This window comes from Pleurodeles waltl, chromosome 10, assembly GCF_031143425.1.
Source record: "Pleurodeles waltl isolate 20211129_DDA chromosome 10, aPleWal1.hap1.20221129, whole genome shotgun sequence".
Lineage (NCBI taxonomy): Eukaryota > Metazoa > Chordata > Amphibia > Caudata > Salamandridae > Pleurodeles > Pleurodeles waltl.
In genome coordinates, this window is record NC_090449.1 from 101766802 (window position 1) to 101910980 (window position 144179).

Here is a 144179-nt window from a genome sequence, read left to right on the forward strand (position 1 = left end):
ACTTTTATTATTTTCTCCCGTTACACACCCTAAATATCCTGACCTTTGCCTGACTCTACTGACTTCCTCTTGCACTTTGATTTGGCTTTGCCCTATTGCTGTGATTTTTCCCTGTTGCTTCCCATACAGTTTATCACTGGATTGGTCAGCTGGTGTCTTACTGTTTCCTTCAGTCTGGTGTAGGTACACCATGGCCTGCCATTGTGATGCCAATAAGTATGTTGTACACCATCATAGTGAGCTCCATACATTGATGATCATTCCTAAAGTATTGAACTCCCTTTGCCTGTGTATAGCTGCAATTCCTCACTGGAGAATATTTGTTAATAACCCTCCTTTACTACAAGCAGCATCGCCTGGCAGGAGAGCTTGTACCAGGACATGGACTTTGTGACACAAGTGATAATATGGAGCGTGTTAACATTGTTCAAGTGAAAGGATGATAATATGTCACAGGTCTTGGGGGGGCTTTCGTATTCTATTTAATTGAGTTCTTCTACAGTTTCTCACAGTTTTACATAGGGTGCACTAAGCCACATGCGTTGCAGAGCTTTACATGAGCACCCGGTTACATTACACAAGGTAGTTCATGTTTTTAGACACAGTGACATTAAGTGGTTTTGCCCAGAATCAAAGGATGCTCAGCAGACATCAGGAATTGAACCCGGTCCCTCACTTTCATAGTACTCTATTCTACTCATTGAACTTTTTGTGTACCAAGGCGCTATGGGTTATGATGATCACATCAGTGCTTTAATTGGTACTCTCTATTGGGAGTACCTATTTGCTCCTGAGAAGTGCTATCACTCTCCTGTTCAATGTTTTGTATCAGAGCTGAAAGGTGCAGAAACACTCACCTGAGAGTGCTGAAACAGTTAAGTGTGTGGCCTGTTAGGATCAGGGCGTTTAAGGAGAATGGAATGTGCTTTTATATAAAGGCTTCCCGGGTAAGGTTTCCACACTCCAGCAGATGGTCGAGTGCACAGTGGAGTCCTCTGGTTGCAGCCATGACTGTCCTAAGCTTTCTTCTACAAAGCATGAGCACCAGCTCTCTGCTGTGCTTGGTCACTTGTATAGTACTTTTATTTTATTTTTGGAATGACTCTAAAAAGTCAGTGCTCAAAATGCCCCCCGGACCAACCCCGCTGCCTTTCATTGGTAACCTCAACGTGGTGGACCTCAAAAACATGCACAAATCACTAATGCAGGTAAGAGTCACGTGACCGTGGGGGGAGGATCAGAGCACTAGGAAATTCATTATTTTTCCTCACCTGCACTAAATATCGAACACTAAAACTCGAACAGCAAAGTATAGTTTTTTCAGACTATCACAATAGAACTCTTTTTAACTTATTTTTTTCCCCACAAATCAGAATTGTGACAATTTCAGTGTCCTCTGCTTCTTTCTGACCATGCATGTGTAACCCTGGATAGTGTGTTAACCTCTTTCTTCCACTAGCGTAAACTTGTTGTCAAATTATTGAGAGACAGTGACAATAAATATAGGCACATAATGTATCTATCTGCTGTCTAAGCCACTCTTGAGTAAAATAAAAAAAGTATAATAAAAAAAAGCTTCACAGAGGAAATATTATTTTAAAGCCACAGTGTTATTTGATGTTAATTGCCTTTGACATGGTTAACAGAAACGCGTCCAAGTTGAAATGTGCTCAATCAACATATGTTAACATGGATGGTTCCAAAGGATGGCATATTCTTTGTGGAATGTAATAACAGCTAGTGCAATTTCCATAAGAAAAAAACTTTGCTAATCAGAGATCACTCATTTGTCTGAATTAATAAGGAATTAATTGATCTTTTAGCCCCTCGTTCCTAGACCGGGCGTGGAAAAACGGACCCCCATGGAATCTGGCGGGGACTAATTCCATGAAGTAATTTCCGTCTTGACTCCAGATTCCAATTTTTTTTGTTAATAATTACCATCAAATCAGACATTTAAAATAAGCAACAGAGTCTCTAAGTCACAACCAGTTCATAAAAGTGCATTTACTCAGAGTTTGAAAATCTGGGTTAAGAGTTTATACAGGTAGGTTTCTGCTGTTTGGTTACCAAGTACTTGTAAAGTACTTGTGTTGAGCTGCAGTATATGCGAAACATATTGAAGTGAGACTGAAAGTATTAACCTTACACAGTTTAAAAGAAAGACATTTTTAGCGCTTGTCATAGATTGAATTAATCCTGTCACAAGCTGAGGGTGGTACCCTTTCAAACGAAAGGTTATGGGTTGGTGACAAGTTCGAAATTGATGCTGATTTAAAAATCTGCATTTCCATCTTCTCAGCAAATGTGACCAAATCAAGGCCCATTAATTTCTCCCTATACAGGGAGTGCAGAATTATTAGGCAAATGAGTATTTTGACCACATCATCCTCTTTATGCATGTTGTCTTACTCCAAGCTGTATAGGCTCGAAAGCCTACTACCAATTAAGCATATTAGGTGATGTGCATCTCTGTAATGAGAAGGGGTGTGGTCTAATGACATCAACACCCTATATCAGGTGTGCATAATTATTAGGCAACTTCCTTTCCTTTGGCAAAATGGGTCAAAAGAAGGACTTGACAGGCTCAGAAAAGTCAAAAATAGTGAGATATCTTGCAGAGGGATGCAGCACTCTTAAAATTGCAAAGCTTCTGAAGCGTGATCATCGAACAATCAAGCGTTTCATTCAAAATAGTCAACAGGGTCGCAAGAAGCGTGTGGAAAAACCAAGGCGCAAAATAACTGCCCATGAACTGAGAAAAGTCAAGCGTGCAGCTGCCACGATGCCACTTGCCACCAGTTTGGCCATATTTCAGAGCTGCAACATCACTGGAGTGCCCAAAAGCACAAGGTGTGCAATACTCAGAGACATGGCCAAGGTAAGAAAGGCTGAAAGACGACCACCACTGAACAAGACACACAAGCTGAAACGTCAAGACTGGGCCAAGAAATATCTCAAGACTGATTTTTCTAAGGTTTTATGGACTGATGAAATGAGAGTGAGTCTTGATGGGCCAGATGGATGGGCCCGTGGCTGGATTGGTAAAGGGCAGAGAGCTCCAGTCCGACTCAGACGCCAGCAAGGTGGAGGTGGAGTACTGGTTTGGGCTGGTATCATCAAAGATGAGCTTGTGGGGCCTTTTCGGGTTGAGGATGGAGTCAAGCTCAACTCCCAGTCCTACTGCCAGTTCCTGGAAGACACCTTCTTCAAGCAGTGGTACAGGAAGAAGTCTGCATCCTTCAAGAAAAACATGATTTTCATGCAGGACAATGCTCCATCACACGCGTCCAAGTAATCCACAGCGTGGCTGGCAAGAAAGGGTATAAAAGAAGGAAATCTAATGACATGGCCTCCTTGTTCACCTGATCTGAACCCCATTGAGAACCTGTGGTCCATCATCAAATGTGAGATTTACAAGGAGGGAAAACAGTACACCTCTCTGAACAGTGTCTGGGAGGCTGTGGTTGCTGCTGCACGCAATGTTGATGGTGAACAGATCAAAACACTGACAGAATCCATGGATGGCAGGCTTTTGAGTGTCCTTGCAAAGAAAGGTGGCTATATTGGTCACTGATTTGTTTTTGTTTTGTTTTTGAATGTCAGAAATGTATATTTGTGAATGTTGAGATGTTATATTGGTTTCACTGGTAATAATAAATAATTGAAATGGGTATATATTTTTTTTTGTTAAGTTGCCTAATAATTATGCACAGTAATAGTCACCTGCACACACAGATATCCCCCTAACATAGCTAAAACTAAAAACAAACTAAAAACTACTTCCAAAAATATTCAGCTTTGATATTAATGAGTTTTTTGGGTTCATTGAGAACATGGTTGTTGTTCAATAATAAAATTAATCCTCAAAAATACAACTTGCCTAATAATTCTGCACTCCCTGTAGTATTCCCAATAACTGTTTTTAAGATGCATATTGATTATATCTATTTATGATCAACCAAGATGACTTCTCCTTTGGAATGCTTGTTTATCGTTTTGGATCAGTAACTTATTTACCTTTTTCAATTTTCACCCTTTTACGATGGATGGGTTTCCCATAGATCATGTAGCTTTGGGGCCTCTAGTGCAGATCAGTGTCATCTTAAGGACCAGGAAAAGAAATATTTTGGGTGCACCTGATTGCAACAAATATGAATGCTTTGCTAATTCAAGTCCAGTGATGCTGAACACTAATGTGTTTTACGTTAAGGGTCGAGGTGCAGAAATACATAAGTGAGCTGGAGTGAAATTTCACTCTCCTAGGTGTCCTTTAGGAGATGGGGGCCCTGGGCAGTTACGCACTTTGCCCATGCTTTAAAATATCTATGCAGGTGTCAAATAAAGTCGTCATAGGTTTTGGTGGGAGCCACCTTCTGAATTCATCTCTGCCAAATGTGTGCTTTTAAGGAAGATCCTTCGGCACTCTAGTTCGTAGCTGTATGCCGGAAGCTCACTTTTAGAGCTATTTGTTGGTATTTCAGACCAAATTCCATTCACATTTTGGCTTGAGAGGTGTGCTTAGAAAGTTTAAAACGATGTTGGTAGATGTTACAATGCCTTGTTTGACAGGCTTTGCCGAGATTTCCTGGAAAGATTTCAAAGCCGTCTATCATGATTGATGTTAGTTTGTCCTTTACAGCTGTTAGTACAGGTATCAGAAAGAGTTTTTTCTGATAGATCTAGTAAGGACAACATAAATGATTTGATTCCGCGGCCCCTGCATTTCAGTGGAATTATGGATTTGTCACATTTGTTATTTATCACTCATCTGATTCCCAACTTTCAAATTTCCAAAAAAGTAATTTCTTCTTTTGTTTCAGCTCTCCGAGAAACATGGCAACGTATTCACTGTACATTTTGGACCCAAGAAAATGGTGGTGCTGACTGGATACGAAACCATAAAGGATGCTCTAGTTAATCAGGCTGATGATTTTGGAGACAGAGCAGAAATACCAATATTTCAAAGAATAACTGGAGGGCATGGTAACTTAACAGCACTTTCTTACTTCACAGCAAACTCCCCTTGACTTGCATTTTATTTGATATTTCTTTCCTCTCACAAGATTTGACTGTTTCTTTGCCACATCTTGACCTGCTCCCCCATGGAATCTTGAGTATTCAGAGAAAGCCCATGGTTAAATGTCTGTAGATAGAATTTTTCAGAATGAATGTATTTGATTGAAACTGCACCCTTTACAGTACTGCTTCTGGACCACCCATGACTAATTTTCAGGATATTCACCTAAGATACATTTACAAACTTTACCTCTTAATGGAGCCGGCAGGTATCTTGAAAATCTGGCGTGGACCCAACCCCCTGGGATTTACAATAGACGCTCTGGTTTAAAGGGAATACATATGGGGACTTTGCTGCCGATTTAAAGAAGGGTTGGGGTGTTCCCCTACACATTTGTAGATGACACATTGTTTCATGCAGGATTTTGTGGAAAGCCAGTGCAGCCTTCCTTTAGGAGGTGACAATCCACATGGCCTCTTCTATTCCAGAGAACAGCCTTCCATAAGACTTTGTGTCCTACTCTGCCTTAGCTTGTATCTAAATGATTAGTAAAAGTATTTATATAGTGCTTACTACCTCTGATGAGGCGTCAAAGCTCTCCGGAACCCAAAAGGAAATATTGGTGGATTAGTATGGGGAAATATGAGTACAGTTTTAGTATTATTATGAGTTAATTTGAGCCGCGGATATGTGAGTTTGTTATTTGGAATGACTAGAGTAATGGAGGGGTAGAAGATGGAAGAATCCAGACGTGTTATTTGGGAGTTTATAGTAATAGGATGAGGCTTGGGATAAGTAAAGGGGGCTTGGAGGAGGGAAGAGTCTGTGGAAAGGGTTAGGGAGATCATAGTAACAGGAGGGGTTTTGGATGAATCAAAGGTGAGATAAATGAGGGAGAATTTAGCAGGGTTGTTTGAAAGATCATGGTAGTAAACTGAGGTTTGGGTGAGTTACATATGGAAGAGGAGGGAAGAGCTTAGGCAGGGTTATTTAGGAGATGAATGTAGTAGAATGGGTTTGGGATGAGTCAGAGTAAGTAAAGCTTACAAGAGAGTAAAAATATAATATTTTTCATTTATAATTTTATTTATATATATGTATACACATTTGTTATCATTATTTATATTTAATTTATTTATTTATTCATTATTATTATTAATATTATTTTTTATTTACTTATTCATAATTTGAATTTTATCTATAGATTTTATTTTATTTTTATTTTATTTTTCTCTAGTACAGTAGGACTAGAGTAATAAATACATAGAAATGTAAATACATAGTAAGGGAATATATGTTCAAGGAATATTATAATGGGTACAATATGAGAAGAAAAGTAGTATTGTATAAACACAGACTTTCAAGATTTGTAATATTTGAAGTTAATTAATAAGTGTACTTTTCTAACATTTATTTATCTTTACTCAATTTTTGGATAGCCAAATGCCTATGATAAAAAAAATGTGATCAGTATGATATAAAATGAGAGCAGTGATTCAAAAGTATCTATTATAACAACTTATCTAGGAGCTATGCAATGACCTATGAACATGTTAAGCGTAGAATAACATATATATATATATATATATATGTATATATATATATATGTATAAATATATATATATATACACACACACACACATACATACAACTATACATATCTAGAATATACACATAATCAGATTAAAAATATTTCTCAACACAGGCATATGAAGTCCATAGCTGTTTGAGTATGGTGGTTATGAAGGAAAGAGCTAACTCTTGAGTAGTCTTCTGAAGTCAAGATAGTCATCTGTGGATCTTTTATTTGGGGGTAATGAATTCCATAGTTTGGCTGCTTGAACGGAGAAGGATGTACCACCTATAGTCTTTTTCTTGTATGATGGTGTTCTAAGGCAGGGTGCCAATCTTGAGTGGAGGTTTCTTTGTTGAATGTATGTGGTTATTCTGTTTCTGATAAAGAACGGTCCTGTTCCATGTATAGCTTTGTGGGTGATACAGAGCAGCTTGAAGGCGCATCTTCTGGCAACGGGTAACCAGTGTAGTGCTCTCAAGGCAGGTGAGCTGTGGGCTTGTGGCTTTACATGTAATAGTAGTCTGGCAGCGGAGTTCTGAATACGTTGTAGTTTTTTCATATTAGATAGAGATGATCCATGGTAGAGGCTATTGGCATAATCCAGTTTGGTTAGTACAAGCGAGATAGTAGCCTGCACCTTTTTTTGAAATCCGAGGTGGGGGAATATGCGTTGTAGAGTCTTCACAGTGATGAAGCTTGTTCGCGCTAATTTGCCCACTTGGGCATTCATTGTTAACTTGAAGTCCATGGTAATTCCAGGGTTTTTAACTTCTTCGGATAATTGAGGAGGTGGTCAGAGATCGTCATGCCAGGCGCACAGAACATCATAATTTTTCCAGTCACCATGTATGAGTATTTCTGTTTTGGAGGCATTTAGTTTGAGATGGTTCCAAGTCATCCACTGATGAACAGCTCTGAGGCAACTGAAGATTTGTGAGTTTTCAAAGTTTTTGGGACATTCTAATTTAAGTAGTATTTGTGTGTCATCTGCATAGTTGTAGCATGTGAGTTGAAAATCATTGATCAGTTCTGGTAATGATATTGTGTAGATGTTGAAAAGCAAAGGTGAGATGATTGATCCTTGTAGGACCCCTGCTTTTGTGAGGTAGGGTTTGGAAGAGAAGGGGGGAGAATAGATGATTTTAGTTCTTTTTTGAAGGTAGGACGTAATCCAGTCGAGAGCAGTCCCATCTATGCCGGCTTCGTGGAGTATTTGAATTAGGGTGTCATGGTCAACTGTATCAAAGGCAGCTGAGAGGTCCAAAAGAAGTAGTGCAGCAACTCCATTGCGGTGGACTGTGTTTTTAAGATCAGCCCAGATTGCTGTGAGTGCTGATTGAATGCCTCTTCCTGGGCGGAATCCAGTTTGGTAGTCTGAAAGTATGGAATTGTCTTCAATGAATTGTGACATCTGAGCGAATACTGTTCTTTCTATCACTTTGCCAAGGAAAGGTCAATTTGTGATTGGTCTGTAGTTGTTGGGGTCCTGGGGCTCTAGGTCTGTTTTCTTTAATAACAGTCATATGTATGCTTTTTTCAGGTCTACAGGAAACGTTCCTTTAGTTAAAGAGTTGTTGATGATTCTTCTTACAGATGTGGCAGCAGAAGTGGATAAAAGAATGTTCTTGGAGATGTGTGGTGGGCAAGGGTCGGAAGGGCAACTGGAAGGTCAGCTTGCTTTGACCGAATCCAAAAAGTTACCTTGTGAAGTTTGTTTGAAGGACTGTAGGGGCTTGGTTGGTTTATTCTTAGAGGGTATTTTTAGGAAAGGGGTTGGTGCTAATGGTTTTCCTCTGTTTTAAATAGGAGTCCAATGTGTCTGCCTTGGTTTTGTAATGAGTTGACAGTTTGTTTGTAAAATCTTGAGTAGTGGGATGACTTCCTTCCATGCATTTAGGTTTTTGAAATTCATTGAGAATTTTATAAAATTCTTTGGTTGCAGATTTAGCATTTTGAATTCTGTCTGAGTAGTACCTTTTTTAAAGCTTTTTTGATTGATGATTTGTATATTCTGTTACATTTGTGTAACTGCAGTTTGTCTTGTCTGTTGTTTGTTTTGAGCCAGGTCTGCTGCAACTTTCTGATTTGTTGCTTTATCTTTTTAAGTTCTGTGTTTCTCCAAGATGTTGGTTTTCTTTTGCCCTGCTTAGTTTTTCTCAGTGGTATTAGGATATCAAAAGCTTCCTGTAGTCACTCAAAACGTTTTGGAACAGAATTAATTGTATCTAGATCTGTGTTGGCTGTTAGTTGTGTTTCTAAGTCGTCAAAAGTGAGTTTGCTCCAAGGTCGATAGGTGCATGTATGTAAGTAGTTGTGTGGTGTGTTGATTTGTGGTGTTTTATGTTGGAAAGTTATCAAATGGTGGTCTGACCATGTGATTAGCGTGATGTAATGAACGGTAACCAGTTCAGGCTTAGCAAAAATTACATCTAGGATGTGTCCAGCGAATGTCCAGCGATGTGTGTGGGATTGTGTACAATCTAATGTAGGTTCAATGCGACCAGGCCAGTGGTGATAGCTTTTGGATGGGACATATTGGGTTTGTCAAACCAAATGTTTAGGTCCCCAGGAATGCATAGGTTTGAGTATAATGTAATAAGGTTTGAGACTGTATCTAGAAAAGCGTCTGGGAATGTTGAGTTGTTAGGTTGAGGTCTGTAAAGGAGGAGAAAGTTACAGGAGGAAGTTGGAGTATGGTGGCATCTGGTTGAGGAGGGCTTCACAACCTTATATGGAAATGTTGTCTGTTTTACTGAGATTTATTGCTTGTTTGAATATAATAGCTAGTGCACCTCCTCTCTTGCCTATACATTTTGTGTGATGGTTTGATAGTCTGGAGTAAGGGCTTCATTCAACACTGGGGCCATGTGATCTCCCAACCATGACTTGTTTATGAATAGTAAGCCAGGTTGTGTGTCTGTGAACAGGTTGTAGATGTGATCCTTGTTTTTTTAGAGTGACCGAGCATTTATGAGCTGGCAATTTAGAAAAAGTGTGTTAGTGGCGGTGTTGTTTTATTTAGGAGAAGGGTGAGCAGTATATTTTGAGCTTAGCTTGCAGCAGGTTTGTTGTTAGTTTTGATAACTGTGTGAAGGTCACAATAGTCTTGTTTTCAATATAGTGTTCTTTTTCCAGCAGGCTTAGGAGGCATTTTGTTGGGTCTGTGTGTGAGGGTGGTGGACTTGGTGGCTGAGAGAGACATAAAGAATGCACTTTTTTTGGTAGGTTAGCCTTATTATGTAATAGACAAGGGGATGCAAAGTTGTTACGAGTGGCATGTTGTTTATTTTGTTTGTGTCTGTTCAGTGTCGAAGTAGTATGGGTTAGGGGTGGTGGAGGAGCATGTGGATCATTATGTAAGGCTCTAAATTGTGCAATGGATGAGGGGCGGGTGAATGAATGTTGCTGTGTTGGGGTGCTTGTGGTAGATGTTTGTGAAGAGTGAGAATGTAGGGGTAAAGATTGGTCAGGATTTGTATTTGTGTAGTCTTGAGAGTGGGTGTGACGATAAGTATAATGAAAGTTTGTGTTGATTTGATGCACTGATGTGTGTGGTCTGTATTGTTTTTGTGGAATACTGAGAGGGGATATTGATGTAGTGGTTTTCTGTGGCACAGTCAAATTCATCTTTCACCACTGTGCCAATTATTACAACTTGAATATCTTTGGAAGTATAGGGGAAGGTCATTCCTCATGATGTACATGTTGTATTTGTATGTGTAATTGTAAGGGGTTATACTGCATTCAAATTCCTACTGGCACCCTGGTGCTCAGAACTATCTGCAATACGAAATTGGAATCAATTAGCAAGATCTAACTAAGAAACAGGTTTTTAAAGCTTTACAAAATGATAACAGTTAGTTGAAGCCATGCAGAGAGTTGGTTAGTGATCTCCAGTATCTTGTGGCTGTCACCAAGAATGACTGGCATCCCACATGTACTTGCTTAAGTTTGGGAATCGCCTGGAGACATGCAGTGAAGGATCAAAGGGGCATATTTATACTCCGTTTGCGCCGGAATTGCGTCGTTTTTTTTGACGCAATTTCGACGCAAAACTAACTCCATATTTATACTTTGGCGTTAGACGCGTCTAGCGCCAAAGTCCATGGAGTTAGCGTCATTTTTTAGCGTGGACACCTACTTTGCGTTAATGAGATGCAAGGTAGGCGTTCACGTCTAAAAAATCGACTCCGAGGCATGTGCGTCGGATTTATACTCCCGGGCAAAAATCACGCCCGGGAGTGGGCGGGTCAAAAAAAAATGACGTACGGCCGCTTTTGCGCCGTTTTTTAGCGCCTGCAAAAGGCAGGCGTTAAGGGACCTGTGGGCTCTGAAGGATCCCAGAGGTGCCCTCCATGCCCCCAGGGACCCCCCCTGTCACCCTTGCCCACCCCAGAAGGACACCCAAGGCTGGAGGGACCCATCCCAGGGACAATGAGGTAAGTTCAGGTAAGTTTTTTTTTTTTGTGGCATAGGGGGGCCTGATTTGTGCCCCCCTACATGCCACTATGCCCAATGACCATGCCCAGGGGACAGAAGTCCCCTGGGCATGGCCATTGGGCAAGGGGGCATGACTCCTGTCTTTGCTAAGACAGGAGTCATTTCTATGGGGGTTGGGAGTGAAAAAAAAATGGCGCAAATCGGGTTGAGGCGCAAAAATTGCCTCAACCTGACTTGCCCCATTTCTTGACGCCCAAGCTCCATTTTCCCCTACGCCGGCGCTGCCTGGTGTACGTCGTTTTTTTTTACGCACACCAGACGGCGCCGGCGGCTAACGCCGGCTAACGTCATTCAATAAATACGGCGCCCGCATGGCGCTTCAGAATGGCGTTAGCCGGCGCTAATTTTTTTGACGCAAAACTGCGTTAGCGCAGTTTTGCGTCAAAAAGTATAAATATGGGCCAAAGTGTTCTGGATCATAGGTAGGGATGACACTTTTGTTGTGGGAGGACCTAAACAATGGTAACCTTGGAAGGGTATGCACATGGATTTGAAAATCTTCTTTTCGACAATTAGTAGCCAATGAAGAAAATTCAGTGCAAGGAAAGTTGCAGATGAAGCGGAAAATTGAGGGCAAGTCATGCAGTAGTGTTATGAATATACTGAAGGTGAGAGATGATAAAACTGGGAGTGTTGAGATTCAGGGAGCTAGAGTAAACCAAGTGGCTCAGAATTGTGCCCTGTACAGATGAGTGGTGTGAATTGCTTGGCAGGCAGGGAGGGATATGCTGCAAAGCCTTTAGCAGAAGAAAGAACGTGGAGGAGAGATTGTTGATATGAGTGGTGAGTGACAAGTCTTGACTTAAGAGAAGATATAGGTTACAGTTATGATCTAGAAGAGTTGGACCTGGACTGAACGGTGTGGGCAAGAGATGTGAAAGAGGAGCTCGGACAGAGCAATTTGCTAAAAATATAAGAATTTCAGGTCTTATAGATCACTGGGCACTAAATGCGTTTGGTCTAAACTCAATATGGATGCATTCGAACATGTCTTCACCAATACAAACTGCCCCCAGTTAAACTCTTCCATACACAAAGACATTCATGATTTTTCTTTGTGAACAGTTCAAGACCTACAAAGACCCTACCTGTTCCTTTTCTAACTCCCACCACCTCCTCTTATCTGCCTTTGGTACAACACTGCCCTATAAGATACCAAGAAAAGCTACAAAAAACTCTTAGACTCAAGGAGTTTAGACTATTCCACAGTCAAACTATTAGAAATGGGATCTCTGGTTGGGTGTCAGTTTACACTCTGTCCAAGTAGGTACCCTCACTCAAGTCAGGGCAATGGAGATATACACTTAGGATAAACACTGCTCACCCTTTTGGTAGCTTGGCACAAGCAGTCAGGCGTATCTCCAAGGCAATGTGTAAAGTATTTGTACCAACACACACAGTAATACACTGAAAACACTACAAAATGGACACCACACCAGTTTAGAAATATAGCCAATATTTATCTAAATCAAACAAGACCAAAATGACAAAAATCCAACATACACAAGTAAAATTATGAATTTTTTAAAATAAAGAGTCTTACTCCATAGAAAACAATGGAAGTGTGGTTGCTACACAAAGTACCTGGTTTGCGTCAACAATAAAGCCGCACGGGTGAGTGTGCGTCAGAAAATTCAGCGATGCGTTGGTTCTTTACTCGCAACTGAGGCCCTGCGTCATTTCTTCTCCAGTCAGGTATGTGATGCGTAGTTTTTCTCTCCCGCAAGAGAGCGATGTGTCGATTTCCGGACGAGCACTTGGGTCCAGGCAGGTTCACATCGATTTTGATTCAGAGCAATGATGTGTGCAAAATCCAGGCGCACGATGACGAGAATCCATGCTGCATGGCGTTTGTGTCGTTTTCATCAGCTGCAAGCGGGTGTTGCATCGCTTTTCCAGCTGCAAATCAGGTGATGCATTGATTTCCCAGCTGTGATGCAGGTGGTGCATCAATTTGCCTGCTGTGATAAACAGTAACATTAAAATTGCTACCCAGAGCGAGAATTCGAAAATGCCACTTGAGAGTGAAAGTGAGTGAGCCAGACACCTTGCTGAGGGCACTAGGATGGAGGGACATAAACAGAAAAGAGAGATGGGTGGAATGGATGTACAGACAGAGACAGACAGGCAGATGAACATAAAGCCTAAAATGTATATATATAAGGATAAGTCCATGAAGCCAGGTTTTGCTCTCCTGTTTGCAGTACAGATGGGTAGTGCTACTGTCGATGACAAGGGAGAGGCAGCTCTGATGTGTGTGGCAAGAGAGGGATGGTAATCAAAAGGAGAGGTAAAAGCAGGAGCTGCTTGTTGCAGCACTTTGAAGGGGCGGGACGGCGTTTGTGTGGGGGGATTAATTAAAGAAAAAAACACTTACCTTTCTCGTCGCCACCACCGCGCTGCTCCTCCGCTGCATCTAAAGGCACAGGCTCCCAGCCTGCCCTGCGGCCAATCCGAACGCTGCTATCATGTTGCTGGAAGCATGACAGCAGCTTACAGATTGGCTGCAGCACCCAACCAGTGCGCTCCGAGGCAGAGTGAAAGTCTCTACCTGCTCTCTCCAACCCGGCATTGTGAGAGCCCAGTGCGCATTTGTGTTTGGCCAGCCCGAGACAGGCGGCCAAACATACAGGCATACTAAGGGGGAGTGCTGTGCACTCCTGCTCCATCCCCGTCATAACCCATGGCCCTGCCCCTTTTACTATAAAACAATAATAAACATGATTTATTATTGTTTTATAGTAAAAGGTTTGCAGCTGCTGCTGCTGGCAGGGGGGCGAGGCTCCTCCGCCCTAGCACAGGAGCTAGGCCTGGGTAAAAGCGATCATGGGCCAACTCTGCTTCCAAAGTCGAGTGCCAGACATGAAGTCTGTCCTTGCCAACAGAATAGTCAGCTTAGGAAGTGTTTGCTCTGATGTCTGTCATCATTGAGGGATAACTCTACGTCTATGGTAATTAGGGCCATACGCACTCCTGAATACCTATAAGTATTTGCTTTCTGAGATACGAGGAGAGTGTTATGTTTTACTCGCTGCCCATCAATTTTAGATTGTGTTAGACTTGGCGTCCTTGGAGTGGTCTCCCCTAACTTTTTGCCTCTGTTTCCCAGGTTGTTGGTGTGCTGGGCTCTGTTTTTGCTGTTTTTGTTACTCTGGGCACTTTACCACTGCTATCCAGTGATAAAATGCAAGTGCTCCTATTTAAAATGTATGTGTAATTGGCTTACCATGATTGGCATATGTGAGTTACTAGTAAGTCCCTCGTAAAGTGCACTACAGGTGCCTAGGGCCTGTAAATCAAATGCTACTAGTGGGCCTGCAGCACTGATTGTGCCACCCACATTAGTAGCCCTGTAAGCATGGCTCAGACCTGCCACTGAAGTGTCTGTGAGTGCACATTTAACTGCGAACTCGACTTGGCAAGTGTACCCACTTGCCAAGCCTAAACCTTCCCTTTTTATACATATAAGGCACCCCTAAGATAGGCCCTAGGTAGCCCCACAGGCAGGGTGCCGTGTATGTTAAAGGTGGGACATGTACTTATGTGTTTTATATGTCCTGACAGTGAAATAACGCCAAATTTGTTTTTTAACTGTTGCAAGGCCTACCTCTCTCATAAGCTAACATGGGGGCTGCCTTTAAATATTATTAAAGCGCAGATTCCCTTTGGGAGCAGATAGACATGTGGGGTCTCTGAACTCACAATTTAAAAACACACCTTGTAGTAAAGTTGTTTTTTAGACTGTGTGTTTGAAAATGCCACTTTTAGAAAGTAGGCATTTTCTTGCTTAAAGCATTCTGTGATCCTGCCTGTTTGTGGATTCCCTGTTTGAGTAAGTTTGACAGTTGGGCTATTTGCACCTCTCTCTAGACAGTGACACAAAGGGAGCTGAGGTGTAGCCTGCATATCCTGATGAGCCATCTGTTCTAGGAGGGAGCGGAGGAGTGCTCACTTACACCTGAAAGGGCTTTGCCTGCCCTCACACAATGTAGTCTCCAGCCCCATGGTGTGAGTCTGGGCTTGGCCTTTGAAGTAGGCTTACTTCAAAGGCAGAAAGGGGTATAAGAAGGGCACCCAAACCCCTGAAAATTAGATCACTTCTGGAATTAAGAGGAACCTCTGCCAAGGAAAAGAGCTGAAGAGATGAGGAGAAGTGCTGCCCTGCCTGTGACCGTGCTTTATGGAGCTATCCTGCAGTTGCTGCTTCTGCTTGTGAAAGGGGACAAAGACTGGACGTTGTTGTGCATTCCTGCTTGTGAAGAATCTCCAAGGGCTTAAACTGAGCTTGCCTCTTGTTGAAGTGGCAGGGCCATCAAAGACTTCCCCTGCCAGCACCTGGACTCTCTGCTGAGACTCCTGCCCTGCCAAGTGGTGCCCTATACAGTTCCTGGGCCCTTGAAAGGTGAAGCTGGCCAACAGAGACCGAAAATCCACGCACAGACCGCTGTGCAGGGAAATTTTCGACGCACCTTCTGTGACATGGCTGATAAACGTTGCGCCGCCGGCTGTGCAGCTGAAATCAATGCTCCACCTGCATCACGGTTGGAAGATCGATGCAGCGCAGCTGGAGAAACGACGTGCAACACCTGCTAATGGAGGATGATAACGACGCAAACCCCATACAGCACGGTTTTGTGATACTGTACAACCAGGTTTTCAACACAACATCGCTGGGTGTGGAAAAACAACGCAAAGCCCGTCCAGACCTGAGGTGCCTGTCTGAATCAACGCATCGCTCTCTTGCGGGAGAGAAGAAACAACGCATGCGACCCAACCAGAACAGGAACAATGCACGGTCTCGCTTGGGAGTGAGAAATCGTTGCATCTCTGGCCTTTTTCGATGCACACTCACCCGTGCTGCTTTATTTTGAAGCTACCCAGGTACTTTTGTGAAATAACAGCATTCTCACTGTTTTCTAAGGATTAAGACTTTTATTCTTTGAAAATTCATAACTTGACTTGTGTATGTTGGATTTTTGTCGTTTTGTTTTTGTTTTGTTTAGATAAATATTACCTATTTTTCTAAACCTGTGCTGTGTAATTTTAGAGTGTTTTCATTGAATTATTGTGTGTGTTGGTACAAATACTTTACACATTGCTTCTAAAGTTAAGCCTGCCTGCTTGTGCCAAGCTACCAAGGAGGTGAGCGGGGGTTAACCAAGGGTGATTCTCCTTTACCCTGGTTAGAGTGAGGGTCCTTGCTTGGACAGGGTGTAACCTCACTGCCAACCAAAGACCCCATTTCTAACAGATCACAGGTCTGTTCCCTTTAAGTTTGACATTTTTCTTTCTAGATATTACGCATAATGATCTTTCCTTCTTCCACTCGAATGGGGCTAATTTAAGATACCAAATTGGTAAACTAACTCATTTTCTAAACACGGGCGCATGCTCTGCTTGAGCACTGCATGACCATTGATGTTGTTTTTATTTGTTATATGTTTGTCACCGTTTTGTCCATGTTTTTGAAAAAACAACCGTATGAACCCTCAGGTCCTTCTGCAGGGTCCCAAGCTTGGCTATATTAGCTTTATCACTTTTTGTATTTTTCTTCATTACAGGTCAGCTATTGAAATCCAAGTACAGCTCTAATTATTTCTTTACTATTGGATTAGGATGATGCACAGACTTTCAGAATAGGACACCCCTCTGGGATCAGATCAGGGACTTCGGGGGTCATTATGACTCAGTGGGGAAACCCGCCGAGTTTGGCGCTGGCAGTCAACAAAAGACTGCCAGCGTGCAGAAGACCCCGCCACGTAATGTACATTCAGCTGGGCTGAACAGTGTTTCTGCCAGCCGGCCCAGCTTAATGCAGAGCCTATGGAGCCGGCGGCAATGTAGCAGTGCAGCGGGTGCAGCAGCACCCATCGCGCATGACAGGGCTGTGCACAGGGGCCCATTCCGCCAGCTTTTCCCTGGTGGGGTAAACCGCCAAGGAAAGGCTGGTGGAACCAGGAACATTATCCAGCGGGCAGTGCTGCTTGCAGCGCTGCCCTGCCAGATATGTAACTCCTCCATCGACAGGCTGCCTGGCACCGGAAGCCTGGCGGTGGAGGAGTCACAATAGTGGCGGTTCTGCCACGTATATTATATGGCGGTCTGGGCCGGCATGCCGGTGGTGATAATTACCGCCACCGCCGGCATGGCGGCCCAGACCGCCATGTTCATAATGAGGACCTTAGTCCTGATGAATTGCCCTGATCCTTTTGGACCGTAACTAGACAAGAAACATGTTGACCTCCCTCTTGATTACACACTATTAGAGCCAGTAGGATCCCTGTACCCAAACCTCTCCAGTTCTTGTTTTTAACCATGACAAGGGTTTCTGGATATCAAATAAGTAGAGGGAGCACTTAGTTATTTTTAACTTCACTTGAACCAATCTACTTATCTTCCTTGATTCAACGACATCCCATGCACCTCACTCTTCACATCAGCAAATCAGTGACAAGATCTCTGGCAAAGAGCCCCCTAGTGGGGCCCTTTGGGCATTCCAGCCCTGGCCCAACGAGGAGCTGTCCAATGATGAAGCAAGAGGTGTGTGAGAGTTCTTGCTCTTGAATGGGCAGATCCATTAGGTTGCAAGCTTTAGGAATAGCCTGACCTGTTTGAGTTTCACACTCTTGATATCTCTAATAGGAACTGCATACTTACCTTTATATATAGTTTGTTAGGGACGTGTATGCAGGACCTTAATCTGACCTCAGTCCCTCTTTAGTAATATGATAATTAAATAGTAGCTTCATGTAATATGTGGAAAATAGCTTATTGTATTTACACAATTGTTCTCCATGTTTCCCCGGTCCTTTCTCCCTTTCATGTGTGTGCTTGCAGACGCCATACGTTCTTAGATTAGATAGTCGGGAAAGGACAGCAGGGGCCCCTCCGTTAGTGCAGAGGAACATCACCCCCCTGCTGCCAATGCTGCAAAAAAGATGAAAAATAAAATGGTAATAAAATACATTTATTACCATTTTATTTTTACCTTTCCCGGCCGAGCTGTGTGTTTGGGGGCAGGGCTACTGCTGCTGACTGGCAGCAGGGAGCGATGTGCACTTCACAGTTTACACTGAGCATGTCATTTTGGCTGGCCATCAGGCAGCCCGCTCCAGCCAATCCTGGTGCTGCTCTCATGCTGCAGCATTATCAGCAGCATGAGAGCAGCATCTAGATTGGTGTGGAGCATTCAGTTGCTGCAGTCAGAGCACCGAGGCACAAGGACAGGAGAAGGCAAACCAAGGGATGAGTAAATTTTTATTTTTTACTTTCCACATGTGGCTGGTACCCTAAATGTTTGGTTGGTTGCCCCACCAATTGCTTAGGGTACCAGCCACTACTGGGAAGATAGATAACGTTCCTGGGGGGTTTGTAACTGCTTTCCCTTGAGTCATAGGAGAATAAACATACTGAAACACTTCATGTTACCTCATTACTACACAAGAAAAATTGGCAAAGATTACAAGATCATAAATAAAGCACTGCTGCCCAGAGTGTATAATCACTATACAAAGAGAAGTAATTTCTTTAAAAAACATGGATGATCATCTGTACTTTATATTTCGTATTGACACTGTGCTTAGACTTTGACTGTTCTTCCCAAAGCTATTGTGTTTGAAGTGTAATTCTGCATGACTCATTTATTGAACTGGTGAAGTATACATTGAATCATGGCAGGAGTAATGAATGGGGTGTCTATGCCTTTTACCTTTTGAGAGTTCCCTGTCCCCCTGAGGAATGCTGGACCCAATGTATTAGATGTTTTGAAAAACATTGTGAGGCAGATAATGGAACTGATTATCCAGCCAGGGAAACAAGTTATGAAGTACAATTGTCTAAGGGTGGAAGTAGAAGGCTATTTGATCACATTGCATCAGTTATAAAGGAGGAAGCGGACCAATAATGGGACGCTTTTATAGAAGCTTAAATTAGAATGCAAAGTTACTCTGGTCTTACCCTGAGTGTAATAATGGAAAGATATAAATTCTGTTATCGTTACCAAGCATCTGTCGATTCACCTAAATTCTATGTTGCCACCTGTGAGAAGGTAGCCTCTTTCTAGCCTTGTTACCCCCACTTTTGGCCTGTTTGTGAGTGTATGTCAGGGTGTTTGTCACTGTTTTCACTGTCTCACTGGGATCCTGATAGCCAGGCCTCAGTGCTCATAGTGAAAACACTATGGTTTCAGTATGTTTGTTATGTGTCACTGGGATCCTGCTGGTCAGGACCCCAGTGCTCATAGGTTTGTGGCCTATATGTATGTGTCACTGGGACCCTGTCACACAGGGCCCCAGTGCTCATAGGTGTGCATGTATATGTTCCCTGTGTGGTGCCTAACTGTCTCACTGAGGCTCTGCTAACCAGAACCTCAGTGGTTATGCTCTCTCATTACTTTCAAATTGTCACTAACAGGCTAGTGACCATTTTTACCAATTTACATTGGCTTACTGGAACACCCTTATAATTCCCTAGTATATGGTACTGAGGTACCCAGGGTATTGGGGTTCCAGGAGATCCCTATGGGCTGCAGCATTTCTTTTGCCACCCATAGGGAGCTCTGACAATTCTTACACAGGCCTGCCACTGCAGCCTGAGTGAAATAACGTCCACGTTATTTCACAGCCATTTTACACTGCACTTAAGTAACTTATAAGTCACCTATATGTCTAACCTTTACCTGGTAAAGGTTAGGTGCAAAGTTACTTAGTGTGAGGGCACCCTGGCACTAGCCAAGGTGCCCCCACATTGTTCAGAGCCAATTCACTGAACTTTGTGAGTGCGGGGACACCATTACACGCGTGCACTACATATAGGTCACTACCTATATGTAGCTTCACCATGGTAACTCCGAATATGGCCATGTAACATGTCTATGATCATGGAATTGCCCCCTCTATGCCATCCTGGCATTGTTGGTACAATTCCATGATCCCAGTGGTCTGTAGCACAGACCCTGGTACTGCCAGACTGCCCTTCCTGGGGTTTCACTGCAGCTGCTGCTGCTGCCAACCCCTCAGACAGGCAGCTGCCCTCCTGGGGTCCAGCCAGGCCTGGCCCAGGATGGCAGAACAAAGAACTTCCTCTGAGAGAGGGTGTGACACCCTCTCCCTTTGGAAAATGGTGTGAAGGCAGGGGAGGAGTAGCCTCCCCCAGCCTCTGGAAATGCTTTGTTGGGCACAGATGTGCCCAATTCTGCATAAGCCAGTCTACACCGGTTCAGGGACCCCTTAGCCCCTGCTCTGGCGCGAAACTGGACAAAGGAAAGGGGAGTGACCACTCCCCTGACCTGCACCTCCCCTGGGAGGTGTCCAGAGCTCCTCCAGTGTGCTCCAGACCTCTGCCATCTTGGAAACAGAGGTGCTGCTGGCACACTGGACTGCTCTGAGTGGCCAGTGCCACCAGGTGACGTCAGAGACTCCTGCTGATAGGCTCCTTCAGGTGTTAGTAGCCTTTCCTCTCTCCTAGGTAGCCAAACCCTCTTTTCTGGCTATTTAGGGTCTCTGTCTCTGGGGAAACTTTAGATAACGAATGCATGAGCTCAGCCGAGTTCCTCTGCATCTCCCTCTTCACCTTCTGATAAGGAATCGACCGCTGACCGCGCTGGAAGCCTGCAAACCTGCAACATAGTAGCAAAGACGACTACTGCAACTCTGTAACGCTGATCCTGCCGCCTTCTCGACTGTTTTCCTGCTTGTGCATGCTGTGGGGGTAGTCTGCCTCCTCTCTGCACCAGAAGCTCCGAAGAAATCTCCTGTGGGTCGACGGAATCTTCCCCCTGCAACCGCAGGCACCAAAAAGCTGCATTACCGGTCCCTTGGGTCTCCTCTCAGCACGACGAGCGAGGTCCCTCGAATCCAGCGACACCGTCCAAGTGACCCCCACAGTCCAGTGACTCTTCAGCCCAAGTTTGGTGGAGGTAAGTCCTTGCCTCACCTCGCTGGGCTGCATTGCTGGGAACCGCGACTTTGCAAGCTACTCCGGCCCCTGTGCACTTCCGGCGGAAATCCTTCATGCACAGCCAAGCCTGGGTCCACGGCACTCTAACCTGCATTGCACGACTTTCTAAGTTGGTCTCCGGCGACGTGGGACTCCTTTGTGCAACTTCGGCGAGCACCATTTCACGCATCCTCGTAGTGCCTGTTTCTGGCACTTCTCCGGGTGCTACCTGCTTCAGTGAGGGCTCTTTGTCTTGCTCGACGTCCCCTCTCTCTGCAGGTCCAATTTGCGACCTCCTGGTCCCTCCTGGGCCCCAGCAGCGTCCAAAAACGCCAAACGCACGATTTGCGTCTAGCAAGGCTTGTTGGCGTCCATCCGGCGGGAAAACACTTTTACACGACTCTCCAAGGCGTGGGGGATCCATCCTCCAAAGGGGAAGTCTCTAGCCCTTGTCGTTCCTGCAGTATTCACAGTTCTTCAGCCTAGTAAGAGCTTCTTTGCACCAACCGCTGGCATTTCTTGGGCATCTGCCCATCTCCAAGTTGCTTGTGACTTTTGGACTTGGTCCCCTTGTTCCACAGGTACCCTCAGTCAGGAATCCATCGTTGTTGCATTGCTGATTTGTGTTTTCCTTGCATTTTCCCTCTAACACGACTATTTTGTCCTTAGGGGAACTTTAGTGCACTTTGCACTCACTTTTCAGGGTCTTGGGGAGGGTTATTTTTCTAACTCTCACTATTTTCTAATAGTCCCAGCGACCCTCTACAAGGTCACATAGGTTTGGGGTCCATTCGTGGTTCGCATTCCACTTCTGGAGTATATGGTTTGTGTTGCCCCTATCCCTATGTTTCCCCATTGCATCCTATTGTAACTATACATTGTTTGCACTGTTTTCTAAGACTATACTGCATATTTTTGCTATTGTGTATATATATCTTGTGTATATTTCCTATCCTCTCACTGAGGGTACACTCTAAGATACTTTGGCATATTGTCATAAAAATAAAGTACCTTTATTTTTAGTATAACTGTGTATTGTGTTTTCTTATGATATTGTGCATATGACACTAGGTGGTACTGTGGTAGCTTCACACGTCTCCTAGTTCAGCCTAAGCTGCTCTGCTAAGCTACCATTATCTATCAGCCTAAGCTGCTAGACACCCTATACACTAATAAGGGATAACTGGGCCTGGTGCAAGGTGCAAGTACCCCTTGGTACTCACTACAAGCCAGTCCAGCCTCCTACATTGGTTGTGCAGTGGTGGGATAAGTGCTTGAGACTACTTACCACTCTTGTCATCGTACTTTTCATAAGAGAAAAATATACAAAACAAGGTCAGTGTATATACACATAGCCAAAAAGTTTTGCATTTCCTCTTTTCACTCTTTTCTAAGTGCTGAAAAGTACTTCTAAACTTTCAAAAAGTTCTTAAAAGTTTAAAAAGTTTTTTCTGTCTTTCCAAAAAGTTCTGAAAACTTTTTTCTCTTTTCCTATCACTTTAACTCTCTCTAAAAATGTCTGGCACAGGCCAAAAAGTTGAACTGTCCAAACTTGCATATGATCACCTTAGCTGGAAAGGAGCAAGGAGTCTCTGCATAGAGAGAGGTTTGAGTGTAGGGAAGAATCCTTCCTTAGAACTGTTAATTAACATGCTTAGGGTACAGGATAAGGCCATAAGTGCCCAATCTGTAGAAAAAGTAGCTAATGGTTCTCAATCTGATCCAGGGACTCCCCCAGGAAAAGGTTCAGGAAAGAAACTTCTCAGCCTGCCCATTACTAGACAGTCTAGCATAGTTGGTACAGAGGTTGAATCACACCATACTAATGGTGTGCTCTCACATTATACTGGTAGCCAAGCTGTTAGGGTGCCCTCTGTAAGGGACAGGTCTCCATCTGTTCATTCCCATCATACCTCTGTATCTAGAAATGTCCCTCCCACCCACCCTGATGACAGATTGTTAGAAAGGGAGCTCAATAGATTGAGAGTGGAGCAAACCAGACTGAAGCTCAAGAAGCAACAGCTGGATTTGGATAGACAGTCTTTAGAAATAGAGAGGGAAAGACAGAAGATGGGTTTAGATACCCATGGTGGCAGCAGCAGTATTCCCCATAGTCATCCTGCAAAAGAGCATGATTCCAGGAATCTGCACAAGATAGTTCCCCCTTATAAGGAGGGGGATGACATTAACAAGTGGTTTGCTACACTTGAGAGGGCCTGTGCTGTACAGGATGTCCCTCAAAAGCAGTGGGCTGCTATCCTATGGCTATCATTTACTGGAAAAGGTAGGGATAGGCTCCTTACTGTAAAAGAAAATTATGCTAACAATTTCCAAGTTCTTAAGAATGCACTCCTGGATGGTTATGGCTTAACCACTGAACAGTACAGGATAAAGTTCAGAGAGACCAAAAAGGAGTCTTCACAAGACTGGGTTGATTTCATTGACCAGGCAGTGAAGGCCTTGGAGGGGTGGTTACATGGCAGTAAAGTTACTGATTATGAAAGCCTGTATAACACAATCCTGAGAGAGCATATACTTAATAATTGTGTGTCTGATTTGTTGCACCAGTACCTGGTAGACTCTGATCTGACCTCTCCCCAAGAATTGGGAAAGAAGGCAGACAAATGGGTCAGAACAAGGGTGAACAGAAAAGTTCATACAGGGGGTGACAAAGATGGCAATAAGAAGAAAGATGGTGAAAAATCTCAAGATAAGCATGGGGATAAGGGTAAAACCAAAGATCCCACTTCAAATCTTAAACACTCTTCAGAGGGTGGGGATAAAACAAATTCTTCCTCTTCTTCCCAACCTGCACACATTAAAAAGCCTTGGTGCTTTGTGTGTAAAAACAGAGGCCATAGGCCAGGGGATAAGTCCTGTCCAGGTAAACCCCCTGAGCCTACCACCACTAATACATCAAGCTCTAGTGCCCCTAGCAGTAGTGGTACTAGTGGTGGGACTGCTGGCAACAGTCAAGCAAAGGGTGTAGTTGGGTTCACTTATGGGTCCATAGTGAAAACTGATGTCATCAGTCCCAAGACAGTTTCTGTCACACCTAGTGGCATTGGCCTTGCCACACTGGCTGCTTGTCCCCTTACAATGGATAAGTACAGGCAGACAGTTTCAATAAATGGTGTTGAGGCCTTGGCCTACAGGGACACAGGTGCCAGTTTCACTTTGGTGACTGAAAACCTAGTGCCTCCTGAACAACACATCATTGGACAACAGTATAAGATTATTGATGTCCATAACTCCACTAAGTTTCTTCCCTTAGCTATAATTCAGTTTAGTTGGGGTGGAGTTACTGGTCCTAAGCAGGTGGTGGTATCACCTAGCTTACCTGTAGACTGTCTCTTAGGTAATGACCTAGAGGCCTCAGGTTTGGCTGATGTAGAGTTTTATGCCCATGCAGCCATGCTGGGCATCCCTGAGGAATTGTTCCCTCTCATTTCAAGTGAAATGAAAAAGCAAAGGAGAGAAGGCCTGAAAACTCAGGATCCCTCTCCATCAACAGGTAAAAAGGGTATCACAGTATCCCCTAACCACCCTACCATTCAGGATACTATTCCTGTGGTGGGAGAAACCTCTCCTGGGGTGGCACCTGTTCCAAGGGAATCATCAGCTGGCAAAGCTGGACTCCCTGAGGTGGAAGTACCTCTCTGTGGGATAACTAACATTGGTGAGAAAAAGAGCACCATTTTAGTTAACATGGAGCATCCCTCCAACCCTCCCAGAGAAACTTTAGTGCAGAAACTCTGCACTGCCTCACAACACTTAGGACAGCATCCCTGCCCTAGTGTGGAGCTGATAGGACAGCATCCCTGCCCTGCTCCAACCCAAGAGAAACAGCATCCCTGTTCTCTCTTCCAGCCATATGGACAAAGTTTTTGCCCAGCTATGGCTTTTCTGAGACAGCATCCCTGTCTGGCATTTCCATCACTACAAATAGGTTCAGTGGACAATTCCCACTGCTCTAAACTAAAACTTACTGATAGAAACTCTGAAAATACATCTTCACATTGTTGCTTAGCTAAAAAACTTCAAACAGGGTGGTTTACATCCCCACAGGGAAGTAACCATATAGTGGATGATAAAGGGAGTAACCAGTCTATTGCAGAGCTACTCTCTACTTATCACCACTTAGACAATAAAGTCTCAACTGGCCAAGGTTAGCCTTATTGTCCTTCGTTTGGGGGGGGGTTGTGTGAGAAGGTAGCCTCTTTCTAGCCTTGTTACCCCCACTTTTGGCCTGTTTGTGAGTGTATGTCAGGGTGTTTGTCACTGTTTTCACTGTCTCACTGGGATCCTGATAGCCAGGCCTCAGTGCTCATAGTGAAAACACTATGGTTTCAGTATGTTTGTTATGTGTCACTGGGATCCTGCTGGTCAGGACCCCAGTGCTCATAGGTTTGTGGCCTATATGTATGTGTCACTGGGACCCTGTCACACAGGGCCCCAGTGCTCATAGGTGTGCATGTATATGTTCCCTGTGTGGTGCCTAACTGTCTCACTGAGGCTCTGCTAACCAGAACCTCAGTGGTTATGCTCTCTCATTACTTTCAAATTGTCACTAACAGGCTAGTGACCATTTTTACCAATTTACATTGGCTTACTGGAACACCCTTATAATTCCCTAGTATATGGTACTGAGGTACCCAGGGTATTGGGGTTCCAGGAGATCCCTATGGGCTGCAGCATTTCTTTTGCCACCCATAGGGAGCTCTGACAATTCTTACACAGGCCTGCCACTGCAGCCTGAGTGAAATAACGTCCACGTTATTTCACAGCCATTTTACACTGCACTTAAGTAACTTATAAGTCACCTATATGTCTAACCTTTACCTGGTAAAGGTTAGGTGCAAAGTTACTTAGTGTGAGGGCACCCTGGCACTAGCCAAGGTGCCCCCACATTGTTCAGAGCCAATTCACTGAACTTTGTGAGTGCGGGGACACCATTACACGCGTGCACTACATATAGGTCACTACCTATATGTAGCTTCACCATGGTAACTCCGAATATGGCCATGTAACATGTCTATGATCATGGAATTGCCCCCTCTATGCCATCCTGGCATTGTTGGTACAATTCCATGATCCCAGTGGTCTGTAGCACAGACCCTGGTACTGCCAGACTGCCCTTCCTGGGGTTTCACTGCAGCTGCTGCTGCTGCCAACCCCTCAGACAGGCAGCTGCCCTCCTGGGGTCCAGCCAGGCCTGGCCCAGGATGGCAGAACAAAGAACTTCCTCTGAGAGAGGGTGTGACACCCTCTCCCTTTGGAAAATGGTGTGAAGGCAGGGGAGGAGTAGCCTCCCCCAGCCTCTGGAAATGCTTTGTTGGGCACAGATGTGCCCAATTCTGCATAAGCCAGTCTACACCGGTTCAGGGACCCCTTAGCCCCTGCTCTGGCGCGAAACTGGACAAAGGAAAGGGGAGTGACCACTCCCCTGACCTGCACCTCCCCTGGGAGGTGTCCAGAGCTCCTCCAGTGTGCTCCAGACCTCTGCCATCTTGGAAACAGAGGTGCTGCTGGCACACTGGACTGCTCTGAGTGGCCAGTGCCACCAGGTGACGTCAGAGACTCCTGCTGATAGGCTCCTTCAGGTGTTAGTAGCCTTTCCTCTCTCCTAGGTAGCCAAACCCTCTTTTCTGGCTATTTAGGGTCTCTGTCTCTGGGGAAACTTTAGATAACGAATGCATGAGCTCAGCCGAGTTCCTCTGCATCTCCCTCTTCACCTTCTGATAAGGAATCGACCGCTGACCGTGCTGGAAGCCTGCAAACCTGCAACATAGTAGCAAAGACGACTACTGCAACTCTGTAACGCTGATCCTGCCGCCTTCTCGACTGTTTTCCTGCTTGTGCATGCTGTGGGGGTAGTCTGCCTCCTCTCTGCACCAGAAGCTCCGAAGAAATCTACCGTGGGTCGACGGAATCTTCCCCCTGCAACCGCAGGCACCAAAAAGCTGCATTACCGGTCCCTTGGGTCTCCTCTCAGCACGACGAGCGAGGTCCCTCGAATCCAGCGACACTGTCCAAGTGACCCCCACAGTCCAGTGACTCTTCAGCCCAAGTTTGGTGGAGGTAAGTCCTTGCCTCACCTCGCTGGGCTGCATTGCTGGGAACCGCGACTTTGCAAGCTACTCCGGCCCCTGTGCACTTCCGGCGGAAATCCTTCGTGCACAGCCAAGCCTGGGTCCACGGCACTCTAACCTGCATTGCACGACTTTCTAAGTTGGTCTCCGGCGACGTGGGACTCCTTTGTGCAACTTCGGCGAGCACCGTTTCACGCATCCTCGTAGTGCCTGTTTCTGGCACTTCTCCGGGTGCTACCTGCTTCAGTGAGGGCTCTTTGTCTTGCTCGACGTCCCCTCTCTCTGCAGGTCCAATTTGCGACCTCCTGGTCCCTCCTGGGCCCCAGCAGCGTCCAAAAACGCCAAACGCACGATTTGCGTGTAGCAAGGCTTGTTGGCGTCCATCCGGCGGGAAAACACTTTTACACGACTCTCCAAGGCGTGGGGGATCCATCCTCCAAAGGGGAAGTCTCTAGCCCTTGTCGTTCCTGCAGTATTCACAGTTCTTCAGCCTAGTAAGAGCTTCTTTGCACCAACCGCTGGCATTTCTTGGGCATCTGCCCATCTCCGAGTTGCTTGTGACTTTTGGACTTGGTCCCCTTGTTCCACAGGTACCCTCAGTCAGGAATCCATCGTTGTTGCATTGCTGATTTGTGTTTTCCTTGCATTTTCCCTCTAACACGACTATTTTGTCCTTAGGGGAACTTTAGTGCACTTTGCACTCACTTTTCAGGGTCTTGGGGAGGGTTATTTTTCTAACTCTCACTATTTTCTAATAGTCCCAGCGACCCTCTACAAGGTCACATAGGTTTGGGGTCCATTCGTGGTTCGCATTCCACTTCTGGAGTATATGGTTTGTGTTGCCCCTATCCCTATGTTTCCCCATTGCATCCTATTGTAACTATACATTGTTTGCACTGTTTTCTAAGACTATACTGCATATTTTTGCTATTGTGTATATATATCTTGTGTATATTTCCTATCCTCTCACTGAGGGTACACTCTAAGATACTTTGGCATATTGTCATAAAAATAAAGTACCTTTATTTTTAGTATAACTGTGTATTGTGTTTTCTTATGATATTGTGCATATGACACTAGGTGGTACTGTGGTAGCTTCACACGTCTCCTAGTTCAGCCTAAGCTGCTCTGCTAAGCTACCATTATCTATCAGCCTAAGCTGCTAGACACCCTATACACTAATAAGGGATAACTGGGCCTGGTGCAAGGTGCAAGTACCCCTTGGTACTCACTACAAGCCAGTCCAGCCTCCTACACCACCTTAAGGATGTTAGCTACCATATGTTCTTTTAGAAATACGGAGGATATGATTCAGGACCAAGTGGTAATGTGCACCACATGTGTGAAGGTGCCAGCTTGGACATTTGATTGATGAAAATGGTATTCATTCAAAACCTACATTTGTCTTAGCAATTTCAAATGTGCCCACTCCATGTAGCAAAGATTATTTATTGTGTTTTTTGGGCATGTGTGAATTTCACTCAAAGTTCATACAAAATCACTAGGATGGGTGTGTAGTTTGTATGGAGTTGTGAATTTGATGTCAGCATGAAGGAGATCATAAAAGAATTGGAGCAAGCTCCCTCGCTGAAATTGTTTGATGAAAAGTTACAATGCATTGTAACAGCTGATGCTAGCTAGATAGAATTAGGAGCTATACTCCGTCAAAAGCCTACTAATGGTGAATACTATGCGTTTGAATCATGTTAATTGAGTGGACAGAAGGCAAGTTCTCGGTGATAGAACAGGAGTTCCTGCCTGTGTATGTGCAGTAAACACATTTAAAAGTTTCCTCTGGGGAAACAATTTTTTATCACAACTGACAATAAGCCTCTTGTTAGCATCTTAAAGGATGATGGGCAAGGTAAAGCTTCACCAAGAATCACCAAGATGATATGTAAGCTTCAGGAATACCAGTTCAGAATAAAACACATTACAGGGAGAATGAATGTTTCAAGAGATTAGCTGTTACAAGCTTCTTGTGATGAAGAACAAGGTAAGGATAAGGTCTGGTTGATTGTGGGGATTCAAACATTGCTATCAGAAAGAACGAATGGTTGACAGCTATTAATAATCACAACACATTAAGGTGAAATAGAATCTTAAAGAGGGTTGGCCTTGTGAAAGGGTTTTAGATGCGCTCTATAGGACTTTTTGGAAGATAAAAGATTATCTCACTGTAGAAGATGAGTTTGTGTAATGTGTTGAAACCCTAATTGCCCTGTCATCCTGATAACGTGTCCTTTTATGATAATTTATTATACCTCTGGACTCGTTTTAGGCCAATGAATCTTTTGACCCAGTTGAAAGACACCTTAGGACGAGATAGCTAATCAGTATATCAATCAATACATCAATAATGTCACCAATATTTATCATGACAATACATTTCAGTTTAGTCAAAGTCATTAATCAATTCAAGACTACCATGACATTGCAGCCATGAATAACCACACCAGTTTAGTAGAATTTTATGAATTTTATTCCCTATTAATTACAATCTAAAAGCAGGTGTGTTAATCTCAACATCAAGAAACATAATAGCATAGTCACAATATGGCAACTTTGGTAAGATTTCATTAAAGCAAGAATCACAAACATCAAAACTTAACACGGCGTGAACATAGATCAAATTCAACAGAGTGTCAATAATGCACCAGTTCAACAAAGCATAGTCTTGGTCGTTTGACTATTTGCGTCAGTTTTGGTGAACACCTGTCCTAACCACTGATTAGCATTCGCATGTTGGGCTTCATGCAAAACAATTTAGAACACCAATTTGGAAAACATCTAAATATGGTCGCTGCCAAAAGTAAGCAGTTGGTACCTAGAAAGGAAAAGCAAACAGACAAATCACAAATGCATTGTCATAATTACCCTCCAAAGTTTAGGTCAGCGCACAGGTTCAGTCTTCGTCTTCAGGACATCAGTCAATTCACCGTCAGTCAGAACTCAGCTCCAGGGCATAGGGCACTTCCCTCATAAGAAGGTAAAGTGTAAATGGACAAATCTAAGGGCGAGGATGGTTTTAAGTAAAGTAACAAGTCACCAAACAGAGTGACAGAGTTTCTGGATAAAATCAATAGCATTCCCTACCTAAATCTAAATGACTCCTTGTGACAAGGGTTTTTATCCCTTTTCCACGTACATTCCCCCAAAATTCTATTGGACATTTGTTATACCCCACTATCTTTAACCTATCAGAAAATACATTAGGTAACCTAACTCTTCACCCCATATTATTTTACAAGTCTTTGATTGTTCTTCATAACTGACGTCTTCTGAGGTGGCACGTCCGGTATGATTTTATCTTTCTGTAATTCTTTGTACATCTTTTGGTCAGCAGTTCCATTGTCTTCACCGGTTTGAATGACCTTGTACATTATAGTAATCTACACTGTTTCAATTTGTTTTTAACATTTATTTCACAAGCAGGAAAAATATGCATGAGAACGGATCTAACATGGTTACATTCGTCTTCTAATTTGAAGAAAAAGAACGTGCAGGGTCATGTCCTTTTATGAGTCAACACACTGAAAGATAAAAAAAATACATTTAATAAGAGAGCCAAGCAGCTAAGCTTCGGCTCATGCTAACTTAGGGCCTATGAAGATTTCAGCACAGATTCAATAACGCAGTAATTAATACAAACTTATTTAAACTTAATGTAAACATTTTGGTCATTATTATTAGTCTACGTATACATTGCCGGCCACTCCCTGTGGTCACATTTCAAGTGCACGGTTAAGCAAAATTACTATTACAGTTTCTATGCATCATTATCACACATTAATTCATAAACATTTCATGTTAATATAGATTATATAAGCTACGCTCTCTCAGTCCATCCTCTGATGACGTTCGTCATCACACAAACCTTTCCCTTTTGACCTTTCACTTTAATTTTTCACTTTACGCATAATGCGCATTTCAACATCTTGTCCCTTGTGTGAACTCTCCCAAATTTCATTAAACATTTTCCCCCTTTCATTTTCTTCATGTTTTTTACTCCTCTTTGTCCAATTTCTTTTAATTTTTTCATTAATTTTGCAAGCTCCCCATAATCCTAATAGACAGGCCAGAACAATTAATAGACCTCCTAAAATTTTTGCAAGTACCCCATTCCAAATGTTGCTAAACAAGATCCCTACTCTGGCAATTCCCTTCCCTAATTTCTCCCACACTCCAGGTTCCTTCAAATCCTTCAAATCTGTGCTATCTTTAGTTAGGTTAGTAAGCATTCTTCTTATCTTTTTACTATTGTCTGGTATATATGAGCAACAATGACGCTCGTTGAGCATCTTGCAGACTCCGCCGCTCTTTGCTAAAAGAATGTCTAAAGCAAGCCGATTTTGAAGAGTCATAGCTCTTTCTGCAGCAAGTTCAGTATCCATCAGGAGTATAGCCCTGTAAAATTTGTCAGCATGTTATCCACAATAGTAGATAACTTTCAAATCTTTATGGAGTTTAAAATAACCCCTACTGAAGGAATTATGGCTCCAAATATGTCACCAACGACAGCAGCCGCTGTCTCTCGTTTTTGTCAAGCATGTTGTAATTCAGACGTTTTAGGTATTTGCTTTAAGTCATCAATCTGGTAAATCTTTGGGAAAACTATTCCCACATAACATGTCCCATACCATCCCTTAGGAAGACGGTAATACGCATTAAGTCCACAGATATAATAGATCCCAGGGATCGTTGGGTCATGTCCATTTAACATGAATGTCCATTTACTCTGAAACAAAAACACATGCCTGCATTCACTCGTTCCCACAAATAAAGTGTCATGCTCAGATTTTGGCCTATATATACAAAGCCTTCCTACATGTAATGCATCTATAGCTAGTTTGCCTTGCGTCTTTATTGCAGTGTAAGCATAATCATTTGCACATGTGCATTTCTCTAACCCTTTCTCTAATCTTTCTTTTAATGCTTTGCGTCTATCATCAGTGTGATCTAAAAAGTTTTTCTCTACAGGTGGCAATAAGCAGGTCAGATTATTGCGGTGTGCATAAGCTGTCCCAAATGCAAGTGTTGGTTCAAAGAAACCTCTGACTAATTTTATACCATGCTCCTTAGCTAACTTGTTCAAAAACTCAATTACAGGCATAAAAGAAAAGACTACATCCAAATTTGAAAAAGAATATTGCACATGATCTTGATTATAGAATCTTGTTAATAGCAAGCTGCAACTTATCCCGTAAGTTAAAGGAAGACTATGATAGGTGACCCCTTCTTGTACTGATGAAGGAATCTTTGTACACACATAACAGTTTTTCGCATCCATGGTCTCAACATATTCATTCAGCAAGAGACAGAAGACAGTAGTGGAAAGTTCCCCCTTTGAGTCAGTTCCCTCATGCAAGTGTTTTGCATCCTGCTCAAACTTTTCCCACGGTGTTAATGTTGCAGTCTCAGGTTTTGAAGCATTGTTAGTCGCTCTCTTATCTAACCACGGCATTCCCACAATCACACCTACCATTATTATTGCACACACAATACCTAATATAAGACTCAACCAACCACACACTTTACCCTTTTTGTTACTACCTCTATTATAAGCCATGTCTGTAAAGAATCAGATAGTAGAACAATAATCAACTTGAGGATGATATAAAACTTTCTCCTTTTTTTTTTCTTGATGCAAAAGTCTCTTTCTCTCTGCGTGTATTTACAGCGTTTCACTCACTCCAGGACCTTTTTGGCAAGTCAGGTTAGCAGCTTGTCATAATCAGGTTTTCAAAGTCAATTCAGGTTATCAGTGTCACATCCGGTAATTTATAAGTCTCTTTCTTAGCTTCTCAGTTTTCAATTTCGAAATTTTGGTTTTAACAAAGTCTCTTTCTTTTAATTGATTTTCAGGTACCGTAGTATTGGCCTGGTACTTCTCGATCAAAACAGAACGCTAAGAATTCTTGTTGCCATTCAGATGTTGTTGCATACGCCCATTCAGGACCTGCATACCTTCTATTTGCGGTTCTTTTCCTTTTGAGTCTGCGTCCGCCTTGCAATTCTCCTTCACTCAGATCTTCTGTTCTTGTGGTGTCGGTTTCTTCTGTTATTGTTTCGCCTGGTATGACCTTTTCTTTTGCAGCCTGCTTCTCTGGCCAGTTTTCTCCCTTATGCGTCTTTTTCCTGCTTGTTCTTTCAGGACGCTGAACAGCACCCTCCTCTTGTGCTATGGTGTTTTCTCTTGATGGACCTGCAACTGGCACAGGGGATGTCGATGTACTTCGATCTCTTTCTACTATTTCCCCTTCTTCTTCTTCTGGATCTGTAACGGGCTCAAGCTCTAACCCGTATCCGTCTGATTCTGGGAGAACCTCTCCTTGATTTAGTTCTCCGGCTGCCTCTACTGAGATAGGCACATTGTCACCTCTCTCGAACTCGTTTACTGTTTGAGGGACTAGGCTGTTCTCAGTGGGCTCTCCTGGAGTCTCAGTTCCCTCTAGGCTATTTTCGGGCCCTGAGACTTCCCTCTCTGGAACTGTTGAGTCTGAAACTTCAAGTTCCTCATCAGTTGGACACGTTACCTTCTTTGTGTGACTGGCATGTATCCAGTTTGGAACGCCTGCACATTTCACAGCAGTGGTTGTTGTCAATATTACTTGATATGGCCCCTTCCAGCGCGGCTCCAAACATGACTTTCTCACGTGCTTCTTGACAACCACCCAGTCACCGACTTGCAGGGTGTGACCTGGATCACTGATCGGTGGCAATGTGTTAGCTTCCACCTGGTGAGAAAAAGAGTGAACCACATCAGCCAAACCTTTGCAGTAGTCCAACACCATATCATCCGTGATATTCACAAGAGCATTTGCAGGTACTGCAGGCAGCCTCATAGCTCTACCCATAAGGATCTCATGGGGTGATAATCCTGTCTTCTTATCAGGGGTGTTCCTCATCGACATCAGCACTAAGGGCATGCATCTGGCCATTTCATATTGGTAGCTGCACACATCTTCGCCATTCTCGATTTCAAGGTGCCATTCATTTGTTCTACTAGTCCTGATGCTTCAGGACAGTAGCTACAATGCAGCTTCTGTTCAATGTCTAATGCGGCACACATGAGCTTAATCGCCTCATTGTCAAAGGGTCCGCCCCTATCTGATTTTATAGAGACCGGAAACCCGAACCTGGGTATTAGTTTCCTAAGCAGCAGCTTTGCAACTGTGAGACTGTCGTTTCTACATGTGGGGTAGGCTTCAATCCAGTGGCTGAAAACACACACAACCACCAGCACGTACTTCAATCCTCCACAAACAGGCATCTCAATGAAATCCATTTGCATCTTGCTAAATGGACCACCAGCTCTCCCTATGTGGCTCAAAGTTAACACAGTCCCTTTTCCGGCATTCATCTGTTGACAGATGATGCACCTGTGACAAGTAACCTCTGCGACATGTCTGAATTTTGGGTTAAACCAGTCAATCTTGAAAGACCTGATCATTGCATCTCTCCCAAGATGTGCCTGTCCATGGTAAAGCCTCGCAAATTGTGACAGAAGACTGTTCGGCAAAACCAGTTTCCCTTCCTCTGAGACCCTCAAGTCATCAGCTCTTTGTACGCATTACATTCTCTGCCAGGAGCGTTTTTCTTTGCTAGCACGACCCTAGTAGTGTTTTTAGCTCATCTAGTGTATCGACCACCCTTAATGCAAGGTTCAAACAGGTGTCATTTTCAGTTTGCGGTAACAATTCCCACTGATCCTTGAACGATATACAGTTCAATGCACAAAATCTTGCGACTTGATCTGCATAGCTGTTTCCCATGGACACAAAGGGGGTCATTCCAACCCTGGCGTTCGGTGTTAAACCAGCGGCCAAACGCAAACAGGCTGGCGGGAAATAAAATGGAATTCCGACCCTGTCGGAAACCGCCAACAGAGACCGCCACATTACCACACCGCCCGCCACGGCGGCACAAACAAACAGCGCGGCGGTCACCGCCAACAGACAGGCGGGAGACAATGTACCGCCCACTGTATCACAACCTACCAATCCGCCACCTTTTCCGGGCCGGTAGCCCCGCCGATAAAAACACGGCGGAAACAGCCATTTCGAAGGGAAAACGCTCACCTCCATACAGCCCACGAGGAATAAGGACAGCATGGAACCCGAACTCCACATACTCCCAGCGATTGTGTACCTACTCCTCTACCAGGAGCACGAACGCCGGCGCAGAAGACAACGGTGAGTACTGCACCTACGACACAGGGGAGGGGGGTGGAGAAAATATTACGGGTACACACATACGTGAAACACACCCACCCTCACCCTCACCCACTACAACACACACATCAATGCATATCAACACATCAGAGTGACACCCCCCAAACCCCCCGGAAGAATGCAAACACAAAAGGAAATGATTCTAAACATAGGAATATATTGTATTACTGGCTTAAAAATATAATTCTACATCAAAAACTGTTATATACATAAATGTACAAGTCCGAGCATTGTAGCATGTATTGTCCGTGGACCACTGGGCCCAAATCACATGGGCAAAGCCCACACAAGATACCTGACTCCAATGGAGAGAACACTGCAGGGGCATCAGATAGGAAAACTACAGGCACCTCAGGGGGAAGGGAAGGGGGGGCACCTCAGCCAGATGAGTCCACGACGCCAGATCCACGAGGGGCCTCCATGCCCACTGTTCAATCCTGGGGAGTGCAAAGCCACAGTCTCTCAAGTCTGGACAGTGAGTGGGTTGCCCACTGTTCAATCCTGGGGAGTGCAAAGCCACAGTCTCTCAAGTCTCTACAGTGGGTGGCTTGCCCACTGTTACATTCTGGGGAGTGCAAAGCCACAGTCTCTCAAGTCTTACAAGTGGGTGGTTTGCCCACTGTACCATCCTGGGGAGTGCAAAGCCACAGTCTCACAAGTGGATAACAGTCTCCACTGGTTCTGGGTGGGGCCTGGTGCCCAGACTGCTTCGTGCAGCCCTGCCCGACTAAGATGCGGGCCAGCCCCTGGCGCTCATGGTTCAGCGGTGCTTGAGACGGCGGTGCCCAGTTCAGCGGTGCTTGAGATGAAGGGCCCAGTTCAGCGGTGCTTGAGATGAAGAGCCCAGTTCAGCGGTGCTTGAGATGAAGGTCCCAGTTCAGCGGTGCTTGAGACGGCGGTGCCCAGTTCAGCGGTGGTTGAGACGGCGGTGCCCAGTTCAGCGGTGCTTGAGACGGCGGTGCCCAGTTCAGCGGTGCTTGAGAAGAAGGGCCCAGTTCAGCGGTGCTTGAGATGAAGGGCCCAGTTCAGCGGTGCTTGAGATGAAGGGCCCAGTTCAGCGGTGCTTGAGACGGTGGTGCCCAGTTCAGCGGTGCTTGAGACGGCAGTGCCCAGTTCAGCGGTGCTTGAGATGAAGGGCCCAGTTCAGCGGTGCTTGAGATGAAGGGCCCAGTTCAGCGGTGCTTGAGATGAAGGGCCCAGTTCAGCGGTGCTTGAGACGGCGGTGCCCAGTTCAGCGGTGCTTGAGATGAAGGGCCCAGTTCAGCGGTGCTTGAGATGAAGGGCCCAGTTCAGCGGTGCTTGAGACGGCGGTGCCCAGTTCAGCGGTGCTTGAGACGGCGGTGCCCAGTTCAGAGGTGCTTGAGATGAAGGGCCCAGTTCAGCGGTGCTTGAGATGAAGGGCCCAGTTCAGCGGTGCTTGAGATGAAGGGCCCAGTTCAGCGGTGCTTGAGATGAAGGGCCCAGTTCAGCGGGGCTTGAGACGGCGTGCCCAGTTCAGCGGTGCTTGAGACGGCGGTGCCCAGTTTAGCGGTGCTTGAGATGAAGGGCCCAGTTCAGCGGTGCTTGAGATGAAGGGCCCAGTTCAGCGGTGCTTGAGATGAAGGGCCCCGTTCAGCGGTGCTTGAGATGAAGGGCCCAGTTCAGTGGTTCTTGAGACGGCGGTGCCCAGTTCAGCGGTGCTTGAGATGAAGGGCCCAGTTCAGCGGTGCTTGAGATGAAGGGCCCAGTTCAGCGGTGCTTGAGATGAAGGGCCCAGTTCAGCGGTGCTTGAGACGGCGGTGCCCAGTTCAGCGGTGCTTGAGACGGCGGTGCCCAGTTCAGCGGTGCTTGAGATGAAGGGCCCAGTTCAGCGGTGCTTGAGACGGCGGTGCCCAGTTCAGCGGTGCTTGAGACGGCGGTGCCCAGTTCAGCGGTGCTTGAGATGAAGGGCCCAGTTCAGCGGTGCTTGAGATGAAGGGCCCAGTTCAGCGGTGCTTGAGATGAAGGGCCCAGTTCAGCGGTGCTTGAGACGGCGGTGCCCAGTTCAGCGGTGCTTGAGACGACGGTGCCCAGTTCAGCGGTGCTTGAGATGAAGGGCCCAGTTCAGCGGTGCTTGAGATGAAGGGCCCAGTTCAGCGGTGCTTGAGACGGCGGTGCCCAGTTCAGTGGTGCTTGAGACGGCGGTGCCCAGTTCAGCGGTGCTTGAGATGAAGGGCCCAGTTCAGCGGTGCTTGAGATGAAGGGCCCAGTTCAGCGGTGCTTGAGACGGCGGTGCCCAGTTCAGCGGTGCTTGAGATGAAGGGCCCAGTTCAGCGGTGCTTGAGATGAAGAGCCCAGTTCAGCGGTGCTTGAGATGAAGGGCCCAGTTCAGCGGTGCTTGAGACGGCGGTGCCCAGTTCAGCGGTGCTTGAGACGGCGGTGCCCAGTTCAGCGGTGCTTGAGATGAAGGGCCCAGTTCAGCGGTGCTTGAGATGAAGGGCCCAGTTCAGCGGTGCTTGAGACAGCGTTGCCCAGTTCAGCGGTGCTTGAGATGAAGGGCCCAGTTCAGCGGTGCTCGAGACGGCGGTGCCCAGTTCAGCGGTGCTTGAGACGGCGGTGCCCAGTTCAGCGGTGCTTGAGATGAAGGGCCCAGTTCAGCGGTGCTTGAGATGAAGGGCCCAGTTCAGCGGTGCTTGAGACGGCGGTGCCCAGTTCAGCGGTGCTTGAGATGAAGGGCCCAGTTCAGCGGTGCTTGAGATGAAGGGCCCAGTTCAGCGGTGCTTGAGATGAAGGGCCCAGTTCAGCGGTGCTTGAGACGGCGGTGCCCAGTTCAGCGGTGCTTGAGATGAAGGGCCAAGTTCAGCGGTGCTTGAGATGAAGGGCCCAGTTCAGCGGTGCTTGAGATGAAGTGCCCAGTTCAGCGGGGCTTGAGACGGCGGTGCCCAGTTCAGCGGTGCTTGAGACGGCGGTGCCCAGATCAGCGGTGCTTGAGATGAAGGGCCCAGTTCAGCGGTGCTTGAGATGAAGGGCCCAGTTCAGCGGTGCTTGAGATGAAGGGCCCAGTTCAGCGGTGCTTGAGATGAAGGGCCCAGTTCAGCGGTGCTTGAGATGAAGGGCCCAGTTCAGCGGTGCTTGAGACGGCGGTGCCCAGTTCAGCGGTGCTTGAGATGAAGGGCCCAGTTCAGCGGTGCTTGAAATGAAGGGCCCAGTTCAGCGGTGCTTGAGACGGCGGTGCCCAGTTCAGCGGTGCTTGAGACGGCGGTGCCCAGTTCAGCGGTGCTTGAGATGAAGGGCCCAGTTCAGCGGATCTGGCCATGGTGTGGAGCTCATTTGCCACCTGTCCTGTGGCTGGCGGTGCCTTCCTGCCCATCTGTCCTGTGGCTGGCGGGGCCCTCCTGGGCTGCAGTGCCGGGCATGTTGGTGGCCTCCTGCCCACCTGGGATGGGGCTGGCGGGGCCCTCCTGGGCTGCAGTGCCGGGCATGTTGGTGGCCTCCTGCCCACCTGGGATGGGGCTGGCGGGGCCCTCCTGGCCAGCTGGGCTGATGGCGGTCTTGTCGGGCGTGCTGCCCTTTCCAGCCTTCCCTGATCGCCTGTGGCCCTTCCCCACCTTGGGCGGTGTGACAGCTGTCTCCACACCTCCTGCCTGAGCCATGGTAGGGGATTTTGTGCCTGGTGTCTTCCTCCTCTTGTGCCGGCCACTGCCTATCTTTGATTGTTTCTCCGGGGGGGGGGCTACCCGTGCCTTGGCTCCGTACTGAACTGGCTGCCCTGGAGGGTGGGGGACTCCATAGTCCATGGCAGACTGTCATGACAGGGCCCGGTTTTGTGGTGGCTGAGGTGCTGACTGGAGTCCTATGACATGGACGGGGTGGGGGAGTTGGTGGAAAGAGGTTAAGTTTGGACAGGAAAAGATTTTTAGGAGCAATGGGAGGGGTAGGTGTAGTGGGTATAGGAGTGGAGGAAGAGGATGTGGTTGTAGGAGTTAGAAGTCTGGTGTCTTTGGGTGGAGGTGCTTGGGCTGGAGGCTGTGGCGAGGTGGATGGCTGTTGGGTGGGTGGCTGCCTGCATTTGTGTATCTTGGAAGAGGGGGTCACAGACACACTGGGAGAGGACACAGGGGACGTGTAAATGGCAGTGGGGGTGGTGACTGCACGTGGGCAGGGTGTTCTTGTGTGTGTGCTGGTGATGGACGTAGTGGCTGAAGATGTAGTGCATGCAGGTGTGAGTGGAGACGTGACAGGGAGGGAGGAGGGAGACGAGGAGGAGGGGGACACAGTGGAGGCAGTGGGTGTTGGTATGTCTGTATGTGGATGTTGCTTGGGTGAATGCCTGTGTGATGTTGGGTGCTTATGTCTGCCTGAGCTTCCCTTGGGTGTTGAGGTGTGTGCAGGCTGGTCTGATGGTGTGTCTAGGATAGGCAGAGATACAGGTGATAGGGTCTGGGTGGAGGAAGTTGGAGGGGGGAGGCTAGAGACAGGGACAATGGCTGCCATCAGTGCTGAGGCCAGAGTGTTGAACGATCGCTGAAGGGCAGCCTGACCAGAATGAATGCCCTCCAGGTATGCATTACTCTGGCGCACCTCTCTTTCGACACCCTGGATGGCATTCAATATGGTAGACTGCCCAACAGTGAGCGTCCTCAGGAGGTCAATGATCTCCTCACTGAGGGCAGCAGGGGTGACTGGGGCAGGGCCTGAGGTGCCTGGGGCGAAGGAGATGCCCACCTTCCTGGGTGAGCAGGCACGGGGCAAACGCTGAGGGGCTGCTGGGAGGGCGGTGCTGGTGCGCTGGGTGGCGGCTGTACCTGTTGTTGCAGGGGGCACAGATGTTGCCGCCACCACAAGGGAGCTCCCTTCAGAGGACGAGTCCGTGTCACTTATGTCTGCCCGAGTCCCCGCTGTGGAGCTCCCCTCGCCCTCCGTCCCACTGGTGAAATTGGAATCCGTTGCATGGCCCTCCATGGCCATGTGGGATGCAGCTCCCTCGTGCTCCGATGCCACTTCTCCTCCGCCTGATGATGCTAATGCACACATGAACAGGAAAACCACGAAAAAGAGGGGGGGGAATAAAGACATGTTGAGTGCATGCATTGGCGACACCGTTGGCGGACGGGACAGACACAGAAGCCCCCTGCACTACGCCGCGCACTTGGGGTCCACTACTCAATCCGTGGGACATGGCCTACAAGCCTATGGATGACATCTGCACACATAGATGACACAGGGCCATGAATAGCTGTACTTGGCACCCTACAGAGGTGGGGTGCGGGGGCACAGGGCCATGCCTTACGGAGGGGCCTAGCCTACAGAAATCGCCCTGGCCTAGGGATACCCACAGCCCTCCTCCCCCACCCAGACACCTCCACTGCGCGCAAAGTCACCAGAATAAGAGTGTACTCACCCCCTTGTGTCTGCTGTGATGTCCTCACGCACCCATCCAAATCGGGGTAGGCCACCGCCAGGATCCGGAACATCAGGGGGGTCAAAGTCCGACTGGCACCCCTCCCACGTTGGGAGGCCATCCCCAGCTGAGCCTCCGCCGTCTTCCTGCTCCAGCGTCGGATGTCCTCCCATCTCTTCCGGCAGTGGGTGCCCCGTCTGTGGTGGACCCCCAGGGTCCGGACGTCCTTGGCGATGGCACGCCAAATATTAATCTTCTGGTGGGCGCTGACCTATGTGAAATGTACATGGGGAGAAAAAGAGTCATCACCTTCTGCACCCTCAATGTGAGTGGCCCCCCATCCCTACCCTTGCCATGTGGCACATGCTCTCATCTGTCGTTTGATGCATGCCTCAATAGCTCCCCTCCCCACCATCTTTCATCCACCCCACTCAACACAGGCATTGGCCACTAAACATGGCCCCAGTGTACTTACCTGTTGGTCTGGAGGAGCGTAGAGTAGCGCATACGGGGGGAGGACCCCATCCACGAGTTTCTCCAATTCCTGAGCAGTGAAGGCAGGGGCCCTTTCCCCAGTCGCATGAGCCATTGTCTCTTCCAGACCGAGGTCACAGCAGCACTTGCAGTGTAGGTCCTCTCCTGTCGAAGATCAGGTATCAAGTGATTTAGCCGATAGAAAATGGCGTTCACGCCTGCGGGGGTGCGTACCGCGGCGGTGCGTACCACGACCGCCGGCGCACATCGTCATTGGCTCCTGAGACCCATAGGGTTCAATGTTAACCAATGCTGCTTAGCGCCGCGGTCTTTGTCTTTGACCGCCTACCGCCACGGTGTGCCACGCCAGCGCATTTACCTCACATCCCATTGTCGCACTTCACAGGTCAGGCAGCCGCCATTTCAAGGGCCCACATGGCTTACTTTTTACTGCGTCACACATACCTAGGCCTTGCATCAACACTCATACAAGCCATTCAATGCATTGGGAATCATGTTTTGTGCAAGCTGTGGTTACGTACCTGTGGGTTGATTGACTCTGTGCACGCTGTTGTCCTTCATAGGCACCGTCCGCTGGGACATGCGAGGAGATGGAGGAATCTTCCCGTGTACAGACCGCTGGTAGACCTGTCGACAATGGAGGAAAGACATGTCATACTGACATACAGGCTTGGCCGAGCCACTATTCATGAACTGTGTGCCCAGCTGGAGCCAGACCTGATGTCACCAATCCGCCAACCCACTGGGATCCCCCCTCTAGTGCAGGTGCTGTCAGTACTCCATTTCTTTGCAAGTGGGTCATTTCAAACAACAGTGGCCATATCATCAGGGATGTCCCAGCCTATGTTTTGCAAGGTGTTGTCCAGAGTGTTGCCCTGCTGAAACACATGCGGAGCTACATCGTTTTCCCTGAGGTGGGGGATTTGCCTACAGTGAAGGGTGATTTCTATGCCCTTGGACATATCCCCAACATCATAGGTGCCATTGATGGGACCCATGTGGCTTTAGTACCCCCCAGCAGGAGTGAACAAGTGTACAGAAACAGGAAGAGTTATCATTCTATGAATGTACAGATGGTGGGTTTGGCAGACCAGTACATCTCCCATGTTAATGCTAAGTTCCCTGGCTCAGTGCATGACGTGTTCATCATGCGGAATAGCAGCATCCCTTACGTGATGGGTCAACTCCAGAGGCAACGTGTGTGGCTAATTGGTGACTCTGGTTACCCCAACCTGTCATGGCTACTGACCCCAGTGAGGAATCCCAGGACAAGGGCAGAGGAACGGTACAATGAGGCCCATGGGAGAACTAGGAGGGTGATCGAGCGGACCTTCGGCCTCCTGAAGGCCAGGTTCAGGTGCCTCCATATGACAGGTGGATCCCTATTGTACTCACCAAAGAAGGTGTGCCAGATCATCGTGGCCTGCTGTATGCTTCACAACCTGGCTTTGCGACGCCAGGTGCCTTTTCTGCAGGAGGATGGTCCAGATGGTGGTGTTGTAGCAGCTGTGGAGCCTGTGAAGAGTGAAGACGAGGAAGCTGAAGAGGACGACATAGACAACAGGAACGCAGTAATAAAGCAGTACTTTCAATGACACACAGGTAAGATTCCAACCCGGCATATTACATATACTTAACCCCTACTACCTCTCTACTGTCTGACCTTTTCCCCCAGTGTATGGTAACTGAGTTGTGACTTTCCCTTCCAATTTCAGAGATGTGGGCCCCACTGCGTGACATCTGCTTTGTTTCCCCATGGACTACAGCTGTGTGACAGTGGTATGTTGGCATCACAATGTAAATATGCATTTTTGGCACAGTAATGTCTAATACATTTGTACAAACTCACAGCCAGACTCCTGATTGTTTTGTGCAATAACTGTGTTTATTTTAGTGCTCTATATTGGTTGGTGATTGCAAATCGGTGAGGGGTGATGGTGGAGGATTGTCCATGGCAGAGTCCAGACTATTAGTATCACAGGTGCATTGTCCAAATACTTGTGGAAAGTGGGGCATGGGCAGTATAAGGATGGACAGGGTGTCAATGTGGGACAGTGGGATGACAATCAGGGAGGTATGCTTTCCTGGCGGGGGTCTTGGCATCTTACTCTATCTTCTTCCTGGATCTCAGGGCCCGCTTGCGGGGTGGTTCTCCTTCTGCAGGGGGTGGGGTGCTGGTGGCCTGTTGGTCCTGTGGCGGGGCCTCCTGTCCACTAGCGCCGGCAGAGGTGGTAGGCAGTTCTTGGTCCATGCTAGTGTCAGGGGCCCTTTATGGTGCCACAGTGTTCCGCAATGTGGTGACTACCTGATTCAGAGCCCCTACAATGGTGGCCAGGGCGGAACTGATGTTTCGTAGTTCCTCCCTGAAACCCAAATACTGGTCCTCCTGCAGAAGCTGGATCTCCTGAAACCCGGACAGGACCGTCGCCATTGTCTCCTGGGAGTGGTGGTAGGCTCCCATGATGGAGGAGAGGGCCTCGTGGAGAGTGGGTTCCCTGGGCCTGTCCCCCCCCTGTCGCACAGCAGCCCTCCCAGTTCCCCTGTTTCCCTGGGCCTCTGTCCCCTGGACCGTGTGCCCTCTACCACTGCCCCCAGGTCCCTGTTGTTGTTGGGGTGGTGGGTTAACCTGGGTGCCCTGTAGTGGTGGACACACCGCTGATTGACGTGTCCTGGGGAAAGAGGTATGGGCCCGCTGGGTGGGTGCTGTGCTGGTGTTCCCAGAGGGGGGAAGGTCTGCTATGGGCTGTGGCTGTCTGAGGGGAACCGACTGTCCAGAGGTCCCCGATGGGCCGGGCTGGTCATCTAGATCCAGGTCGACAGAGCTGCTGTCCTCACTGTGGGCCTCTTCTGGGGGTGGAGTGGACATTTGTGGACCCTCCTGCGCGGTGACGTGGCGTTCGGGTCCTGCAGGGGTATAAAAGTATGGTTTTAGCATTTGTGTGTGCCATAGCGTGTAATGGGTGGGTGCCCGTGAACCCCAGTGCTGGCATTCCCGTGTGGGGGCTTTTGTGACGGTGGTTTGGGGGGGATGGGTATGTGCAGTGGGCATGCTTTGTTGATGGGTGTCCATGCTTTGTGGTTGCATGCAGGGCTTGGGGTTGGGATGGGTGGGCTGTGATGGGGAGACATTTGCAAGGAGGAGGATGTGATGGGGGTGAGGGTGGGGGTATGAGTTGGCATGCTGGTGGGGTGGGGGGGATGAAGTAGTGAAGATGAGACTTACCAGAGTCCATTCCTCCTCCTACTCCTGCGAGGCCCTCAGGATGCAGGATCGCCAAGACGTTCTCCTCCCATGTTGTAAATTCTGGGGGAGGAGGTGGAGGTCCGCCGCCAGTCCGCTGCACCGCGATGTTGTGCCTGGATACCATTGAACACACCTTCCCCCGTAGGTCGTTCCACCCCTTCCTGATGTCGTCCCTATTTCTTGGGTGCTGTCCCACAGCGTTGACCCTATTGACTATTCTGCTCCATAGCTCCATCTTCCTGGCAATGGTGGTGTGCTGCAACTGTGTTCCGAAGAGCTGTGGCTCTACCCGTACAATTTCCTCCACCATGACCCTGAGTTCATCCTCCGAGAACCTGGGGTGTCTTTGTGGTGCCATGGGGTGGTGTGGGTGATGTGTGGGGTGGATTGTGTGGTGATGTGTATTGGTGTGTTGTGTGAAGTGCGTGGAAATATTGCTGGATGAAAGTAAAATGCGCGTCTGGGTGCTCAGTTCTCTTTTTCTCAGTGCGTGGTCCCGATTCTGTAGGAGTGGGGGTTTGAGGGTGATGTGGGTGTGTGTTTTATATTGTGTTGGGTGTGTGGGAGTGGTGTGTGTATGTGTATCAGGTGTGTGTATTTGTAATTGTCCAATGTAGCTGTGTTTTGTAAGTGTGTGTGTATTTTGAGCGCGGCGGTGTGTACCGCCAATGGTATACCGCGGTTGAAAGACCGCCGCGTGGATTCGTGTGTCGTGATAGTGTGGGCGTATTTCTGTTGGCGTGACGGTGGAGGTTTGATCATCGCCAGTTTCTTGCTGCCCTTTGGTGTTGCGGACTTTTGTGGATGTCTGTATTTTGGCGGTTTGCCTGTTGTGGGTCAGAATGACCGTGGCGGTTTACCGCGGCGGTATGTTGGCGGTCTTCTGACAGCGGTAAGCGGCTTTTACCGCCAGGGTTGGAATGACCCCCAAAGTCTTGCGACTTAACATGAGCATTGCATTTCACCACGTCAATTTCAAGAGGTAACTGAATCGCATGTAACAAATCCTTAATTTGTTCACTATTTTCACAGGAGAACCAGAAGAGGTCATGAAACCTCTCTGTGACCACAATTGGCCAAAATCATGTACAATTCCAAATCCATATCTGCTGTCAGTATAGATAGTGACTCTCAGATTTTCAGCTGCGTGGCATGCCTTAGTAAGGGCAATTAGCTCTGCCACTTGTGCGGAATGCACTCTCTCGAGCCAGGAAGTTTCGATGATACCAGCTATGGTACATACTGCGTAACCAGCTCTCAGCATTCCAACTGAGTCTCTCAAACAGGATCCATCAACAAACATAATGCAGTCATTTTCTTTTAACTGTGTATCTTGAATATCAGGTTGGGGCTTGGTACATAGTTCTGTTACCTCAAGACAATCATGCTCCACTTCCTCTTCATTATTAATCTCGGTATTCTCAACAGGAAGCAGAGTTGCCGGGTTTAATACAGTACATCGCTTCAGTGAAACATTAGGTGACCCCAATATAATTGTCTCATATCTGGTAAGTTGGGCATTTCTCATGTGCTGAGTTTTGGTTCGAGTCAACAAAATTTCAACTGAATGTGGAACCATTACTGTCAAGGGATGTCCCATCACTATGCCTTCACACTGCGTGAGGCTCTGACCAACTGCTGCAACTGCGCGCAAACAACCCGGTAAGGCTGCTGCGCCGGGGTCCATGGTAGGTGAAAAATATGCTACAGGGCGATTTGCACCTCCATGGACCTGTGTTAAGACAGACAAAGAACAAGCATCACGTTCATTACAAAACAGTAGAAAAGGTTTCGTCTAATCAGGCATTCCAAAAGCTGGTGCCCTGCACATGCACTCTCTCAATTCCATGAATGACTGAAGCTCTTCTTTGGATAGGGTTATGGTGTACGGTTCATCCTTAATCTCTTTGCCTGTTAGCTTTATCAATGGTTTTGAGATAATTGAGAAGTTGGGTATCCACTGGCGACAGTAGCCCACCATTCCCAAAAACATCCTGCCATCTCTCTTTGTTGTCGGGAGGTTCATTTGCAGAATAGCTGTCACTCTTTCCTTCGATATTCTCCTGGATCCTCTCTCAATCAAATGTCCTAAGTACTTCACCTCTTTCTGACAGTACTGGAGCTTCTTTGGTGACACTTTATGTCCGTTCTTTCCTAAGTGATTCGGTAAGGCTATTGTGTCATACCTACAGTCATCTTTTGTCCTGGACTCAATCAGCAAGTCGTCAATGTACTGTACTAATGTCGAATTGAAAGGCAGTACTAAGGATTCTAAGTCCATTTTCAATATCTGATTAAAGATGGACAGTGACTCAGAGAATCCTTGTGGAATTCTGCACCAACTGTACACCTTGTCCAGGAATTTAAAACTGAATAAAAACTGACTGTCTTCATGAAGAGGCACCGAAAAGAAGGCTTGTGATAAATCTACAACAGTGAACCATTCAGCATCGCACGGAACCTGAAACGTGATTACTGCCGGATTTGGCACTATGGGGCAACACTTTACCACAACCTTGTTCATTCTTCTCAAGTCCTGCACAATTCGAACCTTCCCACAAGGCTTTTTCAGACCCATTATTGGTGAATTACCTGTGCTGCTCAATACTTCTTTCAGGACTCCTTGTTTCACAAAGTCCGCAATTATTTGTGACACCTGAATAAGAACATCTTGTGCCATGTGATATTGTGGCACCTGGGGAAACACTGCATTTGGTTTTACTTGAACTTTAAGTGGTTCCACCCCTTTTATTAGTCAATCAATCAATCAATCAATAATTTATAAAGCGCGCTATGTACCCGTTAGGGTTTCGAGGCGCTAGGGGGGGGTGCTGCTATCGTTCGAAGAGCCATGTCTTGAGGAGTCTCCTGAAGGTGAGGAGGTCCTGGGTCTGGCGTTGTGAGGTTGGGAGTGCGTTCCAGGTCTTGGCGGCGAGGTAGGAGAAGGATCTGCCGCCAGAGGTCTTGCGCTGGATTCGGGGGACGATGGCGAGGGCAAGGTTGGCAGAGCGTAGTTGACGTGAGGGAACGTAGAAGTTGAGTCTGGTGTTCAGGTAGGTGGGTCCGGTGTCGTGTAGAGCCTTGTGTGCGTGGGTGAGGAGTTTAAAGGTGATCCTCTTGTCCACGGGAAGCCAGTGGAGGTCCCTCAGGTGAGGGGAGATGTGACATCGGCGGGGTATGTTGAGGATCAGGCGGGCGGATGCGTTCTGGATGCGTTAAAGTCGTTTGATGTCTTTTGTTGGGATGCCTGTGTAGAGTGCGTTGCCGTAGTCGAGTCTGCTACTGACGAGGGCTTGGGTTACCGTCTTTCTGGTTCCTGTTGGAATCCACTTAAAGATCCTGCGGAGCATACGGAGGGTGTTAAAACAGGAGGATGAGACTGCGTTGACCTGTTTGGACATGGTGAGGGCGGAGTCGAGGATGAAGCCGAGATTTCGTGCGTGGTTGGCTGGGGTGGGTGGAGGGCCCAGGGCGGTGGGCCACCACGAGTCGTTCCAGGCCGAGGGGGTGCGCCCGAGGATGAGGACTTCCGTCTTGTCGGAGTTAAGTTTTAGGCGGCTGTTGCTCATCCATTCGGCGATGGATTTCAGTCCCACGTGAAGGTTGGCTTTGGCGGTGTGAGGATCTTTGGTCAGGGAGAGGACGAGCTGGGTGTCGTCGGCGCCGGAGAGGATGCTGAGGTTGTGCTGGCGGGCCAGTTGTGCGAGGGGGGCCATGTAGACGTTGAATAGCATTGGGCTTAGTGAGGAGCCTTGGGGGACGCCGCAGATGAGGTTGGTGGCTTTGGAGTGGAAAGGTGAGAGTCGGACCCTCTGGGTTCTGCCGGAGAGAAAGGAGGAGATCCAGTTGAGGGCTTTGTCTTGGATGCCGGCTTCGTGTAGACGGGTTAGTAGGGTGCGGTGGTAGACTGTATCGAAGGCGGCTGATAGGTCTAAGAGGATCAGGGCTGAGGTTTCGCCGTTGTCCATTTGTAGTCTGATGTCATCTGTGGCGGCGAGGAGTGCAGTCTCTGTGCTGTGGTTTCGTCTGAACCCGGATTGGGAGGGGTCTAGGATGGAGTTGTCTTCAAGGTAGTGGGCGAGCTGTGTGTTGACGATCTTCTCGATGACTTTCGCTGGGAAAGGGAGGAGGGAGATTGGTCGGAAGTTTTTGAGATCGTTGAGGTCAGCCTTAGGTTCCTTGAGGAGAGGTTGGATTTCTGCGTGCTTCCAGCTGTCCGGGAAGGTAGCGGTGTTGAAGGAAAGGTTGATTATCTTGCGGAGTATGGGGGCGGTGGCGACGTCGGCTTTGTTGGCAGGGGTCAGAGGGAGATCCTGAGTAGATGGAGTTCATGGTTTTTAGGGTTTTGGTGTCGTCTACTTGGGTCCAGGTGGTGATGTGGTCGGCGTGGGAGGAGTTGTTGGGGGTGGGGTCTGGCGGAGGTGAGGTGTTGAAGCTGTCGTGGATGGCTGCGATTTTCTGGTAGAAGAAGGTGGAGAGATCGTCGCAGAGTTTCTGGGATGGAGGGATGTCGTTGACGTTGGCGATGGGGTTGGAGAGTTCCTTCACGATGCTGAAGAGTTCCTTGCAGTCGTGAGCGTTGTTGTTAAGGCGTTCTGTGAAGTGGGAGCGCTTGGCGAGTCGGATCAGTTGGTGGTGTTTACGGTTGGCTTCCTTGAGGGTAGCAAGGTTCTCGGGTGTGCGCTCGAGGATCCATTTTTTCTTGAGTTTCTGGCAGGTGCGTTTGGAGGTGGTTAGTTCGTCTGTGAACCAGGCTGGTTTTTTCTTTTCTTGGTTGGCGGTGGGTCTCTTGAGTGGGGCTAGGATGTTGGCGCAGTTGAGGATCCATTGTTGGAGGTTGATGGCGGCGGAGTCCGGGTCGGTGGGGTCGGGTCCTTTCCTGTCAAATCCCACACTTTCTCTGTCACCGTTCCCTGTAATTCGGCAGGTAAGTCAGTCACTGTAAGCATTGGGAATAAAGTTATCAAAGGGTAATCTTATTTTGCGGTTTATGTCTCTAACTCCGAGAACTGACCATCATCCCCTTCATCATCACTGTTTGTTTGCACCTCAATTCCATCATTGGAACAGGTAATCGAGCATTTCGTTTTGCACAGTAAGTCTCTTCCCAGTGGGGATACCAGACTTGAATCGCAGACTGCAAACTTATGCAGTCCCTGGAAGTTGCCAATCTCAACTTGCACTGGATCTGTAATTGGATTAGTCAAGTACTGGTTTGCTACTCCAACCACTCTTATGGTACACCCCGAAAGTGGGTTACCGCTCTGCTACCAGAACTGATAACGCGTCCTTTTATGATAATTTATTATACCTCAGGACTCGTTTTAGGCCAATGAATCTTTTGACCCAGTTGAAAGACACCTTAGGACGAGATAGCTAATCAGTATATCAATCAATGCATCAATAATGTCATCAATATTTATCATGATAATACATTTCACTTTAGTCAAAGTCATCAATCAATTCAAGACCCTACCATGACCTTACAGCCATGAATATCCACACCAGTTTAGTAGAATTTTATGAATTTTTAATCTAAAAGCAGGTGTGTTAATCTCAACATCAAGAAACATAATAGCATAGTCACAATATGGCAACTTTGGTAAGATTTCATTAAAGCAAGAATCACAAACATCAAAACATAACACGGCGTGAACATAGATCAAATTCAACAGAGTGTCAATAATGCGTCAGTTCAACAAAGCATAGTCTTGATCGTTTGTCTATTTGCGTCAGTTTTGGTGAACACCTGTCCTAACCACTGATTAGCATTCGCATGTTGGGCTTCATGCAAAACAATTTAGAACACCAATTTGGAAAACATCTAACTATGGTTGCTGTCAAAAGTAAGCAGTTGGTACCTAGAAAGGAAAAGCAAACAGACAAATCACAAATGCATTGTCATAATTACCCTCCAAAGTTTAGGTCAGCGCACAGGTTCAGTCTTCGTCTTCAGGACATCAGTCAATTCACCGTCAGTCAGCTCCAGGGCATAGGGCACTTCCCTCATAAGAAGGTAAAGTGTAAATGGACAAATCTAAGGGCGAGGATGGTTTTAAGTAAAGTAACAAGTCACCAAACAGAGTGACAGAGTTTCTGGATAAAATCAATAGCATTCCCTACCTAAATCTAAATGACTCCTTGTGACAAGGGTTTTTATCCCTTTTCCAATGTACATTCCCCCAAAATTCTATTGGACATTTGTTATACCTCACTATCTTTAACCTATCAGAAAATACATTAGGTAACCTAACTCTTCACCCCATATTATTTTACAAGTCTTTGATTGGTCTTCATAACTGACGTCTTCCGAGGTGGCACGTCCGGTATGATTTCATCTTTCTGTAATTCTTTGTACATCTTTTGGTCAGCAGTTCCATTGTCTTCACCGGTTTGAATGACCTTGTACATTATATACATTTATTCCACAAGCAGGAAAAATATGCATGAGAACGGATCTAACATGGTTACATTCGTCTTCTAATTTGAAGAAAAAGAACGTGCAGGGTCATGTCCTTTTATGAGTCAACACACTGCAAGATAAAAAAAATACATTTAATAAGAGAGCCAAGCAGCTAAGCTTCAGCTCATGCTAACTTAAGGCCTATGAAGATTTCAGCACAGATTCAATAATGCAGTAATTAATACAAACTTATTTAAACATAATGTAAACATTTTGGTCATTATTATTAGTCTACGTATACATTGGCGGCCACTCCCCGTGGTCACATTTCAAGTGCACGTTTAAGCAAAATTACTATTACAGTTTCTATGCATCATTATCACACATTAATTCATAAACATTTCATGTTAATATAGATTATGTAAGCTATGCTCTCTCAATCCTTTAAAAGAAAACTAATAGTTCTGGCTCATGATGGAATGAGTGAAAAGAAACGTAGAGCAATATATTGGTGACCTTCCATGGACCATGATGTTGATGTCTGTGTCAGTCAATGCTGCACTTGTAGTCGTGTTGATAAAACTTTGTTAACACAAATGTCTCATAACCTTTGTCGAATTACCAGAGGGTCCTTGGATAAAAGTTGGAACAAACTTCAGAGGACCAATGAATGCCTTTCCACTTTGCATGTGTCATGCTATTGTTGTATTTGGTTATTTCAGCAAATGGATTGAGGTGAAATTTCTGCCCTAACCAATTACATCAGAAGTAACTGAGTTCTTGAAGGAATTGTTTTGCTGCAAAGGAGTTCCACGACAATTGGTCGGTGATAACGGTTGCAGTTAGTGTCCTAAGAGATAGTGACCATTGCGTCAGTTTATAAAGCCTTGTGCCGCATTATACCTGCTCCAGGTATAATGTATGCAAGGTAGGTGTTCCCCTGTTAGATGCCAGGCAGAACTGCTGCAGTGAAATCTACAAGATTTCACTGTGTCGTTCTGTGCCTTCGTAGCATCACTTTTTTAATGCCTGCTCAGAGCAGGCGTTAAACTGATGCAAGACTTTTTTGAATAGGGGCCTCCTGGCATTGCTTGATTAGCGTCATTTTTTGACGCTAATCCAGCACTGCGTCAGTTTAGTGCCACAAATGCACCCGAATTTCTGACGCATCTGTGGACACTGTGCACCATGGAGCACTTATCATAAATACAACGCTACCATGGTGTCCTTAGGGGTGCAGGGCAGCACAAGAAATCTGATGCAACGGAGCCCATGCGTGATATTCTTGTAAAGGAGGCCCTAAGTGTTCTGCAGTCCTATTAAACAATGGTCAATGGTGGAATGAATCGAATATTGTAGGTGTTAAACCCACTGAATCTCTAGGAGGGTCGGTGTTCGAACGCACTGGATTGAAACAGTTGCTAATGAAGAGAGCCGCATGCATGAAGTATTGAGTAGTGAAGGAACTAATGATAAGTATTCCATCGACATTTCCTTTCATAACGAAGAGACCAATTCTGTTGACAATTTTAGAGTTAAAATAAATGGTTCTCCTCTCTTTCGATTCATAGGCTATGTACTTGAATAAATAGATGATGAGAGGGAGAAGATGTAACATGTGGAAAATAACTGATTATATTTCCACCACTGTTCACCACTGTTCACCACCCAGTCCTTCCTCCCGTTTGTGTGTGTGCGGCATGGTGTACTGTTAGATTAGAATGTTGGGGGAAGGGAGATGAAGGTTGCCATGGATTTATAACTGCATTCCTGTGAGAGTCAAAAAAGTGAAAACATGCTGAAAAGCTTTGTGTTATCTCAATACTACGTCAGAGAAATTGGCGAAGATTGCGGGATCCTAAATAAAGTGCAGCTAACCAGAGTGTGTTACTGCTCACTGCATTCCTGTGAGAGGCATAAGAGAATAAAATTACTCTAAAAAGGCTTTGTGATGCCTCATCACTACCAGCAGCGTTACAAAGGCCCCTGCAGCCCCTCCAGAGCGGATGGCGCCCCGAGCTCCAGGGGACCCTTCTCAGCATAGTGCCCTGATCCGCCTGAGAGCTCCTGAGTCCCTTCCAAGAGAGGGGGCCCTTGATATACTTTGCAGCCCCCCCCTCAAGTTTCGTTACGCCACTGATCACTACATCCGCTTTCTGCACTAAGTGACTTAGGGCCAGATGTAGCAAGCAGTTTTGCCCAATCTGTGTCTATGGGAAAATGTGTTCATACATATGGCCCCAGATCACATGTTTTTAGGTCTCACTGCATGGAGGTGTCTCAGAAATGTGATTGTATCCTTGTTCCTTGCAGAGAGAGCCCAGTGCCTTGAGAGTGCAATACCTACTTGTAGCATTTATGAAAGAGGATAATCACCAGAAGTTCTTTGTCTGGTCACACATTTTCATGATCCGGGTTTCCCTCCCACAATCAAGAATTAGTTCACTTGATATTCTCGCCATGATCGTAATGGAGTGTGGAGTTTGTATTTTTTATTCTAAGTCCTTGCTGCCTTGATCCAGGCTCAGTTATCTAGTGGGTCGAAGCAATAAAAGTACGTTTTTAGTTTTTTGTTGCACTGGCTCAAAAGTAACTAAACACAGTACACGGAGCAATTTCTGTAGGATGCTGTTTTTTTCAGAGATGCTGTTTGCCTGTTAGAGTTCACGAGAGAGAGAGAGAGAGAGAGAGAGAGAGAGAGAGAAAATGAGTGGTTTGAACATTTGAGCCGGGGCTGCTTTTGATTCCCAGCACATCCCTGATGGTTGCAGAGATTTCTTCATTTGTAAATACCACTCAATGGTTTGGAATATAGGTATAAACTACAAAACATCATAAAGTGCAGGGCATCCTGAAGAAACCTGTTGTCCCAGCCATAATATGCAAATTTGTACCCACTGAACTTGCCCCGGGGACAGGCTGATAGGCTAACAAGTCCGTTTGAAACCTGGTTAACAGGAAGTGGTCATGCCCATTCTTAATGAGAAGAAGATAGGGTTCAGTGGTTAACACTGTCTTCAGCACTCTGTGATGACGTACACTATGCTTCATCACGAGAGACCCCTCTGTTTCCAACGCCCTTAGTTCTTTAAAAAGGGGCCTTAATCCAAGTATAGTTAGCCTTGCAGATCCCCTCTGGGGTACTAAAAAGTTCACCCCTACCTAATTTCTGAAAGAGATCCTGACATATTTAAGCCAGGGAATCTGGAAAGCATAATCAGGGGACCGACAATCCTATAGGATCCCCTTGTTAAGTTTACCACCTGGTCGAGACCAGATGTTTAAATAGAGGGCGAACGGCTGAAAGGCCAAAAGATCTGAAATATAGCCTACTCCCAACTCCTCATGCACCGAAAAGGAGGAGGTACTTTACAGATGCCTCCTTAAGAACTTATTCTTGACTATTTGCAGCTCAGTCTGATTAATGTAACCCCAGATTTCACCCCATAAGTCACTTTGGAGATACATTTTGCTCTGTAAATTAGCAAAAGAGCCCTAAACGATTGGCTACCTAATCTAGTAGCAAAACTAAAAACAGCTATGTTTGCACAAGTAAAATCCTCCTTCTTCCTGTTGCTAAGGGGGCGCCATCTTAAATCTGAGTTGAGCAACATCCCCAAAAAGAAATAAACTTGAGTCTTTGGAAGATCACAACTTAGTTGCTTTAATAGAACAAGACCCACCTACCATGACATAGGATTTAATTTCGTTGATGGATAGATCGAGCTCTTCCATTAACCTAACACAAGAATTCAACAGGGACTTGAGACCCCTTGCGCTTCTAGCCACGAGGACAGATATTTGTGGACATTCTCAAACTATTATCCTTCACCTTTCCAGCTTGGGCAAGGTTGTATTTTTACTTCACCTCGTTGCTGGTATAAGTATCATTTGCAGGAAATGAAGGTGAATCAAACATTCACGGATTTCCTAGGAGAAATGGATTTCCCAAAAACAAAAAATGTGCATTTAATGGTAAGGAGAATTCCAGGCAGTGGGAGGGAGGTCCCAATTGGCAAACCATATGACATTCCAGGAACCCCCATTGAAACTGTGCTTAGCACAGCTTTCCCCATAGATTCTTGGACGTTTTTGTGAATTGTAAAGAGAGGTACATCTACAGGGGCAAAAAGAACAAAGGTGCACAGTTCTAGATAATAGATTCTGTACAAGTGCATACAGTGAATGTTGGAGTCTATGAGTCTGCTCTTTTTAGAACAAGAGCTCTCACTCACCAATTGGTGACATGCTTCATCATCGGGGTGGACTAGACATTATTTCTAATCCTCACCCATATTTTGTTTTTAATTGTTTTTAATCATGACAAGGATCTATGTTTGATTACATTTGCTATTTCCAGACTCTTAGTCATTTTTATTCTCACACTTTACCAATCCCATATTCCAGCACACAACAACTGGCATTTTTTCATTCAAAAGATCTCCGGCAAAGAGCCCCCACTAGGGGCCCGTCAGGCATTGCAGTGCCAGCCGGACGAGGAGCAAAAGCCCGATGATGAAGCATGTCACCAATTATCTGGAACTGTGTACCTTTGGTCTTTTTGATATATGTTGGGAGTACCGTACACAGGACCAATTCTCTAAACACTCCTGTTTCATTGACCCTAACGTGTTTGTTTTTGATGAACATCTACAGTGGCACCAGTGTGTGTGTGCTCTGCAAGGCAGGCAGCCTTCTGCTGCCCCAGTGTGGGCCTAGCACAGTTACGCATCTGACCTTTGATGTTTGATCATTGTTTGTGTTGGAAATGACATGGATTGTAATATGTTATTTATTCCACATCATGAGAGAAGTACATACATTTATCAATTTCTGTCTTCTAGGAATTGTCTTCAGCCATGGGGAGCCATGGAGAGTTATGCGGAGGTTTACTTTATCAACACTGCGTGATTTTGGAATGGGCAAGAAAACTATAGAAGACAGAATTCTGGATGAGTTACAGGCCCTTATTAAACATTTCATATCTCATAAGGGTAACCCATGGGTGCTTTTATTGTTATTATATTATGTTTTTATATGACTTAATGGAGACACTCAGTGATGTTCTCTGAACCCTAGACTTTGAAATTGTGCCAGATACTTATTTCACTATGTAAAGATGGGAATAACACTGTTATGCCTATATATTATTTCAAAATAAATTTCTTCCACATCTGAGTGCTGCACATGTCAGGCTGGAAGGCTGAATCTGACCTTCAGATCACAACAAATGTTTACTCCTCTTGCTGGCTTATTACATGGAGGTGATATGTGCTTGATTTAGAAAAAGACTGCATGAAATAAGGAAAATTCTGTCTGTGGTTTATTGGAAACTTATATAGATGTGATATGTACTTGTTTTTATCAAATTATTACCTGCAAACGTAAAGACCATCTTTACATATTTGTAAAGTTATTTGACCATGATATGTCATTCTTTCATCAAAGGAATGTCTGTAACAGAAACACCTATATTGCATGCATTTGTAAAGGCTTAAGGGTAAAAATGGTACATCAAAACCTTGTTCAGAATATGACCTCTCTAGCATAAGTTTTCCATGGCTTAAACAGACATAAGGCATTTTGGTAACATCTAGAATTCCTTCTCAAATTATCATGCACAACTGATAGAGGAAGAAATGTTCTTTTGTGAATAACAAAAGCACGTCTCACTATGAAAGCTACCCGTTGAGTGATCATGCCATCTCAACATGCCGATCTACATTGAAAATTAAGATCTGGAAAGACACGTGGATCCTGGGATCTCATTAAGATTCTTCTCCTCTGAACACATGTCCATGACATGGAGGTCATTTTACTATCATAGTTATCCCTGTCTCCCTCACTCTCTGTCTATTGTGCAGGTTCTTGTTACATCACTTCCCTGATCTTTGGTCGCTGTCTATCTTGTTCACTTGAGATACTATAGCACTCAACACCACTCAGTGCCATGATTCACATTGGTTATTAATGTAGGTCATGGTCTTTCTACAGATAGCACATTGTTTGTCCTTCCTTTTTGTTCACCTGAGGATGATTAAAAATGGCTTTGCCTTCAGGCAGGACCTGATATTCGGCTAAGTGAAGAGTGCAGGTGATACCCACTGTTTTGAAGTTAGTGGATTTGCAACCCATTAGTTTAAAGAAGACACAAGGCCATACTCCTATTTGGAGACGTTGTCAAGCAGAAACTAAGCAATCAATTCCAAGGCTGGTAAGATCTAGACAAAACCTTTGTACTAACATGATTTATAGAGTGTGAACCTTTCTACAAGCGACACATTGCTGTGCGAAGAAGGTAGAATACAAGGTTGGTGGTCATAACAAGAGGAGGCACACTGGACAAGAAGATGTTAGAGGGTCATTGATTCAATAGAGTGGTCGACACTCATTTTCAGCTGCTATAAACTGTATTCTCAAACTTTCTTTCTTGACGGTAGCACATTTAGTGGTGTGTGATCTTTTCTGCCACCAGAGTCTTTCATACTGTAACTAAGTGAAACCCTCAATAAATGTGCATTGTGACAACACTTTTTACATGTCACATTTTAATTATGTCACTATTGGTATGTTATGGATCAAATCTACTTATTGATATTTTGGTTTAAAGAAAAAAGGAAAAGGATACACAGCTATATGCCTACAACCTTACAGGCCGGCAGCGTTAATAGCACTCCCTTCCCATGCAATCTGATGAGGGTTTCTTCAGAGGGTAATGTTCTAAACATTGTCCCGTATGCAGTTAAGTACAAAACAGTCAACAAGATCAACTGGTGAAAATTAAGCAACTCCTCCCTGCTGTTATGTCAAGAGTCCCCCCAAATCCCACTCCCACAAATACACAACTATTTGTCCAGTTCCCTTCACGATCCAGAAGATAGGCGGGTAGTTCTAGCAATAATGGGGGGCATCACTTGTCCTTCAACAGACACAGGGTCTTTAAGTATGCAGGGCAAGTGAGTTCATTAAATTCAGCAGACAAAATCCGTATAAAGGGTTCCCATAATTTGGAAACTTCTGCTGCTTGCTGTTCCACTGCCAGAGATAGTTTCTCCATCCCTAAAATGAACCATAATTTGTACAGCCACGATGTGTGGCTTGGAATCATATCCGTGCCCCACAGGGTTAATATCGTCTGGTGGGCAGCATTGAGGGCAAGGGCGATCTGCCGTCCTTGTAAGGATCGAAGAGGGAAGGTGAGAGGGTTGGGGAAACCAAGGATGGTGTATGTTGGGAGTCTGGTAATCTCTGTGTGGAATACTCTATCGATTTCGTCTATGATGCTACTCCAGTATCGTTTCAGCTTGGGGCAGTGCCATAGCAGGTGTATGAGTGTGCCTGTGTTTCCGCACCCCCCCCCCCCCCCCAGCAAAGTTCAATTTTAGCGGGAATCCACAAATGTATTCTCGCGGGGGAGTAGTACCAATATGTTGCAATTTTATAGACTGTTTCAGCACCTGACATATTGTGAGCTGTGTGATGTGCCCTGAAGTGAATTCCTTCCCATTCCTCTTCCGTTAGGTCCCTCCCCACCTCGGCTTCCCACCATTTTTGTGGTTTTAGGTAGTGATGTGGCGGTTGTAAGGTGTCTATAAAGCTCGAAAATCAGCCGCTTGTCATCTTTTTTAAGCATTAGCCACTTCTCGAATGCTGTGAGTGATCACGCCACTAGGGGCTTGACCGTTGGTTGGAGCATCCAGTGTCTGGTAGTATGTCATCCTATCTGCCTCTGTGAGCCTGTAAGCATCTTTTAGGCGATCAAAGGGTATAATGCCGTCCGAGTCAAATAGGATCCCCACCCTCTTGCATCCCCTGTCATGCCATTGTTGAAAGCCCTCTGCCTTCAGGCCAGGAGTGAAGTCAGGGTTAGCGCAAATTGGAGTCATAGGGAAGGGAAAGGACGTCAGACCGTGCCTGGTCGCCACTAATTCCCAGACCCGGAATGTCGTGCTAGTGATAGAGGAAGAATATAGCCCTACAGCTCTGTGTCTATGCTGCAGCCAGGGCTCTTTCCATATATGTGATCCTGCAACAGCTTGGTCTATGAAACACCAGTGTTTCTCAGTGAGCGGCCGGGTCCACTCTAGCAGGAACCGCAGCTGAGCCGCCTGATAGTATTTCAAGAGGCACAAGACCGCCAGCCCCCCTTCTGTAGTAGGAAGATACAAGGTGCAACGCGAGATGCGTGAAGGTTTCCGGTCCCATATGAATTTAAGTATCGCCGACTGTAGTGCAGCTAGGGTTTTAAGTGGCGGGGCAAGGGGGATTGCTTGAAATAAGTAGAGTATGCGCGGTAGGATTGTCATTTTTGTTGCAGTTATTCTGCCTAACCATGAGTGTTTGTGTTTACTCCATACCTCCAAGTCCTTCAATACGGCATTGGAGAGGGCAACGTAGTTCCTGTGAGCTGTTTTTGTGGTTGTATTTGCTAGGTCAATGCCAAGGTACAGGACATGCGATGACGTCCAAATGTAAGGTAGTTTTGAGCGTAATTCTGCTTCATGAGTGGGGAGGACTGACAGATTCAAAATTTGCGATTTTTGTACATTCACTTTGAAGCTCGATATGTGTCCGAATTCGTGTAAAGCGCCAGTTAGCACCAGTAGTGAAACCATAGGTTCTGACAGCGTAAGGATCACGTCATCTGCATAGAGGCTAATGAGATGGTAATCACCCCCAAATGTAATGCCCGTTACAAGTGGATTGGCCCGTAGTCTCTGTGCTAGGGGCTCTATGTAAAGAGCAAATAGAATCGGGGAGAGTAGGCAGCCCTGTCTCGTTCCTCGCCGAATCAGGAATGGCGAAGACAATGTGCCATTGACTCCGACAGCCATCTTTAAATACGCATTTTATCCAATTCAGGAGTGCTGGTCCAACACCGAAGTGCTCCAACACCTGGAAGAGGTAGGGCCAGTGCACCCTGTCAAATGCCTTCTCCGCATCAATAGTGAGGAGTAGTGCCTCTCTGGCGACCTATGTGTTTTGTCTATAAGGTGTAAGAGTCGCTTCGTGTTGTCCCCGCATTGTCGGTGAGGTAGACAACCCCCTGGTCCGGGTGCACTAACCCGGGAATATAGGGGTTGAGGCGTTGCGCCAAGATGCCAGTGAACAGCTTGGCATCTATGTTTAGAAGGGAAATGGGCCGGTATGAGCCACACTCCTCCAGATCCTTTCCTGGCTTACAAATTACAGTGATAGTCGCATCTAGCATACCGGGAGTGAGGGCATTGGTCTCAGAGAAGAATTAAAGAGTCTAGTGAGTGTTGGGGCCAGTTCAGGGCAGAACATTTTGTAAAAAAGGGGGGTGTAGCCATCCGGGCCTGGCGACTGCCCTGTCTTAAGACAGGAAATGGCTGAGATCACTTCCTCTATCTGGATTGGTTTGTCGAGAATAGTTGCGTCTCTCTGTGAGAGTGGAGTGAATGTGCAATTAGTGAGGTATGTGGAGGGATCTAGGGTGATGGTGGTTTCTGCTGTGTATAGCGCTCAGTAAGATTCGGATAACACCTCTGCGATTTGCGAGTCTGTTCGCTCCTCTCCCAGAGAGGAGGAGCGTACCATCTTGATGGTGTTGGCATGGAGTTGTACCCTTAGTTTGTGGGCAAGAATATTCTCACAGCAGTTGCCCCCAATATAATATTTTTGTTTGATCCGCGCAATTACATATTCGGCTCAATCCCAATCTATTAGTTTCAGTTGAAGGTGAGCTTTCTCCATTTCCCTCCAGACTCTTGGGGCTCCCGTGCGTTTGTGGGAGCGTTCCAGTGCAGCTATCTTCTGCTCTAACAACGCCCTCTGTTCTTTCCGGGCTTTGTTTTCCATTGCAGAGAGAGAAATCACCTCTCCGCATACCACTGCTTTAAGAGCTTCCCAAAGTTAAAGAGGTGTACCCATCATCGTTTCGGCTAAAGTAATCTGTGATCGTGTGTCTCAACGCATCTACCACACTCTGCGTCTGTAGGATCGTGTCCTGGAATCTCCATACGGGGCCCGAGTGCGAAGGCTATCAATTTGGGCCGTTAAAGTTATAGGGGCATGATCTGCCAAAGCACGGGGCTCTATTGTAGTCTCCTAAACATGGGCTCGGAACTCAGAAGAGGCTAGGAAGTAGGTTATGCGTGTATAGGTTTTTGTGGCTGCAGAGTAAAAAGTATAATCTAGGAGGTTCGGATGTGCCTTCCTCCATACATCCTCTAAGTCACAGTCTGCGAGCCAATGAAGTCCTGCTGGGGAAAGAGCGCCCATCTGCCAATGTCGGTGCCCTGACTGGTCTAGCTTGTTGTCCATATCGAGGTTGAAGTCACCTCCCACAAGTATTGCTGTGTCAGGGGTAGTCAACGTTGGAGAGAGTGCCTGGGTCATGAATGCCTCTTGCTGTGCGTTAGGTGCATACATTTTAGCTATTGTGAAATGGAATTATGCTATCCGCACCCTGTAGGCTAAATATCTACCTTTTATCTCATGAACCTTGGTGAGGAATTCCCCCGGGAATGTTTTAGAAACCAAGATCGTCACCCCTCCGTGTTTTGTTGAAGATGAGGACCAGTATTGTTGAGGAAACCATTTGGAGCGCATTCAATAGGTGTCTTTGGACAGCAAATGTATGAGTGCGAGGTGGAACGCAATGGCATCTGTGTGTTGTGAGTAGCCAGGATTCGGGAGTAACCCTGTATTGTATGCCTATGTAGGAGTCTGCAGGCAAGTGTGCCTTATGGCATCTCATGCGGGAGGAGCATACTATTATTAACAAAGTGGCACAACAGGTGCTCATCTTACAATAACCAAGTCCTCTATATGAGGTCCAGAAGAAATGGGGCTTCGAACAAAGCTCAGGGGTGTCTCGTAAGGTCTGAGTACATCGTCCAGTAGCCCCACCGCCCAGGCCCCTGTCAGTGCCCGTCATATCAGGGCTCTTGGAGCGGCCCAAGGATCCCTCCCGCCGGCAGCAGGCGATGACTATGTATTGGCGCTGGCAGCAATACTATTCAGAACAGATTGTCTCTTTAGTGCTGTCTCTGCAGACGATGGTCATGGGGGTCTTCGTCTCTGTTCCTTTCGCCTCCATCCTATGCAGCTCTCTGGGGGCTCCCCACCCGGACCCCTCGCCCAATATTGTCCTCCTCCATGTTTAGGATCTGTCGGCCTCATGAATTGATTTCACTTGTCGTGTCTGGTCGCCCCAGCGGAATATGAGTCTGAAGGTGTGACCCCAGCTGTAGGGTGTGGAGTTAGACCGGTGGTAGTCCATGATGGGCTTAAACTTCCTGCACCTCTGTAGTGTAAGCAGAGAGAGGTCCTGGTATAGCAGCAAGGTGTGACCCCTAAATTGGATCTGGGGTTGATTCCGCGCTTTTTTGAGAATGTCTTCTTTGGTCATGAAGTTGTGGATGTCTTCTTTGGTCATGAAGTTGTGGATACAAGCTAGAATGTCTGGAGGACGCAGCCCAGTCCCCCCCGGTCGGCCTGTTCTGTGGACCCAGTCCAGCAAGATCTCTTGTTTACTCTCTGGACCCAGAAGCGAGCGGAACAGGTCTGTAGCGTACTCTCTGATATCGTACCCTTCAGCCCCATTAGGGGCCCCTCTAATTTGTATGTTGTGGCGGCAGGAGCAATTTTTCCAGGTCCTCAGTCGCGATCTGCAGTTGCTCCTGCCATTCTCACAAGCGAAGGATCTCTTGTTGCATTTGTTCGACGACTTCTCCTCTCAATATCTCATTGTCTTCTATACCTGACACTTTCTCCCCCAATGAGGAGAGATCTGCACGCAACTCGCGCATGTCCTGAGAGAGATCCTTCTGCAGATCCTGGAGATCCATCTGCAGGGAGTTGAATTGGGAGGTAAGGAATCCTCTTGTAACTGGTGCTTTTTCATCGTCCTCTGCATCTCCTTTGTCTGTGATCAACTGTGACTGTGTGGGAGCATCGGTATGTTTGCTCTGTGCTAGTGTGGATCTGGTCATTATCTCCCAGACCGACTGATCGTTCTTAGATTTGGAGGAGGCCATTTCCCACTTCTGCTTGCAGGGGAGCCTTGCGCGAACCCTCGGGGGGGAGCCAACCCCCCTCCGCCACGCCCCAAAAGCTGGTCATCTCCGCGGGCCGATCGCTACCGCCGATTAACTGCCTTATGTCGTGCTGTGATCCGGTTCACCCCGCTCTCGGGCGAAAAGTATGCTGAGAAGGGGCGGTGATTCCTGGTCAGGGACTCTTATGTCTCAGGGGGCCGGGGGCCGGACTTCGCGCTGTGGTCATCAGACCCAGCATCCACGCGGCTACCTTTGCAGCCCGGTCCGTGCCGTCGAGCAAGCGTTCCAGCCCAGGCCCCGCTCCCCTCACTCTAGCCCCACGGGGTGTGTGTCCTACCGTTCCTCCACCTGGGCACCCTATGCCACTTCCTCTCATCGGTTCTCCACCCGGGCACTTGCGGGCACAGGACCAGGCCCTCGCTGACCAGCGTGGCCCGCGCATCACGGGCCTCCTAAGCGGCCCAGCTGGGATCAGGCCCTCTGCCGGCCCCGCCGCAGAGCCGGGCCGCTCCCCCCAGTGTTCTCCACTGCAGCCGTACTCTTAGGCAGATGGGGGCTGCCGAGGTGGAGGTCTCCGGGCTGCTATGCCTTGTTTTCGGGCCCAGGCGGCAGAGCACTCACAGACGTGTCCGATCACGCCGCCATCTTGGCCACGCCCCCCTATTGGTATGTTATAATAGAAGATAGTTATGTTACAAAATATATGTTTGATATTTTATAATTTTACACATTAAAAAAAAACTTTTCAATCAATTCTGTTAGCTCCCATGATTCTACTACTTGACCTATGTCTTGGTAAGTCGCAAAACAGCTAGAAATGACATGATTGTAAATATCTGCATTATTGATTTCCCTTATTCAAAGAGAGCCTCCATGGACCTTTACAAAGTGGCAATTCCAATGGAAAAAAACATAGCCCTACTTGTGAAACTGGCTGAGAGACATAAGGATTTCGGGATTAAAAATGCCTAAAGTTGTATTTATTGTTTGAAATGTAGGAAAACCCTTTGATTCCAAGATTATAATGACCAGCGCTGTATCCAACGTCATCTGCTCCATAATATTTGGAAAGAGGTTCCAGTATGAAGATCCTACATTTCTGACTTTGATCCATCTCCTGGCTGAAAATGTCAAACTCGCAGGTTCTCCCCAGGTGCAGGTAATTATCAGACTCATTATACAATTTAGGGTTTTATTTCCAGTTTGTTGTATGGTAATATGTTAACGATGTTGTTGCATTGTTAATTCAATCATTGTATTGATTTTCATGAACAATTGCGGTTATTTTCAAAGGCACACATTCCCTGGAAAAGAAGTGTATTTGGAAATGAATGTATCTTAGAGATATCTTACGTTTTATTCGATTGCTCTCTTCTGTCCACCACTGTATCATTGTACAGTTACTTGTCTTCATATCCTGGGCTCAATCTCATATAGAGCAATATATCTAGTTCCTCAATTGTTTTAAAACATAGCCTGCTTTGCTTTCGCTCATTCACTGACTTCAGTGCTTCCAGAATTGACCTTCTTCACCTAATACAAACTTATCAACAGTATTCCACAGACATCTGTACTCAATGAGACACTTGCACAAAAGAAGATTGAACATTTGCACCTACAGGTCTGCATACTTCTATGGGACAAAGTGTAGGACTTTCTGCAAGTCACAAAATGTTTCAGATGACTCCAGAAAAGTTGTGCTAGTGCCACCTTTCCAGGTGTTCCTCAAGGAACATTTTGTGAGTTCCCTGGCTACGTGTGTGGATTGGCATTTCTGCTGGCATTTTTTTATATAGTATGCAACTAACTGTGGCTGCTGAGATGTGATTGCTTTTGTGCAGTGGCATAATTGTTTTCACTTCAAGGAAAATATTTTTCCCTCGTAGAGGTTCCTAATCTTAGAACCCGGCAAACTTGAGAGTTTTTCCCTTCCCACTGTGAAGACCCAACTCTTCACTAGTATAGCATTATATTCCACTGCATAGCCCCACAGTGGTTGGTAAAGGCCTTATCCTTGACTTAAAGACCTGAGCCACAGGTGAGAGTGGGTAACAAGGGAAGGAGTCTTAAACTACTGGTACAGCCAAGGCAAAAGGCCTATAATACTGTTTAGACCATTCATCATACTGAGAATAGAATGTTAAGTCATACACGTTGAAATGGAAAGACACGCATTGGAAGGGTGAAGCAGAATTTCTATGCCAGGTATTATTATTTTTCTTAGATCTATTTTTTAATGGAGTTTCCAAGATTTCAGTGCTCCAATCAGCATTAATCCTCCCATACTTTCTACTTCACATACACCTACTCCTATTAACATTCTGTGTTCTTACCAATCCAACATATACGGAAAATGATGAAACTCAAGTTCACATACACTAGTTATACCAAATGCAATCAAAAGTGTTATGTCAAAGGCAATACTCCTTTGCATAGCACAGACGTGACAACTAAAAAAAGACTCCTTGTAGGTTGCTATTTACTACCCAGTGACTAGGCAGTAGAAAGAGGCTGATGAATGCTGGGTTGCAAATCTATAGGTATACTCAGCAGAAGAAAAAATGTAGTATTAACATTGTCTTTGTCACCGGTGGGTAGACACCTTCAGTACTTTTTTCAGGTTTGAGTTGTGAATTTGTAAGGCTGACATGGGCTTTGAATTTATTTGAGCTGAAATGTGATGTAGAACCCCAGTGATTTCATTTGTCTGAATAAGTGAGTATTGGGGAAAAGCCAACTAGGACACAGAGAATATACAACCTAAAATATGGGTTCCTGAAGAATCTTCAGGGAAGCTATGTGTTATTGTAGAGTTTCTGCCAGATGGGGATGTTCTAGGACAATAGGTGCTATCAGTAAATCATGTTCTTAGTTGTGTGTCATCAGAGTATATGTCAAAATATATTCTACTGCGAAATCTTGCTACCAAAATAGTGTGGCCAAAATATTGTAGACCAAAATATTGAAGGGAGGTGCATATAGTCAAGTATGTATTTACTGCTTTTAACTCCACATCTGTGTACCTGGAAGATATCTATTGTTAGGGTACATTTATGTGGAGTGGGTTTTTGATGTTGTGGTAAATGTACCTCAGTTGTAGATGAATGAGACAGAGTAAAAGAGTGGCGACGAGAGAAGAGAAGAAGAAGGTGATAGGGATGAAACATAGGGAGTACCAGGGGAAGGGGAGGTTGGGTGGGAGATTGGGGAGAGGAGGGTGAGGGTGGGAGAATGAGTGAGTGAATGCGTGAATGACTGAGTGACCAGATGATCGTGGCTACATAGACAAGTGAGACATAAAATTGTCTAGTTTGCACTAGAGTTTACCATCCTTCATTGGTGTTGTCTTCAAGTATACGTTTAGTGAGTTACAGGCAGATCTGGTGAATTGGATCCATTCCCACCATGTGTGGAGGGGATAGTTTGGATGAGTCTTTCCATTCTTTAAGAATAACTTTAAGGCCAGTTGTGACTAGAATGTACCATAGGACACGGTCCTCTTTGTTTTTTTAAAGATATATTTATTTGCCCTTTAAAGAGATTTAACAGTCAATATTACATTTCGCTTTGGTATACCTATACCGTAGTGAGCCCTTACAACAGTTTGCTTTATCAGTTTTGAACACATATGATATTTTGCTCCTATCAAACATATATGTATCTCAATGTCAGTCTATAGCTATTTTATTCAACAGTGATATTTAAGACCTCCATAAGTGGTCGGATTTGTTTAGCTGCTTGTCCTCAGGTGGGAGCTATCAGCCATCTAGAGCATAACCATGCCATGTCAAAACATATGTTGAATTATTGTCTGCAGTACTAAGTTACAACTCTACAAACTAAATAACCATGTCTCTGTAACTTGTGATCTCTAGGGTCTCTATGCTCATACATTAACAACAACTCATCAACAGTCATCGCTAAGTTGGCAGTTGCAGGCTCCAAGACGTGAGCACGGGTGCCGTCTGGGAGGTAACCACCAGCTACAGGGGCAGATCTCTACTCGGCTCCCACTTCAGTTCTGGCCTCTATATGATCATCGTCAGTGAGATCAATAGACTCCCATTGTCTGCTACTTGAGCCCAGAGGTGGGCTATAGGCCGACGTCTGAGCCCCTCATGTGACTTCTCGTATCCATGTAGGTAGGCGGGGCCCCTCAGGGGCTTTCCAGGACATCACTATCCTGTGCCATGCTAGTGCCAAAGCCAGATCTATAAATCTGTTCCCTGCCTTTTTAGGCAAGCAAGCAGACTTCCAAAGTGATGGGTAGGGACCCATCCAGGGTTAGGTTAAGGCGTGCAATAACTGCAGCCCAGTAGGCTGTTAGAGTGGTACATCCCCAAACCATATGACCAAAATCAGCATCTAGGGCTCGGCATCTAGGGCAGGCCTGGGGTTCCCCTCCATAAATGGTCTGAAGTCTATGGGGGGTGAGATACGTCCTGTGTATGAGTTTGAACTGAATCAGTTGTATTCCGAGGGACATGGGATACATAAGCAATCACCTGTTCCCACTCGATCTCCGTCAGCTCCCTACCCAAGTCCGCTTCCCAATGAGCCTTCAGGGAATGTAGTGGCCCACCCATCATTCCATTCAGCGCCTTGTATAACCATGCCACTAAGTGAGATCCTCCACCCACCTCAAGCATTGTCTGAAGTGCAGAATGGGTGGAGGGCTCCTCTGTTCCCTCCCCCCACAGGTCCCGTATCGCACGAGTCATTGCTTCATATCTCAAAAACAGCCCTGTGGGAGGTCAGTCCGCTCCAAGAGATCTGCAAAAGATGACAATATGCCCTGCTTATAATAGTCACCCACGGAGGTAAACCCCACCTCAATCCAGGGGAACATTTGTCTCTGCGTAAAGCAGCAGGGCGTTCAACTAGGGGGAGCCCCACTAAGGAGATCTCAGGGACATTGGGGGTCGGGACCCCAGTTTGCCTAAGTGGTCTACGCCAGGCGACGAGAGCCACACCCCAGCCCGTGGAGACTTGAGTCTTGGCTGAAACAATCCGACCAGCAACGTGTCTGCGTACTGTCCGGCACCGCCCCAGTCCAGTTCCTTCAGCCCATAGTTGTTCAGCCACCACACCAACCATTGTAGCTGCGCAGCTATGTAATAGAGGTCAAAATCCAGGACTTCCAATCCTCCCGCCACCGGGGGAAGGCGGAGAGTAGCCAGCGCAACCCTGTGGCGCACACCGTTTCATATTAATTCCCTGAGAAGTGTATCTAAAGGACCTGAACCAATTCACCGGGATAGTTACTGGTAGGCTAACAAAGATATGTAGGTGTCTCGGGAGCATAATCAGCTTAGACAATGAAACTCATCCCATAAAAGGCAGATTAAGGGAGCGCCAAAAACCTATGCAGGCCCGGAGGGACCTGAGAACTTTACCCAAGTTACCATCCCTAATATCCACCTTGTCGCACAGTTTCCTCGTCGCTCCTCAGGTTGGGGCCTCCCAAGGCTCTCCAACGTACGATTCTGCACACACCACTGATGTCTACGCAATCGGGTGGGCAACCAGGTCCAGGGAGCGCACCCTTGACCGCCTTCGGGGTTAGTCGCAGATCCAGCAGTCTTCTGCCAACTCCGCACTAGCCGCCCCTCACCCACTCCTCCAGGCCTCCTCTGCGCCGGGACGGTGCGCTTCCCTTCTCACCGGACTCCTCAAGCGTCTCTCCGGCACTCATGCCGGAGAACGGTTTCCCGACGGGGATAACCATGCCACGCTGAATCAGGGGATCCCCCGGCACTGCGCCATTCCTCTTCGCCAGGTCCTGGACACCTCCGGCCTCGTATGCCCAAACACCTGCCATCCTCCGCTTCGTCACCGCACCTTCCCATCCTCAGGCGATGGCTCTAGTCTCCGAAGCGCCGATCGCCGTCTGAGGTTACTACGGGTAGATGGACATTCCGGTAAGACCTTTGGAGTGTTGTTAGAGTCTGATAATAGAGTTTCCCAGTAGTCTTGTTTTGGCTTACGTAGTGAAGTTTTTGTGGGGGATAGGAGGGAGTACAGTTTGGAAGCTAGGTGACCCCCCCTTGCTAAATTTTTCTAATGTGTTAGGTAGGTCGGGGGAGGGTAGGAGGTTTATCTTTGGCTATACGTGATTTTATTTTAAGGAAATTGTAGAATTCCAGGTCTTTGATGTCAAATTTGTCTTTAATGTGAGAGAACAGTATGGGTTCTGAGGGTGTGCTGATATCTCTCTTCAGGAGAATATCTTTATCTGTCCATTTCTCTATATACATTGGTCTTCCTTCTAGTTTTAAGTTTTCATTGTGCCATAGCGAGTCTAGACAAGAGTATTTAATTTTGGTGGGTAGTTTGCTGTCAATTATTCGGAGTGTCTGTGCTATGCTGGTTAAAATGTTTATAGAGTGGTGTGTTAATTTTTTTGATGGTTAGAAATGAAGTGAGGGATAAAGGTTTAACAAAGGTGAATTCAATAGTGAGCCATGAGGGTGAGTGGTTGGTGGTGGTTAGGAGCCAGTGTCTCCCCTGTTTCACTAGGAAAGCATGTTGATATCTCCGATAGTCAGGTAAGTTTAGGCCGCCAAGTTTTTAGGAAGTCTGTTTCTTTAGGGCAATTCTGGGCTTTTCAGACTTCCAGAGGAATTTAGTAAGTAACGTGTTTATTATAGTAAAAAAAGGTTTCTGAGAGTTAAATGGGGGACACTCTGATTAAAAAGTTAATGAGGGGCGTAATCATCATTTTGATAGATTCTATTCCACCCCATCAAGTAATGAACCTGGCTGACCATTTGTCTAAGCTATCTTTGATGTTATCTAGCGTCTTTCTCGTTGAGATCGATGGAGTCTTTAAGGTTATGGGTGAACCATATACCCATGTTTTTTATTTTATCTGGAGCCCATTTGATGTGTGAGTTGCAGTACATATTGAGAGTAAGAACCTCTATCTTTTCCTTGTTGGAGCAGCAGCGTGACATCTTAGAGTAGTTGTTGATGGTGGATATGATGTGCGGCAAGGCTGAGTCTGCCTGGGTGGTAAAAAGGAGAATGTAATCCACGTAGGCGGCTAGTTTTGTGGGCCTGATGAGAAAGGGATACCGGGGATGAATGGAATTTCTCTGATCAATGTAGGTATAGGTTCTAGCATTAATAGAAATAGTAGGGGAGAGAGAGGGCATTTTTTCTGGTTCCTTGTTGGAGGTAAAAGGGATTAGACAACTTTCTGTTGATGTTTATTCTAGCTTTTGGTTCTTTGAATGAGCATGGATCATTTGTGAAAGAGCAGGGCCAAAGTTGAAGGAGGTTAGTGAGGCTTGGAGAAGGTCCACGTTACCTTATCAAAGGCCTTCTCTGCATCTAATGTCATCACGCAGGTCGGTTGGTGCACGAGTTTGCCTATTTCAATTGCATGACTAAATAGTCTGATATTATCCATGCTGAATCTCCCTTTGATAAATCCTGATTGAGAGGGATGTATTATGTTTTTGATAATGGGCTGTATTCTGAGGGCTAGGATCTTTGCATTTATTTTGCAGTCTGTGTTTATGAGGGATATGGGTTAGTAGTTCTTGGGATTGGATGGGTCTTTCCCTTCTTTGGGTATAACAATTATGGTTGGTTCCATGGTGGAGCCCTCAGCAGAGCCATTCAAGGAAAAGTTGGCAAATAAGTCTTTTAAGGGAGTGATTAGGGAGGTAACCCAGGTTTGATAGAATGACGCTGGGAAGCTGTCTGGGCCCGGAGCCTTCCTGGCTTTCATTGTTTTGATCACGTTTGTGATTTCTTTGTGAGAAATTGGTTGTTCTAGTGATTCTTTTGTTGATTCATCTATCTTAGTTACATTAATTTTTTTGAGGTAGTTTAAACATATGTCATAAGATGTGTTATTACTTTTGGGGTAACAGTTATGGTCATGTTTTTCAAAGGTATTTAGGATGTCCTTCTCGTTTGTCGATGTGATGCCATGTTTGCTGGTTATAGAGGTTATTCTTGTCTTCTGACATGTCTGTTTTAAATAAGACACAAGTATTTTGCCAGCTTTATTACATCCACAGAAACTGATGCCTTTGTATTTTTGAACTATTAGGTGAGCTTTGTTATTCAGAATCTTGTTGTATTCATACTTGAGTTTAATTTGATTGTTTAATTGAGTTTTGTCTTTGGTGCGTTGGAGATCTTTCTCTAATGCTCTTATTTTTAGTTCTAGTAGGTCTAAGGTTTTGTTGTCTAGCTTGTTTTTCTTTGATATAGGTTTAATCATGTGCTCACGCTTAGCGCATATCAGGGCGTCCCAGATGATTTGTGCATTTGGACCAGATGACCTATTGAGTTCTATGTATTCATCAGTCTCTCTTTTGATTATTTCACTGAAGGAGGGTTCCTCCATGAGGAGGTCATTCATTCTCTATCTTTTTGTTCCTGATGTATTGCAAGAGGTATCATAGAGTAATGAAATACAGGCAGGTATGAGACTAGGATTGCTTCAATGGTTGGGGAAGATGTGGCTGGGACGTGAGTTTCGTCAATTAAGATATAATCAGTGCGAGAGATTGTAATGTGCGGATGGGAGAAAAATAAGTAATCTTTCCCTGTGGGATTCAATAGTCTTCATATGACTTTAAGTTTAAGAGAACTGCACGTTTAGCATTTGCTTCTGGGATTTGTTGAGTTTAAATTGACATGCAGAATTCATGTCAAGGGTGGCAACCCAGGGTAAATTGAAATCTCCTAGAATCATTCTGCAGTTGGGAGGTAAAGCTGAGAATTTTTTATTGAGATTAATAAAAAAAGAAGGGTTGTTGTTATTAGGGGCATTGATGTGCATGACTATAATTTCAGTGTTGTCCCTCTTTAATTTAGTGAGAAGCAATCTGCCTTCGGTGTCTGCTTCTGAGGACAGCATAGTGAGGCCAGAGGCTTTCAAGATAAGAGTGATCAGCCCATTTATTTTGTTTGTTGCTGGTGCACGTGATAAGTCACCAACCCATGCTTTTTTAGGAGGATTGCCTCTTTCATGGCCACTTTGATTTCTTGAAGGAGAATGAGGACACCCTTAAGTTTATGTGTATAGTTGGGTATTTTCTGTCATTTGGTTGGGTGATTTAGACCCCTAACATTAAGGGAGAGTATTTTTATGCTCTGCATTTTTGTGGGAGGTGAGTCTGATGGTGGTTGTAACCAGCTTAATGTCAGTTATTGTTTGCCAGTGAGGTGGGGGTAGGAGGGGTGTGTGCGGGTGGGTTTGAAGGAATCGCATGGGTGAGGTGAAATGGAATGGGTGAGAGAGGAAGGGAGGAGGAAAAGTAGATAGTAGAATGGGACAGTAATACAGAAGGAAAGATATGAAAGATAAAAATAAAATGGAAAAGAAAGTAATAGTAGGGCGATTTGGTGATGAGAATCTAGATATCACAGAGTGGTATCCGACAAAATCTAAGTGAAGGTGGAGGCCACAAGTGGTCAAGCCTAGCTCCGGAGTGCAGCCTTGCTGCTCCCTGTATAGAATGTGGTGTATATTAAGAGTCACAGCAGTGTCTAAATATAGTGTGTTTACCTACATTGTACGATGGCTGGAGTATCTGGCGTTGTTTCCCTAGTGGTGCCTAGTGAGTTAGTTACCATTTAGTGGAAGTGGATATTAATATGTGTATCTGTTGTTTATATTAATACATTTGCAGGTATAGCAGTTGTCATATATATATAGAATGTATAATATTTCTAGTGAATGACGTGGCTATTTGTGGGATGGGTGTTAGTTGGTGACACGTATCATAAGTTCTGTTGAGGTCAGTTTTTATGTCAACAGTTAGGATTGTGAAAATGGTACCCTATCTATTTCATAACTATGGAGCACGATGTACAGTTTGCAGTAAATTCTCCACTTACTGTCATTATAGTGCTAACATAATATCAACATAGTGTCAATGTAGAGCCATAAGAGTTTCAACAAGTTATCAGTTAAGAGTCTACCTAGAACCAACATATTATCATCCTAGTACCAGCATAATGTTCACATAATGCCAGCATATTCTCAACATAGATTCAACACATATCGAAGTGAGTCAGTCGAGTGACCACAGGTTACTGTAGGTAGTGCAGGAAAATGTTAGTGATTTTTGTCTTGTCCAACCTGTGGGTCAAAACGTAGTTTTGATAACAAATGGGCAAGAGCTAAGTAACCATTGGATGGCGCTAGATTTGTATGATATTATTATCAATGTGAGGCTGGTATCAATATTAATTAATGCCAATATGAGATTCAATAAATCTAAATTATGTTGTTAAATAAGATGATGAAACATTGCAATAAATCCGGCATCGGGTTGAAGGTAATTATAAAACATCCGTTTTAACCAGAGCAGGCTGAAGGCCTTTATACAGATGCAGTACCAGTTATTGAAGAAGAGAAGATAAATCTTACCATTGGTTAGGGTTAACAGTAGGTTGTTAGGTTTATTGTTAGGTTTTTAGTTAGTTACTAGGTGTTAGTTAGTTAGTTTAGTTAAGATTTTGTAGGTTGCTGACCACTTTATTTGTTCTGTCTAGGTTTGAAGATGTCGAAGCAACGCAAATATTTCGGCTTGTCATAGTTGTGAGGGAAGAATGAGCTAGTGCGCCCATGTGTTGATCCCATGGGTCAATCAGAGTTCTGAGGCATTATGGGAAGAACATGAATTGGGTTTTGTTTAGACTGAATGTGGGCAGCCTTGGTTACTGTATGTTACTAAGTGAGTAGAGAGTTAGTGAAAGTTAGGAGGAAGGATTTGTGTTAAGAGTTAGCCATTCCTTCTGAGCTTTTAAGAAGTAATTTTCAGGTCTTGGATTTCTGCAACGTAGAAGTCCAGTTTCTTAGGGTCTTCAAAAATGATGGTTTTGCCGTTGTAAGTTGTTTTATTCATGCAGGACCCATACATTAAAATTGTACTGACAGATCTTTCTGAGTTTTCCTTTGGGAAAGGATCGCCTTTCATTTCTTGACAGTGTCTTTGGAGTGATCTTGAGAGATCCCAAGGAGGGGTGCCTTGCCACTTAATTCTCTGTATTTTCTTCATCTGTTTGAGGATGGCCTTAGTATGTGAGTAGCGTAGGGGTCTGAAAATAAGGGCTCGTGGAGCTTCGCTGTTTGCAGGCATATGTGTTGGCACTCTGTGTGCTCGAGTTACTTCAAAGTCCTTGTCTAAGTTTATATTGCTCGGGTTATTTCAAAGTCCATGTCTAAGTTTATATTGAGTACTTGGGGGATCCATTTTTCAATGAAGGTTGCACAGGAAGGAGCATGTTTTTCATTACCTTCAGGAAGTCCAAAAATGTGTAAGTTGCCCCTTCTATTTCTATATTCGAGTTTGGTGATATTCCTTTCCTGTTGAGCCAGTCTCGCAGTGGTGGTTGATAACGTTTTAGAAGAGTTGTGTTTGTGGTCTTCCAGGAGGTTTATCTGTGATTCTATTTCAGAGACTCTGCCACTGAGTTGTATAATTTCTTGTTTGAAAGATGTAAGGTCACTCTGAACAGTTTCTGTGGTGGATTTAGTTGATTGAGCAAGCATTTGTAGCATGTCGAGTTTGTGCATAATTAGGTCTAGAGTTGCAGAGTTTTATGGGGGAGTCTGGGGCTGGGGGTCCTGCATGTGTCTCTTTTGTTCTGGTTTGGTGTCTTTCAGACCTCCCCTTGCTTCTTTGGGGTAGTGTAATTTGTAGTCTGTCATTTTGAGAGCAGGGTTTACTGTATACTTTGTGTTCGGTGTACCTAGTGGGATTTCAATAGTCCTTGAGATGTTTGATGGAGGCGCCATATGTTGAGGTGGGGTGAGGTGCAGAAGAGGGTATCCTTCCTGGGTCAGTCCCACTTAAATAATTTTATATTGTGCCACAATGCAGATTGTTGAGCAGCAAGGTACAGCACTTTGGAGTGTATGGGATTATTCCCAGCACCCTCCTGTCTGCAATTTGTGTTGCTGTTGAGGTGAGGAATTCAGGATCCCAATGTGTGTAGTTTAGAAGTAAGAAAGTTCTGGAGCATGCTTTAGAAAGAGCTGTATGAAATGGAGGTGGCCATCTTTGGGTCAGGCATAGGAAGAGAGGGCCTGTGACATATTTGCTCTGGTCGGTAGGTTAGTTTTGTATATTATAGGTTTCTATCCTTATAGAGTGTTGTAGAGTAGTGCTACTAAGTGCTCTACTCTAGGGGTGATGCTGGAGTAGTCACGTAGAGATTCATTCACGTGGAGTCCTGGTGTCAGTCATTTTTGGGTTAGGCGTTGTGAGGCAGCTTCTGGAGCACTTGGTTAGAAGAGGTGTTTCTCTCAATGTTTTTTCGCCAAAAGTGGGTCGCTGAAGGCACCATACCTTCCTATATGCTGGGCAGTGTTTGAAGTGTCCGTGGAGGTGGTCTAGCAGCAGAGCGGGCTGTTTTTGTCCTTCAGCGTGGCAGAGCCCTCCGATTAGGCTGCCATTTTCCTCAGCTGGTAGCCACGCCTGTTCATATGTTCTTAATGTTAATGAGCTTTGAAGGATGCTCACACACCATAATTGACTACTTGCTTGTAAATAAATCAAATTTCCACTGTCCACGGTCAAGAGTAAAAATATTGCAGAAAGCATCTGTCTGGAGCAAAAACGCTCTTTGGCCCACTCTTGTGTGTCTAATATTTAGTATTCCAAAGAGTCTGACATATAGGGCACTTGAATGCTTTCAATTATGAGACATATTTACAGCTTTAAGAGTCCCACTAAATAGAAAAAATAAAGTTATCTACATCTTCAAAGTAAAGGATGGTAATTACTGAATGATGTGCATATTACTGTTAATAAATTAATATTATAGTATGGCGTGATAGAAATGCTTTAATATTCTTAAATACAACTCACAAAAGCTCATATGTCATCAACACATATAAGTGGAAGCACAGTCAGACCCAAACCCTCCAGGGGGGCCCTAACCCATGAATAGGACCCCCTATTGGCAAAGAATACCTCCAAGAAACACTAGACTCTGGCCCCTCATCAACTTTACCATGCAAGTCAAAGACATTGCATGGAGTCGGGGAGGTGAGGCGTCGCTGGAGCCAGTGTGGTGTTGGTTCCTTACTGCTACCGGAAAGGCAAGGCTTTGGTTCCCTACTGCGAGGCAGGGGAGGTGATGAGTCATTTCCTTACGGTTGCAGGGGAGGTGATGCAGCGTTAGTCGCCAGGCGTTGGTTCCTTATGATCCGGCAGGGTCGATGAATCTGGCAGGTCATGACACAATGGGGCAAACTCTCAGGGGCTCAGTCACACCATGGGGCCACAGGTGCCGTGGTGGAGTCAGATGTCACAGACATCGCTGACACAGCACTTGAGACTCAGGATGTCATGGGGCTTCAGAGGCGCTGCAGCGGCGTCCGGCCTGCGGGGTCGGTCACAGTTGTCTCACTCCAGCGGGGACCACGGCTAGTAACCCGGAATAAATGTGCCTGGTTCTACTTGTTTTTCACCAGAAGTCACTTCCAAGCGCCCATGAAATGGAATGGGCACCACCTGGTGAGTCAGGGTCCTCAGCACGAAAACTCAGCGGCTGGTAGCTGAAGGCTTTGCTGTCCCTGAGAATTCTTTACAGGAGGCAAGCTCAGTCCAAGCTCTTGGAGAAACTTCAGAAGCAGGATGCACAGCAAAGTCCAGTCTTTGTCCTTTCCAAACCAGAAGCAGCAACTGCAGTCCAACCCAGCAAAGCACACACAGCAAAGGGGCAGTACTACTCCTCAGAACTCTTCAGCTCTTCTCCTTTGCAGAGGTTCCTCTTGATCCTCAGGTTGTCTGCAGTTGTGGGGTCAGCAGTCCAATACTTATACTTATTTCTGCCTTTGAAGAAGGCAAATGTCAAAGGAAAGTCTTTATAGTGCACAGGACCCTGCCTATCCCTGTCCTGGCCCCAGACACACTCCAGGGGGTTGGAGACTGTACTGGGTAAGGACAGGCACAGCCCTATTCAGGTGCTAGAGTCAGCCCCTCCCTCCACTCTAACCCAGGATGACCCATCAGGATATGCAGGACACACCTCATCTCCCTTTGTGTTACTGTCTAGAGTGAATTTACAAACAGCCCAACTGTCAGTCTGACCAAGATGTGTATTGAACAGCCAGGCAGAGTCACAGAATGGTTAAGCAAGAAAATGCACACTTTCTAAAAGAGGCATTTTCAAACCTACAATCTAAAAACCAATGTATCCAAAATATGTATTTTTAAATTGTGCGCTCATAGGCCCCTATAATCCATATCTGTATCTGCTCCCATTGAGAAATTACATGTATAAGATATTTAAAGGTAATCCCCATGTTAATCTATGGGAGAGATAGGCCTTGCAATAGTGAAAAACTAATCAGTTCATGTAAAACACGCTAGTACATGTCCTACCTTTTAAAAACACTGCACCCTTTTCATGGGGCTACCTTGGGCCTACCGTAGGGGTGATTTACATGTAGTAAATGGGAAGGCTTGGGCCTGGCTAGTGGGTGCACTTGCCAGGTACTCATGGCAGTTTAAAACTGCACACTCAGACACTGTAGTGGCAGGTCTGAGACATGTTTGCAGGACTACTCATGTGGGTGGCCTAATCAGTGTTGTAGGCCTACTAGTAACATTTGATTTTCAGGCCCTGGGCACCTCTAATGCACTTTACTAGGGACTTCCTAGTAAATCAAATATGCCAATCATAGGGAAAACCAATCACCAATACAATTTAGACTGAGAGCATATGAACTTTAGCACTGGTTAGCATGGGTAAAGTACCCAGAGTCCTAAAGCCACCGAAAACAGCTCTGAAAAATAGGAGGAAGAAGGCAAAAAGTTTGGAGATGACCCTGCAAAAAGGGCCAGGCCCAACAAGGGTTTATTAGGATTTAGGGTGGGTAAGGGTATTTGGGTGGTAAGGGAATTTTTTGTGTTTAGGGCTGGGTGATGGTATTGCATGGTAAGGGTATTTTTAGGTTTAGGGCTGGGTGAGGATATTGGGTCGTACAGTGTATTTAGGCTTTCAGGTGGGTAAGGGTATTTTTAGGGTGTAGGGGGAGTAAGGGTATTTTGATGGTAAGGATATTTTTAGGGTGACAGGTGGGTAAGGGTATTTGAGTGGTAAGGGATTTTCTAGGGTTTAGGGCGGGTAGGAGTATTTGAGTAGCATGGATATTGTTAGGGTTTTGAATAAGTAAGGGTATTTGGGTGGTAAGGATGTTTTAGAGTTTAGGGTGGATAAGGGTATTTGGGTGGTAAGGGTGTTTTTAGGGTTTGGGGTGGGTAAGGGTATTGGGTGGTAAGGGTATTTTAGGGTGTAGGGTTGGGTAAGGCTATTGGGTGGCATGTGTGTGAGTTTTAGGTTTTAGTGTGAGTAAAAGTATTTGAATGATAAAGGTATTTTTAGGGTTTGTGGGTGAGTGTAGGGATTAGTGGTTGGTAAACAAATATATATATATATATATATAAAGGATGTATTTTATATACACACATACATATTTATATAAATAGAAATATGGCTTTCACTTACCTGATATGTACTTATATACTTATTATTTCATAGTAAAGGCATACGTGGTAATGACATTTATTGTAATGTCATACATCACTTGAAAATATATTTATCATCGAGCTACATTAATGTGGGTTCAGCAATAGTAAATCTATACTTACCTATTCTTACTTATTACATTTACTTTATTTCGGTCATACATGCTCTTGCTATGATATCTTTAGAGCACCTTATTTAGTGCACAATATTCTAACATACATACCCATATGCAGGCATGTAAAAACATACATTCTCACACTGGCACATGTGCACAGAGATGTTCCACAGACATACTCTCATAATTACACACACGGACACAACACACACACTTACCCACCCAAAACTAACACTCACATACCTGCAAACATTCACACGCCCATGCACAGCACAAACAAGCAGTCATACGTACATACTGCAGCCCGAAAACACACATCCACAGACATGTGCACCCACAATTACACAAACACACCAGAAACACACTTGCATCCCACCACCCACACAAATGCATAGAATGACCTCAGTCTTTGTGATCTCCCTGCCTTTATCTCAAAAGTATACTGTTGGAAATGGCATTCGAAAGGGCCACCCACAAACTTTTTGACTTCCTCCGTCTCTTTTTCTGACCTCATTTTTGCTGGCTTTTGGACACTGTGCACTTTACCACTGCTAATCAGTGCTAAAGTGCATATGATCTCTCCTTAAAACATGGTGACATTGGCTCATTCCCAATTTGCTTATTTAATTTACTTGTAAGTCCCTAGTTAAGCACACTACATAGGACAGGGTGCTATGTAGGTAAAAAGCAAGACATGAACATGTGTGTTCTATATGTACTAGTAGTGTAAAACTCCTAAATTCGTTTTACACTGCTGTGAGGCCTACTCCTTTCATAGGATAGCATTAAGGCTACCCTCATATACTGTTTGAGCGGTAGATTCTGATCTGAAAGGAGTATCCAGATCCTTTTTAGTATGGCCAGAATGGTAATAGAAAATCTTTCTTATTGGTGAAGTTGGATTTAATATTGCTATTCTAGAAATGCCACTTTTAGAAAGTGAGCATTTCTCTACACTTAAATCCTTCTGTGCCTTACAATCCAGGTCTGGCTAGGTTAGTTGACAGCTCCCTTGTGCATTTTACTCAGACAACCCCAAACACAGGATGGTCAGTCACACCTGCACACATCTGCATACTGAATGGGTCTTCCTGAGCTGGGAGGGTGGAGGGCCTGACACTCACATATCAAAGGACAGTGGCCTGCCCTCACACAATGGACTGCCAAACCCCCTAATGGGACCCTGGCAGACAGTATGGAAATGAAAGGGGACCTGGTGCACTTCTAAGCCACTCTTTGAAGTCTCCCCCAATTCAAAGCCACATTTGGGTATTTAAATAGGGCCTCTGACCCTACCACCTCGGACACGTCTGGGCAAGATACCACTGGTGAAGAAACTCTGAACCAGTACCTGCAACCTGCCAAGAGGAACTGCCTGGCTGCCCAAAGTACTCACCTGACTGCTTTTCTGCAAAGGACTGCTGCCCTACTGCCTGGCTGCCTTCTGGCTCCGCTGAGAAGGACTCTCCAAGGGCTTGGATAGAGCTTGCCTCCTGTTCCTTGAAGTCTCAGGACCAAAAAGGCTTCATCCTGCAAAGAACTCCTTGTGCTGTGAAAATTCAATGCACAGCCTGCCAGTAATCACGCACAGCCTGCATTGCGGGAAAAAAATCACCGCACACTGAACTGGAACGACGCAGCCCGGCTCCCCGACAGGAGATCGACGCAGTGCCAGCATTGCTGCCGGAACCTCGATGCACGGCCCACTGGATCGATGCAAAGCCGAGCCGGACAGACGCAGCTCGACTTCCTGTGAGAAGAATCGACGCAGCACCTGCTGTGCGACGGAAATTTCCAAGCATCGCCACCGGATTGACGCAGCTCCTTTGACTTCATCCTGCACGCCCGGGATTTCTCTGCATTGTCTCTGGGGCGTCCGAATACCTTGCAACCCGAAGAGGATCCAAGTTTTTGCACCAGAAATCGACGCAAAGCCTTCTCTGCGTGAAAACTTATCGATGCATCGCCTGTGTGCACCAGAGAAATCGACGCACACCTCCCCGTTTTCCACGCATCTCCTCCTCTGCGGCCTCTTGAGATTTTGAAAGCAAACCAGGTACTTTGTGCTTGCAAGAGACACTTGTTGCTTTTTAGAGATTAAATACTCTTTTTATAATTCTCTGAAGTGATATTTCAACGTGTACTTATTGAATCGTGATCATTTTGACCCGAATTTATCTAGATAAATATTCTATATTGTTCTAAACACTGTGTGGTGTATTTTTATGGTTTTATACTGTGTTATTGCATGATTTATTGCACTAATACTTTACACATTGCCTTCTAAGTTAAGCCTGACTGCTGAGTGCCAAGCTACCAGAGGTGGGCACAGGATAATTTGGATTGTATGTGACTTAACCTGACTATAGTGGGGGTTCTTCCTTTGACAGAGGGTAACCTGACTGCCAACCAAAGACCCAATTTCTAACATACACTGTTACTAACTACACAAAAGAAAGAAGCAATACTTACAACATTAAGCAGCAGTCTCTAACATGCCAATAAAAACCATTGATAATGCTCAACATTAGATACAATTACTAATTTAAACACTTGATTGAAGAGATATAGCATTATGATCCATTTCTACCTGTTTTCACTTGAAGTACTAATACATTTAACCCAGTGTTTTCCCTGGTTACCAAATATTACTTTTGGACCAGAAAAACATAGCTTTCAAGAGTATTAAGAGTTAAACATGTTCATGTTTTATATCCTTTGTATTGTATTTATGTATATATGTATAACACTGTATGCTACAGAAAAATCAAAAATTACAAATAGTATACACTAAGGACCTGATTTATACTTTTTGGTGCAAAACTGCACTAATTCAGTTTTGCACCAAAAGGTTTAGCACCGGCTTGCACCATTTCTGTGCACCAGCCGGGCACTATATTTATGGAATGGTGCAAGCCGGTGCAAAGGGTAGGCTAGCGTAAATAATAAATGACATTAGTCGGTGGGGCTGGCAGTATGGAAGAAGGGGGTTTTGCTCCAATAAATGACATTAGGCAGGTTAGAGTAACAACAAATGACTCTAATCTTCCTAGAGTAATTTTCTGATGCAAAACTATCCATACCACATGACCCCTGTCTTAGAAAAGACAGGAGTCATGCCCACCATACCAATGGCTTGCACAGGGGACCAGGATCCCCTGGGCATGGCCATTGAACCCTGTGCCATGTAAGGGGGCCCATTTCAGGGCTCCCTATGGCACTTTAAAAAATAAAATAAAATACTTACATGCACTTACCTGTACTTACCTGGGATGGGGTCCCCCATCCTCCGCTGTCCCTCTGGTGTGGGTGGGGGTGTCCCTGGGGCCTACAGGTCCCCTAACGCCTGCCCTGACCCAGGCTTTAAAAAATGCTTTTTTTCACCCCTCTTCCTTCCCGTGCACCATTTTTGCATGGGAGTATAAATATGTCGTTAAGGCCAAAGAGACATTTGTTGCACGGAAACACCTACCTTGCATCTCATTAAGGCAAGGTAGGTTTCCACATCTAAAAAATGACTTTAACTCTATACATTTGGCGCTAGATGGGTCAAGCAACAAAGTATAAATATGGAGTTAGTTTTGCACCGAATTAGAGAAAAAGAATTACCCTAATTCGGTGCAAACAGCGTAAAATATGGCCCTAAATATTTTGATACTTCTAATGCACATTATAAATGTTGCAAGAGGATAAGAGTTTCATTTAATTAATAATATTGATTTCGATATTCCAAGGATATTTGGGAATATCAGATAAGTGAACAAAATTCTAGGATATATTGATGTTACGCCTGCAGAGCTTGGACAGGAAGAAACTGAAACTACTTAGAAAGTTAACAGCCGCTTAAAGAACAACGTCATCGGGGCAACAAGCTGCTTATCTTTGTTAGTTGTATAGGACTGCCCAATATACAGTATCATTCTATAATAACTTTTTTTCTTTCAGCTGTATAATTTTTGTCCCTACCTCGGATTCTTACTCGGGAGTCACAACACGGTCAAAAAAAACACGGATCGTCAAATTGCTTTCTTTCAGGGATTCTTCAAAGAACACAAGAAAGAATTTGATGCAAACAACATCACTGGATTTATTGATGCATACTTACTGAAGCAGGAGCAGGTATTTACATTCATGTGTGTTCATGGCTACAGCCGCCCTGGGGAAATTTACAGTACTTGGTTTTTCACCCACAAATGCTGAAAGCAAATACCCTGACAACTTTTACATGGTCTTCCTCAAGAAAGTGTTAACAAAGGTTTAGGTACTTTTATTTATTTGGTTTGTCCTCCATTACCACATGATGGGCCTGATTTAAATGTGACAGATGAGATATTCCCTAACAAATGTGAAGGATATCCTGTCCGCTGCACTATATCCTACGGCATTTTTAATACGCTGGACAGAATATCCCTCACATTTGTGACGGAGTATTCCATCCACTAATCTATCATCAGGCCCAATGTCTATTTAGACATTGGTGAAGGACCATGGTAGCCTCCCAGACTCCAATGTTCCTCCGCTTGCTTCTTACCCAAAAATTATAAAATGATGAAGCAGGATGGAATGCCCCAATCAGATGGTGAGATATTTTTCAACACCTCTGCCTACAGTCTTTAGAGAACCTATCATGTCAGAAAGTGGTGGCGGAGCTCGTTGTTCGAATCTGGCTGAGCCACACTGCGCAGAAGGAAGGGAGCTGGCTGGTGGTGGGGCATACCAGATCTTGCCACCAAGTTCAAACTGTATTGTGACACTGGAGCACTGTAACACAATAGAGGAAAGAAGTAACACTTCCTTAGAGTAAATAAATAGTCCAAAAATTAATGAATCTTCTTCCAGCTTTTATTCTCAATGTTTCCTGTTTTTAGCAAAAACATGCATTGAACAGCCAAGATGTGTTTTGTCAGATAGAGACTTTTTAAAGGCTGATTTAAGATTGAAATGCATGAAACATTTCAACTTACATCCTCTATATATCACGAGCACAAGCCTTTTCCAGAGGCAACCTAGGGTTAGGTCCAAAACTACAAAGCAAATAAAGCCCCATTGGGCTATATCCTGATCAAAGTTGAAAGAATCCCTAAAGCGAAAAAATAATAAAGCAATGCAAGAATGAGAGATATCGTAATTGGAATAAAAAAGTCGCAGACCAAACACAGACTATTAAACTAAAAAGTTCAAACCCAAATATTGAAGGTGCATATATGTTGAATACTATAAGATGACTAGATTGGGAAATCACATATACAAAGATTTCTATCGCAAAATAAATACATTCATCTGATTGCATCTGAAACATATATAATGCTGAAGTGGGCAAATACTTCTCATAGCAAACAATATCCCAGAAGTGTAGACAGGAAGTGTAGAAAAGAATCCACCTGGAGCCTCCCCACATGAAGACAAAAGATCATCAATCTGTAAAAAAACTCTAAAAAACTTCAAAAGGTTAAAAATGCAAACTTTTAAGGGCAGCTCATAGTACAGAAAATTGTAAAGACAATTCAAGCCAAACTTTACAAAACAATACACCAAGCAATGCATCATTATAACAAGAATACTGCCACTATTACAGAAGAGTTAATCCCCCAAATTAATGTTCAATTCTGTATCCTAATTTGAACCATGAATTGCCTCCATTTCCAAACTAATGATATATCAAGACATTTTGTCATAGCAGTTTTGTCTTATATTCACCTTGAAAGTGTTTTCAAATCAAACACAATAGAAACTCCTACAATTGAATGAACACATTCTATATGTGAATTTGCATATCTGTCGAACTTTGTCAATATTTTGCATTCTTTGGATTGGTGGGTCCATCTATTTATATGATACAGAAACCAATTGGGTTAATTGCTTTCTTGACTCTTTTATGGTTTGTACTATTTTTCAGGAGTCGAAAAACTCTAGTGCCTATTTTCATGAGAAAAATCTAGAATATTGCACACTGGACCTGTTTGACGCAGGCACAGAAACAACTTCCACAACTCTTCGGTGGGCTCTTCTACTAATGATGAAATATCCAGAAATACAAAGTAAGAACTGAAGTTAAAATTCTCCCTCATGTTTAAGATCATCACTGGATTCTGAATACACAGCCGGGTTGCTCTTTGGTTTTTAGGTCTCGCCCGAGACAGCAAATCTGCTGTTGCTTGAGTCATTTTGTTTACTTACAGGGGGCTTAGAGCACCTCCGTTACTTACCATTGGTTGGCGTCTTAATCACTCTTGTTTTCTTCATTCTCTTTAGTCAGTGTGTCTGCTTCACTTCCCCTTTGTGTGTTTGCCTCTCCACTGGAGCATGGCCCAAGTACTGCTTCCTTGCCCCTTGTCCTTTTACTGTTTGCCCTTTCCAGCCCACTTTTTTTCTTCTAGTTGCAACACTCCATAAGGGTGTATGTGCGTGCAGGTCGTCATCAACCCCTGTCCAGTTCCGCAGTGTTGCTTACACCTGCCCAATCCAATATACTGTTCAAAAGCAGGATTATACAAACAATGAACGGCTGCTTGGAAAATAGATACCTGGCATGTGCCGCAAAAAAGAAGCTGCAAAAGTGTTTTATCAGTGAAGGGTTTTTGGGAAATGGAGTACAAATAACTTTTATAGCTATGAAATGACAATTGCTGCCTAAAGCAGATTACCTGCATTTAAACGCAGTTTAATCTGGTTGGGGTAGCAGTGAGTAGTCACATAGGTCCACATTCTCAGGTCAAATACAGTTGTTGCAATGATGTGAGTGGGAGAATGATTCACAGGATATAAAACATAAGTCTTCTTTTATAAATAGTGCATGGGCATGTACCTGAGTGTACATCATGCATGGCACAGTTCTGTACTTAGATGTGGCTTCAGCATTGCTTTCAGCATGATTAAATGTTTCCTTGCACATTGCAAAGGTGCTAGGTTTCCCAGACCCATGCATGATGAGCTGCTCCAGTCCAAGTTGGTTCTTGGAATTCTGGTACTAGTTACATAATGGTACAAACAAGGCTAAAGATCCTAGAATTCAAAGAAAATAACCTGGACCGAGCATAGTCAGGCATGGACTTTGGAAAATTGGCGGGGATGACGTTGGAAATGCACTCTCTGCAAATAGGAGAGGATTTTAAGCAAGAACATACACACGAGAAGCCAAGCATTCCTGTCTTTACTGATACTACTGTTTCTCATTTGTATGCCTTTTAATTGTGTGTGGGTTTGTACATATGTCTCCATCTTTATGTATGTATCTGTATGTGTGAATGTTTGTGTGGATGTTTGCATATAAGTATCTGCGCATGGGTGTGTGAATGTTATCTGTGTGTGTTTTTTTTCTGTGTGATTGGCTTTGTATGTCTCTGTAAATGTGTGTTTACTAGTTTGTATCGAAGTGTATATCTAAACATCTGTGTGTAGACATGTGTACAGGAGATTGTGTTGGTATGTATGGTTTTGTATCAGTGTCTTTGAGATTGTGTGTCTCTTTCTGTCAGTTTGTTTCTGTGTTGAAATTATCGATTGTATTGCGTTTTGCATTTATGCGCCTGCCCAGACAAACATGCACGCTCCCCAAATACATGTACATAAATAGAAGTGCACACAAAAACTCTGGGTTCACTAACACAGTCCGTTTTAATTCTAATTCATTACTATGAGTGTGTTGGTCTGGCTGTATTTCAGGTGTTTTTTTACTGAAGAGCAAATACATAAATATAAAATGACACACATTAAACCAGATATTACCTTTTAACTATGTTCCTTCCAAGCACACATTGAAACCCTTCAACTATATTGTTCAAGCTTTTACATGTATTTCTTATAGGCCTTCGTTTTCAGCTTAGATCACAATATTTGTTTAAGTTCAGGGTTCTTGAAATCGTGTTCTTTTCTGGCCTTTTACAGCCTACGTTGTTACTTACCACCATACAATTTATGGTGTCCGTGTCCTGTTTTAGGTCCCGCCTGAGATCACGCCAGCACTGTTCTTGTTTGGCTTCATTCTCATTCTCAGTTCCTTGCTTTTCTCTTTGGTCTGCGTGTTCTGGCTTCTCATCCTCTTCTTGTATTTGCCCTCCTCTGGAGCATGGCCCACGTACTGCTTCTTTACCTGTGTTGTTCCACTGCGCATGCTTTTGGAGCAACTTTTTTTCTTTTAGTTTCAGCACTCCATAAGAAGTGTAAGTGTTGCAGTCCATCTCCACCCTCCAGCTCCAAGCTGTTGCTGGCCCCTTCCCTTGTTGTTGTTTGCAGCTGCTCTTCTCATGCGTTGTTGCTTCCCTCATCCCTCCAGCATCCTCCTGCAATATTGTTTGCTCTGTCCCTCCTACATTGTTGCTTGCTATCGTGCCCCCTTCCTTCTCTGTTGCATGCCCTGTTCCTCCTGCATTGTTGCTTGCCCTGCCCCTCCAGACCCCCTTCTGAGTTGTTGTTTGTGTTGTCATGGGAAGATTACAAAAAAAAATTACAACCTAGTTGTACAAGAGTTCACAAAATACTTACTAAACCTTGTTACCACGTTTACAACCCTTCGTGTATTAAGATTGTCATCCTTTATTTAGGTCCTCAGTGATAACACCCCCAAGACTAATGTTATTGTTTAATAACGTATGCCCTTAGAGACATCTCAGGAGATACAACAACCTTCAACAAACTTCCCAGAAAAGTTTAAGTGATGTGTGTGTGATGTATGCATATCTTGGGCACATGCATTACTATTGCTCGAACTCAAGGTTCTCTTCCTGTGAGTCCTGAGGCTTTATTGCCTCTTTCCAGGCTCTTGGAACCAGCTTTGCCTTGAGGGTGAGGATCAAAACTTCTGTCCTTTCTCTGCTCTCTCATAACTGGGCCTTCTGGCTAGGAAGGGAAACAATATGAATTTCAATAACACAAGCCTTGAAATGGAACACACTATTGTTACTTTTAGACTGTTTGCTGTCTATTAGACCAAGCTCAATCACTCTTTTAGGCACAAGTGTATGGAATTCAATGGACAGGCTATGGATAAAGTCACAGGTTATTAAGCAGTAAAACATGTTGCCTGCAACTAGTTCTCCCTGAGATTATTTTATTTCTCCACTGAGATCCTGGCCTGAGTATCCGGGCAACCTTGAGGGATATGTGTAACAATCCAACTAATCATAAAATGCAATTAAAGAAATTAAAAAAGTAATGTTTCAAATGAAGGAGGGGGACAAAAATATGAATTTAATGAGCACAATAGTAAAACATTTAAAAAACATCTAAGGATTGCACAAGACACTAAAACAAACTGACACAATAGGAATTTGTTTAGGAGAGATTGACAGAAACAGTGCAATTCTTGAAAATATAACTAAAGGGTTTACTTAGGCTTTGGTAGGCTCTACTCCATTCTGGTAGGCCAGCAAAGGGATGTACTCCAACCATAATGAAACAAATGTAGAGACTTCCGCCTCTCTGTAACTTCAGCAGAGTCACCATCACAATGGGACAACTGAAGACACTGTCGCTTTGCAATACAGCACAATGTTCAGTGTGCCAACACAAAGCATGTGTTTGTTGATGAAAACAATAAATTCATATCCATTATAAGCTAGACATTTTCTCCCAGCATGTGGGGGTAATTTGTTTTGTTATTTATTATCGACCACCAGGCTTTCCCTGATGGACCAAACAAGAAAGGATGGTGTGGGAATTCTTCCTTTGATAGGATGGAAGGACTGAAGGACTTTGACTGATGGCCTAATCTCTGTCAGGCCACCAGTAAAAGATTTCCGCTGGTGCAGCCTGGGTAGCCTATTGTTTAGGAAACATAATAGTACCCCTGAAAACAAATAAAGCATGGAAACTTTTTTTGGGAGACAGGATACTCTGACACGTTTGTGGCGGACTCCTCTATCCACCAAACTCTAAATAAGATCCTTAGTCTGTGAAGGTTAAGCTGTGAGTGCATGACGTTGGACTGGTGTTGGGCCTTTGACTGATTAACAGATCTTCAGGACTCATTGAAACATCCCTATATTCTGGTCATTAGCTCTTCAAGTCCATAGAGTACTTCTGACTCACCCATTTTAGAACTTCCCACTGTTGGATTTGGACAATTCTTCTCGGGGTGCTGACTATGTATAAAGTGGTGTCTGTAATGGAGGTAACATAACATTTCGCTATAATTTGCTGTTGTCTGGTAGGCCTCTTCACTTTCAAACACGGTATAATATTCAAGGTCAGAAAGCATAGAATTAACTTTTTTTACATCCCAATCATCAGAAGCCACCTTAGGTATTATCATAACACTCATATAGACTTTGAATACATATGAACTTTGAATCATTTTGGTCAGCTCAAATATATCAAATGATACTTTATCCCAAACAATTCCATCAGGAATTAGTATATCTGGAATGTTCATGAGGGTGAAGTCTCTGTGGACCTTATGTGAGGACGGGTGAGGCATCCAAACCTCATCCATCAGTTCAACAGCAGAGCATTCAGGAAGATAATGACCATGTGTCAGCAGAAAGAAAACAATGACAAAACCAATCCAAAGGAGGAAGGCTAGCACCATTAACAGTACCATAGATAATTCCATGGGCAAATCAGATAGTTAGTTTTAAGCCAATTGAATAGCGTACGTGTTCTTGATAGAGGTGCTGTTGACGATGCTGAAGAACTTGAAAAAGAATCATTGATGTTGGGAAAATATCCAGAAGCAGTTCATGCAAACACTGGTGCCGAGGTCAGAGAAGGGAGACCTGACAAATGTGTCCGTTGGTTGTTTGTAGTAAATGACTCGATCTGTTTGCGTTAAATTTGAGTAATATAGCTGAGAACTTTGTATATTTCTTGTGGTAAATGTAGTGACAGATACTAATAAAAGCCCATTTTCCACTTTCCCCAAGCTCGGGGAAGTCTCATTACTGTTGGTTAAATTTTGAAGAGGTATATCCTGACTGGCAGTGAGAGAGGTTTGTGAACTGCTCAGGATTCCTCGTGGTCTACTGTGTAGGACTGGCCACCTGGTGTAGCTTAACATTGTCAATTGAAACAAAGCAGTTTTCTTTGGAACCAGGCAGCGGTGGTAAAATAACAGTTCTGGTACTGTCTATTCCAAGGACTGGAACTGGTGTTCGATATACAGGCCAAATTCCTTTTCCACAGCAATCTTTTCATGCAGTAGATCCCTGACTTTTGGAATCCAGCCAGTGGATGTTGTTGGTGCATCCCTCATTCCCAATGTGGGGCACATGCAAATGAGTTTTCTTCACTGAACTGTTGTAATTCCTGCAAGATAGTGACACATTCATTTATGTCATAAAGTGTGTCTGCAGCCACTGTGCCAGGACCATCAAGATCTGCGACATACATAGGTGTGCCAAACAGAACCTCATATGGTGAGCACCCCCCAGGGACCTCCGGGCAGATTATTTAGTGCTCTCTGGACTCCATACAGGTGGTTAAGCTAACTACGACCTGAACCTAATACTCTGGCTGTTAAGGATTGCCTTAAGTTTCGGTTCTTCAGCTCCAGAACAGTGTTTTCTTCAGGATGATAAGGGGACGAGAAATGTAGTTGGACCCCCCATTGTTGCCTTGCTGTCCTTGAATACCCTGGTGGCAAAGGCAGGGCCTTGGTCTGAATGGAAAACGGCAACTGCATATGTCCTGATGAAGGCAAGAAAATCTTTAACAGTTTGAGCATTGTCTGGTTTCCATGCACATAGAAATCTGGAGGAAGAATCAACAATAACTAAGGTATATTTATATGGTGTTAGGTGTTAGGGACCACAATGGTCCATGTACACACATTGGCCCTCATTATGGCTGAGGCAGTCTTTTCTGAAGACTGCCGCAGCTGCGGACGCTGGAAGACCGCCAGTGCTGGCGGTCTTCTGACCGCCGTATTACAACCATACCCGGAAATGCGCACCGCCGGCGGTCTGATATCCGGCGGCATTTACAACGGCTGCTGGCACCGCCACGCCAGAAAAAGACCGCCCACAGAATTACGACCCATAATTCTGTGTGGCAGTCTTCAGGTGGCAGGGCACTGCCAGCAGTGGGAGCCCCGGGTCCCTTCGCCTCACGGAGGAGCACCTCATTGGATGAGGTAAGTGTCATCTGCAAGGGGAGGGAGATGGGGGTGTGAATGGGTGTGTGTAAGTGAGTGCGTGCGTGCAGGTGCGAGTATGTTTGTATGTGTATATGGTGTATGTGTGTGTGAGTGTGGTGAGGTACGTTTGGGGGTGGGGGTGAGGTTGTGTGAAGATGAGTGAGCGGGTATGGGATGTGTATGTATGTATGAAGTTAAAGAGAGGGGTGGGGGGATGGTGAGTGTATGCATGTGTGTGTGATGTGTATGGGTATGTATGCGTGTCTATGGGGTGAATGTTGTGAGTACGTGTGTGATTGTGTGTGTGTGTGGGTGCATGCGTGCATGTGTGCGGAGGTATTTGGGGGGTATTCCAACGACAGGAACACAGGTTCCTGTCATCGGGATACCTTTCTGCCAGCATTTTCATGGCGATGAGACCACCAGGAAAATGCTGGTGGTGTCCCGAGTCGGAATAACCTCAGCACTTATTTCACTCCCGCCAGACTGGAGGTGGAAACCTTCCGGTAGGCTGCAGTAAAGCTGCGGGACGGGGGGGGAAGCAGCAGTTTGGCAGTGGCCAAAACGCAGTGGTCGTAATATGGCGGTGTTCACCGCCAGTCCATGGACCGCCAGGGTCATAATGAGGGGCATATTATTAGTTTGTTAGAAATTAGGAGAGGTGTCTGTGGTGGGCGTTTGACAATGGATTTGTTTATTTGTTGACAGATGTCACAATAGAGGACCTACTGTTTGGGCTGTTTGTATAGACATGGCCACCGATAGCGTTTACAATAATGTAATTGTAGCTGCCACACCTGCATTGGCAGAAGCAACCCCTTCATGCACTTCTTTTATTAGGTCTAATCTGTGGTCTTGGTTGGGGATCACGCAATCAGCAACCACTTGTAGTGTTATGAATGCAGCATTTTGGACGCTGAGATGGTATGAATATTTGGCTGTATATGCCTTTGGAAAGGGCTTGCTGTCAGAAGAAGTGTTCACATCATCCAACCTCATTTTAGAACGAGTAATCACAGCAACAGAAGACATAGCTACTACTGACTTGGCTGCTTCATCAGCCGAAGTGTTTCCTGCGATGTGTAGTCCTACATGTTGATGACCCATTGTATGCGCTACATGGGTATATGGTAGCATCTCTTTTATATCTGCTACCTTCCCCGAAGGAGTCTGTGTTGATGGTGATCCCTTTTGAATCTCTGACCCCATTCAGGCACCAGTAATGCAGATATTCACTAAAGGACTAAAAACAATTGTATGAATCACACACAATGAGTTGCAGAAGGTCAGGATCTGTATATATTCCAATGATAGAGCCTTACAATATGACAATTGTGCAGTGCAGTCCCCTAAGGTCTGCGTGTATGTGTTCTGAGGGTGGAACTTGCCATCCCTCATGAATCCCCTCATAGCCATGCAAGTGGCAGAGTATTGATCTTTGATACTTACTGCTGGTTGTTGAACCATCAGTATATATTATCTTTTGATACTGATCAAGAGGCAAAATATTTGTAGGTGTTGGGTATTCAAGTTTATATTGTAGAAACTCTTGGGTCTGAAGTTTTGGATCCAGAACATAATCAACATCAGTGGCAGTCAGAGAGGTGGCCAATCAGATCCAACCTGGATGTAGTTCTTTCATGTTTGGAATGCTGGCTTTTGTCACAGTCTCTAAAGGCTGGTATTGGGGTCACAACAAAAATGCATTGCCCCTGGGCTAGAGGTGTCTCTTTTATGACAGCCATCTGAACAGCAGTCAGAATCTTTTCAGTATCAGCTAAGCATTATTCAGCTGTTGAATGCAAATGTGATTTGTATACTATGGGCACAGTATCACCTTCATTAAATGTTACATAGTTGAACCCAATGGCATCAGCAATTACTCTGATGACCAAGTTTGTTTTGTTACCACTTGTGTGTAAGTGTTTTGCTTCAAGCATGTCCTGCAGTTATGCTCTGAGAATGTGTGTGTGTTCAACCGTCCAATATTTACTTGAAAATTCTGGATGTATCAAGTCATAAAGAGGTTTTATGCATTGTGCCTAATCTGGAATGTATGTTCTACCAAAATTGAAAAAGCCCAATAATGATTGTAGCTTTTTGATGGTGTATGGTTGTTATAATTGCGCATACTTTTCTAGAAAGTGGGGTGGCAGGCTCTTTCTTTTATCTGATAACTCGTGTCCCAAAAACAGGACACTGAGAGAGGCAATTTTTGTTTTCTTGAAATTATATTTGTAGCCTATTTCGGCTAAACCCACCACAATGGGGTCCACCTCCTTAGGTGTGTGAGCAGGTCATTGTCCATCACGTAGATGTCATCTACGTAGGATAACGCCTCAGGGTCAATGTTGTGTAGAATAGATGTTACACATGCTGAAAATAGTCCCAGACTATTCTTTTACCCTTTGTGGGAGTCGAGAAGATTCCCTTTGTGAGCCTACTGCGCTGAAGGAAATCAAATCCCTGCTTTCAGGCACTATATTTTACAGAAAAAACTGTTGAAAATATCCAAGGTTCTTTTGTATTTTTTGCATACTAGATTGCTAATGAGTGCTGTGCTATGTGCATTTTTTATAGCAAATGTGCGTGAATGACTGTTTAAGTGTCAGTAGTCAAAGACTACTCTATATGAATGGTTTGGCAAAGCTACGGGAAACTAAGCGTTATTCATTGGTGATATGCAGGGTTTTATTACACCCTGGTACTCAAGTTGTGTAAGTATTTCTCTCATTGGTGCTTTAACCTCATGGTTCATGGGGTATTATGGTTGTGGAAGTGGAGTTAATCTAATTGTATTAAATGGTAGGTCTTTGTCCCGTGCTACATGGTTGCAATACAGTGCCAATGCTTGTGCCATTGCCCAATCTACTGCATAAACCTGTCTTAATTCTTGAGGAACAAGGACTGAGAAAGATGGCATAATGACATCTTCCCCTAGTGGGAGTTTACAGGCACATTCTGGTTACCAACCTTTCTCTGGCAATTGGATGTCATAACACAACATCAATTTTTCCCACAATGTAACACTAATTGAGCTCTCTATGTCTCCCTCAATTTGTATCTTCACTTTGTAAACCCTATCTGAGCTGGAGACCCGCATGTCCTCAGTTTCGAATTCTAAATAGTCGTTAGTTGCTGTCACCTCCAGAAGGTCTTGAAGATTCTGGCAAACTATAATGACCTCTGCCTCGCTGTCCAGCAAAGTCAGTGCCCACATCCTGTTCTGCAGTAAAGTTCTCATTATGTGTGGCATTTCTAACCAAAATTGCTGCCACCTTTTTCTTTTTGGATTGTGCTTTCTGTTGTGGTAGGTTTTCTTCCTTTTGATGGAAGGTTTAGATGAGCATTGTGAATCTATCTCTGTTTCACATACCCCATTTTGTTGTTCGGAATGCTCGCCTCTCTCACTGCGTTTATCCGGTGAGTCCTAAAAGGAACAACATTGGTGTGTATCAGTATATTGGTATCTATCAGGAGTTTTTAAACTATCTCTATTTCTCAAATTGTAACATTTCTCAGAGGTCTCCGAATACAGAGATTCTCCTCTTTGTTTTGTATTATCTTTATTTTGTTTTTGTTTATCCTAGCATTTTTAGAACCCTGTGCTGCTTGCTTGGTAGAATCCTTTTAGGATTTAGTTTGTAGTTGTGGTTTACTTGGTCTGACCCCCAGACCAGACAGATAATCTTTGGCAGCTGTAAAGGAACATCTTGAAGCCGCTGACGTACTGTCAATGCTACTGGTCCCCTTTAAAGTTACTTAATATTATTGAGGATACTGTGGCAAAGTTGCCTTTTCATTGCATCTCGAAATCTAGGGCCAGGGCAGCCATGTATTCATCCTGAATTTGTTTTAACACTTCCGGAAGATTCACAAGTGATGGTGTACTATGCGCTGTAGTGTAGAGTGCAGCAAACACTGCACCCTAAGTGGCGCAGTTGTCCACTCAGGGAACCATCACAAATGGCAAGCACATTCTTAGAATTCTGTGTTTATCTTGGGGTCCGTTATGAGGAAACATTGCTTCCAAAGCGCTATTTATTTTTTTGCTAACCCAACGGACTCTCTTCACATTTGGTGCGTACGTTACCCAAAATTGAAAACATAGTAGCAGTATTAATGCCTGCTAAGGCCACATGTGGTTGCACTAAAGGAACCCTAGCTGGGAAGGTGTTTAAAGTCCACATTACAAGTTGGACTAATTGTCCATATATTTCTACTAAATTAGTGTATAGGCAGCATACGACTGCCACTGCATTAGCGTGTGGTGTATAGATAGCCAACTCTGGCCATGTAGGTCTGTCATTACTTAAAGGACCTAGTCTGACATTCTGTGTAACACATGATAGGGCACCATAAAGCCAATTTTGATGTTCTTGATAAGATAATGGTATTTCTAAATATGCATAAGATCAACATTGTGATGGTGCATTTGCTAGAGTGTAATGATGAAATGTATGTGTGTTCCCATCTACTGCTGGAAAGGTGATCCAAGAGTTAACAAATTCTGTTCTGTATGCTGCAAGTGCCTCAACGACAAATGTAAACTCTCCTCCCATATCTGTGAGGCAATTATTTCTGAGGTATGTTGTGAGGAGGAAATCTCATGTTTGCTGCAAATATGACACTGTCTTGGTCCGCCATTTTTTAAGATGGAAATACATGTTCGGAGATAGAAACACCAATATTCCACCACTTGTCACAATAGTGTGCCTAACCTTCCTACCTATTTTACTACAGCAAGCAGCAGTGGTAGCCCTAATCTGCCCTTCTGGTACCAGGAAGGAAGCCCAGTCCACTTACCTGTGTAGAGGTAGAGAAGAAGTCTGTTAGTGTGCTGAGAGTCCACCCATGTAGACAAGAGGAACCATTCATTTATTTTTAAATCTAAAATTTTTACTACACTATAATCAAAATTTATCATGTATTTCTCATGTAATGTGTTGAGCCATTTAAGCATCTCCTCACCTTTACTTTGGATTTTCTGTCAGCCTCCCCCTTAATGAAATCAGCATTTGGTTTACTTGATTTTGCGTTTATTTGCCATCAACTTTCAGTGTTGGAGGGAACCTCCTCTATCACCCTTTTGATAATTCTACTTTGTCTCCATTTCCCCTTCTTCGTATCATCTACTTTATCTTCTGTTTCTTCATAACTTATTTTTATTTATGGTCTGTCTCTTTCCTCCCTTTTTTTCTTGCGTATTGCTAATGCTTTTGGTAGCTTGATTTCATCCATCCTTGGCGTGCGTGTGATTTTCTCTTAGGTTCACTTTTTATTAATCCTTTTTTTAAATAGAAAACAAAATGTTATTTTATTTTATCTCAAGCTTTGTAGTCCTTTTGTTTCTTCACAGTTTAGAGGTCTCATTTCTTGTTCTAAACGTCCCATCTACCTTCCTTCTAAACTTACACTGCATGCTTTTTCTTCGCTTGATAAATTTGGTTGATTGTCTGTTGGATCACATTTTTTTTATTTGTTGTACAAATGTAGGGCCTGATTTAGAATTTGGCGGATGGATTACAACGATGATGGATATTCTGTCTGCCGAAATCTAAATCCGATTACAGCCTATGGGATTTAGGTTTCGGTAGATGGTATATTCATCACCATTGTAACAGAGTAACCTGTCCGCCAAGTTCTAAATCAGGCTGTATTTCTTTCCTGGTATTAATTTTCATGACTTATTTTTATATTTTGCCTTCCTCTCTCCTAAAGAGACAGGCGTTGCTTACTTTGTCCATGATCTGTATGTGATCAGATGTAGAGTTGAATCTCTATCTACTGGTATCTTCTTTAGTTGCATCAGATGATGCAACAATTGGAGAATACTGAGTGCCTAAAAATACTGTACATATTACCTTAAAGTGTAATGCTCAACTATGTTGTTTCACATTAAAAGATAGTCTGCAAATAATATTTAATCTGTAAATCAAATGCATATTTTTTTCTAATTTTACATTTATAGAGTTTATTGCATGAAAGTGTCCTCTTCACTGGCAATGCAATTGATAACTATCATTGGGAAAGAATAAAACTTCCCTAGGTGGATTATGAATATTTTATCAAAATCAGGTTTAGTAGCACGTCACAACACATTTAGGGCCAGATGTAGCAAGCAGTTTTGCCCATTCTGTGTCTATTGGAAAATGTGTTCGTACATATGGCCCTTAGTGTAACATTCTTTTCTTTGAAGATCAATACATTGACAAACTCAGTTACAAGAGAGAGAATGGAATTGCTTTTCAAGCCTCTGTTTTCCATACCTCTGCATGAAGGAGAAGTGTGGACAATTGTTGGATATTCTGAATTGATAGAGTTGTTTATTCCACATATAATAACTAAAAACATGAATGACACTGTCACCCGGAATAGGACATAGCTCCCTATTCACATCACATAATAACACTGGACAAGCCCTGCCAGGGTTCAAGCTCAAGCTCAGGTTCTTATTGGAGAACATATCATACAGCAAAGCCACATTGTGTTTAGCCTCTGTTGTTCTCCAATCATTATCAGTTTCTTAACTGGCTGTAAGATTATGTATCGTTGCCTCGTTCCAGTGGCATCACCAAAATACAGACCTTGCTCATAAGCAAAATAAAATCAAGAAATGATCTAAGTATTTTGATAAGTAGGTAATCTAGGAGTAAATCAACATGTAGGCATAATATATTATGGCACTAAGGTAAAAAACATGCTTTCTTTTGAAGGAAGGGTTCAAGAAGAAATCACTCGTGTTATTAAACCAGGGCAGGTGCCCAGGATAGAAGATCGGAAGAACATGCCCTATACAGATGCAGTGGTACATGAAATACAGAGGTTTGCAAATATTCTTCCATTGAATGTATCTCGTGCCACCACCACTGATGTGCACTTTAGAGGATACTGCATACCTAAGGTAAGTGTAGATTTGGGGATCTGCAGGATCTTAGTTTGCTGTGTACTTCTATCTTTTTGGTTGGACAAGAGTCCTTTTCATATGAGTGGTGCCTATCTGGAATGACACGACCGAGCTGACAAACAAAGGACTAGAATGAACCCTGGATTAATTAACAGCAGTTCATATTACTACATGCAATCCACCCATTAAAATGGACTTGAAATGTAGTAGTATAACCTCTCCATCATGCACAAGCCAGATCTGAGGCTACTAGCATGCTTCAAGGAAAGAACTGTAATGTTTATACATGATGAGGATGATAACTGGAAAGCATTGTCCATAGATTAATGTTTTGCAAGATAAATACCAATTGAGAATTTTAGTCATGGTTTTGCCACATAGCGCCTTAAGTGTATTAAACTAAAATCATTTGGGAATGTATAGAGTCTAATGGACCTGAATCACCCCTTGGTGACTGGTTTCTCAGATGAAACCTCATGGGTTGAGAGGATTTTTCTAGGTTTTGTAGATGGTAAAGGGGTTTTCACATTTATAGGCTATTTCAGACGTGTCCTCCATTAAGGTGTTGCTTTGCCTGGCTGGACTGCAGCGGGCCACTAACAGTTTATATTTAGATTTTCTGCATAACTCACAACTGGGCAGTCCCATGAATGACTGTATGACCCATTGTGAGTGCTACAAAAGGGGCCCTCTGCTAAATTGGTTGCTCAGTGGTTGATTATATGAAGTTTGTATTAACTATGCAGTTGACAAGGGTAGTAGCAGTGATGTCATATAGAGATCCTATGCCTACCCAGAGGTGGAGGTCCTTTAGGCCCCTTTATAAATTGTTGTTGTGATCATACAGTCTTTGCCAGAGAAGGCTCTTATTGATCTAGAGAATGGAGCCATGGATCACTCCAGGAAGAACATAGGCATGTTGTTATATTTGCCTGATTTGCAGGTCTGGCATTCGCCAAGACCTTTTTTATTTTACTAAAATAATATGCATAATATATTCACTCATACAGGCTTTTAGTCAGGCCTTTTCATCAACTGATCTGTTTTTGTATAATTCACATTTTCTCCTGCACTCTACAGTGCACATTATGGGGCAGTGTACGAGCAACTTTAATCACTGGTTAACTTCACTGTGCCATTTCACAAGGAGCGCAGCCACACACAGAAAAAAGTAGGTGCCTTCAAACTCCTATAGCAATGTGTGTTTTTTAAAACCAAAAATATGTTTGCTTTTAACCACGCCCAGAAACTTTCCCAACCACATAGTTTTGAAGAAAAAAAAACAATGCAAAAACAAACTGAGCATTGACTAAGACATAAGGATGGTGGCCAACAACTGACCTATTGCTTTTGCAAATGTTTGTTAAGGTATGGTTTATATATGGTTTATATATAATGCCCTGTGTCTATTAATTATGTTAATGGGCTTGAAAATGTGGGCAGTGCAGCTTTCCAAAACTACTTTGTTGAACTACAGGGGATTGTTTTTGATCCACTGACACAGGCAATGGTAATGTGCCTTACGATAAGGTTGTGGAATTGACCATTAGTGAGGTGGCTTGAGCATTTGTGTTGGTTGAAATTGTTGGTCGGTGAATTAACAACCAAATTATTATTTAAAGTCCCTTCTATTGGAACAGAACCTATTTTGATAAGGTACTGTATAATATTCCTACAGTTCAAGGATAAATTCAGTTCTCAGGGCCTAATGAAATAGGAGGCAATTCAAATGGTTTCACAAAAAAAAAGACTAAATTACTTCAGGAAACATTTGTATACCAAGAGTGGTGGTGGGGTAATTAGAAAAGAATATTCAGCTTTCTTTATTGCTAATTTAGATAGTCATAAAATGGAAGGGGACATTTGACATAGGCATGTGTGCCAATGTCTGTGAAAAAAATAGATTTGGAGGCACCCAGTGCTGCTTTGTCATGCTCTTCGTCACTCTCTATATTTATGAAGTGTTTAAAGCTGTTTGCCATCAATATTGTTTACTTCAGAGCACTGAAGATGAGCCAGAGTGTATGTGTTGCAACACAATGGAAGATGTTGGAGTTTATTTGGTGAGAAGGTGGAGGGTGCATACTATGCCATTCTTTAATCACTGCACATGAAGGTTCAGATATAGGCAGTGGGTAACAATTCTCTTTTCAAGTACCTTCTCAAATACAAGCAGACAGCCTCTGCTGTAATTCATCGATTCAGAGAACTAAGTAGTCCAAGTCCTTGAGCTCCCAGTGTTCTACCTCCCTGCTTGGTGTGACTCCAAGTATGTTTGGTAATTAAATATTCCATATGTGTGTTCTGTTATGTAGGAAATTGGGTGACTGGTTGAGTGGGTGACCCCACTCAAGAAGCAACCCAGGTTTGGGACAGGTTGCGACACATGCAAACCCCAAATCAACCTGTGTTGAATCCTCTGGTAGCTTGTCACAAAATCAGTCAGGCTTAACTTAAATGTGTAAAGTATTTATGCATCACTTCAAACAGTAATAAAGTGAAAGCACAACATAAGAAAAATGCCACACCAATTTAGAAAAATAGAGTAAACTTCAATAAATTCTTTGAGACCAAAACAACAAAATTCCACACAGTAAAACTGGAGAGATGTAGTTTTAAAAATCTAAGTAAATATAGTGCCTGGATGTACAAAGTGGCAACTTTGGTTCTCTGGTCACACTGGGCCAGGACAAAGTCACAGGTTCAGGTTGTCCACGATGGAGCACGGGCCGGATACAAGAACCAACTTAGGCCCACTGAACAAGAGTAGTAACTTAAATCCTGGTTGCTGAGGATTGCGTGAACACGTCCTATGATTGAGAAACATGCATAGCCCTAATATATTTAACACAGTGCGCTGATTTAAATCCTTAGAAAATTAAAAACAAAGCATTAAGCTTTGATGAAAAACAGAAAAGGAAGAGATAACGAAATAGTGGCCAAACTGCACAACGTGAAACCAGAGAAACTTGCATGTTATCCTAGGAAATTCCTTTATTTTTATTTTTTACAGTTTAATCTTTTCCTTCATCACATGACAACACCTTAAAATGCATCAGTTCAGTGTGTGCGCTGAACCAAATCAAACGTTTATAATGTTACTTCATATGAAGCAACATCCTAGGCCACGTAGTGGAGGCAAAAGACACCTGACTTTCCTCTCGCGCTGTTCGTGATGACGTTGCAGGCGACGGGGACAAACCGAATGAGACCAATCATGGGCTCATTGTTTGTAAAGCGCTGAAGCATGCAGGCAGAAAACGCGGCCGACCGAACCCCAGCATTAAAGCCGGACCCCACCAGCAGTAACGGCCCCCACTCTGCCAGCTCGCTGACAAAAGATGTCCTGTGTGTAATACAGTCAGATCCATTTGCAGAGACGCGCTGAGACAAATGTGACAAATCTCCGATACGTGGGCGGAGTCAGGGTGTTTCTTGACCTCTGCTGCCATCTCCTTTCTCTAAGCGTGTTCAGGGGCTCCTGGAATAAATGTAATGGATTTGGAAAGAATTCGCGTAGAACGCTATTTCATTTGGGCCTGCTTGTTGAGTCACAGTAAGTCTGCACTGTTCCTGCCTTCCGATGAGGGGAGAGGTGACTGGTATTAGAGGCTAGTGTTGTCCATGTTGTATAACTTACTGTATGTTTTGATTGTATGTTTACAAAATGTGTGATGTAATATTGATGTTTCTTGTATATATAAAATAAATTTATTTTGCTTATAACAATACGCTGTCAATTTATTATAATAATTTATTGTAAGGATGGTTTGATGTTGGGTCTTTATGTTGACCATCAGAAAATAATATTCATTGGAATACAAATAATTCCTCCAGGGACACTTTTGATTTTTACATAAATACTTTACACATTGCCTCTAAATTAAGCCTGACTGCTATTGTGCCAAGCTACAAGAAGGTTAAGCACAGGTTAATTTAGTGACTTCTGTGGTTCCCCTGACAGGGATTGTGGCTGTTGCTTGAGCAGGGTTAGCACCTCACTCAACTAACAATGCATTTTCTCACACCATGCAGTAATTCAAAAGATGGACCTCCAAATGCCTCTCCTTCTCAATCCTCTACCTGCCCAGACCACCACCCTACCAGCCCTGAGACATTAAGCGCATCACTTGCCTGCAGCCATGACCCTAGACCAGGGTCATGGCATCCTGGAACACATCACCTAACTCCTTAAGGTCGCTGTGTGGGAACAGAGATGCTCCTGGATTCCGATGGTTACCCATCACACCTCCTGGCTCCGGACTTTCCTCCTCCACATCTCGCTGCTGAGCTGCATCCAACTCCACACCTCTCTGCTCCACATTCTCCTGCTTAGCTGTACCCGAGTCCTCATCTTCTAGCGCCACATCCTCACCTTTCTCTGCTTTGTAATCTTTCTCTATCTCTGTAGCACAAAACTTCTTTGGTGTGTTCCACTTTCCCAGCTCTCTGGCCCATCACTACTCTCGTCCTTCCTCTTGTATCAAACCTGGCTCCTTCTTCAGGTCCAAACGCTAGTACGCTCATGTCCCCTCTTACCGACCACACTCCAGTGTCCAGTTTTCTTCTCCCAATTATTAAACATACATAGCTGCCTCACTGAAAATTTTTCACAATAAGCCAACTCACCTGATGTTTGAAATTGATGTTTGATTCTTGCTTAACAATGTCTAAGGTGGCAAAGTGTGTCTGCAGGGGAAGTAGATGTGTAGGTTGCAGGGTACCTGAAGAAAGATCTGAAGCTTACTGCAGGTAGATTCTTCATGGCCAAATAACATTCTATACTTTTACCAGGGAACAGAAGTGATGCCCCTGCTGATCTCTGTGCTTTACGACAAAACCCAGTGGGCGACCCCCTACGAGTTCAACCCCCAGCACTTCCTCGATGCCAATGGCCGATTTGGGAAGAAGGATGCTTTTATGCCATTTTCCATAGGTAATGATAGTACTATTCATTGCCTTTGCGTATTTTGTTTACAAAAAGCACAAACATTATATGGGTTGGCACTGCTCTACAGGTTTGTACCTTTGCAAGAAATTTGGGTGATTCATATAGCTTTTATTATCGCACGATTATTATTTTAATCAAAAAACGTTCCTGCTTTTGAGAAATGTTGCTGGGAAACCTTTAACACTGAAAGGCGGCATAGTTTTTTCTACTAAAGTCAGTAGACAGGGATTTCCACCAAAGCTGGTGGGTGGTTGAATGTAAACATCCAGTTACCACCCATCATATGCAAAGTATAATGATACACAAAGCGTTCCTTTGCATTACTTTTGGACTACTTTCTAGTGCAAATATGTTTTGCGCTGGGAAGTATATCCTAAAATCAACACTTCGTGATGCAAACCCGGGTTAAAATGTTGACAAATCGGGCCCTTGAAACCCTTTCAAGGTTAGTCACTCCTGCACAGGCTTCACTCCCTCATAGATTATACTTCAATAATTTATTATGGTGAACCCCTTACTGTTTAATGATGTAACCTTATATTTGGTTTGAAGTTGTATGGAGATGTATCAAAAATTACTACACTGCCAAGTTTGGGAAGCAGAAGATAAGAAAGAGGAATCTGCAGAATTCCTGGGACCTGAAACTTTGCTCAATATCTGCAGATAAGAGAATAGATGGGCGCGGGGTGGAAAACTCACCAACTCCATTGGTATTATAAATACTAACATTCAAAATACCACACCATATACTGTATTTCTTAGCTACAGTACTTTACCTTACTGCATAAAACCTGAATTTGTTTCCTTTTTCAGGGCGGAGAGCTTGTGTGGGTGAAAGTCTGGCCAAGATGGAGCTGTTTCTCTTCTTTGCTGGGTTACTTCAGAAGTTCACATTCCACCCACCACCTGGAGTGAGAGAGGCGGACCTTGACCTGACCGAGGAGGTTGGCTTTACTTTGGCCCCTAAGCCTCATGAGGTCTGTGCTGTGCCTCGAGAAACAATTGTGTAGCCAAGAGTGGACATAGCAGAATGACTCTGGCTAACTCGTGCCTGTAGTGAGGTGGCTTCTAGCTCGGTAAATGTGAAAAATATACATTCAAGGCTTTCATAATGGGTAATGCAGGAATACATCACAGGTAGTACCAATGCCACAGATATCAGCATTCTGGGTTTCAAGAGTTCCAAGCAATTATAATATTTCCCTAAGAATGAAGAAACATTTGCACAATCAGCGTTTCTGCATCAATTCCTCCATGTTTTTGCATTTTCCAGTTCACTTCTGTCCTGCACATTTAGTGCCTATTGCGATCCTGGTGGATGGGATACTCCGCCACAAAGGTGACGGATATCCCGTCCGCCGTATTACAAGTTTCATTATATCCTCCGTAACTGGTAAAACGGCGGACGGGATAGTCACGTTTGTAATAGATTATCCCATCCGCCAAGGTCGTAAGCAGGCCTTTTGTCTTTTTCACCAGTTGAATTTTTCTATAGAGAAAATATCAGGCATACAGTGTTCTCATATTATCTACTTGGATGGTCTCTACTGGTACCAGCTGAATTGAAACGATGACAAAACCTTTGATGGGGCTCTTAGGAGGTGGAACCATTTGTTTAAAGAACAAGTGATTTGGTTATAAAAGAACAAAATGAAAACAAGTTATTACATTCCAGTGTATCTTTGTAATTCCCATAAATATATCAGACTGGGTGTGATTATGTTTTCGATAGCTACCAACTGGAACCATTTCAGTAGACCCACATTCAGGCAGTCTTTTTTCAGCAAAAATCACATTAAAGATTTAGGGCTTGACTCATACGTTGGCGGTTTGTTTACTCCTTCGCAACAGTGAGGGAGTATACATAACTCCAACATGAGGGTTTACCTGCTCGATTTTACCTTGGACGGACCATCGGACGTCTGATAGGAGAAATGCCGATATGTCGGTCCGTCCAGTCAGGATGGGCAGAAATGTTGTAATAGTGGTTTATGCCAAGGTTTTATAAGTGACAACCAAAATAGAAATCAGGGTCTTAATTCATAAGCATTTATTAAATCTTGAAATCTCATTGTTAAGTTACTCCTACATGTTGCACAGATTAATGACTTGTTGGACATTTGTGAAAATCCACAATGGTGCTCCGAAACATCGTTGCTTTTCATTGATACCCAGGAGTGCTCCTGCTGTGCTGCACTTATTCATACAGAGTGGTCTGCCTTCAAAGCCACCCACTCACTGACTGTCTACATGATCCACTCTGATCTCAAGCATAGTAGCTTATCTCATTTTCAAACATTGCTGCTAAAATATGTTCACCTGTCACTATATCATTTTAGTGCACTTAAAGCAAAAATATTCTTCCCTACAGCAAACACCGGTTTTATCACCTAAACAAGGCATGTACAATTGCAAAGGGAAGACGGCCTTGTTTAAAACAAAAAGTAACCCTTTAATTTCACAATTTTCCAACAGAATGGTCACCATGAAAGTTAGTACACAGGCTGAAGCTACTGCTCTTTTATTTTGCAGTCAAAAGCAAACTGTACTGTTGGATTTAGCCCATGTAATGCTTGTTTAAGTTTGCACATAGTAGTCTTAGAATTTTAACATTAAAAGATTTGTTTAAAATGGTTCCTTTGTATTTTTGTATTCAGTCTCATACCTCTTTAAGATGAATTGTCTGCGGTACTGAAGAATTTAGGTGATCTAAGGAGTTAATAAGAAAGATTTTAACAACAATTTCATTTTGGGTTAAATACCCAGTACAATCAATATTTGGATTGCGGTGGTGTGACCAAAATATTGAAAATGAAATATTTTGTGGCAAAATATTGTGGTAAAAAGTTTGAAGACAAGAATATTGTGATGGTAAATTTCTATGGGTAAGCAAAGTTTAACTATTTTACTATGCTTAACTCCACATATAGGCACAATCACTATATATATATATATATATATATATATATATATATATATATATATATATATATATATATATATATATATATATATATGCATATATATATATATATATGCATATATATGTATATTTATTTATCTATATATATTTTTTTTCAAGGTGCATAGATGTGGGCTTAAGAATAGTAAACCTATACCCTATACTTACTTGTTTGCACTTATCCTCTCAATATTCTTTCCTCAATATTGTTGCCACAATATTTTGGCCAAATGATATTTTTGTCCTCAACAGTCTGTCAGACGAACCTAAAATGCATCTCTGTATGGAAAATATGAATATTGTTGTCAGTTTCTTGATGCAGAAGGTTTATTGTGTTTCTTAAAAATTGCACCATATTTGGAAATCGACCTTTGTGAGGCAAATATCTTCATCAATACAATGTAAATAATTTTTTGGTAGGTATCTACGCTTCTGAACACGTTTTGTTTCTGTGGTGAAATTAGATCAACATTCTTAAAATTCACAAATTTTCATTTTATGCAAAATTCATGAAATGTCTTGAAATTTTGCACTAAGAGACGAGGTGGCTCCTTTGCTATGGCGAAGGAGCATCGCCCCCCAGCCAAGAGCCCAGAGATGAAAAATAAAACAATAGTTGTACTATTGTTTTATTTTTCATCTGCTGGCTCAGCCAGCATTACAGGGATGGTTGGGGCAGGGCAATGGTAGTGGGGAGAGAAGGTGGGGGGAGGAGAATGCACCTCATTTTGCAAGTGTGTTTGGCTGGCCATCTCAAGGCCGTGAATAGGTTTCTTCAGCTTGGCTGTGTTTAGCAGCCGGGCTGGAGAAACTGCACAGACCCAAAGGCTGTGTCTGAGCAGCAGTGACTGCTGTTCAGACCTATCCTGACACTGCTTTCATGCTATGTTTAGCATGAAGGCAGCACCAGAATTCCTGGGGAGCCTGTGCTGGTGCCCCAGCGAATGCTGGGACACCACATGAAGGGAAGAGGAGTGCGAGGCAGCAGGAGACTGAGACTGCGGTAAGGTAAGTTTATCTATATATTTTTTTATATTCCTCCCTCTGTCTCCGTCCTCTTCTCCCGCCCTCCCCTTCAAATTAGCAGCGGCTGCCGCTGCTAAGAGATGTTGCACAATTTTCACCTGCTGAATATTGATTTGCTCAAATACTGTCTGATGGTGAGGCATTTCTGGATGAGCCAGTACCCTGGAGACAGCTCATGTGACATTTTCTAGCAAGATGTTTTCTTGCATAAAAAGTCATGTGAAATATTGGCAAATCACATTTCTTACAATGGGAATAATTGTGTCAAATGTTCATGAAATCTTAAGAATTGTCTTGAAAACAATTATAAATTCTTTTGCACAACTTTCGGAGAAATCCTTAGGCTATGGGGGACGAGGTAAAAGATTTTCAAGAGCAAAATTGCATATTAACTGCACTGAAGGAGAATATCAACATGTAGCGTTGTTTAAGTTGTAGTCACCTCAAAAGTTTATTTAACATTTATTTATTTAAGTGTATTTATAAAACTAAATGGCACCATCAAAATTCCAAGATTCCCTACAGCCTGTCGGAGCAGAGCTATTGCCCAGTGCAGTTGTCCAGAGAAACTTCCCAGATATTGTCTTTGAAGGACGAAAGTATGGTTCACTTTAAGGGCCTCATTACATATGGCCCATTTTGATGTAATAATTATCATATTGATGAAATCTGACACTGTGGTGTTCAGATTACCAAGTATTTTTCGCATGTTAAATTCTAGCAGATTCAGCTACCAACATTTAAAAGGAGAGGAAAATTTCTAATTGTTATCTGTGTGATAACTGGAGTACCGTACATATAGGTATTTATCAGCCCACTCCTAAAAAGGGCCAAAACAGATCCTGCCCATTATGCACCCCAAAGCTCAGTCACACCATGGCTGAGGGAGTCAAATTAGTTTTGTAGTTTACCATTAACTGCATGTCTTCAGCATGCATGTGGTAACTTGAACTCTACTGTCAAGCTTGCCAATCGTCTAAAACACAAATTTAATAGGAAAAGGAACAAATGAAGAGTTAAGGGCCACAGATGTACTACTTAGGCTTGATCTGTAAATCAGAAGTAGAAACAGCATCGGGCAGAGCCACCGATTCTCACCTCTGACTGTGGTTGAATCATAGTTTGATCATGTGCAATATCAAATTCAGCCAATAGATATAACAACGCCAGCTTAATCCAGCAACATTCTTACATCATCTGCTACCCATATCACCGCCAGCTCTAAGCCAAGACAGAAACTGGCCTGTGCCTTATCTAAGGTGCTTTTATGTTCACCATAATGCTGCAGACTCAGAACTGGTTTATGATGGACACCGGGTAGGAGTTGGTCATTACCATATTCACACTTCTTGGTGGGCACAGGGAGGTCTGACTATTCATTTACCATCCATCAATATTGGTTTGCAGGGGAGGAGGGTGCTGTGGGAAACTTTACATTACAACACAAAGAAGAGCTGCAAAGGTAGCAGGTCTCATCCATGAGGTGTTTAGGCACATTTGTTAAGGATTTGGCAAGGGTTGCACCCATTGGTCCACCAACTGCAGTGAGTTACCAAACCCAACACCAGGACTAATATTGTAGTCTGGTAGCCAAGTTTACAATCTCTAATTTTTACCTATTATCATAATCCCCTTTGAAAAGCCCAACACGTTATAAAATATTAATAAATCACCTCAACTCTAAGGTAATCCTTAATGACCACAAAGCAGGGTGCACGTTACTCTAAAGGAGAACATGTGCAAGTGTCTTCAACATATCCTTATAGTTAAAAGGATGTGGAAATGTTTGCACTGCTGCAAGGCAGGCTGCTGGCATACATGAACACTGGATTACATACTCACAATTTATAAAACTATTATTGTATTGTTAGCACCTATCAAAAACACCAAGGACTCCTTATATAGTTAATATGGCAAATTTAGGTTTTTCCAATGTGTTTCTTTCAAGCTATGAAAAGCCACTATACCAAAGTTATCTGTTCCCTGACAAAAGCACATAAAGGATTTAAAGAACCCCCCTGTCATTTGGCTGCTGATGGCTCCCATGCTAGTATATGTGAACTTATTCTAGACCAGGAGCAATGTTTAGAGGTGTAGGGATGTGATGTCCTTCCCATGAGAGCATGCCATGAAGGCATGAAGGCTGTGGGCAGCACCTGTGTACAGTTCAAATGGCACTCCCCTGTCACAGTCAGATGTAGTTCACATCTGGGCCTGCCTTCGCTTTTGTCCATCTACTCAGCAATGTTCCACTCCCAGTGTGAGTGAGGGCTGACCCAGAACTGGTTTCTAATGGACGCCATGGAGGTATTGACCTCTACCATAATCACACCTCTGGGTGTGCACAGGAGCTCTGAACATTGTATTACTATTCATCAATACTGGTTTGTGGGGGAGAGGGGCACTGTGGGCTGGTGTATATTAGAACAGCAAGAACATGCTGCAAAAGTAAGAGGTCTCATCCATGAGATGTATAGGCATATTCATAAGGATTTGTCAGCCGTTGGGCGCAACCACTGACTGGCACTAGCCATAAATGCTGATTCCCCAGGTCATTCCTCAGAATGCTTCTGGACCTGTGCAAGATACAGATAAAGCACTGGTCTTCTGCCTGAAGACCCGAGGTACACTGGACCTGCTGCCATTGTACCCATGTCATCCACAATAAAATACAAGGATCAGTTGGCTGACATCCTGTTGGACCTTCAGGGGTACAACTAACTTCCAGAAACCTTCTCCTGCTTTTCCTGTTCACCAGTTGTTAGACTTGGCATCCTTGGCTCCCCCTAACTTTTTGCCTTCAACCCTCCTGTTTTGCTGACTTCGTTTTTGCTGGCTTTAGGACTCTGCACACTTTACCATTACTAATCAGTGCTAAAATGCTTGTGCCCTCTTCTTAAAATACTGCAGAATTGGCTTACACTAAACTGGCACATTTAATTTACTTTTAAGTCCCTAGTAAATTGATACTACAAGTTTATCAGGGCCTGTATATTAAATGCTACTAGTGGGCCTGCAGTACTAATAGTGCCACTCACTTAAGTAGCTCTGCAGATATGTCTCAGGCCTGCCATTGCAGCCTGTATGTGCAATTTTTAAACTGCCTTTTTAGTACATATAAGTCACTCCTGGAGTAGCCACTGGACAGCCCAGAGGTCAGGGTGCAGTGTATTTAAAAAGTAGGACATGCACTTTTAAGTTTCACATGTCCGCCTCTTAGTTTTCACTACTGCAAGCCCCCCCTCTCTCAAAAGGTAACGCTGGAGTTTTCTTATTACCTTTAATGAGCTGTAGCTTTCAATTGATAACAGATAGAAAAAAGAATTATAATGAATATCTCTCTTTAATGGGAAAGTTGGATATTGAATCAGAATTCGGAAAATGCCACTTTTAGATAGTTGGCATTTTCTTGTCCTAACCATTTGGTGCCTGCAGTCTGTTCCTGGGTCCCGTGACTTTATGTAACTGGCAGATGGTCTTTCTGTATTTCTGTATTTTTCCCAGACAGTGAGATAAAGGGAAGATAGGTGTTGGCAGGATGGGCCAATCTGAGGTAACGAGGGGTTGGAGATGTGAACTACCACACTAGCACATCACAAAGGCACACCTGAGCATTCTCACAAAGGGACTGCCATTAGTCTATTGTACCCCAGAAAGGTTGGGCCAGGACAGGAAGGAAGGGGATACCTAACACTTCAGGGGGTGGAAACATTTAGAAGCTTCCTCCACTTCACAGTGGGCACCATGTATAAATATTGGACCTCAGACCCCAACTCTTTAGGTTCTGTTGACTCTGCCTGAAAGAAGGACTGCTGTGCTGCTGAAAGGACTGACACTCTGCTGGACTGCTGTTTCGAAAGACTGCCACACTCTGTGAGAAGGACTGGACCTGCATCTTTTGAACCCAGGACTTCAGTGTGACTCCAAGGGCTAGTTTGCTAGACTCCTTACTGGAGCCTCAGGGATAGAAGGCTCCAACAACCTTGAGCCCAGCACCTGGACTCTCCCATGGGTGAGTAATCTGCTGCCAAGTGGTGCCACCTCAGTTCTGGACCTGTGGAAGTTGGCCTGAAGGTGCTCTGCCAAGACCCTCTGTGAATCCAGCAGAACCAATGCATCTCCTCAGCTGATCAGAGCAACCCCAAGCAGAACCAATGCATCACCTCTGCTGTGTGGACTTTCCCAGTGCAAGCACTTCAGATGCAGATTTGCAGGAACTGCTGCAGTGTCCTTTGCACGGGCCTTTATGTCACAAACCCCTCATCGGCGCTATCCTCGATGGCGATGTACCTTTCCGCATCTCAGCTTTCCCAGAATCAGTCAGTGCTGAATGCATCTCAACATAGGACTTCGCACAGCAAGCCCCTTATCAACGCCATCCTCAACAACGATGCAGGACCTCATACTTTAGCTTCACAAGTCCAAGTAATCGCAACTGCATGGTGCATCCTTGACGCAGGACTCCACAATGTTCCACAACCAGGATTTAAGGTACTCTTGTTCAGTGAGCTTACTAGGCCACTCTAGCCAGCCCACGCTCCACCGCGGTCAGCTTGAACTTGTGATTTTGGCTCAGTGTGGCAGAACCAGATATCCATAGTTGGTGATTTGTGCTTTTAGGTGCTATTTTCACATAAATCTTTAAACTGCATATCTTCGGTTCTACTGATTGGCTTTTTGTCATTTGGTCTTGATTTGTTTATTAAACTTTACTCTATTATTTTTCTACATTGCCATGGTTTTTCGTGTGTTATGTTTTCACTTTATTACTGTTTGAAGTGCTCCATAAATACTTTACACATTGCCTCTAAGGTAAGCCCGACTGCTCTGTGCCAAGCTACCAGAGGGTTAAGCACTGGTTAATTTGGAGTTTGTGCCTCACCCTGACAAGGATTGTGGTTCCTGCTTGAGTAGGGGTTCACCCCCCCTCAGTAATCCAGTTTCATACACCAGTTACAACAGAATCTGATCTGTTCACATCTGATGGAGTGAGCTCCGAAGTAGGCTATTGCAGTTCCCAAGGTCCCGGACCTTTGGCTGGTGTCAGAGTGTACTTCTCCCAGCCTCACCCATTTTGTTTATTTTTAATAATATTGTCAACTTTTTGCTATGACAACTTGCTTGTGCGCGTGGCTATCCTTACAAGCAGATCTGCCAGGTGTGCATAGGTGTAGGAACTGATTTTGTCTCAGTTCACTCTACATTCTTCCTCACAACAGCTAATTTGTTTCTGTGGGGCAGATGTTGACCTGCATCTAACGATATCCAGCCCTACGGCCTGAAGCCTTGCACCAATTAACACTTCAGGTTCTTACAAAATATGTTAGTCCAGCAGTCACATTTCCAGACGGACATACCTGTTCCCTGTTACGGCCCCCTGGCTCCATTGTGGTCAACATTAAACATTATCTTTGTCATGGTGAAGCCCAACCAGATCGCTGTGTTTTGTTGTTCCCTATATTTTGTGCGAATTTGAAATTAATTGCTAAAAATCGTATAGCTGTATTTGTTTTACAATCTTTGTATTAAAATATCTCTAGAAATGTATTTATGTTATAATGTTCACAGTGTTTTGTTTATACTTTATTACAGTTCGAGTTTATGCATAAAAACTTTATACATTGCTTTTAGGTGAAAGTTGTCTGTTCTGTAACACAGCTAGCAGGAGTTCCTGCAGAACTATTATTGACTCTTTTGTTTCACACTCACAAGAATTGTGATTATTATTATTTGATGTTTGAAATTGATTCTTTGTTTGAGGAGGTCGAAGCCCCTCTCAACCAACAACCAGAATCCTTGTCATGGTGAATCACAAAGGTCACTAAATGAAGCCGTGCTTAACCCACTGGTAGCTTGACACAAAAGTGGTGAGGTGTAATTAAGAGGCCATGTGTAAAGTGTTTATGCAGCATACAAACAGCAATAAAGTGAAAAAACAACGCAAGAAAAATCCCAAACCAATTTAGAAAAATAGAGTAAATTATAATAAATAGAATAATACCAGAACAACAAAAATTCCATTAGTGGAACATGAGATATCGAATTTTAAAGTTAGAGGGTGCAAAGCGACAACTGTGGGTGTCTGGTCATGATGGACCGAGACAAAGTCACAAGTTCAGACTGACTGTAATGCACAGGTTGGGCACAGGACAGAGTTTGGCCCGCTAGGAGTTGTATCGTATGTTCCTGGTGTGAGGCATGCACGGGGGTCTTTGTGAGACTTCGCATTGCTCTGCGCTTATTCTGATGAAGCTTTCAGCTGGGTGGTGAGGCTTTGAAGGTCTTTGCATTTCTCTGCATCAGTTCTAATGAAACTCTCAGCTGTGTGGTGAGGCTTTGCTGGGCTTCATGTTACTCTGCTTTGGAACCAGTGAAGCTTTCAGATGGGACCTGCGTAGCCGGGCCCTGTGCGGCTTTGCATCATTTGTGTTAATTCCTGTAAAGTCTTCAGTTTTAAGCTGCATGGCTTTGTGGGACCCTGCGTTGGGTTGCATCGAATCTGATGGAATGTTCAATTAGGCAGGGAAGAGTGCTCTATGATTCCAGCTAAATGTCAGGATGCACCGGGCATCTCTTGGGGAATGGGACACATTCCAGCAGAGGCCAGCAGCAGGGCTCAGGCAGGTTCAGTTGGTGCTGGTTAGCTAGGTAGTTGCAGGGCAGGCCTCTGGAAGCATTTTGTGACTCTGGCTCAAACAAGAGGCCAGCCACCTGACCCTCCTTGGAGTCACCCTGGGATCAAAGTAAGCAAGTCCAATCTTCCTTCTTCAGATTGCAACACAGTCCTTCAAGCAGCAGGGATGTAATGCTGGCAGCAGGGCAGTCTTTCTTTGGAATCTTTCCCAGGTCCGGAAGTATTCTGGTGTGAGGTTCTGAAGGTCTCACCTCTAGCCCATTGAGTGTAGGAACCCCCTAAACTATTCCCAAAATCGGTTCTGGTCTGTTCTTCCCCTTCCCGTGGTCTAGCCTCGAAATTGCCTGGGGTAACAAAAGCAGGGCACAGCTGGTGTCTGGCTCCTTTGTGTGTCATGCAGGCAGCACCCTTTGAAGTGTACGTGTAGCTGGGTGCAGCTGCTCCTCAGCTATCCTGTCGGTATGGCCCACCCTGTCCACACCTAGGCTTTCTTTGTCTCACTGTCTAGAAGCAATACATAAACCCAAATAGCAGAGTGATTCCATATCATGTGACCATGGACACTGGCAAGAAGGCAGAGTTTATTGGGACAACAAAATGCCATCTTTCTTCAAGTGTAATTTTTTGTCAAAACCACAGCGGTGCACGCTCTAGGGCCCGCCACTAATTGGTCCTCATCATTATGCAAAAGGGAAAGTCCCTCCATATGCCATCATGCTACAACATCTGATTCCCCTTGTGGCAAAGTGCATCCCATAACATTAGGGCGTTGGTGGCTATTTTGCCCTAAGGCCAAGGATCACCTTCTGCGTTATAAATAAAATGTCAGGGCTTAATTCAAGGACTCGCGCGCCATGCGCACACTGTGTTCTGTTTCTATAATCAGGTAGGGACTTCAAGTCCCAGCTGTTCTTGTGGTGGCCATCTTGGGCGGGGCACTTCTATTTAAGCAGCACCGCCCAGTTCCCAGTGCTCACTGTTCTAGGATCCTCGTGAGGAACTGGAGCTCCAGTTTGGTGCTCCTCGATCCGGTCTGGATTTTCCAGACAAGCGGTTCCTTATTCCTGCAGCCACCCTGTGGCTTGCTCGTTTGGAGTTTGAAGCAGAGTTCGTGTGAAACCCGGGATGGTAAGACAGATGGTGATTTTTGGTTCCCACCATCCGTTTCTCTTGTTACCTTGTAGTCATTTAATATTGTTTCTTTGTGGCATGATTATCTCTAGCAGTCATTTGTTGATACATAGTCGCCGCTCACAAGTGGTCAAGCGAAACTAGATACAACATACTAACTCACTCTTTAAGCATCAGAGCAAAAGGAGATACATTGTATTGAGCTTGATTCCAAATTGCTAGAGTGCCTTTTTGGAGGAATGATTCGAGGAAGGTGCTAAATAATTCTTATGAGTGCAATGGAATGCATCTATGGGAATAACACGATTTAATTAGGTAAATTGAAATTGCGTTTGTTGAATTCTTTGAAATGTGAGGTAACATTCCATTTGGTGTTCTTCTTGATAATCCTTCAGCCCCTCGTGAACTATTAAAGATAGCAGAAGTATGCTATTACCCAAACACTACAACAAGGGTCAATTCAGTTTCTTCTAAATTTATCGAGAGGCAATAAGTGCAGGATTTATTGCATACAGATATAAAATTCTATCTTTGTATATTCTGTTTGTTGTTAGCCATTGATTCTTGTTTTCACAGGTCTCCTTCCCTGCTGTTCCCTTCTCTTATCCCATTCCCCCCGCTTGGCCGCTCTAAGACTCAGAGCTATTATAGCCAGTAGAGTTTGAGGTGCCAGGAGGTGGTCCTATTGACAACAGTGAGTAAACCCTGAGGATTTGGCCTCGCTGACATTTTTAGAATTGTACCTTAAAATCTGACTTCACTGTCAAAGATGATTTGAACTTACAATTCATTTGAGTTCAAACAGTATATTTCTACCTGTTCTCAAATTGATGTTAGCACTTAATAAATGTAATAAAGTAACCCAGTGTTAGTGAATAAGAGAGATAGGCCTTACAACTGTGAAAAACAACTTTAGGAGATTTTCACTTCCAGGATTTGCAAAACTTAGGTAGGCATGTCCTACTTTTTAAATGCAATGCACCCTGTCCTGTGAGTGTTTAGGGCCTAGTTTAGGGGTGACCTATAAGAATTAGAAAGGAAGATTTAGGTTTGACAAAAGGTTGCTTTTGCCAGGTCGAAATGACAGTTTAAAAGTGCAATACTGACTGCAGTGGCAAGACTGAGACAGGTTTTTATATTGTACTTATATGTAAAATAAATGTGCCAATCAGGTATATGCTGATTGTACCATGTTCAGGAAGAGAGAACAAGTGGTCAAAAACAACTGAGCAAGTACCAACAATCGACTTTAGGTGGTGTCAAATCCACAAAGTGCAAACAGTCCCCTATTGACAGCGTCAGCTCTGTGAATAGTTGTGGGTGGCCTCAGGTGGAGCAGATGTGGATCATTCCATGCATGTGAACATTTTATATTCCTTTAAGGGGCAAGGGCTGCTTTAAAATTTTTCACATGCAGCAAATGTCAATCCAGAGTTGGATATCTGTTGCCCCTCACAGACTTGTAAGCCTGGGCTTGCAGTCATTCAACAAGGGTGTCTAAATTCCTCCTGCCTCATAAACATTAATGAGGCACACATTTTTTGACCTCCCACGACTGTGCATTTTGTAATGCAACTAATCACTATATCAGTCACATTGCAAAATTAAGCTAATTTCACAAACCAGTCAGTGTGCAACAAACACTGACTGGTTTGTCACCTGGGCACGTTTCATTTGGCCTTTGATGAGGTTTAGCCTTGTCATTAAAAGACAAAAAAATACACCCATGCCCAAATACATGTTAAATTTACAGCATCCCATCTGCTGAACGCAGAACAATCCTCCTCAACCTTCTATTCTAGCTAAGCTGAGTCCATATTTTAGATTCTTGATATAGCATGAATCAAGTTCCAAGAAGAAGTGGGGCACAAGCCAAGGGGGAATTTTTGTTTGTTGTGGAAATTCCGAGAAAAATAAAATGCTGTATGGAGACATGTGTAGGTGTTGCATTCCAGTTGAGACCATATTAGATCGAAAGCCAGCATGTTATATGGAGGGGAAGTGGATGGATCAAGTTATTGTGAAATTTGACAATCACGTTGATTTAGGCACAGCTATATACTGTATATATATATAATGTAACATTCAGGAAGGTAACGCTAATAGCCCAGAATCGCATTACCTTTTCAAGTTCCAAAACTGGGAGAGGAATCTGGGTATCCAGGATTTAAAGTCAGACCCAAGGCACAGGTCTCACAAACAATGGAACAAAAGCGGTCAAGGATGACAGTGATGAACATTAGAATACTTTGTAATGAAAAATACAATTTTTGTTGTCTCAGCCCATACTAATAATGAATAATCAAGCAAAACAATGTATTTCATTCTGCTTAATATGACAACTAAAAATAGACAACAGAACATAGCTAGATCCATTTAATATCATACCTTGAAAGGCAGGAGAAGTGATGGGGGAACAATAACTGTAGTTAACCCCATAAGCTTCTGGCCATAAGCTATAAGTAGGGAAGGACAAGCACTTTGGACTGGATATGGAGCTGCCACCAGTGACAGAGGTAGCAGTAGGGAACTGTAGAAGTATAGTGGCTGGAAGAGTGGGCAGTAGGCACTAGGAACAGATACTAACCAAGAGGTAAAAAATTTACACATGGCAAAAGTAAGACTGTTTGTAGGCAGTAACATCCAGATTGTCTCTAATCAGGGATGGCACCATGTAGGTGTCCATGACATGTAGGTGAAAGAACCTGTTGCCTGGAATCCATAAAGAACTTTTAACTAATTTCTGAAGAAAGTGATCTGACTAGTAGGATCTGCCAAGTCTTTCAGTAGAGCCCCTGGAGGGTAATCAATAGGCAAGCGCTAACTATACAGACCAGTGAACAAGAACAGCAAAAGCACTTGTTTGCTAAGCAGCCTGACCTTTATGTTGGATGTCTTTTTGAATGGGCTGGTTCAAGGTAAGAATGGTACAGTAAGGTGATGCATGCACATTGCTTTGATGCCTGCATGTAGGGCGATGAGGGAGTCATTTAGAGTGTTATTGCTGACCTGCATGAATCGCACCCAAAGGCCAGTAGCAGAGTGTGGCACCCACCTGGACTATTTCACAGAGTGACAGTAAACTATAGCACATTGGAGTCAACCTATCAGAAAACAATGTCCATAATACTCAGTTTGTAGTACTGAATGAATATATGCGGGATGATCAGTTGGCACATTGCAGAGAGCGGTCAATGATGCACTGAGTAATTCCCTCTGTAAATCAATATCTCTTGCCTTGATCATGCCAGGATAACCCCCAAACTGGAAAATCTTCATCTTCATGTTCTTTTCATATGGGCAGATTAATCCATTGGCACAAAGGTAAAATAACATTTTCCTACTTTTATTTTATCTTCCAATTGAAGTAAACAACTGATGAGAAGGTGAGAATGCTGGAATCCACTATACTATTTGGCATCAAAGACCAACTAATCTCTGTGTATACAGTTCAGATTGGCCTAAGAAGCCCTTTATTCTTTCAGAATTTTCAATCGAGACTCGTTATCTAAAAATGTACCCAGTTGTCCTAATCACTGAATGGAAGTCACCACTAACAGCATCATTAACAGTTCCTTATTACCTCTACAAGGAGATCACATGGCCAGAATGAATAATTCCGTATGGTGTCCCAGGTCGTAGAATTTCTATGTCTGGCTTCTTCGCATGTTGTCTCTCTGGCCAGAATAATGGCACCTGAATGTTTAGAAGTTTTAAACCTGACATTTATAGACCCAACAATGACCTGCTTGGAGACACCAGGAGAGTGTTCGTCGCCCAGAGCAGTATCCCTCTTGGGGTTATCACTTTTGGCAAACTGCAACCAGACAACTGCAACCAGACAGTTTGTGAGAAAAAATTAAGTTAGTATGAAGTAGATTCTGGAAGCTGTATTATATTTTTTTGAAAAGTAAATAAATACATAATCCTGAGGTTGATCAGTCCTCCATGCATCTACTACTGCTAAATCAGAAATTATCTTACCCAGCCACTGGAAAACTCTAGGTTTATTCTGCTTTTTGTTTTTGCAAGAGGTCTCCATCTGAGTATCTGCAATAACATTAAAGTCTCCACCAATAATGAATAGGCCGGGAAGCGTACTCAACACCTTGTAAAGCCCCTGAAGGGGACTTGGATCATCTTCTATTGAACCGTAGAAGCTTGCAAAATGGATATGGTTATTCAAGATAAGAGTACTAATTACCATCCCTTGTGCCTGTGAGTCTCCATAGATCTGATAAACCTTCCCACAAAATTCCTGAGACACCAATATGGCCACCCCTTGAACCACGGCATTAGCCAATGTATAGTACGCATGGGCAATAAATTTAGGGAGTTTTGGACGGTTATTTTGAGTTTGTAAGTAAGTTTCCTGCAAGAGAAAAATCTGTGAATGCAAAGCCCTAAGCCAGTTGGGTATAGCAACAAACTTTACATGATTATTGGCTCTGTTTACATCGCAAGAGATAACCCTTAGTTCGCTCCATGCCCCCCTTCTACCAGATGATATCACCGAAGTCATAGTCAAGCCCCAACCAAGCTCTCCGTGTGTGTCTTTTTATTTTTGTTTTCTGCTCTTTTCCCCCACCCTAGTGAATCAACCCCCCCACCAGAAGGAGGATATCTCCCCCATTTCCCTGCAGGCCCCACCGGTCATGGCCCCAACAATTTGTGGACTTTTCCCCCACCCATGGGCCCCCTCCCAAACCCAAAAAGAGGGTGCACTGACATTGCACTCCTAGAGCCTTGATCTCAGAAAGAGCAGCAAGACAGCAGGGCTAAAAAACAAAAAACAAACAAGGACAACAAAAAAAAGACAGAGTGTGCAAATTCAATTCTCCCTAGTAACATAATATTTTTTTCTTTCTTTCCCCTTTCTTTTCTAATATCATATCATTGCTTTTTTTTCGAAGTTCGAGGAAGTTCTTTGCATCTTGTACGCCCTGAAAGATATGGGCCTGTCTTTTATGAAACACCTTGAGTTTAGCTAGTTGCACAATACCAGCTGGGGCCCCCAATCTCTTAAACTCATCTATAAGACCAACAAATTCACGATGCTGATGGACAGCCGAAATAGACATATCAGAAAATACCCAGAAGCTGAAATTATCACCAGAGTTAAAGTTTTTATAGCTTGAGATAACATTTGTTCATTGATCCTGTTGTCTCCAAAATTGACCAATATGGTACGAGGGTATTTTGAGTTTGCGGCGCGCAAAGAAGGGACCCTGTGTGCCCTCTTAATCAAAAGATCCTCTTCGGTTCTGGCTTTTTTCAGAAGAATATATTCATAGATGAGGTCCAAGACTACTTTGGTCACTGATGAAGATGATTCAATCTCTTCGGGGACCCCTATGAACCTGAGGTTTGAGGGCTGAGATCTGTTCTCCATCTCGTCAAGCTCAAATTGTAGTTCTTCGAATTCCGATTGAATCTGGGATGTTGCAGACTCCAGTTGCTTTTCTGCATTTTCAAGATCTGAAACCCTCTGCTACAATTGGAATACCCATGTAGAGAGATGGGTTCAATGTACATTTATTTGGCTAAGCTGATCCTTGGTTTCCCTATGAGCCTCCTCCTCCTGGGATAGTTTTTTTGCTCAGAGCTTCTCCAAAATCTGGCCCCTCAGGCCCTCCATTGAAGACACACCAGTTACCCCGCCTACAGAGCTGACTGAAATGAGGGTTGGAGGATAGGAGCAGAGAGTCTGGGAGGATATTTGCATTGGAGGTGATAGAGTCAGGAATTGCCTGACATGTGCCTTCTGATATTAAATTTGATGCCATAGTGGGAAGTAGTTCACTGCCAAGTACATTTTCTTTGATCAGAGAGATTGCTCTCGCTTGCACTCGCTCTTTCATTTCTTCTCTTTCGATCTCTTTTATTGCCCCCGTGATGTTACTGCTAGTAGTAGAAAATAAAGGATAAGCAGGTTTTTCTTTAAACTATTGGGCATTAGTCGATAAAGCGAGGAGGTGGGGTAATGGGCAGAGCTGGACTGGCTGAGGTTGCTTGAGACTCGTTGGGCCGAGTACTTGACCCGGAGATGGAGGGTTGAGAGGATGATACTACAGATTGTGTTGGCTGCAGTGCTTCTGGTTCTTGGCCCTCGAATGGGCTAGACCCAAGAAGAACTAGTAGTAGGTAATAGGTCCTGAACCCCCGCAGATTCACTTATGACACCACCTAGGTCTTGCTGGTCTGAGCTATGTCTTTGCCTTTTCATGGCGGGAGTCAAAGTCTTAGATTTAAGTCCTTTAGGAATTTTTTCCAATTTGTGCCTTAGATTGTAGATCCGTTACCATACGCTTCATTGTGAGGTCAAATACGATGGAGTGGGGAGAGGTGAGTTGAAAAGTGACTGCAGATGCTGCTATCTTGAGAGTCACTGAAATGGAGCTGGGAGGGCTACAAGCCACATCCGCGTTAGCACGGACCGCTTCCGTTACACCTTTAGCTCCGCAATCCTTCCTACTACACTGCCTAGGGCTGCTGTAGCAGGTTGCTCAATCTCAATCTCCATAGGCCATTAAGCCCGTTGGCAGATGATTTGTGTCTTTTTCTCTTCTATTTGCGCTGGTTTATGCTCATTTACTCCAGACAGTCAAGGGAACATATTTATCTATACTTGAATGTAAATTGCCCTCCACCTCACAGAATTGACAAGGTCCAGTACCCATTTAGTAGATCTACTCCAAGGATCGACTGGAGAGAGGGGACATGCTGAATGCGCACACAAAATACAAAGGAACAAAGGAATTAATTTCCTCTTGAATCTTTTTTTTTCCCTTCTTCCCCCCACCCGTCCCCTTTAATCCACTCCCCTACTGATACTCTGCCAACAATGGATCTTGAACAGTAAAGCCCCATAAGGTAACACGCCCAGTTCCAGCTTTACGGGGCTAAAAATGTACATCTAGCTTTAGCTCAGTTCAGAATTGGGTTTTTTTCTTTCTTTTTTAACAGTCTTGTTATGTTTGTTTTGTCCCTCCACCTCCCCCTCGAGCTAGTTCCACGCTAATTCCACTGTTGCCAGCTCTACATGCACAGAAAACAGTGGCCAGATGCTTCCAGCCAGCTCCTGGCTACTTATCTTAATTGTTTTCCGTGTTGCTGGGCCTCCTGGGAGGGCAGTCACTTCATCCAAGCAGAACAAAGCAAGATCGAGCAGCTGATACCAGGGAAAATTCCCTTCTTTCCTTTTCAGCTGTCAATCATCCAGCAGCCGCCCTGCTCGGAGTACCAATGTGCCGAGCCTCATCCAGTGTGGCTCAGCGCTTCACAGTCTGCAGGGTGGGGGTAATTCTTTGAGGAGCCCCACCTCTCCTTAACTTGTGGGAAGAGAGTTGGGACCGCCAATTACTACTATGCCAGCGCGATTGCAAGCGCGTTCCACCCCGCCACCTTGCTGCTCCTTGGGGCTCTCAGTCACGGAGCATGATGGGAGCTCCACGTGACCTCTCTAGCGAGACATAATTTCTCGTTCATGTCTTGAAGCGTCTGCTGGACAGATGCTACAAAACAAATCACACTTTCATAGAACTATGGAACACTTTAGATTCCTGAAGAAGCATAAAGAAGCCCCACATGGGGAGCAAACCCAATTTGGAATTTCTGAAAATGAAAAAAAACAATCTGAATGAGGCAGCAACAAAATAAAACTGATGGTCTTCTGAAAACACTTTAGATTATTCCTGTGATTGGGATGGTTGGTACAGGGAGGTAGGCATGTTAGAGATCAAGATCTATCCTGAAAGTCCAGTTTGGTAGTCTAGGAACTCTCATTTGAATGTACTCCAGCTTGAATGGATGGTAAATGATTTTCACTTTTTTACTCTCATCTACTTCATCCCTAGCATAAGTGGTAGTAAAATTTGCTGAAAAGCAGAAATATTTGAGCAAAAATTCTTGTCTCTTGTCTGTAGTTTGTGTGGCACCTGTTTGCATTTCACAGTCTGGACTCACAAGCACTTGCTCGGCCTGATTGTTTTGCAAGAGTGTGTGCACCTTCAAATGTTGCTTATCTGCTCTTGCAGCTGCTGGACTGTTAGACCTGCCAACCTTAATGTAGTCTTTTTGTATTACCAATCGACTTCTCCCCTCCAACACCCAATTGCTAAAATTATTTTTTTTGGTTGGCTCTAGGACTCTGTGAACTTTACCACTTCTAGCCAGAGTCAAAGTGTTTGTACTTAGTCCTTAAAGCATGGTATCATTGGCCTACACCTATTTAGCACATTTAATTTACTTAAAAGTAACTAGTACAACTATAGCCATAAACTCCCTTTTTTAGTACATACAAGCCACTTCTAAGAAATGTCCTAAACATTCAATAAGTGTGCATTGTAATTAAGAAGTTGAACATGTACTTTTCAGTTTTATATGTCATGGTGGTCAAAAACTCCTAAATTTGTTTTTCACTACTGTGAGGCCTTCCTCTCCTATAGGTTAACTTTGAGTTACCTTAGTCCATTTAATAAGTGATAACTTGTGTTTGGGAACAGGTAGAAATGTCATTATTTGGTCTCTGAGGAATTGTAAGTCAAAATCATCTTTAATGGTAAAGGTGGATTTTAAGTCACAATTTTGAAATTGCCACTTTTAGAAAGTTGTCATTATATTTGTCCTAACCATTTTGTGTCTGCAACATGTATTGTGGGTATCATGAAGATGATTAGAGTGGCAGCTAGCCTTTGTGTATTCTTCCCAAGCAATTAGACAAAGGGGACTAGATGTTGGCATGATGGAGCACCTGCCAGGATGGGAGGAACGGAGCTGTTTCCTACCCTACTGACATTTCAAAGGCGCTGCCTCAGCACACTCACAAAGAACTTCACACTAGCCATTTGCTATCCCAGACCCCTTGGAGCCTAGGCAGTAAGGAAGAGATTTTCAAAACCATCTATGAGGGGAAATCTCCAGAAGTTTCTCCCACTTCAAAGATGGCCCCAAATATAAGCATAGGAACCTCAGACCCAATGTCCAGTGGACTCCTAGACCTGCGGAGGACACTCAGAAGACCTGCCCTGCACTTCAGAAGACTGCCTTGCTGCTTGTGGCCTGCTTTGTACATTAGAGGATTGCCCTGCTGCTGGAGGACTGCCTTTCTGCTTGAACGCAGGACTACGAGCGCAACTCCACGGGCTTGTTGGCTGACATGTTTTGAGCTACAGGTACACAAAAAGCTCCAGCAACTTGAACCCCTGCCAGAGGTTAGCCCTGCTTTCCAAGAGGTGTCCGCTCAGTCCTAGACCCTTGGATTCTTGGAAATGGTGTTTAAGATGCTCAAACAATGTAAAATCAATACTTGGGAAATTATCTGTCAAAAAGTGCCCTGAGCACCAACAGAAGACCAAAACCTAAATGCTCGCCGATTTGCATAAGATGCATCACTGGTCAGTCTGACTTTTTGGTAGCTCCCCCTACATTCTTCTCTGCAGCAGAAATTCCTCTTCAGAGGCTCCTTGCAAAAGGGGTATCTGGCCTCAAGGAGCCCTCATCTTCTACAGTCTGAAGCTTCACCCCGCTGGAGATTTTCAACTTCCAAAAACAAGACTAAATCAAAACATAAAAACCTTTCCTGCAACTTTTTCCTCTGTCTTCCTGAGGACAAAGCTTCCTCCTCAGAAACCACCTCCTGCCTTGCCCTGCTTAACTTTATCTTCTCAGAAATTTTTCCTCAAAATTTCCTTTAAGTCTGAAAGTTTGGCGGAGACGGGATCCAACCCACCTTGTGTGTCCGAACTGTGCTCTCAATTGCAGTCAGCCATAACTATCGACTTTGTTCCAGTCTTGCGTGACTAGATGTCTATTGCTGGCACTTTGATCTTTTAGACACTTCAAAAAAACTTTAAAAAATCATAACTCGGGTTCTCCTGATTGGATTTCTTGTTGTTTTGGTGTCAAATAATTTATAAAAAATGTCTAAATTGGTATGGGTTTTTTCTTGCGTTTTCACTTTATTACTGTTTAATTGCTGCATAAATACTTCACTTATTGCCTCTATGTTAAGCCCAACTGCTTTTGTGCTAAGTTAGGGTTAAACACATGTTACATTTAGTGACTTTTGTGGTTCACTCTGACAGGGATCATGGTACCTGCTTGAGAAGGGGTCTCACTTGCCCAATCAAAAACTCAATTTCTAACACGGACACTGGGCCAGATTCCTTTCCATGGCTTAGTGAGCTCAATGCTCTCTTTTTGTTGTGCTATGCCTGTTCAGGGAATCTGTTGAGCAGTAAAGCAATGTTTATCCTCTTGAGTGGTGGCAGTCCCTGGGTGGTAGTGCAGGTGGAGATGCTGGGCATTGTCATCAGACAAGGCAGCATTGACAGAAGCTTATTTTTTCCAAATGTTTCCAGAACTTTGCAGAAAGTAGAATCCTAGGCCTGAATTTGATTTATCTGCTTGCCCCAATCCAAGATGGAGAATGATTCTTCATTAGGTTTATAGAAATGCAGCCCAAGATGGCTGTCAGTTGTTATGTACCAGCTAATGGCTATTTTCTGTATTTTCCTTATTAAAAGAGGAGCCAGAGGGCTCCTTGCCACGCTGCAACACACAATATAGTAGGTATGAGCAGGTTCAATAACCTTCTGTTTTCCTTATTATTTCCCATTTGTTCTCATTCAGAATAGTTTTTCAATTCTTATTATTTTTCTTTTCAGTGCTGTTGTGCTGGTAATCCTTGAAGTTTCATATCTTCTTTTTCACCCATGTGGCCTGCTGGAGGTCTCCTCCTAAATGTTTATTCTTCTTCTTTGGAGTTCTTCTGACCATCTTGAGCTTTGGAGGTTGTTTCATACTGACTTTTTCCTCAGGGTTGAGACCTCTTCTCGCAGGCATCTTTTTTTTAGTGAATTTTGTACAATTGTGCTGAGGCATAGTGGCTTTAGGAAGGTGTTTCCTATATCTTGAAGTATCCACATCTTAGATAAGAGAGGCCTCTTTTACAAAACTATGTGATGGTCCTACATACTGAAACAGTGGCTGTTGTTTAGCAGCAGAAGCAATAATCTATTTAACTCCTATCAGAAAATGAAGTTTTCTGGAAGCTTTGACCAGAAGAACTAATTATCTAACAGGAAAACGAGCTGCACTTCAAAAAAAACGAAACCTTTAGTTTCGGTTTTTTGCCAGGGCAGGGAGTGGTCCCTTGGACCACTCCCTGCCCTGAAAAAATATTTTGGGGTCCAGTCACAAACTGGAAGGGGTCCCATGGGGACCCCTTCCAATTTGCGATTGGGTTACCATCCACTTGAAGTGGATGGTAACTGCGATGCCATTTGCGACCGCATATGCGGTCGCAAATGGTATTGCATCCCAATGCGACTCGCAAATAGGAAGGGAACACCCCTTCCTATTTGCGAGTCTGAAATGCATTTTGCGAGTCGGTAACGACTCGCAAAATGCATTTCTGCATTGGGATACGCGTTTAGCGAGTCGCAAACGGCAAATTTTGCCGTTTGCGACTCGCTAAACGTTTGCTACATCTGGCCCTTAGTTCCTTCCAAGACTCACCCGACAAAGTGAGTGAGAGCTGTCAGAGCACAGAAGCAAGTATGTGAAACCAAGAAAGGAGTCACAACGCTCCTTGGAGTTTTCGATGAAAAAGGAAGAGAAACTTCCACAACAAAAAACACAATTTAAAAAGAAAAAGGTTGCAAAAATTTCGGCTAAACATGCCACACATATTGAGAACATTACTGAAGAACAGGGTGTCTGCAGTGACTCTGCTAGACAGTGTGGTACAGGTTACAATAGTTCAGCAGATGTGACTGCAACTATCGACTTTCTTGAAGTTGAAACAACGAACAGGCTCATAGCCCCTCCCAATAGGGTCTATAGATTGTGGATTCAGATTGAGAGAGACATTGAGCGCGCCATTAGAATGATCTTATGGAGAAGACTGACACTAAATGATGACATACTATTGTCAAGAAAAGATTGGCCAACTGACTTTGTCCATATGCTCCCACAAGGAAAAGAAAGTAATTTTGCCTTTTTTTCTCTGTCATTGTTCCAGATATAGTAAAAGAAGCTTGTGTTGCAAATTGGGCATTGGCGCAAGCTCCAGCGCTGTACCGCAACCATGTGGGATGGGATAGGAATTCCCCCACCACATTATTCCAATAAGATCCACTACACAAATACGACCTCAGTAATTGAGTACCAGGGATTAATTGAACCTTGTGTTTCTGCAATGAATAACCTTTTTTTCCCCATAGCGAAATCATACCATTCATAGGGAAGTCTTAGACTACAGACACTTAAACAGTGATACACACACATTTGCAACACGAAATTCACATAGCACAGCACTAATGAACAAAATAATACACTAAATACAAAACAATCTTGCATAATTCCAATGTTTTTTTCTGCCAAAAACTAGCACCTGAAAGCAGGGACTTAAGCTCCTTCATTTCACTCCAGTCTCATAGAAACTTTTGTAGGCTCCCTCAGGGGTATAAAAAGAGTCCAGGATTGTTCTCTGCCCGTATGACATCAATATTACATGATATTGATACCAAGAGGTTGCCCTGTGTGGATGATATCTATCGCACAGATGATGATCCCAACACACATTTAGCTAGGATTGATTGTATTGTATCGGGATTCGCCACAGAGGGCTACAAATTCAATTTCAAGGAAACCAAGATTGCTTTTCTTAGTGACCTATTCCTAGCATACAAATTAAAAGATGAGGGTTAAGAGCCTAGCCCCGCAATTTCCAGAAAAATGCACATAATTACAACCTCCATACACCATCAAAAAACTACAGTCACTGCTGGGTTTCTTCAATTTTGGCAGAATCTACATTCCAGAATATTTGCAACACATAAAACCACTATATGAGTTAATACATCTAGATTTCTCAAGCAAACATTGTACACCCGAACACACACCACACTCACATTCTCAGAGCATTACAACTAGACATGTTTGAAGCAAAACACTTACGCACACATGACAACAAAACAAACTTGGTAATCCAGGTAATTCCTGGTGTCATCGTGTTCACCTATGTCACATTTAAGGATGGTGACACGGGACTCATAGCATACAAATCACACTTGTACTCCAATGCAGAACAATGTTTTGTACCAACAGAAAAAATACTGACTGAAGTTCAGATAGCTGTCATCATTGAGACACCACTTGCCCAAGGGAAATGCATTATTATCATAACCTCAATACCAGCCCTAGATCCGTAGAGAAAGGAAGTGTTCCAAAAGCAAAAGCATTACCTCCGCATTGGATTCAATGGGCAACCTCCCTAACTGCCAGTGATGTCTACTATGTTTTCAATCCAAAACTTTAGACTCAAGAATCCCTGCAATATGAACTAGAGGGCCCCATGCCCACTAACATTTTGCCTCTTGATCAATACCTAATCATCATTTACACTAATGGTTCAGCACAAACAGCTGTAGGTCCCAAGCATCAATACTCACGCAGCTGTCTGTGGAGTACTGAGGAATAGTGAATTCCACCCTCAACCAACCCACATGCAGACCCTAGCGGACTACACTGCAAAACTTGCTGAGCTTGCTTGCAGTCCCTGGCTACTCTAAGGGGAGGTGTGCTGAGGACATATACTCTCTATACTGAGGCCTGCAGCATTCAAGAGGGCAAACGAGAACAGGTGGGAGGCAGCAGAGTTCATGGTTTATCCCACTGTAGGCTGCCCATCACCTGGATCTGGGCTGAGGGCAGTCTCTCAGTGGTGTGCCAAATCACACCATGATGTGAAGAATGATGGTCAGCCTCTGACCTACATTCCTCACTGTTCCCACTTTAAAAAAAACACAAAGGAAGTGCCTTTGTGCTACACTTGACAAATGGGGCCATGGCACAAACTGTACTTGTATCTAAATAAAGGTGCCAGTGGCCCCAATAGGCAACCATCAGTTGGTAGTCCACCAAATAATTAATAAAAATAAAGCCTATCAATAATATTGAAATATTATGAATGCAAAAATAACATGGAACAAGATTTTTAAGCTTAGTATGTCGTTTTTTGGGTTGCAGGATTTATTGGGGCATTGGATAGGGAGTGTTTTTTTAACGTGTGTGAACTAGTGTTAATTTATGTGCCATTTTAATAATATTTTGATATTTATATGTTTAAATATAAAATATTTTAAAATTACATTTTTAAATTTACATTTACATTTGGGTTGTGCGGTTTACTGGGGGGTGGGTACTTAGTTTTGTAAATAAAATTAAATTTAGAGTACTTGATTATGTATTTATTATGCTAATTTTTCAATTGGCATTTCATTTTTTGTTTTAATTTTAAAATGTACAATTATAAAGAATGTTTAAATCTAAAAATGTTTTTATCTACATTTTTTAAACTCATTATTTAAAGATCTGTGGCACATTGTGGGTTTCTTTGAGTTTCTTCTATAAAAAAAGTTATTTAGCATTTAAATAAAAACATATATACAAAGTAAGAAAACATATAACAAATGTAATGTTCTATAAATGATTGTCCCATGTTATAGAGATTTTGTTATTGGTGTGTTTGTTTTATGGGGGAATATCATGTATACTATTTACTTAAATTATGATTTAAAAACTAAACTATATACAAATAATTCACTTTGTTGTAATATGTTTTTATTGATGTATTAGTTAATTACATTTTATGGGTGTAGTGAATGTGCCCTTCTCAAATATGAGTTTGTTCCTCAATGTTTGTTGGATTGGTGTTAGAACAGTCAATTTAACCCCCTTTCAAAAGCTTCTTAACTTTAGTTAGAATAGAAAATGTCACCTCTGCCAATGTATGCACTTTCCAAAATGTAAATTGAACTGGGGTTAGAATAATAAATCTCAGCCCTTCCCAAAAGTATGCTTTCTCCAATGGTTGTTAGAATGGAATTAGAATGCTAAATCCGACCCCACAGCCCATCCCCAGTTTTCAATGCATGCATTTTCTCCAAAATTTGTTGGTCTGGAGTCAGAATAGTAAACCTTACCACATCACATCCTCCTGGTATATGCATATTTCCCAATGTTTGTTGGACTGGAATTCAAAAAGAAAATATGACTCCCTCATTATATGCACTTTTCTGAATGTCTGTTAAGCTGGATTGAAAATCGTATCTCTCACCCTCCCTTATATGCACTTTATGTACTGTTTGTTGCACTGGAGTTAGAGTATGAAATGTGATCCCTTAATATATTGATTTTCCCTAATATTTGCTGGACTGAAGTTAGAATAACACATTTCACCTTCCCATTTATGCACTTTCCTCAGTTTTTGTTATTCTGAAATTAGAATATTAAATATGACCTCACCAAATGATTGTGCTTTCCCAATGTTTGTTGGATTGGAGCCACACTAGTAAAATTCAACCCTCCTCATGCCTACAATGTTTACCTCTTCAGTGTTTATTAGACTTGAGTTAGAATATTACACTTTATCCCTCCCAATGCATGATATTCTCCCCAGCAGTTCTTATATTAGAGATTAAAGAGCTATTTATTATTCTTAGTTTACTTCTGAATATTTATGAACTATTTGAGAGTGTTTTATTTAAAACATTTATATTTGAAAATATGTACATTTCTTTTATTTTTAATTGTGTTTTAAGAGTTGTATGAAGCAGTAATGATGGGCCTTCTAGTAAAACCTTGATAGGTTTATAATCTGTTCTGCTAAATCAGGGAGAGACTCAGCAAGCTTTGCTAGTTATGTCTGATGGGTGATAGTCAAGGCCTTGGGAGGACTGGTTGAGCATTAATATTGGGCATCGTGAGTGGCGTTTTTACTTTTTTGGTTTTTGTGTGAATGTCACCATGGAGGAAGGGTTCAAAGAACTGCGCTGCTCTAATCTAATAGTTCTTATGCCTACTCATTAAGGATTTTGCTTTCAAATGGGGAAGTATTGTTGGAGTATACAGTTTGGGTTTGTTGCTTGAAGACAGACTCAATGAGGTTTGAGGCCTTGGTGGACCATGGACCTTTATAAGGACATTTGTTTCTCCGGCGTGCCTTAGGGCCTGTAAGCAGGGTATGTTGTTTTTGCAAGGTGAGCCATGTGTGAGAGCTCACTGCCCATGATGGTGCAGAGGGAAGTTGGAATACCTAGTGAAGATTGCTTCCCTATCTTTTAAACCATTGTTGAGCTCAATTTAGATTGTGTCTTCAATCTTGTCAATCACAATGTGGCTCAAACAGGTGCGTTGTTCTATGGGTTTGACTGTACTAACAGAGAAGACCATGAAGGCTTGTTGCTCTGTTAAAGTGAACCTCCATAGAGTTTAGAGACTTCCTTATTGTTGTTCTTCCACTCTGTGATGTTGTCCATGGATGGGTTCAGTGAGTTTTGCTATTGCTCTGCTTGCAAGATTTGGATGAAAGGAAACAAAATCACATCTTGCAAGCCATTTTCTGTTTATGTTTTTTAAATTTCTGAGAAAGGCAGAAAGGATGGACCAATGTACTTCTTCAAAATATCTTCACAACGAATGGTGAACAATTTCATGATTAGATGATACATTGAGCTGATCAACAACAGTCCTTGCTGTTTTTCACTAAACACATTGGGCCTCATTACAACATTGGCGGGCGGCAACCGCCACCTGCCAAGTTGTAACCGACGTGCGGCCTCCAATGCGGCCACACTCCCGCGGTGCCCATTTTGACATTCCCGCTGGGCCGGCGGGCGGAAACAGAGTTTCCGCCCGCCGGCCCAGCGGGGATGTGGCCCACAACATGGGAGCCGGCTCCAAATGGAGCCGGCGGTGTTGCGGCCGTGCAACGGGTGCAGTTGCTGAAAAGCCGCATGGGGCCCATGCCAGGCCCCGCGACTCCCCGTACTGCCAGCCTTTTCCTGGCGGTTCAAACTGCCAGGAAAAGGCTGGCGGTAGGGGGACTCGCAATCCCCTGGGCAGCGCTGCTAGCAGCGCTGCCCTGGTGGATTACAACCCCCGGGGCCATTGTGGCGGGAAACCGCCGGCCCCGGCGGTGCGACCGCGGCGCTTCCGCCGTGGTCGTAATGTCCCTGGAAGCACCGCCAGCCTGTTGGTGGTGCTTCCGTCATTTCAGCCCTGGCGGTCCCGTACCGCCAGGGTTGAAATGACCCCCATTGTTTTCTATTCATGAGGTAAATTTCAACAGGATTAATTGTAATGAGAAAGCGGTTCACAAGGCAAAATGTGAGCGTACTATGACAATTATAACCTCCAAATGAACTCTAAACCAAGGAATGTGTAAACATCACAGAGACAATCTCTGTGTTTCTCTGTATTCAACAGTATACAGATTAACAGCAAGTTACATTCTTTAGCCTGTATGTCCTCCACTAGCACCTGCTTAGTAAAATCTTGGAAACTGGGTGTGTGAGTATTCCATGCTATCAACACCAAATGACTAACCCAACCTAATCAGCTCTGTCTACAAACTGTTTAACATCTGCATGCTCTTTTCTGATAAGTGCTTTTGTTGTATTCTGATTACTTACTTCAGGTAGAAAATATAAGCAGCCTTTGCTGCAGCTTTTGGGAACATACTATACAATCACTTAGGTAGAAAGAATTCCATTGACCTGCTGCAAGCAAGCACAACCACTGGCAAAGTCAGTTGGTCTGGTATCTGAGTGACACTCTTGTTTAAATCATTTATTACCTCTGTGGTTATGTTGATTCCAGTTATAAACAAGATTGCACCTATGCTTTTAAGACCTGAAGGTAGAGGAAATGCATGCCAGAGATAATGAAAGAGTAGAAGATTGAAAAGATTACACAATGAGTAATTCCATGAATGGATGAGTATTGACCATCAAAAAATTAACAGAGCTTGGGAGCACAGTATGTCATCAACATAGTATGAGTCAAGGAGACTCTTTTCATCAGCTTCTCAACTACTGTTATAAATTCCTATTCATAGCTTTGGTTGTATGTAATTGGTAGTGCATGTAAATGAAGCCTATAAAATGGCAAGAAATGAAAGGCCAGTGTTATGACATGCTCAACTCCCAAAAGCCACTTCTCCTGATGATGTCTTGTCCTTCATCAAAGCTCTCTTGGAAAGCTCTTGTACCCCTACTCTCCAATGACAATTCAACCCTCAATCATAGCATTTCCCGCTCTCAAGACAGGCCATTTCTTCCAAGAAACCTACACTAGATTCTGATGAGCTCACTAACTTCCGGCATGTCATTCCCCTAACATTCACTAGCAAGATCATTGAAAACGCAGTATATGTTAAACTCCAAGATCACATTAATGTTAATCAAATCCTGCATGACTGCCAGTCTGGCTTCAGATCATGCTGCAGCACAGAGACTGCTACCTTACACACATAGATGATATTATTGGGACACCAGATAAAGATGCCTCCTGAAATTGATGGCCCTCCCTACGGCCTTTGACACAGCCAACCATCCCACTCTCAAAATGCAACCTGATGTCTCGAATGGGAGTCATCAGCAGTCTCCTTGACTTACTGTCCTCCTACCTCCAATCAACATCAGTTTGTTCACATGGTCACCCTGTGTCCCACAAGATCCTTATCATCTGTGGAGATGTTTGGGGTTCCATACTGTCCAACCGCCACATTACAAGGTTGGCGGGCAGACCCGCCAACAGACCGCTGTCCCCACTAGGATCCAGGATCCCGTTGGAGTGATGGTCGTCAGGATTGCAACCAGCCACTGCAGCGTTGAAGTCAGAGCCAACTGACTGATTACAGCCTTCTCATGGCGATCTGACCTTCATGAAAAGGCTAGCAGAAAGGCAGTGCTTGAGGTCACAGGGGCCCTTGCACTATCCACAACCATGTTGTGGGCATTGCAGGGGACCCCTGCCCAGCACCCTCGGAATGCACTCTGTCTGCTTTGCTTTGCAGACAGTGCGTATTCTGAGGGTGCTGATCTGCCCCCCTGTGCAACAGTATTGGACTCAACTCCATGTGGAGCTCAGTCCAATGCCGCCAGACGTTTTCTACTGGGCTGACAGGTGAAAACTTTGTTTTCTGCCAGTCAGCCCAGTGGAAAACTGGTAATGGGTTTGGTGGGAAGACCACCAGCACCGGTTCGGTCCCCTCACCACGAGTCTGGCGATCGGGTGCTCTGACCGCCAGACTCGTGATGAGGCCCTAAGTGAAAAAAATTCAAGGCAGAAGCCTTTTGCATCTATCCTCCCAGGGTCTACAGCTAGGTCCTTGTATCCATCAGAACTGCCTAACATTGCTGGAATTCAGTAAAATAGTGAAGAAGTTCAACTTTAAAAAACACTAATTCACAATGCATTAACAGTCCACAAACCAGCTACCTCGGCTGTCACTCATTGACTCTTTTGGCTAGGCTGGTGCTCTGGAAATACCACATACATACTTAGAAAATGTAATATAGGCATAGGTGAATGGTCAAGAAAGATTGCAACATCGAGAGGAACGCTTCACTCATTGCTAACAATTCCGCACCACCTGGTTGCTCATATCTGAACAGTCAACAGTCCAGAATCGAAACTGTGATTTGTAGCTGTTGGCCCAGATCACACAGAAAGATGTCACTGCCCACATCTACACACGCAGCAACCTGAGCAGAGATCACATTGGCAGCCTTTCAATCCCAGATGAATGGGAATTATGCATCTGATAGGTGAGGAGTGGATGCCTGGGAGCCGGGACTGAGGAACACCCCGCTGAGATGGGATGGAGTCTGAGGGCCCCTTGAGTGTTGATGCCAGTGACCATTGGAGTCCCCTGGCCGTGGCAGACATTTTGGGAATGCCAAGTTGGGGATGGTGAGCTCTAGACATACCATGGAGTCCAAGACCCTCATCATATACAACGAGTTCAGACTCAGCGACTCTACAGAGGCAGGCATCCTGGGATTCTGTCTGTGGTTTACTTCCACATCGCTCAATCCCACATTATCTGGCATAAGTTGCCACTGGGACCATGTTGGAATTTGAAGCCTGGGCCAACAGTCTGTACTTTTCCAGCCCTAAGGATGAACACAGATTTTCACTGAGGTGATACCTATAACCGAATTGGCCCCTGCTAATCTATATTCATTGCCAAAATTCATGCATTCAGGAACAAACCGGGGGAGAGTTTAAAGATATTCTAATCTTCTGTTAGCCTCATGGCTATATCCTGTACTAAGTTACAGTTGACTTCTGAAGTTCCTGCTTCCCACCCTGAGCCTGTGAACTGCTAACTTGAGTGGCAGCTTAAGACTGATCCACTGAGTTATTATGAATAAAGTGAACCCATTTGCAGACTGTAAACCTGAAACTTTGGGAAGCGATTTATGTAAAGGTTTACCAGAGCCATTGACACCTTGACAGGATGTCTGGGAATCACAAAAGCTTCCGAAATACATGTATTTGTGATAATGTCATACAACCTAATGCGACAAATGTGAGAATGTCATAATTCCACTGAAAATACAGGTGCAATGGGCTCAAATAGTTTCTATTGCCCTCAATAGAGGTGAATATATCAAAACCTGAGCGCAAGGCTCACCTGTCAAAATCATAGGCATTCTAATTCTGTGCATCCTAAGTGTTAGGCCTGAGATCCTTGGCGTGGCATTCCTCCAAACATTTTGCCTTATTCCTTTGCTAAATAAACCTTTTGCGGGGACTGACACTTCAGTGGGACTAACCTGGTCCCTGTATCTGGTCTGTGCTCCATCACATTTAGCTGGGACTTGTGACTACCCTCTCTGTTTAAGGCACCCAGAATACCGTGAATACCGTTTTAAACTTCGTAACTTTGTACTATTTTTCACTTAAAACTTTAAAATTCAATATCGACAGTTGTACTAATTGGATTTTTGACGTTCTGGTACCATTTTATTTATTTTAATATACTCTATTGTTCTAAATTGATTTGGTATTTTTCTTAGGTTAAGGGATAAGCACAGGTTAATTTAGTGAAGTTTGGGGTCACCCTGACAAGAATTAAGGTGGTGCCTTGGGCATCTTCCCCTCTCAACCAATCTTCCCCTCTCAACCAATAACCCCGTTTGTTACACTAAGCCATCTTATTAACAGGTCACGATAATTATTCATTGCATTTTTATAGGAACAGGAGGCATTCTACAATTTATGATCAGGATATATCTGGCAAAAACTGAAAGTGGGCCAGCATCTTAAACATCTTATAGCCTTGACACCAGGTTTTGTAAAAGGATGTACTTTTTTCTTTTCAATTCTTTTTAATGTTTGAATTGCCAGAGATGACACCAATCAACTGAATAAATAAATACTCAAGTCCCCTTTCCGACAGCCATTTGCTGATGTAAGTTGAACTTACATGCACAAAGATTTACTTCTGAAACCTAATTTGTACTCATAAGGGGATTTATTCATGCTCACTACTACTTCAGTATGGTGTAATACAGAGGTCTTCAACCTGTGGGGCGTGACCCCCCAAGGGGGGCATGGAGTCAAGGGAAGGGGGTTGCGCATTCCCCCAGCCTCACTTCTGCTTTAAATAGGATACGTTTGCTTTTCGTTTTGGGAAAAGGCAACCATCTAGGACTCTTAAATCCAATAATTAAATGCTTCACTGGCAGTTTCATTCAGGGAGTGTCCTGTGCTGTGAAACGGAAGTCCAGCCAGGGCCCGTGCTTGCTTGAAAGAATGCAAATGTGTGCTATAGTGGTTAATCCGCAAATGAAAAGATGCTTGGGAGTGTGTACTGGCTTCAATTGATCAAATCAATGGAAGCTTTGTGACAGCAAAGATTTATTCTTTTAGAGCAGTAGTGCAAAGGATTGACATCTGAGCTGTGAAGTGTCTGCTTTCAGTTGTGTTTACATAATGCTTATACCTCTGAGGAGGTGTTGAAGGGACAGGTAAATATAGTCTGGGTGTTAGTGTGTTGCTTGGGAAACACGGCTGTATTTTTAGAGCCTTTCCTCAGTGTCACCGCCAAGTTCTAGATTCTCTGTAGATTCAGAACAACCTGATCTAGACAGACTAAGTAAATTACATTGCACTAGTCCAGCTTGCAGATCGGTGTAGAAAATGTACAGGCTCTGGGTATCCATAGTACCAGATACTAGGGATTTACAAGTAATGAAACAGTTCAGTCAGGTGTGTAACTATTTACCATGTTTGGAAGAGAGAGAGCAAGCACTTTACAACTAGTTAGCAGGAGTGAATTATGCAGAGCCCTAAAGCCAACAAAACGTTTTCAGTAAAAATAGGTTATTGAAGGCACAAATCTGGTGGAATACTAAGCTAAAGATGGTGTTTCCTGTACAGAGCTTTGGAATATAGACATGAAAGTAACATACCACAATATGCATTTTTTATGCTATGGATAAGTGCTCATGGTGCACCTCAGCGTGTATAAGCTGAACAATCACTGTAAATTATTCAAATGCATAAATAAATGTTTACACATGGCATATGTCATGCCACAGACATTTCTTTCAGAATGTATCCCAAAGGTCAAACATCACTTTTGAGTTGTTTCGTAGCATGTGAAAAAACAATCTTGGCCAATAGACATGCAAAGCAGAAAGTCCGAAATGGGTATTTGAAAATGTTTAGACCAGAGTTTAGGGGGAACAAGTCAAGGGGAATTATTTAATGCAAATATAAACAGAAAGTACAAGCCAAAAGGAAACGCGAAGCATCCAACTGGAGAAACAACGACTGGATTCTGGTTTTTAATATGATAACACCGCTGTGTGGCCTGAACTGCTGTGCAACCCTAACAACAGGCCTGCTACAAAAGTAGGGACGTAGAATTCTGTTGGGAAAAAAAATAAAATGTCCTTAATAAATGTCCTGAATAAATACAGTCCCTCGCCTCAAAAAATCGAACAGGGTTTCCCCACTAAACATTTTTACTGTGGCATCTTTTTTCTGCAGACAAAAGAATCACTCCTATATTATATCAACTGGTTCTTATCTCATTTCGGACGAATATGACTGTTCCCGAGAAGTAATTGATTTTTATTGAATTTGCTATTGATTTGCTATAATAATTAAGCATCGTGTGAGTATGAAACGTGTTCTCGATGCATTATCCCTGATTTATACATTTGCAGACCCGACGAAGTGTCTGTGTTGGAAGACAAAGCGCATGAAGACAAAACACACGCCCTATGTGTTGGCTTTTGGGTTTGGTCTGATCTTATTACAACAAAGCATCCTGAGGTGGCTGCAAAGCATAAACTCTATGAAGATCTGAGTTGAGCGGTAGGGACACTTATGCAATTCACATCGATAAGGTGCACAGATAGTAGTCTACGAAACGTCCACGATTTTCCTCTTTTTTGAACTTTCATCCTTCTGTGGTATTTACTAGCAGGTCTCTCTTTCTTTGCCCTATACGTAGACGTCCACCCTTGATTCCATTTTTGTCTTTGTGTTGTGAGAAGGATCAGGCAACACACGCTGCGCCTTTGGACATTGAAGGATTCAGGTGGTTAATTCTACTTGATATTAAAGTTGAGAAGTTGTAGCACAGTTACTTTCTGGATGATCCTAATCCTTCAAATTATTTGGAGGGAAGCTTCGAAGTATAGTTCGTTGAGACATTCGACCTACCAGCATCCAAGAAGATTCTTGGTTGATGAGGGTTCTACCTTTTGGTGGATAGTGGAAAATCCAACATTGGTATCTCATTAGTTAAAAGGACCCATTCCTAACTTGCTTAAATTGAGTAATCAGGGAACAGTTTGTATCTACGTTCATGCCGAGATTCCTTTTGAAAAATGGATTAGGAGGGGATCGAGCTCCTTTCGCCGTATGGTGGGTAGGTAATAGGTGGTCCGTGGTCCATTTCCCTCAGGCTCATATCTCAGTTTTTGATGCGTTGAGGAGATTAATTTGAATCCAATAGTCAAACACTGGGACATATTGATCAATGGCACAGGAATAATGCTCAGATAGTCCTTGAAGTGTTAGTATAATTTGTGTGACATCAGAGTGGTTGTGGCAGGGCTGTGGCAGAGCTAAAGGTGGCATCAGAAACCTGCAACCAGAGCTCCTTGGTATCTGGCCCATTAAAAATTAAACATCAAACAGGGACCTGCAAGAATATTGGCGCTGAGATAAGCTCTGCCAGCACTAGAGACAGCGGATTAACCCTGTTAAGGAAGAGGACCTGCAAAAGCCCAGCTGCGATGATGATGGAGAGAAAAGCGTTGAAGTGAAGAGCGCCGCCCTCTATTGAGCCCAGTCAAAAGAAAAGATGACAAGCCCCCTTATGAGTGGATGGAGGGATGAAAGTGGTATTGATGCATCCCAGACCACGAGGCACGAATCAGCGGAGAGTTCAGGTTGGGCTGAAGCACAAAAGCTGGATCTTGGGCGGGAGCTGGACCCGCGACTACATGATTAGGGGCAGGTTAGTCCCAGCTTAAAGCAGATGGGTGCTCCCCAGCACTGAAAATGGAGAGCAGGAAAACACTGAAAAGCACCTTTGACCCAAGATGTAGTGCTGCGTTGAGATCCTGCACTTTAGGAGAACACACACAGGGGGCAGCAAAAGCCCTCACTCTATAAATGGAAAATGTGCTTGAGCTTGTGTGAACAGTGGGGATCTGCCCATATTGGGAAAGACATCTGGCTCATATTGGACTGGGATAAGCAGGTGTGGCTTGGCCGAGCCCTTTGACAGGGTTTAGGAGCACTTAGCAGGTCCTGTGTAACACCCTAAGTGCACATAATGAAAGAAAGATACCCCAGTTGAAGTAACCCAATTGGTGGGAACAAGAATCTAACACATTATTGTGGTTTCAATATACCCACTCCTGCCCTACCTGCAGGATCAGCGAGAGAAAGAACTTAAACCCGCAAACAAGCGGGGAGGGAGGTATAACCGGGAACAGACGAGGCGGCTTGGCAAGCTAAGGTGATATTAGGACCGTAACCTATGGAAATAGGCACGCATCGGAGACTGCAGGCAAGAGACTGGCTGCAGACGAGAGACAACTGAGCAGAGGTGAGAGGCAGCAGCGAAGCTTAGAGTACACTTCGGTGTGAAATGGATTGTGCATAGTGCTGCACCTATAACTAGAGAAGAAACAGAGTGAAACCGAAGAGCACAAAAGGAACAAGGAGAAAGTATGGGACCTCAGCAAAGAGACCCTGACACCACATCTGACACCCACGCAGAAAAGTTAGATAAAATATTGCAAGCAATCGTCGACACACAGATTTGCTGGAAATGAAAATAGATTCTGCAGCAGTGAACATTGGATGATGCTCTGGAGACTATAGGATTCTATCGGAGAGCGTGAAAACAAAGAGTCTACTCTTGCAACAGTTCATCATCCCTTTTGAGCATACAGAAGTGGATACAGGAAATAAAACAAAGTGTAAAACAGCTGTTAGAGAGAGACAAAGATCTGGAAGGATGCTCTAGGCAGAAGAATTTATTCATCATTGTAATACCTGAAAAACTGTAAGGCTCCAATATTGTTTTTAGGGGATTGGTTTACCAAAATTGTTAAAACGGAAAGCCAGTCAGCATACCTTTCTATTTAGAGAGCAAATATGGTTCTGGCATGCCAGCCTGCTCACACAGCCCCACCTAAACCAAATGTTGTAAGGCTGCTCAGTGCTTTAAATGGGCCGGTACTCACCGGTACTGAGTACCGGCACTTCTTATTTTTCTCACTCTGAGTACCGGGACTTCTCTGCTGCCAAGGAGAGTACCAGTACTCATGAAAGATAGGCTTAATAGCTGCTGGTGAGCACTAGGCTGTCAGAGTTGAACCTGCCTCTGACAGCTAAGGTGCTGCTGTAGTTCTGAGCCGACCCCCGCTGAGCTATTCAGCAGGGATTAAGTGGCTAATGTCTGGGTATTGCCATCACGCTGTGTTTGACAGAACAGGGCCCATTCAGGCCCTGTGCTGTCCATCACATTCACACTACTGTGTACATATGTGCAAACACAGGAATTGAGGCAGCCCAGCTGACAGAGACAACCAAGAAAGCCATAGGAGGAAAGTTTAATATGGCTTTAATCCCTCCTGCGTCTTTTAGAACGAGGGTCTGTTTAGGTATGTGTTTGCCTTCTTGTATGTGTGTGTGTTTTTCTGTGAGAGAAAGGCGAATGAAAGATGGAGGGAATCTGGACACTTTAAGGAGGACAGTGTGGAATGCTTTGTGTCTGCTTGTTTCTTTCTGTCTGTGTGCATGCTCAATAATATATAGTATTGTGCAAAACGACACCAAATAACAATACGGCATTAAGAAGCTGCAAATATTACAAAACAAAAGAAATGTTAAAATATAATTGTTTCGCTTTCATCTTGTGTAACGAGTTAACCTGTTTTTATTTAAACACACTTATCATGTGTTTTGGTATTGCTGCAACGGGTATTTAAGTCATAAAGTATCCTCATGTCTTGCTCTTAGCCCCGCCCCTAGCCCCACCCACCACACTACTAGCTCATTTTAAGCAGTACCTGCACCTATTTTTTCCCATTTAAAGCACTGAGGCTGCTTAATTGTAGGGACAGAAACAATATTTTACAGAAAGCCAAATGTCGCAGCCAATTGGAAATGGAGGGCAATAAATTTCATATTTTTCCGGGCTACAACATAATGTATAAGCAAGAGCTTCACAGAACTTAAATGACAAACGCACCTTGAAGAACTGTGGTATGCGCTGATATATTTGGTAAAATTGAGAGGGATTGCAGAAGTTGAAACACATTTGTTCCTTGATTCGACTGAGGCATTTCAATGGCTGGAGAGTGGAGAGCTTTCATTCCTTGACCTGAGACCCTCTAGAACCTACAACAAAGAGCTACATGAGACACAGCAGGAGATGGCACATTTCAGGACAATTGAAGAAACGGATGGCAAAGGGGAGAGCTTAGTCCCATGAAGAGCAATAATCCACATTGTGCCGTGGTGAGGGCCAATCTGAGAAAGAGTCTGGAACAGTGTGCAACACATACAAGGTGACCCATGTGGGAAAACAGCATAATATTAACATGGTAAGGTGAGCTGCAACACAAAGACACTAAGGGGGCAATAGATAATACCGACATCAATATAATATGCATAGAAAGTTGCAGAACTATGAAATATTTAATGTTGAGTGTAGGAAAATGGGTTTTATGTCGACCGGGTGAGTACCCTTCTCAAGCAGAAAACACAAATACCTGTCAGGATAAAACACAAAAGTCACTAAATTATTCTGTGCTTATCTCTCTGGTAGCTTGGCACAAAATAAATCAGGCTTAATTTAGAGGCAATGTGTTCAGCATTTATGCAGCATCCAAAGAGTAATAAAGTTAAAACACGACACAAAAAAAACTGAGCAGCAATTTAAAAAATAGAGAAAAATGTAATAAATGATTTGACACCAAAATGCACAAACCACAAACCCAATAAGGACAACTGGAGTTATGAATTTGTTAAGGTTTTAATAAAGACTAGCGCCTAAAAGATCAAAGAGCTAACCACGGACATCTAGTCGCACAAGACTTTGGCAAAGGTGAAAGTATGGCTAACTACAATTGATACACATGTTAGGATACATAAGGAGGTTTGGGACCTGCCTCCACTAACCTTCGGACTTGGAAGAATTTTTGAAGAAAAATATTCAAGAAGGTGAAGTTCAGTGAGTCAAGGCAGCTGGTGGTGTCCGAGGAGTAAGCGTCATCATCCATAAGCTACTGGACTCAGTCATGGTGAACATTTCTGCGTGCTTTGTATCTTTTTTAGAACTCGATAATCTCCAGTGGGTTGAAGTTGCAGGCTGTAGCTGATGAGGGCTCCAGGAGGCCAGATAACCTTCAGAAAAAGAGCTGATGAACAGGATTTGCTGAAAAGAACATAGCACGAGCTATCACAAAGTCAGGCCATGCTTGGGTGGATTGGCAAGCAGGTAAGTCTTGGTCCTGTTGGTTCTCAGAGTACTTTTTTTGGGAAATGTTTAAAAGTCCCTAGTATTGGGTTTGGGATGTTTTGGCATTTTTAGCACCACTTCAAAGGGTCCATGACTGGGCAGGCAATACTTGGAGGGTTGTACTGTGGGTTCAAAGTTGATGGAGATTTTTATCCCCCTGTAGCTCAGAACAGGCCAGCAAACTAACCGTTGGAGTCACTTTTGTAGTCCTGGGATCTAGCAGCAATGCTGGTCTCAAGAAGCAGGGCATTCCTCTGAAGTACAAGGCAGTCCTTCTGGGGGTCGACTGGAGGTCCAGGAGTAACTCTAGAGTTGGTCTGAGGGCCCTATTTTTATACATGGTGCCAGCTTTGAACTGGAAAAAAGTACTACAGTTTTCCTCTCACATATGGTTCTAGAATTTCCTTCCACTCTGCCCAGGCTCCAAGAGGCCTGGGATGACAAAAGGTGTTAGAAATGGGGTCTTTGGTTGGCAGTCAGGTTACCCCCTGTCCAAGCAAGGACCCTCACTCTAGTCAGGGTAAAAGAGAATCACCCTCAGCTAACCCCTGCTTACCCCCTTGGTAGCTTGGCATGAGAGGTAGGCTTAACTTCAGAGTGCTAGGTGTAAAGTATTTGTACCAACACACACGGTAATTCAATGAAATCACTATAAAATGACACAACACAGGTTTAGAAAAATAGAGAATATTTATCTAAACAAAACAAGACCAAATCGAAAAAAATCCACAATACACAAACCAAGTTATCAATTAAAAAGCAAAAAGAGTCTTCATGTAGTTTTAAACACACACTAACACTATTTTCGTAAAAATGTAACTTTGGTGCGTCAAAAAAAGCCCCACACGGGTGAGTGTGCATCAAAAAGGGCTTGCGATGCGTCGACTTCTCAAACGAGCAAGACCTTGCGTCATTTCTCCTTTCATCAGTTAGGGTCCGTTGTTTCTTCCCCCCTCAGGACAGCGATGCATCGATCTGGTCAGCACTCTCGGGTCCGGGCAGGCCTTGCATTGTTTTTACACACCCAGTGGTGTTTGCGATGGAAAGCCAGCCGCACGATGATCCGAAAACCACGCAGCGTGGGTTGCGATCTCACCAGCCTCCGTCAGTGATGCTGCACGTCTTTTCATCAGCTCTGTGAGTCGATTCTTCGGTCACGTTGCTGGCGAGCGTCGATTTTCAGCCGCGAAGCCAGCGGTGCGTCGATCTTTTCCCCGTACGCCGTTCTGTGCGTGGATTTCTTTTTCTTAGGCTGCCAGCCTTTCCTTTCAGGGTCCCAGGAACTGGATGGGCACCACAGGGCAGAGTAGGAATCTCTCCAGAGACTCCAGGTGCTGGCAGAGAGAAGTCTTTGCTGTCCCTGAGACTTCAAACAACAGGAGGCAAGCTCTAAATCAAGCCCTTGGAGATCTTCACAAGATGGGAGGTACATAAAGTCCAGTCTTTGCCCTCTTACTCTGGCAGAAGCAGCAACTGCAGGATAGCTGCACAAAGCATGGTCACAGGCAGGGCAGCTCTTCTCCAGGCAGAGGTTCCTCTTTGTTTCCAGAAGTGTTCTAAAGTCTGTGGTTTTGGGTGCCCTTCTTCTACCCAATTTCTCCTTTGAAGTAGGCCTACTTCAAAGCAAAGTCTCTTTTGAATGTGAAATCCTGCCTTGCCCAGGCCAGGCCCCAGACACTCACCAGGGGGTTGGGGACTGCATTGTGTGAGGGCAGGCACAACCCTTTCAGGTGTGAGTGACCATTCCTCCCCTCCCTCCTAGCACAGATGGCTCATCAGGAAATGCAGACTACACCCCAGCTCCCTTTGTGTCACTGTCTAGTGCGAGGTGCAACCAGCCCAACTGTCAAACTGACCCAGACAGGGAATCCACAAACAGGCAGAGTCACAGAAATGGTATAAGCAAGAAAATGCTCACTTTCTAAAAGTGGCATTTTCAAACACTCAATCTTAAAATCAACTTTACTAAAAGATGTATTTTTAAATTGTGAGCTCAGAGACCCCAAACTCCACATGTCCATCCGCTCCCAAAGGGAATTTACACTTTAATCAGATTTAAAGGTAGCCCCCATGTTAACCTAAGAGAGGGACAGGCCTTGCAACAGTGAAAAACGAATTTAGCA

The 144179-nt window shown here is 44.1% G+C and overlaps 1 protein-coding gene across 1 annotated transcript; it reads left to right on the plus strand.

Annotated features, from left to right (window-relative positions):
* The first annotated feature begins 1007 nt into the window (after positions 1-1007).
* On the plus strand, positions 1008-103724 carry LOC138261159 (cytochrome P450 2K6-like). Its single transcript, XM_069209860.1, has 9 exons — positions 1008-1208; positions 4824-4986; positions 55704-55853; positions 63884-64044; positions 82459-82632; positions 84410-84551; positions 97300-97487; positions 102285-102426; positions 103255-103724. Exons 1-9 carry the CDS (start codon positions 1008-1010, stop codon positions 103449-103451), a joined length of 1518 nt encoding a protein of 505 aa, XP_069065961.1. The 3' UTR covers positions 103452-103724.
* The last annotated feature ends 40455 nt before the right edge of the window (positions 103725-144179 follow it).

What these genes read in the sequence shown, in the direction of transcription:
- LOC138261159 (XM_069209860.1), top strand. Translation starts at nt 1,008, where the DNA reads ATGACTGTCCTAAGCTTTCTTCTACAAAGCATGAGCACCAGCTCTCTG. An exon ending in CAGGTTCTCCCCAGGTGCAG is followed by an intron (nt 64,045 to 82,458) that starts GTAATTATCAGA and finishes TTTTTCTTTCAG; the next exon opens with CTGTATAATTTTTGTCCCTA. An exon ending in GAGGATACTGCATACCTAAG is followed by an intron (nt 97,488 to 102,284) that starts GTAAGTGTAGAT and finishes TACTTTTACCAG; the next exon opens with GGAACAGAAGTGATGCCCCT.